We start from the raw sequence: 144,179 nt of genomic DNA on the forward strand, positions 1-144,179 counted from the left end.
ACTGGACTATGGGATAGAAAATGATACTGGTGAAGAGTGAACTTCTTGGATCAAGTAGACACATAAGGCTATGTTGGCATTTCCTGTCTGGAGAAGAGATGAGCAGGCAGAGGGGGTCAGAAGCTGGCCGGATGGACACAAAAAGAGAGTAGAGGGAAGGAGTGTGATGTCTCATTAGAGGGAGAGCAACTAAGAGTATATAGCAAGGTGTATATAAATTTTTGTAGGAGAGGCTGACTTGATTTGTAAACTTTCACTTAAAGCACTATAAAAAAAAAAATCTTAGTATATGTTGGCCAGTGTTATTCAGGGTTGTCAAAAAGTCAAACCACCAACTTTTTGGTTAGCAGCTGAGCGTGTCAACCATTGTACTACTCTGGGATTCCCAGGAAATAATTAATAAATTTTTAAGCAGAAATGCCTGGAAATAAAGAAAGTCCAGAACCTGGTCCCTGAAGAGTTGGAAAAGTTGACTGTTTCTAGCTCTGAAACAATTGAAGGAAGATAAGATTTGCTACCAAATATGATTGAGAAAGCTTGTGAGCAAAAGAAGTTTATTACAGATAGCCTTATGGCAAAGATCAAACTAAGGTCATGGCCTTCCTTGCCAAACCTGATCCCCTTGAGGCAGCTTCCATTAAGTTTGGAGAAAAAAGCCTGTTAACAAAAAAGCAAATAAATATATAAAATTTGGGAACTATGTCCATGAAAGGACTTTGGTTATGTTTGCCTTAAGTCATACTAACTGGAAACAAATAATTCAGAAGCCTAAAAAATTTTTGAAGAAATTTATTGCTAAAAAAAGCCATAAGCTAGGATTAAAACTCTCTGACTGAACCTTAAATCACACTATTCTAACTTTTAGCCTTCAATAAGCAGAAAGTGAGTTCCCAAAGCTTTTCAGCCTCAAAAAAAAAAAAAAAAAAAACCAAACCCATTGATGTTGCTTTGATTCGAACTCATAGCGACTCTATACAGGGCATAATTCCAACATTTATTTTAAATGTGGCTATGGAGGGTAATGACACAGAAGAATCCCCTTACCCCACCTCAGAAGGTCAGGGACCAAGAACAGAATTAGGATCATGATATCCTTCTCATGGATTCAGGATTGCTATGTACCAGTAGGAGCCCTGGTGGCACGGTGGTTAAGCACTTGGCTGCTAACCAAAACTTGGCTGCTAACCAAAAGGTCAGCAGTTTGAATCCACCAACGGCTCCTAGGAAACCCTTGGGGCAGTTCTACTCTCTCCTACGAGGTCGCTATGAGTCTGAATTGACTCGGCGGTAAGGGCTTGGTTTTTTGGTTTGGTTGCACCAATAGCTACTTTGTTTTTCCCGTTCTTCCCTTTTCTGAATGGTGTGTTAGTGTGGTTACCCTGTCCCTGCTCTACTATCATATAGTGAGTGTTAGAGGGAGGCAGATCATTTCTCTTTTTTAGTTTTTCTTTCACCAGCCACCAGACCATGGAAGTGACATGAGGCAAGTTAAAAAAGACTGCATCATCGGGAGATCCTGAACTTTCAACAGATTACAGTGAATGCTTGGGTCTTTGAGTTCTCCTTGGAAAGGGGGTGAGTGTGTTCTATATGTGGGATAAAGAGTAAGACAGATCTTTCTTGACGACTAAAGAGAATTGTGGCAGAGGCAATGACATGTTCACCAAACCCATTTATTTTTGTTTAGGCACATTGTGAACTGCGTCTCCCAGCCAACTTGCAAAAAATAAGCTAAGTGACTGGAGTCTGGTGAATGGAATGTGGACAGAACGGTTTCTAGGTCTAGACCATGAAAATCACCCATGCTTAATCGTTTACTGTCTTTCTCTTTTAGGACATCCCTGGAGTTTATATATTCAAGACAATGGCTTCATAAACTGAAAGAAACCAAGTTTGTAAAGCAGACTTCTTTCAAGCCCCACCTCATTTCACAGGATTATGACATAAGCAATCAATACGCTTTCAAATTAAGTGACTGAGAATTTAGGTTTTAATTTTTTCCTCCAGTAGTTTGCTTACCCTAATGCGCTCAATGTATAAAACTTTTGATTTTTTCCTAAAGACACTGTTTTTGGATTTATTTTGTACTTTTTTACATACCTATCCTTTCTATTTTGTGTAATCTATACGTTTGTTGGTATGATAATCCATTTTAGTTTTCTTAGATTGATTTCATAAATTACTGAATTGAATGCTTGGTTCATTTATTTTTGTTCTTTGTTTAAAGTAAAAGCATTTATATTTTTAACTTTGTTCTGAGTATGGCTTTGGCAACATTTCACAAATTTTGATATATTTTATTTTGTAATGTTCTATTTGTCATTATTTTCCAAAGGGTTTCTAATGATGTTTTTATTTTCTCATTGATACAAGAGTTCAGGAGAATAGTTTTACATTTTCATATGGTTTTAAATAGTACATCTCTTCTTGTAGGGATATTTCATAAATTTTCTAAATCCCTCATATACTTTACAGGATTATCGAGGATATTCAATGAGAAATTGCAGGCAAAGTGTTTAATACCATGCGTACTCAATCATAATATCCTATAAATATCAGTAAATACTATTGCATTATTTTTGTTGCAATATTCTATTAAACTCTATAGATAGTAGCTGTGCCTATGAAGGGACAGCAGTCCAATTTTCCAGTAGAAACTTGTCCTCAGAGTCAGAGGGCAAACAGTTAGAGGAGAATAGAGTATCTTTTTCTAATTCAAGAGCAGTAGGATCACTCTCTTTTATGTGGCAAAGTGTGTGTTAGTATCTTCTGGTCATCTATTATTGTATAAAAAATTACCCCAAACCTTAGTGAGTTGAAACAACAACACCAATTATTTTGCTTACACATTAGCAATCTTGATAAGGCCTGGCAGGGATGCCTCATCTCTGTTCTATTCAGCATCAGCTGGGACAACTCAAAGTGTCAGGGCTGGACTCATCTAGGCTCATTCATTCACATGCCTAGTGGTTGATCCTGGCTGTTGGTTTACATCTTAGGTTGGGCTGTGGACCAGAACACTTACTAGTGGCCTTTCTATGCCCTGGGCTTCCTCACTACATGGTGGCTGGGTTCCAAGGATGGGCATTCAGAGAGAGGAAGAGAAAGCCAGAGCCAGGTGAAAGCTGTATTGCTGTGTCCTTTCCCTTGAAAGTCATTCAGTATCACTTCCTCTGTAATCAATTTGATAAAAACAAGTAACTAAAGGGACTCACATTCAAGGAGAGGGAAAATTGACCCTACTTCTTTATGAAGGAGTATCAGTGGCACCTTGTAAAGAGAACATGTGTGATGGAATGTATTTGGCCATCTTTGGAATATATATCTGCACACTTTTTTTGCTGGTTATAATTTTCATCTGTATCTCCTATTCTCACACGGGGTAAAAAACCTACTAAGCTTCTGATTTGAGGATTGACTGTAAGTCTTCTTTTTCTTCTGAACCTTTCTGGGTGTTTTAGAGGGAATATTAAAGAAGCTAGATTTTCTACTCTCAGAAGGAGGTGACAAACCATGATGGGCAACTTTTGAGCCTTTCTACTACTGCTCACACAGAGATTTTCCAGGAAATGCCACCAAATAAACCTGGGTTAACCTTAATTTTGGAATATAATTAAAATACACTTCATTGTGTATTTTCCTCATTTAACAGTTTGCCACTGCTTTGTTTATAGCTATAACTTTTAAGGATGGTAGAATTTCGGCTGTAGGCTAAAATGTCATGAAGATTGGAGTAGTGATCTATGCTTTGGGCAGCCAAATCTAAATCAACCTTTGAAGTATTACTTGGGTTGGCAAGAGACAGCCTGGACCAAGGACATTACTGCAAGCCAACAACTTTTGGAATAGTAGATAAAGCTCTGACATTCATACCAGCTGTGTCTTTGATTAAGTCACTCTTCTTGCATTTTTGGCTATCTGCCTTAAATTTCTGGCCAGAACAGCTCACACCCCTTACAAAAAAAGGGGATATAAGGAGGACTAAAAAAGTAAGCTGTAATGTACTAAATTTATTAAAAACTAAATAGCACTACCTGATGAGTTAGCAGAGTCCAAATCAGCTATAGAACCTAGAGCAAGTTCAACCCCATAAGCGAAATCCTTTGATAGCATGCGTTTAGAATAGTATTTGATAATATTTTTTAACATCTATTGAATGCTTATCGTGTGCCAGGCACTGTGCTAAGTACTTTATGTTTCTTCTCACTTAAAAAAGTTTCTCAAATGAATGAAAGAGATGGGTATTTCTATTACTTGCATGTTAGAAATGAAATAGGAAAACTGAGGGTTAAAAAGGTAGGTTACATAGTCAAGTTCACACAGCCATGGAACAGGGCAGACATTCAATCTGAAGTCTTTTTGACTTCATATGACCTTCCCAAGGCAACTAGTCATGTGGTCAGACCTTCGGGTACCATGTTGAAATACTATGTTATTCTCTACACATCACAGCACTGTGTAGACTTTTAATTCCACTTACAGTCCATAAAGCCCAAAGAGTTACCAAAGCATAATCAAGATGATTAAATATTAGAGATATATTTGTGAATTTACGTCTGTCAGTACTTGAGTTCTTATAAAATTCCTGCATGGTAAAAAGCTCTTTACAACAGATAATTGCAAAAACTCCGCTCACTTATTTCACAGAGATATTTTCAGGATCAATGAAATAATATAATGCCTATAAAATACACAGTATGAAACACCAAACATTATTTAGATAAATGACACGATGCCCATACTATTGTTGAACTTATGACTGACATCGTTCCTCACTATCAGCTGCCCACAGTGCAGAAATTCAACAACCACAAGACACTCCTGTCCTGCCTTCTCAAAGTGGTTCTTTCCTTCTCTGGTTAGGTAATTAGTATATAAAGTGTTGTGGTTGGGCTACACTGCAGGTAGCAGAAAGTAAAGACATGATCATAGTCACAAATTCAGCAATAGAACAAGCTTTACTGGCATGTTTAATTACTTCCAATAAGACACTACACCAAAATGCTATCTTTCATTTCCCCAAGGTCCAACCACAAGTCCATTACTGCATAATGAAAATTACCGGGACCAAGCCTGAAACAGTCCCATCTGGTGGTTTCCATCTCCTAGTAAAATAAACATATGACCTCCCATCTCAACTCTAGCCTAAAACTTTTCTATGTGAAAAGCCGCCTTTAATAAGGTGTTGTCAATAAAAAGTTGTGTGAGTTACAGAAAATTTTTTTGAGTGTAACTGGTTGTTTCATAGCAAAGAAATTCCTCAAGCTTTTTTTCCAGACTTGAAACAATAATATGTACTCAATCAAGGAGCATTTTTAGAGTAGGGAAGAGTCTTCTTATTCTTTAACTTCATTAGATGTGTGCTAGTACTTTCTCTGTAGGGTCACTGTGAGTCAGAGTCGACTCGATCGGAACGGGTTTTGATTTTTTGTTTTGTTTTTTAGTACTTTCCCTTAAGGATTGCTGTTGGTGCAATGGTTAAGCACTCAACTGCTAACTAAAAGGTTGGCCATTCAAACCCACCTGGCTGTCTGCTCCTGTAAAGATTACAGCCTATCCTGTAGTGTCTCTACGAGTCAGAATCAACTTGACAGCACATAGCAACAGTCCCATCTCTTACATGACTTTCCCAGGAAATTAGTTGCATGAACTGTCAATTCTCGCATGTTTCCTTTTTCTAGGATCATGAGAATTTCTTGCACACAAAAGCAGTCTTATTAATATTTTTCTGAGGAAATTAATGCTTATTAATATGAAACAACCCATAATGGTAATTTAGTGGCTAATGTGTAACCTCTACTTCCTTTAAGAGATCAAACTCCAGATTTTGTGAGTGGCTGATGCTTTAGGTGCCATCCTTACTGTTCCAACATCAACTCCAGGGGCATTTGCCCCTAATCCTAGAAGTGAGAGCCAAGTTGAATAGTCCACTTTGTCCTCATCGTCCTGACAGTTCTGAAATCCATACATTTCTTGCCAAGTACCTATCATTTTCTAGAGAAAGAATGAAATAAATCATGATCTTTTCTTTCAGTCAGCTTTTGTCTTTCTGTAAAGACAATTGTCTTTTCTTAGTTACTTTTTTTTTCTCTCTCTCTTTTCTGTGCAGCACGATTGTCCTTTTCTTTGGCTTTTTATTTTCTACTTGAGGTTATTTCTTGTCTCATTTGAGTATTTTTTCCCATCCCTCTGGTAAATTCTTTCTCATGCTCTTGCTGATGACCAGTTCCAGACTTGCTTAATTGTGTGTATTAGAGTTATATCAAATATTGCATTTAAAACTTTCATTACAACTTTTAATTATATGACATCGAATAAATTTTAACTATTTAAAACCCAGAAATAGGAATAGATAATGCATTCTTAACCTATGTTTCTCTATAAGTTAAATTACTCCTTAGAGGCCTAGCAACTTTGGAAGCTTTATTAACCATCTTATGTCTATAAAGCTACTATGCTGCTTTTACAACCAGATAATGTCTACACATGACCAAAGTTAAAAAAAAAAAAAAATCAAAAGAGGGGAGATATTGTTTTCAATACCTGCTCTTTATTTTTGTCTAAAATATGTTGTTGTTGCTAGCTGCCATAGAGTAGGCCCCTGACTCGTGGCGACCCCATGCACAATGGATGAACGTTGCCAGGTCTTGTGTTGTCCCCATGATAGGTCACCGTTTGTCAGTCAGTGGAGGCTTGTGTCTTGCTATGATGCTAAGCAAGTTTCAGCAGGGCGTCCAGACTAAGGTGGACTAGGCAGTAAGGCCTGGTGGCCTACTTCCAAATATCGGCCAGTGAAGACCCTGTGGGTCACAGTGGTCCCATCCACAACAGATTGTGGGGATAGTGCAGGACCTGGCAGCCTTTCCTTTCATTGTGCACGGGGTGTCCATGAATTGGGGGCTGACTCAAGGATACCTAACAACGTAAAATCTCAAAATGGAGATGTGCTTATTTTTTGACAAAAGAAAAGGAGAACAGAGCTAGACATCATATTACAAAAAGCTCAGATAGGAAAACAAACTTCAAACCCCAATTTGAGTAGGACCCAAGGCTGTGGAACACAGCATGCGGTGTGAGAAGAGCCTTGGTGGAAGACCCTGCACTCCAGAGGTTTTCACCTTTAAATTTCCTATAATTCTTATCTTTTATCCTTTCTTCCACGTTGTAGCCTGAGTCCCCAGGCCTAGGCCACGGGGAAAAACAACAACAACAAAAAACTTGGGACTTGAAACTGCAGTACTCCTATGCTGACAGGAAATGTGCCCCTGCCCTTCCAGGTAAAAATTCGGAATGCATTTTCTCAAAGTAACATTGCAGCATAGCATTTAGGTTTCACAGAATTCTCAGGACAGAGCTTTGCTTCTGCCTCTTAGCTATCTGAATGTCTCTAGGGAAAATACAAACTGAGTCCTAAATAAATAACTAGGGCCCAAACTCTTGGCAAAGAGTCCACTTGGAAGCTAGGAAGTGCCTTTACCCTTAGAAATAGCAAAGAGATCCTTATTGGCTTTTCTCCAATCTCTTCTGAAAATCTTGAACATTCTGACAACCCTAGCAGAAGTCAGCAGGAAGCCGGAAGGCACACACTGTTGAACTTTTGAACCCTGAAACAGCATCTATTTTCTTAGTTCTCTTTGTTGACTCCTCTTTGATCTCATCTTATTAGAAAGCTAATACCCTAACATTTTAGCATATTTGAAATAAACTGCTTCAACAATCCTTCAGGGAGCTCAGCTTAACTTCAGCCTTTTCCCAATCTCCAAAGCTCTTTACTACTGCTCTGCATACTCACCTTCATGGAAATTGTCTGTTATTAATTCTCCCTAACCTGGAGTTTACTTTCCTGAACACGGTCAAGGCAGGCAAGTTTATATTTCATTGTTTGAACGTGAACCCTACTTCTAATTTTGTGACTGTCTTCGAAGGCTTATGAATAAAACTAATGGCCCCAAAGGAATGGAAGCCCTGTCTGTGGTGGTGGTGGTTGTGTAGATCTGCCTAGGAAAGCTATTTATTTAACCAGAGTCTGACCTTCATAAAGGGACTCAGATTTAGACTTCAGGTATAATCTCAAAATAAGGAATTAATATGAAATTATAGACACAAAGGATTGAAAGTTGATCATCCTACACTTCAAACTAGTGTTTCTTACCAAAAAACACTATGAATTGTATTTATTTTAAAACACTAATCCTGTAATTATCTTGCAGATAGGAAAATACATTGCACTGTAATTTTTGCTTTAAAAGTGTTAGTTTTTAATGTAAACATGAAAATCTAACCACCATGACAATGGACAATATTGGTAGCATTTTTGGAACCCATTTCCTCCCTTTACCTTTCCAAATATCACCCAGATTTTAACACAGTGAACAGTGGGCACCCCCAATCTACAAACAAAGTGAAAGGAAATGGGCCAGGGCACAGAAACAAAGCCATCCCCCATAACAATGGGGCAGGTTATCAAAAAATAGTCTGCAACTTCTTTAAAGTTGTCTTTCAGAAGCAGCTGGAGAAAACCAGTCCCAGGGACATATGCAGAACATCCACCTGTGACCGCTGTGTGACCTCCCACCAGGGGCAGTGAGAGTCTGCAGCAGCAGCCAGAGAATTGAACCTGGGAACGAGAGACTGTGCAGGCACAACACCCCATAACGAGTCCTGCTAAGAATCCCAGCCCCCACCTGTCTGTCAATTTGTTGTACTGTGGGGCCTTGCATGTTGCTGAAATGCTGGAAGCTATGCCACTGGTATCTGAATACAGATAACAGCAGGGTCACCCATGGAGGACAGGTTTCAGCTGAACTTCCAGACTAAGACAGACTAGGAAGAAGAACCCAGCAGTCTACTTCTGAAAAGCATTAGCCAGTGAAAACCTTATGAATAGCAGCAGAACATTGTCTGATATAGTGCTGGAAGATGAGCCCCCAGGTTGGAAGGCACTCAAAAGATGACTGGGGAAGAGCTGCCTCCTCAAAGTAGAGTTGACCTTAACGACGTGGATGAAGTAAAGCTTTCAGGACACGACTCAAAATGAGAAGAAACAGCTGCAAACATCCATTAATAATCAGAACCTGGAATGTATGAAGTATGAATCCAGGAATATTGGAAATTGTCAAAAATGAAATGGAATGCATAAACATCAATATCCTAGGCATTAGTGAGCTGAAATGGACTGGTATTGGCCATTTTGGATCAGACAATCATATATTCTGCTATGCTGAGAATGACAAACTTGAAGAGGAATGGTGTTGCATTCATTATCAAAAAGAACATTTCAAGATCTATCCTGACATACAACACTGTCAGTGATAGGATAATATCCATACGCCTTTTTCCGTTAACACGACCACTATTCAAATTTGTGCGCCAACCACTAGGGCCAAAAATGAAGAAATAGAAGATTTTTATCAGCTGCCGCAGTCTGAAATTGATCAAACATGTAATCAAGATGCATTGATAATTACTGGTGATTCAAATGAGAAAGTTGGAAGCAAAGAAGAAGGAACAGTAGTTGGAAAATATGGCCTCGATGATAGAAACAATGCTGGAGATCGATTGATAGACTTTTGCAAGACCAACGACTTCTTCACTGCAAATACCTTCTTTCACCAACATAAACAGCGACTATACACATGGACCACTCCAGATAGAACACACAGAAATCAAATTGACTACATCTATGGAGAGAGACGATGGAAAAACTCAATATCAACAGTCAGAACAAGGCCAGGGCTGACTGTGGAACAGACCATCAATTGCTCATATGCAAGTTCAAGCTGAAACTGAAGAAAATCAGAGCAAGTCCATGAGAGGCAAAATATGACCTTGAGTATATCCCACCTGAATTTAGAGACTATCTGAACAATAGATTTGATGCATTGAACACTATTGACTGGAGACCAGACAAGTTGTGAAATGACATCATGGACATCAAAAATGAAGAAGGGAAGAGGTCATTGAAAAGTCAGGAAAGAAAAGACTAAGATGGATGTCAGAGGAGATTCTGAAACTTGCTCTTGAACATCAAGCAGCTAAAGCAAAAGGAAGAATTGATAAAGTAAAACAACTGAACAGAAGATTTCAAAAGGTGGCTTGAGAAGACAAAATATTATAATGACATGTGTAAATAGCTGGAGATGGAAAACCAAAAGGGAAGGACATGCTCGGTATTTCTAAAGCTGAAAGAACTGAAGAAAAAATTCAAGCCTCGAGTTGCAATAGCGAAGGATTCTATGGGGAAAATGTTAAATGATGCAGGAAGCATCAAAAGAAGATGGAAGGAAGACACAGAGTCATTATACCAAAAGAATTAGTCGATGTTCAACCATTTCAAGAGGTAGCATGTGATCAGGAACTGATGGTGCTGAAGGAAGAAGTCCAAGCTGCTCTGAAGGCATTGGCAAAAAACAAAGCTCCAGGAATTGATAGAATATCAATTGAGATGTTTCAACAAACAGGTGCATGCTGGAGGTGCTCACTCAACTATGCCAAGAAATATGGAAGACAGCTTCCTGGTGAACTGACTGGAAGAGATCCATATTTATGCCTCTTCCCAAGAAAGGTGATCCAACCGAATGTGGAAATTATAGAACAACAACGTTAATATCACACGCAAGCAAAATTTTGCTGAAGATCATTCAAAAATGGCTGTAGCAGTATATTGATAGGGAACTGCCAGAATTTCAGGCCCGTTTCAAAAGAGGACTTGGAACCAGATATATCACTGCTGATGTCAGATGGATCCTGGCTGAAAGCAGAGAATACCAGAAGGATGTTTACCTGTGTTTTATTGACTATGCAAAGGCATTCGACTGTGTGGATCATAACAAATTATGGATAATATTGTGAAGAATGGGAATTCCAGAACACTTAATTGTGCTCATGAGGAACCTTTACATAGATCAAGAGGCAGTTGTTCGGACAGAACAAGGGGATATTGATTGGTTTAAGTCAGGAAAGGTGTGCGTCAGGGTAGTATTCTTTCACCATACCTATTCAATCTGTATGCTGAGCAAATAATACGAGAAGCTGGACTATATGAAGAAGAATGGGGCATCAGGATTGGAGGAAGACTCGCTAACAACCTGCATTATGCAGATGACACAACCTTGCTTGCTGAAAGTGAAGAGGACTTGAAGCACTTAGTAATGAAGATCAAAGACCACAGCCCTCAGTATGGATTACACCTCAACATAAAGAAAACAAAAATCCTCACAACTGGACTAATGAGGAACATCATGATAAACGGAGAAAAGATTGAAGTTGTCACGGATTTCATTTTCCTTGGAACCACAATCAACGGCCATGGAAGCAGCAGTCAAGAAATCAAAAGACGCATTGCATTGGATAAATCTGCTGCAAAGGACCTCTTTAAGTGTTGAAGAGCAAAGATGTCACCTTGACGACTAAGGTACACCTGACCCAAGCCATGGTATTTTCAATCACATCATATGTATGTGAATGCTGGACAATGAATAAGGAATACCAAAGAAGAGTCGACACCTTTGAACTGTGGTGTTGGTGAAGAATATTGAATATACCATGGACTGCCAAAAGAATGAACAAATCTGTCTTAGAAGTACAACCAGAATACTCCTTAGAAGCAAGGATGGGGAGACTACGTCTTACATACTTTGGACATGTTGTCAGGAGGGATCAGTCTCTGGAGAAAGACACCATGCTTGGCAGAGTACAGGGTCAGCAGAAAAGAGGAAGACCCTGAACGAGGTAGATTGACATAGTGGCTGTAACAATGAGCTCGAGCATAACAACGATTGTAAGGGTGGCTCAGGACCGGGCAGTGTTTCGTTCTGTTGTGCATAGGGTCACTGTGAGTCAGAACTGACTTGACACCTAACAACAACAACAACAAGAATCCCAGAGGCCTCAGTGACGGGAGACATCTTCGAAACCTGCTGGATGGCACCTTAGTTAACATATCCCCGCCTGTGTCTGTGAATAAACATGAATCTTTTCCCGCCCAAGAACTTTAAAAACCCAGGCCCGTCTTTTGTTCTATGAGACAGGGGTATGTGTTGCTTTAGGCCCTGCTGGTCTTCCCTTGCAAGCCTCTTCAATACAGCTTTGCTCGGGTAGAAAAGTCTACGTGCCTTACCTGCTCTTTTTTGACCAGTGAGAGGCAAGAACCTTTTTCTGGTAACAATTTGTTTTGTTTCTGTCTGTTATGGGTTGAATTGTGTCCCCCCAAAATAGATGTGGCAATTGTAATCCCTATACCTGTGAATGTGATCCCATTTAGGAATAGGGTTTTCTTTGTTATGTAAGTGTAAGGCCATATAAGTGTAAGGTATATCTTGAACCCAATTACTTTTGTGATATTAAAAGAACAGATTAGCCAAGTACAGATGGGGGAAGAGAGATGATTGCCAAAGGACCTAGGAACAGAAGCTGAAGAGACAAGAACCTTCCCCCAGAACTGACAGAGAAAGAAAGCCTTGCCCTAGAACTGTTGCCCTGAATTCAAACTTCTAGCCTCCTAAACTGTGAGAAAGTAAATTTCTGTTTGTTAAAGTACCCACTTGTGATATTCCTGTTTACACTAAGGATCTCAGCCACAATCATTGGTTCAGGGATGGGATGTGACATCAGTGGTCCAACTTGATTGAGTTCCAGGACTCTTTCGTGGAGAGCTGTCAGGTTCGTTCTCCCAATAGATTTGAAAGAGGGAATACATGTCTTATACCATGAGAGGAATGAAACTTAAGATGGCAAAGAGGCAAAAGAGAAAGAAACTGCTCTAGTCAGTGAACAGCAGAGCAGAAAGAGGGAAAGGACCTGAATCCTACCTCTATACAAGCATAGGTCAACCAATCCTGAGGTCAGACTTATCTAAGAACTTCCATTTTTTAAAAAAAGTCAGTTTGAGTTAAATTTTCTGTTATTGGCCACAAAAATAGTTTTAAACTTTTCCTATAACCCTGGTATGGAAATTCTTAAATATTTAATATCCAGAGATCCTCCAGATCTTGACAGGGTCAAGGTATCTCTCAGCCTTTGAGTACCCTTGACTTGCTTCTAGCTGCATTCTAACCCAGATGAGGTTTTCCAGTGAATCAGATGTCTGAGATGAGAATTGTCCCCAGTTCTCAGAAATAGTTTCACGGGTTTAAGAAGTGGCAATACTGACGACCCAGTATATCTACCCGCTACTTTACATAGTTTGATTCCAAAAAACAGGGTGAAATGCAAAAAAAAAAAAAAAAAGTTAACTGAATAGGATATGATAGCGATGCAAAAATATGCTATGTAAAATCTATTGTTATACATTTTATTCCTTTTGGGAAGTCCATTCTAAGTAGAAGTTAACTTTAAACCATGGTCCTCAACTGGGGATAATTATGCCCTCCAGGGGACATTTGGCAATATCTGGATGCATTCCTCCTTGTTTCCAGAGAGGAGGAGGTGCTACTGGCATCTAGTGGGCAGTGGTCTGGGATGCTGCTAAATATCTTGCAATAGGACAGTCCCTGCCACGCCCCCACCCCCCCAACAAAGAATTATCTGGCCCAAAATGTTAATAGTGCCAAGGTTGAAAAACCCTGTTCTAGCCATATAAAGGAGTCACTGAGTGGTGCAAACAAATATGTACTGAGCTGTTAACCCAAAGGTTGGCAGTTCAAGTCCACCCAGAGGCAACTCAAAAGAAAGGCATAGCAACCTACTTCCAAAACATCAAAGAAAACCCTATGGAACATAGTTCTCCTGACACACATGGGGTCATCATGAGTTGGCATCAACTCAATGGCCATTTAAAGGTAGCAAATGAAACTAATGACCTTGTTGTTGTCCTTTCTTTCACTCTTGGTCACTCTTTTATGTTCTCTCTTTTGTGTACTGGGTAACTGAGTGTTGACAGTTATTGCAGAGATTTGTAGTTAAGGTTTTGATTTTTCTTTGTTATTGGAGGACAGTGATAATTTTGAAAATTTGCACAATATTTTTTCTGTGATACAATTAGAAGACATAAAGGGAATATTCCCTAAGCAAAGGAAGACAGTTATTTTTCTCAGCTGCTTCTCTCTCTCTCTTTCTCCCTCTCCACCACCTTTTTTTTTTTTAGCAAGTTTCTAAGAAATTCATGTTTACAAGGCATTACTTATTTTTTGTTTTTTGAAAATTGGGTAAAATTTTTTACTGCTTTTTAAGAGTTTGAAATCTAATAGTGGAAATGGGAAAAACATTCAAATTATCTTAGCACAACCCATTACTGTCGAGTCAATTCCGACTCACAGCCACCCTAAAGGACAGGGTAGAGCGCCTCATAGGGTTTCAAAGAGCAGCTGGTAGATTTGAACTGCCATCCTTCTGGTTAGCAGTTGAACTCTTAACCACTGCACCAACAGGGATCCATTTTAGTACAAAGGAGTATGTGATACCTGTCATAAAAAATGTGATAATAATATTCACCAGACTGCTATCTAACTACACATGGAAGAGAATAAACCTGTGATCCAGGCAAAATTTACAGTTTACCTACTTCAGAGTATATATAAAAAAAATTATAGTGTTAGGCAAATACAGCTACACTAAAGGGCCACTCCCAACTTGTCACTTTTCTCTGGTGACATCTCTAGGACAATGGATTTCTTAGCTTTTAGGGACTTACAGTCATTTGTCTGGGGTGAGGCTACCAGCTTTAATCATTAACCTTCCCCTTGTGCAAAGACGGCAAGAAGAAAACGCAGCTCAGCAAGGCTGAGAGGGCATGAAATTGTGTTAAGCAACACTCATGACAGTGGCTGGATTTGCTATTTTAAAGTAAGTGACTAAATGTTTTTTTTGAAATTGTAATTTTCCTGTGCTGCTAAGTGTAAAGGTGACCGCTCTGTGGTGGGCGCTCAGCAGTTTGTACTCGACAGCTAATCAGGTTGATTCATTTGGTGAGGTGGGCTGCGAGCTCCGTTATAAAGCAGAATTGAGTTCTTACCTCACTCAGATATAACACCGCACATTTTTTTTCCCTCTCTCTTTTTTTTTCTGAAGGAAGAAATAGCTGTGCAGACTTTTCCGGAGAATATCATGAGGATGCAATGAGCTTTTTTATTTGTAGCAGGAAATATGATCATCTGTGGAACAAACCCAGATCTTTTATTGAGTTTGCTAGCAGCCATTCAATAAATGGTTTAGGCTGCTTAGCACAAAAGGGAGTTGGAGTTTTCGGTAGGGACCATCCTTAGTTTATTCTAGCCGAATCTCAATGCCAACAGAGTGTAAAATGCTTGTTTACCTTTTGCTAATTGCATTGGAGCTGACCAGAGCTAACAATGGCTCAGTATTACCGAGTTTACCCACAGGATGGCACCCATCGGTTAAAAACAAAATTTACAGTGTTAGCAGAACTCACAAAAATAGAGATGGATTAAATTTTCTTTTAGGCTTTACAAAGTTTAGGGTTTATTTCTGATACACGTTTAACTTGATCATAGCAAGTGGGGGTGGTGACGGTGTTTTCCAGGAGCTGGAACAGAGAGAGATGGAATTTGCGGTATGTGCAGAAAGAAATGTCATCACATGGAGGATGGAGTCACTAATGAATAAAGCTGAGCGTTGAAGACCACCGATCATCACAGGGACATTTATGGGGTTCATTTTTTTTTCATTAGATAATTAGCAACTATCAAGAGATCAAATCAGAACTAACAGAGTCTCATAACGAAGTAAGGGAGCAAAACACAAGATGACGTGAGTTTTGGTTTGGTGAAAACAGAGTGCCAATATTTTATAGCTAGAGAATAATAAAAGTACAGCATTTTGGCTGCATGGCCATAAACATCACACAAGGCAACATTCATCGGAATGTTTCTGAGGAAGAAAAAATAAGTTCTGAGAAGGATTCATTTTTCAAAGCCAAGGCTAAGACAAAGGCAGTGATGACCCACTATTTCTATTTAGAGAGGACTTATAGGGCCTCTATCAGTCAGAGTTGACTCAATGACAATTGGTTTTTTTTTTTTAAATGGGTAGCCAGTGCAAAGGAGAATGAAGGGACTTGTCTTGAAGCTGTGTTTACCCAGTAAACATATTTTCAAAATTATGCTCATGTTGCAGACCAATAAATGTAGGAATTTTCTAAAAAGCACCTGTTCACTCTTAAAGATAGAGTGATTTTAATGGTCCATATGAAAGGAAGTTGTTGTTAAAAACCTTGGGGCAGCTTGGGAGGTTAGTAGAGATCGGAGGTAGGAGCGCCAGCACTCCCTTAGGCCACCCTTGGCATCACTATGGAACCTGAGTCTTCCAGCTCTTCCTCAGACCTCTTTCCACTGTGGAATGTGTTCTTGAACCTTCCAAAGCGCCGCAGAGGGAGTAACTGCTGTGTTCTCTGGAGAGAACCTGCCTCTGTCCATCCTTTACACTCCTTCTATGTACCTGATGTCCTTTTGCCCGTTACATCTCGGCCTTTTACAGTTTACCCTGTCAAGTACACTGGAGATCACCTTGAAAAGGGCACTGAAGTACTCCTGGGGGCAATTGTTTCCTCCCTGGGGAAAGTAAAGTCACAGTTCCTTCTTTCCACTACCGATCGCCAATTCATTACAGTTACAAAGTGTCTCAGAGTTAAATTATTGTGTGTAGGCGAATATGTTTTTCTTCATATTTGTTGGTATCTTCCGTAAAGCTTATAGAAAATCTTGCAAACATGGGCATTTTATTAAAACATGCAAAACAAACAAACAGAAACAAGCTACTAATTATAACATCTTGGTATCTGAAGACTCCTTAGGCACCAGTCCCAATTGCAGATACAGCAGACTGCACCTGGCTTACTAAAGAAGACTCTTTGGAGGGACTGCTTTAAAGCACTGATTCCTGGAACTAATCGGGGGGAAATGCTGATTTGCTCTGGGCCTGGGAGTCGATTTTTAACACTTCCTTCCAGGTAATTTTTAAAAGGCAGGGGTCAATCCAAGCCTATACCAGCACAGGAATCCTCCCTGCATCTGGACTGATGGTGGAAAACAGAAACACATTGATTGTATAAGCATCCAAAAAAATAACTGATAAAATTTCAACTCAGCCATCCTTCACTCGGAATCCACTTGATGGCAACTAACAACAGAAACAATTCTGTTTTGGAATCTGTAATAATCTTCCTGTATACATTTGTCTTCTTTGTGCATTTTAGTACCGGACAAAGGAATCTGTGAACAAAGTATGTTATAAACCGCTTTGGAATCCAGTGTTGAAGAATGCTAAAAATTACAGCATTGTGTTTATATATTGCAAAAGCAGACAAACTCCCAAATCCTTCCAGCTGCAAACATTTGCCGTATTTAAAAAAAAAATTAAAAAAAAAAATCGTACCAATGTTTAGAAAGCAGGCACATGTAACACCTGTCCAGGACACCTCTTAGGTGTGATTGTTTGTGTAGAGTAAAATCTCCTCAGGCCCTGTTGGCAATGCCTTCATCATCCTTAGGCACAGTTTTTAGATGACATTCTGTTGGGCATAGGAGAGAAAAACATCCCAGTCTTTTTTTCTTTTCCTCTGATATTATCAATATGTAAAATCTTAGGCATGAAAAGGACTTTGACATCTTTGTTAGCTCACAAACAGAGCAGTTAGAATTCCTTTGACAAGAACTATGGGAGACTGTGCTCAAGCAGACGCTTTCTGCGTTTCTCCCCCCACTGCCTGTCCTGGAGCTTGACAAGCCGATTCCAGAGGCCAGTGAAAACATCGGTGTCGCTTTCAGGTTGAGAGCATTTGTTAGACATCTGAGAGGGTGGCTTTCTTGCTGTTGGATGTCAAGTCACACAATGCAAAGGGAAGCAGCCGGCTTGGATTGCTTGCTTTGTGAGAGCAGCACTGACAAGCAAGTGGCCCAATTAGAAACTGAGCAAAACATTTCACCATGGGGGACACCAGCTTCCTTGACCCACTGCAGTGTTGTTAGTTAGACTGACGGGCAGCAAAGAGAGGCTGCAGTGACTGAGAGGAAGTGGAGACAGGGTTAACATTTTGTCAGGAGGCAGGAAATCACTCCTTCTCTCTGTGGTGGATGAGTTGTTGATCTTGAAAACCAGAAACCTCCTTCACAGCCTATTTCCCAGGCCATTGTTGATATTTTAAATTATTTTATCAAGAGACGTTACCCACATTTATTGTCTCAGTATGCTTAAGGTACTCAAATTTCCCCAGCCTGTGCACTCAGGTAGGACGTTAGATTTTATTCACTCAGAGCTACAGTTCCCTGACCCCCTGCAGGTTTCACCTCTGGGTATGTCTTGGCATTCTCGAGAAGTGCTTTACATATGTTCACTCTCACGTTCCATCACAGTGGGCACCGTGGTGCCTACCCTGTTTGCAGAGCGTGTCATGTTCACCCGGACACCCCGGCCAGCTCATATCCTGTAACTGTTCCAAGGCATTGCCACTGACTTGCTAGACCTCTCATTAGTTCCGTGCCCCATGCCAAAGGTGGGAGAATGTGTCTTTGGATCATATTTCGTCGCTGTGACACAATCGACAGTATGGTCCGTGTTTCACATCGCCCCTCTTGAAAACAAATTTGTCATTGCCCTTGGGAAGGAGGATCTTCTTTGCTCCAAGACTGCTGTCGAGAATTCCCTTACATAGATGTCCTTACCCTTTTTTCAGATTAATGCATAATAGCTAATAATTGATATTTTCTAAGTGTTTAATATTCCAGACACTGTGCAAAGTGTTTTATTCAAGCCTCTTACTTAACTCATGTAACAACCCACTTGATATGGGTATTATTAAAATAATCTCCATTTTATAGAAAATAAAACCCAGGGACAGAGAGGTTAATGAGCTTGCTTAAAACCATTGAGCTTTTAAATATGGAATTAGGATCCATTGCACTGCATTGTTTGTGTGCTTGAAATGGTTAATTTTATGTGTCAACTTGGCTAAGCTATGGTTCCCAGTGGTTTGGCTGAATACTAGACTAGTTTCTGTTCCATAACGTAATGTAATGTAATGTAATGAATCAATCAGTTGAAAGGCAAGTTTCTTTAGGGTGTGGACTGTCTTCAGAGCATAAATAGATATTTTGGTAGTTGTCACTCTTGGCTCTGCATCCTTCCTGTTACCTGACCTACAGAGCTAAGGACACAAGCCTGCAGAAGTTCCAGCCTGTTCCCTGACTTACAGATTTTGGATTTGCCAGCCCCCACAATTGCATGAGCCAACCCCTTGAAGTAAATCTCTCTCTATATATACCTATATATCTATTTCACGGGTTCTCTTTCTCTAGAGAACCCTGACTAAGACAATATTCTACTGGTGAAAATACTTCCTCCTGAGAGATTATGGGCTCTTTTGTCCATTTGTGTTCAATTTATTGCCAAACTATAGTTTGTTTCATTCAGGACCTAATAATTATCACAATGTTCCAAATGTATAGAAAACTATGTATTTTATAGGCAAAAGAATACAGACTTACAAACTAAGAAAATTATAAAAAAAAGTAAAAACTCAGCAGTCTAAAGTGCATATGTTTATTCAGTATCCTTTTAAGAAGCCAGAATTGGACACATCCAGACCAAATAATAAGTTGTAGGCAGCAATATCTATTATATCCTCTCTGTGCATTAAGGAAACCCTGATGGCGTAGTGGTTAACTGCTACAGCTGCTAACCAAAAGGTCGGCAGTTAAAATCTACCAGGCACTTCTTGGAAACTCTATGGGGCAGTTCTACTCCGTCCTACAGAGTCTCTATGAGCCGAATTCAACTCGATGGCAATGGGTTTGGTTTGGTTTAGTTTTCTGCGCATGAAGAACAGACCATTGTTCAGTCTCATGATTTCTGCTTCTATCTCCCCCTTTGATTTGACAGATAAACATTATCCTTAAAATTTCCCAGTCCTGGAATTCTTTCTTGATTCTTGGTCTAGCCAATGTTTTAGGGTTTTACCCCTGAATCATTCTCTCTAGTGCCTCCTCTTCCTATATCTCTGCCTTGAGATTTAGGTAATGATGTTTTGTGCCCTTGCCTTTTGGCCTCACCCAGTCTGCTTTTGTTTTAAATACAGGTGAAGATTGACAGATAACACTAAACTTCAGACCCTGAAACTCAAGGGCAAGGAGGACCAGACTTTTCCAGTATAGGAAGATCTCATAATTTGTTGTCTCTGTAAAATTTGGGGTCCCAGGATAGCAGAAGATAAGAGCACATGCCCTCTTACCCTTAGTTTACCAGCCTTCGCCTTGTAACCTTTGGCCTCCTGCCAATACAAACTTGAGAGAAGAGACCAATGGGGGCAAAGACATTTCTTCAGCACACAGAGATCAGAGCCAGGCCTACTTGAAATATATAAACAGTCAGTTGCTTCTCTGTATCTGTTAGCTTTTGCTATGTAATAGACCATGATCTTAAACAAGTCTTAAAACAACAATCATTAATTCAGCTCATGATTTTGCAGGTCAACAATTTCAGCTGTGCTTAGCTGGGAGGTTCTTCTGGTCTTAGCTAGTTTCACACATGTGTATGTAGTATGCAAATCTTCTTGAGGCCTAGGCACAGAACTGAGATATCATTATTTCTGCCGCATTTTGTTGACCAAATCAAAAGATAGGTTTAAGTTCGAAAGGAGAAATAATGGATTTCCCTCTAGACAGGAAAATCTGCAAATCTGTGTTTCAAAGGGTGTGGATTCAGAGAGGAGTGAAAGATTATCACCATCTACCACAAGCTGTGTTCCAAATACAGATACATCTGATATTTCTGTGGGTTACTTTAAGACCTAAACAATTCTCAAGAGGTTTTATTTTCTTTTCGTTTGCTTTTTGTAAGTGTCAATCAAAGTGCTTCTTATCTCCAAGAGTCTTAAAAAGTGTTCTAATCTAGATCTAATCTTGACCCTGTAGCTATTTACTGTGTAAAACAACAAAATTATAGTGACACGTTCAGAAATAAGGAACAGGGAAAAAAAAAACAACTTGAAAACAAAAGAACATAATAATACATTTATATCTTACACAGGCAAAAGAGAAGAATATGGGGAAAAGTATTATATAATGGAGGGAAGTATAAAGGAGAAGTTACAGGACTTTCATGTCTTGTCTGGACAAAAGAAGGGAAAACGGCTATCCATGGCCATTGGGAGGAGTAGTTATTGCCCACTCCTGGCTTTGCTTTCTTTTTTCTTATGCTTAGAAGTTCAGGGCTCTGCATGTCCTTGTCCTTCCACTGCACCTGCCCTGCAGACTGTCAACTCTGGATCAGGCCTACCAGTGGTGTGCACTCCTCATGAATTGTCTGCTGAGCACTGTTGGAAGAAGTAACACCACTGGGTAGACTGGTGTCACTGCTGGGTCCTCAGCCTTGTGTTAGAATCTGTTCATTTGTCAGTCTCTTTCCCTTTCCCCCAATCAAAAATTCCACATTTTTATCAGTATCCTCATTCTCTTATCTCACCCTTCAAAGAAAGTCAACAATATCAGGCATAATGCTCCCACTTCCTTCTCTCTACTCATAAAATGATCAATAGAAGCACTAACTCTTCTGCAGTCTGTCTCATTCACTATAAGAAATGTCTTCTTGTAACTAGTAAACAATATTGCTGAGTGTTCACTGGCACAGATTATGAGCTAGACCACCATACTCAAATGTTGTCTCTGCCTCTTACTAGCTGTGTGACTTCAATCTGGTCTCAGCATTCCCATCTGTACTGTGGGCATACTTAATAGAGTAGTGTGAGAATTCCCATTTAATGCGATGTGCTTAGCATGATGCCAACACATAGTTATCATAAACTGTATCTGTTTGTTTCTTCGTCTGCTATAACAGAATTACAAGTGGGTGGCTTTAACAAACATTTGTTTTCTTATAGTTTAAGAGGATAGAAATCTGAATTTAGGGCACTGGCTCTAGGGCAAGGCTTTTTCTCTCTGTCTGCTCTGAAGGGAGGTCTTCGTCTCTTCTCAGCTTCTGTTGCTCAGTTCTTTGGTCATCTTCATGTAGCGTGGTACCTATCTTCCCCATCTGTGCTTCCTCGATTCTGTGCCTTATCTGCTCTTTTTATATCTCAAACGTGATTGCATTTAAGACACACCCTACATGTGTCTGGCCTCATTAACATAAATACTAATTAACAAAAACTCTATTCCCAAGTGAGATTATGTCCATAGGTATAGAAGTTAGTATCGCAATGCATATTTTTGGAAGATATAATTCAGTTAATACACTATTTACAATACTTAGACTCTGATTCCACCTCTCACATTTTCAGAAAATATGCTCAATCAATTGTGATGAGATTCTTCAATATAGTCTATTCTAATCTTCCTACTGGCTCAAGTGTGTTCTATATTTTTACTTATTTCTCCTTTCATTATTATTTTTTTCAAGTGATAAATTACCACTTTGGTTGATGCAAAGTCCAGCTCTTTTTAAAAAATGACCATTTTTTTTTAAAAATTGCTTTCTTGTGCCCTGATTTCTATGAGTGTTTGCCTTATCTTTTTCCCTTTCTTTCATAGACACATATGTTTGATAGAGCTAGTTACTTCTCTATCAAGTATACGTGTCTTTCTTCAACTAAGCATAAACTTTTAATCTATTGGGAATATTATTCAATTTTTTACCAACTGAACAAATCTCAGTGGCTTACAACAGAGCTATTTGGTTCTGCTACATGTAAGCTTTACACCCTTCCTGTGGGAGAAGTGAAGTGTAATAAACTAAGCCAAACCATACAATTGAATTTAAAATTTCTGTTTGGACATGGCAAATGACAAGTCAGCTCACATTTCACTGGGCAAAGCAAACCACATGACCAGACCAAAATAGTGGGAAGTATAATTCTACCCATAGGAAGTAGATAGAGACACAGCAATTGGAGGATGGGATGGTGTATAATTCTCATAGGGAAGGTTGTAGTGAAAAATTGGGAATAGTGCCCTCTACCATGTCAGTCTACGAAAATATGTTCTGATATCCACTTTAATAAACAATTAGTTATAAGATTGTGGATCTTGGCTTTAGTTCTGCCTACTCAATTGTAGTGCCATTCTCAGTAAGCCTTAATATCCCTGTCTATAAATGGAGATAATATTTCCTAGTTCTTGGACAACTTGTAGAGTGTTGAAATATTATATTTAAAGCACTTACAAAAATGCTAACTGTATCGTCAACATCATCACCACTACCACTTACACCAGGGACCAAAATGAGCTGTTTCAAAAACTTTAACTGCTTCTGCCCTGGGGGCTAGGTGGAAGTTAAAATTTATCCTTTAAAAAAGGGAACAGAGTTTCCACTTGTTTTGAGAAGGACTGCTTTAGAGCACCTTTTGAATTAGAGAGATATGAGGTCATCGAAATGATTCATATTAGAATTTTAATAATGTTAGATAATATAAAACAAGGCTTTCTTTATCACAGGTAGTGGATATTATTGTAGAAATTAATATGATATTAACTGATTTTTAAAATGGTTCTTAAGTGCCCACATACGCAGTAAGAGGCTTAGTTTTTGAGGGAGAAAAGGAAAATTATATTATTTATTAATTTACTAACTCTTTAGTATGTTCATCCTTCAATTCAGCAGACATTTATAGGGCACCTAGTATATGCCCTGGTGGCACAGTGTTAAGAGCTTTGTTAAGAGCTAAGTTTTAGCTGCAAACCAGGAGTTTGGCAGTTCAAATCCACCAGCCACTCCTTGGAAACACTATGGGGCAGTTCTACTCTGGCCTATAGGGTAACTATGAGTTGGAATCAACTCGACGGCAACGGGTTAGTATATGCCACTACCACTCATCGGTCATTTTGATGTACTATGCTGATTTGCATGTTGCTGATGCTGGAAGCTACACCACTGCTATTTCAAATACCAGAAGGGTCACTCATGGTGGACAGGTTTCAGTGGAGCTTCTAGGCTAAGGCAGACTAGGAAGAAGGACTTGGAGATCTACTTCAGAAAAACAATTGGCCAGTGAAAGCCTTATGGACAGCAGTGGAACATCGTCTGATACAGTGCCGGAGGATGAACCCCTCAGGTTGGCACTCAAAATATGCCTGGGGAAGAGCTGCCTCCTCAAAGTACAGTCGATCTTAATGACATGGATGGAGTAAAGCTTTCAAGACCTTCATTTGCTGATGTAACATGACTCAAAATGAGAAGAAAAAGCTGCAAATATTAATAATTAGAACATAGAATATAAGAAGTATGAATCAAGGAAAATTGGAAGTTGTCAAAAATGAAGTGGAATGCTTAGGCATTGGAGAGCTGAGATGGACTGGCCATTTTGAATCAGGCAATCATTTTGTGTGTTTGTGTGCGTGTGGAATGAGAAAAGTGCTTTATTCAGTGTGCACTGACAGTTTCTTTCAATTCCATTCATAATTACAATAAGACAATTCCCTTGCTTGCTCAGTATGTGCTGTGTGTACTTAGATTGAATTAGTAAAACTTTTAAAACTCCTGAAGTTATTATTAAAAGCTTATATCTGTTATGAATATGTATGTGTGTGTATATATATGTATACATATCTAGTCTTTTATAGGAACCACTCAAAACATAATTTTAAAAGCTGTCCCTTCCTTATTTCTTGTATTCCTGTATAGACTACTACACTGGGAATGAGAAATTGAAGAGAATGACATCACATTCACTGTCAAAAGACATTTCAAGACCTATCCTGAAGTACAACGCTGTCAGTGATAAGATAATATCCATACGCCTACAAGGAAGACCAGTTAATACAATTATTATTCAAATTTATGCACCAACCACTATTACCAAAATTGAAGATTTTTACTAGCTTCTGCAGTCTGAAATTGATCAAACATGCAATGAAAACACATTGATAATTACTCGTGATTGAAATTCCAAAGTTGGAAACAAGGATCAGTAGTTGAAAAATATGGCCTTGGTAATGGAAATGATGCAGGAGATCAAATGATAGAGTTTTGCAAGGCCAATTACCTGTTCATTGGAAATACCTTTTTTCTTCAACATATATTGTGAGTATACACGTGGACATCATCAGATGGAATACACAGGAATCAAATCGACTACATGTGTGGAAAGAGACGATGGGGATGCTCAATATCATCAGTCAGAACAAGGCCAGGGGCCTACTGCAGAGCAGACCATCAATTACTCATATGCGAGTTCAAGGTGATGCAAAAGAAAATTAAAACAAGTCCATGAGACCCAAAGTACAACTTCAGTATTGTTGTTAGGTGCCATCGAGTCAGTTCCGACTCATAGCGACCCTATGCACAACAGAACGAAACACTGCCCAGTCCTGAGCCATCCTTAAAATCGTTGTTATGCTTGCTTGAGCTTATTCTTGCAGCCACTGTGTCAATCCACCTCGTTGAGGGTCTTTCTCTTTTCCACTGACCCTGTACTCAGCCAAGCATGATGTCCTTCTCCAGGGACTGATCCCTCCTGACAACATGTCCAAAGTATGTAAGACGCGGTCTCGCCATCTTTGCCTCTAAGGAGGCAAAGATTCTGGCCGCACTTCCTCCGAGACAGATTTGTTCATTCTTTTGGCGGTCCATGGTATATTCAATATCTTCACCAACACCGCAATTCAAAGGCGTCAACTCTTCTTCGGTCTTCCTTATTCATTGTCCAGCTTTCACATGCATAGGATGTGATTGAAAATACCATGGCTTGGGTCAGGCACACCTTAGTCTTCCAGGTGACATCTTTGCTCTTTAACACTTTAAAGAGGTCCTTTGCAGCAGATTTTCCCAATGGAATGTGTCTTTTGATTTTTTGACTGCTGCTTCCATGGCTATTGATGGTGGATCCAAGGAAGACAAAATCCTTGACAACTTCAATCTTTTCTCTGTTTATCATGATGTTGCTCATTGGTCCAGCTGTGAGGATTTTTGTTTTCTTTATGTTGAGGTGTAATCCATACTGAAGGCTGTGGTCTTTGATCTTCATTACTAAGTGCTTCAAGTCCTCTTCACTTTCAGCAAGCAAGGTTGTGTCATCTGCATAATGCAGGTTATTAGTGAGTCTTCCTCCAATCCTGATGGCCGTTCTTCTTCATATAGTCCAGCTTCTCAGATTATTTGTCCAGCATACAGATTAAATAGGTATGGTGAAAGAATACAACCCTGATGCACACCTTTCCTGACTTTAAACCAATTAGTATCCCCTTGTTCTGTCTGAACTGCCTCTTGATCTATGTAAAGGTTCCTCATGAGTACAATTAAGCATTCTGGAATTCCCATTCTTTGCAGTGTTATCCATAGTTTGTTATGATCCACACAGTCGAATGCCTTTGCATAGTCAATAAAACACAGGTAAACATCCTTCTGGTATTCTCTGCTTTCAGCCAGGATTTATCTGACATCAGTAATGATATCCCCAGTTCCACATCCTCTTCTGAAACCAGCCTGAATTTCTGGCAGTCCCCTGTCGATATACTGCTGCAGCTGTTTTTGAATGATCTTCAGCAAAATTTTGCTTGCGTGTGATATTAATGATATTGTTCTATAATTTCCTCATTCGGTTGGATCACCTTTCTTGGGAAGAGGCATAAATATGGATCTCTTCCAGTCAGTTCACCAGGAAGCTGTCTTCCATATTTCTTGGCATAGATGAGTGAGCACCTCCAGCACTGCATCTGTTTGTTGAAACATCTCAAGTGATTTTCCATCAATTCCTGGAGCCTTGTTTTTTGCCAATGCCTTCGGAGCAGCTTGAACTTCTTCCTTCAGTACCACCTGAATTTAGAGACCATCTCAAGAATAGATTTGACACACTGAACACTAATGACTGAAGACCAGACGAGTTGTGTGATGACATCAGGGACACCATACACGAAGAAAGCAAAAGGTCATTAAAAAGACAGAAAAGAAAGAAAAGACCAAAATGGATGTCAGAAGAGATCCTGAAACTTGCTTTTGAAAGTAGAGCAGCTAAAGTGAATGGAAGAAATGATGTAATAGAGCTGAAGAGAAGATTTCAAAGGGTGGCTCAAGAAGGCAAAGTAAAGCATTGTACTGAAATGTGAAAAGACCTGGAGTTAGAAAACCAAAAGGGAAGAACATGTTCTGCATTTCTCAAGCTGAAAGAACTGAAGAAAAATTCAAGCCTCGAGTTGCCATATTAAAGGATTCTATGAGCAAGATATTGAATGATGCAGAAAGCATCAAAAGAAGATGGAAGGACTACACAGTATTACTGAACCAAAAATTATTGGTTGATGTTCAAACATTTCAGAAGGTAGCATATGATCAAGAACTGATGGTATCGAAAGAAGAAGTCCAACCTGCATTGAAGGCACTGGTGAGAAACAAGGCTCCTGGAATTGATGAAATACCAATTGACATATGTCAACAAATAGTTGCAACTCTGGAAGCACTCATCTATGCTAAGAAATTTGGAAGACCGCTACCTGGCCAACAATCTGGAAGAGATCCATATTTGTGCCCATTCCAAAGAAAGGTGATCCAACAGAATTTGAAAGCTATCAAACAGTATCATTAATATCACATGCAAGTAAAATTTTGATGAAGATAATCCAAAAAAATTGTTGCAGCAATACATTGACAGAGAACTGCCGGAAATTCAAGACGAATTCAGAAGAGGACATGGACCAAGGGATATCAGTGTTGATGTCAGATGGATCTTGGCTGGAAACAGAGAATACAAGAAAGATGTTTACCTGTGTTTTATTAACTATTCAGAGGCATTCGACTATATAACCAAAAAAACGCCAGTGAGTAGAACTGCCCCTAAGACCCTATAGGACAGAGTAGAACTGCCCCATAGAGTTTCCAAGGAGCACCTGGCAGATTCTGATTCGACTGTATGGATCATAACAAATTATTGCTGATATTATGAAGAATGGGAATTCCCAAACAATTGTGCTCATGAGGAATCTGTGCATAGACCAAGAGGCAGTCGTTCAAACAGAACAAGGAGGTACTGTGTGGTTAAAAATCCGGAAAGGTGTGTGTCAGGGTTGTATCCTTTCACCGTACCTATTCAATCTGTACGCTGAGCAAATAATCTGAGAAGCTTGACTATATGAAGAAGAATGGGGCATCAGGTTTGGAGGAAGACTCATTAACAACTTTTGATAGGCAGATGATCCAATCTTGTTTGCTGAAAGTGAAGAGGACTTGAAGCATTTACTGATGAAGATCAAAGGCTATGGCCTTCAGTATAGATTATACCTCACCAAACCAAAAATCAAAAAAACCCAAACCTGTGGCGGTTGAGTCAATTCCGACTCATAGCAACCTTACAGGACAGAGTAGAACTGCCCCATAGGGCTTTCAAGGAGCGACTGGTGGATTCAAACTGCCGACCTTTTGGTTAGCAGCCATAGCTCTTAACCACTACACCACCAAGCTTTTCACGCCTTAAACCAAAAAAAAAAAACCAAACCCAGTGCCGTCAAGTCGATTCTGACTCATAGCGACCCTATAGAACAGAGTAGAACTGCCCCCTAGAGTTTCCAAGGAGCTCCTGGTGGATTCAAACTGCCGACCTTTTGGTTAGCGGCCATAGCTCTTAACCACTTCACATTTTCACGCCTTACCATAAAGGAAACAAAAATCCTCACAACTCGACCAGGAAGCAACATCATGATAAACAGAGAAAATATTGATGTTGTCAAGAATTTCATTTTATTCAGATCCATAATAAACACCCATGGAAGCAGCATTCAAGAAATGAAATGACTTATTGCATTTGGCAAATTTTCTGCAAAAGACCTCTCTAAAGTGTTAGAAAGCAAAGATGTCACTTTGAGGATTAAGATGTGCCTGACCCAAGTCATGGTATTTTCGATCACCTTTTTTTTGTGTGTGTGCTTGGGGAAGCTGGACGATAAATAAGGAAGATGGAAGAATTGATGATTTTGAATTATGGTGTTGGCAAAAATATTGAATATACCATGAAATGCCAAGAGAATGAAAAAACCTGTCTTGGAAGAAGTATAGCTAGAATACTCCTTAGAAGCGAGGATGGCAAGACTTTGTCTCGAGTACTTTGGACATGTTATCAGGAGGAACCAGTCCCTGGAGAAGGACATCATGCTTGTTAGAGGTTCATCAAAAAAGAGGAAGACCCTCAAGGAAATGGATTGACAGTGTCTGCAACAATGGGTTCAAATATAACAATGATTTTGAGGATGGCATAAGTCCGGACAGGGTTTGGTTCTGTTTTATAGGGAGTCGCTGTAAGTTCGAACTGACTGGATGGCACCTAACAACAATCTAACAGTAGTATATGCCAGGCACTGAGCTAGCTGCTGGTGTTACAATAATGCACAGCTCCCCAGATATTGTCTCTGGCTTCTTAGATCTTTTCAGTTTTGACTTCACTGTGCTTGGGGGTAAAGCGGATCAGAGAGATTACATAGCAAGTGATCATAGCAAGTGGAGAGGTTCCAAGAGAGCCCCACATGAGAGAAGCCAGAGGCAGCAGTCTGGAAAGTGAGATGAATGGGGGTGTCAGAAATGAATTATGGAGTGCATTAGAACCTTCTGGAAATTGTCAAAGAAACTACGGCACAACAACAACAAATTAGAATCAACACACAATAGAGTAATGACTTGGGCTATTATCATTTGTGCATTAAAGGAAAAGGTGGCCCAGGTGACTGGCAGTTGTTGGCTTACTTGTTTGCTTTCCTCCTCTCACTCCTTCAAATGGGAGACCTAAGACAATGTCTTTCTTTACGATATCCTAATGTCTAGCACAATGCATGGATATAGTATGTATTTAAAAGTTGTTTGCTCTTAGAACACATAAATAAAAAAGCTTTAAAACATCTGAAGCCAAGCTTTTGTCTAACTCCTGGATGGCTTTAGTCATCAAAGGGCTTTGTGAATTTAGAGAAAAATGCATTGCAAATTTGAGAATTTGAAAAATATGGCAAAAATTTGCATATCTCAGGTGAGAAGATGGACATGTGGTGGGGTCCTTGACTACGCATAGCGGAGTTTTAGGCCATATGTTTTCTCTGTAAGAGAATCCTTCCTTAATAATGAGAGCTAGCATTTACCTTGTAACAGGCACTTTTCTAAATGCTTTATCTGAATTAACTCAATGAATCCTCCTAGCATCACAACCCAAATAGTTTCTACTATTAGCCCCATTTCATAGATGAGAAGACTGAGGCATAGGGAAGTTATATAGCTTGTTATATATTACATGATGAGTGTGCATCAGAGCTGAAATTAAGATTCAAGCAGTCAAGCTGAAAAGCCTGCATTCTCGGCCACTGCACCATGTTGCCTCTTTTCACAAGCAGGTATGAATCATGATGAAGAGAGGTTGTGATATTGTATTGTAGAGTGAGAGAAGCACAAGTCCAAGGAAGTAGATGCCCTATCCCCTTTGTGGAAATCTGTTTTGTAGTTCATATAGGTAAACAGACCTGGTTTATCAAAGCTTTATTAGAGATGTCAGTACCTAAAGTGAAGCAAACTTTGAGTAGAATTTATATTGCCCTTGATGGGTCCAGAAACTGATGGAATGCAATTAGGCACTCTTTAGTTACAAACACTGAAAAAATTATGCTCCTTTTCTTAAGAAGAGAAGTACAAGGAAGAAGGACTATTCAGTGGGTGAGAATTTGAAATAGGAACTAGCTAGTCTTCCTGTGGGATTGCTCTGCAGAGAGGGCTGTGTCTCTTTGCAGCAGGTCATCCTAAATGACTCCCCGCACATGTCCTGGGGTCTATACTGGTTCTTTCATGTGGGTTTTTAGAGTAACGGAGGCTGTATTTATTTCTATTTTTATTTTATTTTATTTATTTAGTCCTAGGGAGTAGATGGTATCCATTATATTTCATCTTAGGCTTTATGGATTTTGGCTGATACATCAGTTCAGATGTTATCTCCAAGACATAAGCCCTGAGATCATGAAACATGATCTAGTATTTCCAAGCAGCAATTATTTGTTCAACCGTTCACACTTGTTTTCTCTGGAGGTGGTCTCTTTCTCTCTCAGGAAAACGACAAAATGTCAATGAGGTTTCAGCTCAGGGGCTTGGAGGGAACTTGGAGTCTAATACAAACTGACATTGATGTTTTAAGTCAAGTCTCACATCAGAGAGTCCCCTGGGGTAGATTCTGATGGTTTGTTTAACAAAGCAAACTATGAGTCCAAAATCGTTCATTACCATATTCATAAGTAATCTATTTAGCAAGATGGTATGAAGATAATAATAAAAACAAATATTGAATAAAGTGCTTTCCACATCAACCTTTCTGGTATGTAGAGGATGTCAGCTCATTGTTAGTCTGGAATAAACAATCTAAAATTAATGAGCATATACACTCTACTGCTAGATGAGAAACCAGAAGGATGAAAATATGCAGCTGAACTTTGCATAGAGGTTTTTCTGTGGAAAAAAAATGATGGATGAAGGAAAAAAAGAGAATTGAAATTCATTTCAGATGGATTTGAATGTCTAAAATTTATTGTATGTGGTTCTCTTCCTTAAGTATAGTATTAGTGTGTACTTGAATAGAAACTGTTTGCCAGGATTGATTTTTCTTAACCTTTTTCATCCCTTTTTATCCTCTACTTCTTGCATGTTTTACTTCTATAACACTGCAACAAGACTCTATAGACAAATTGCAAGTAATAATCTAGCTTGCGCTTGTCTTTATATTCTTTTTTATACTCTCCTTTGTGCTTCATGGAAACCCTGGTGGCATAGTGGTTAAGAGCTATGGCCGCTAACCAAAAGGTTGGCAGTTCGAAACCACTAGGTGCTCCTTGGAAATTCTACAGGGCAGTTCTACTCTGTCCTGTAGGGTTGCTGTGTGTTGGAATCGACTCGATGACAATGGGTTTTTTCTTTTTTTGTGTGTGCGTGCTTCATGTTCTTTGAATAATTACTTGCATACACTACCGCCATTTATAGCTATCCAACTAGAAACAGAAGCCTGTCCCATTTTTCCATCCTGTTTATTAATAGTATTAATAAGGTAGTAAAGTTCTTGATCCCGACATGTTAATGCAGTGAAAGGCCATTTGATTGCCTTGTATTCCTCTCAGAAAATAACTGGACTTATTTCTCCTTGGTGGGGTAACTGACTGAAACATTTGACTCACTTTGTCCCTGTGATCTTCATTTTATAAAACTGGAAGACAGTGATGATGTGTGAAAGTCTGCACTCCTAAGAGCATATCATTATGTGGAAAAGTGAATTTTTGCCTTGTTCCGGAAAGCATGAAGCAGAAAGGGGCTCATTAGGCACCCTGCTGAAAGAAGGTCAGGGAACCCCTGCTGGAAAAAGTTTGTCAGGTAAATTAAGATGTGTTGGAAAAGAAAAGTTATTCTCTTAGGTGTTCGGAGAGAATAGGACTCTGCTTGAAACATAGGAAAATTATTCCTCCTTGATTAGAAAAAATGAGAAGGAGAGAGAGGCAGGTTTACCATGAGTCTAAAGATGTTCCTGGTTGGGGTGCCAGCAATGTGTTTACATAATCATATGTCGTCGTATTCTTATTCTGAGAGAAGATTTCCTAAATTGTGAAACCCACACAAAACCTAGAACTGCCCTTAGAAACAGACTTTGAGTTATCAGTGCTCTAAAAAAATCACAAAGTTGAATTGGTCAGGATGAGGAGGCCAGACAAACTAGCGGCAAGTTCTGGAGTACTGGGTATATGTAGAATACAGCATTTACATAGTTTTGAACTTCTTGTTTTATTAAAATCTGCTGTATCTGGAATCGGACTATTTAAATATGCTTAAAAAAGTTCCCTCTTAAGTAGCTTAAATATACTCCTTTTTTAATATTGTGAATTTCATTGGTCAATCCTTGTATTACAGAGTTGTCAAGGGAAAGTTTTGCTCCAAATGCCAAGAATCTGAGACTGTTTTAAATTTAAGACTGTTCTAATATATTTCTAAAGGTATTTTTAATTTGTTTTTATTTTCTCTTTTACTTATTTATTCATAGTTATGGAGTGCATTGCATGGTCCTGCTGTAGATCATATATTTCCATCAAAAAAAATATGGGTCAAATTTTAATACAAGTGCTAGGGTCACAAGGAGTCCAACACGACTTGACGACACACAACAGTCACTGACAAGCCTATTTCATGCAATGTTTCATGCAAGCAAATTTCACTCAAACAAAATGAGCTATTTTTAAGGAATAATAATATGTACTCATTACATAAAAGTTTGGTTATCACAGAAATATATACTGAAGAAAATAAAACTTTCCAAAATCCCATTCTTAGAAATAACTATTATCCTGTTTAGTGCATAGGTAGATAGATTAAAAAAAAAAAAAAAAGACAGATAGAAAGATAGATACATAGACTACTGTTGAATTGGCTCTGACGCATGGTGACCTTAATGTACAAAAGAATGACGCATTGCTCAGTCTTTTGTCATCCTCACAATCGCCAGCATGTTCGAGTCTATCGTTGTAGCTACTGAGCCAATCCATCTCTCCTATGGTCTCCCTTACCCTCATTGGCCCTTTACTTCACCAAATATGATGTTTACCAAAGAGGACCAATTTACCCTTCCTGATGATGTGTCCAAATCAAGCAAATTGGACAGTGTTCTGTTGTGATCCATAAGGTTTTCATTGGCTAATTTTTGGAAGCAGATCACATGGCCTTTCTTCTTAGCCTGTCTTACTTTAAAAGCTCCAGTGAAACCTGTTCACCATGGGAGACCCTGCTGGCCATTGAAATACTGGTAGCGTAGCTTCCAGCATCACAGCAACATGCAAGTCACCACAGACAGACAAACTGATGGATAGAGGATTAAAAAAAAAAAAAAAAAAACCCATTTCCAGGAGTCAATTCCAACCCATAGCGACCCAACAGTGGCTAAGTGCATGGAATTTAGTTTTTTCTATGTATTGTTTTGGTTAATATTATTTTATAAAAAGTAAATGCTATAAATACTCTTTTACAACTTGCATCTTTAAGAACTAAGTCGGATCAAATTGAAAACAGCAACTCAAGCAACTCGAAAGATGAGATAAGAACCTTAGAGGGCAGTGAGTTTATGTTAATGGGGGAGGAACAACTCAGAAAAATAGAGTGAGAATGGTTGCACAACTTGAAGAATGTAATTAATCTCAAGAACTGTACATGTAAAAACTGTTGAATTGGTATATGTTTTGCTGCATATATTTTTAATAACAACAAAATAAATAAAATTTTAAAAATGCTATGGATCACAACAGAACATTTTTGAACTAGTTTGTTTTGGATATGTCATAAGATGGGTTCAACTGCTGGAGGAGGATATTGTTTTTGGTGAAATAATGGGCCAATGAGGGCAACGTGGACTCTCAGTGACTTGGAATGGCACAGTCACAATAATGGACTCAAACATGCTGGCAATTGTCAGGATGATGCAGGACTGAGCAACATTTTGTTCTATTGTACATAAGGTTGCCCTGAGTTAGAGTCAATTTGATAGCAGCTATCATTTGTGCTATGCAGATGACAGAACCTTACCTGCTGAAAGTGAAGAGGACTTGAAGCACTCACTGATGAAGATAAAAGACTACAGGTTTCAGCAGGGATTACACCTCAACATAAAGAAAACAAAAATCCTCACACCTGGACCAATAAGCAATAAGCAACATCATGATAAAAGGAGAAAATGTTGATAGTTTCACCAAGTGACCAACACAAAGAACCAAGAAACCTCCTAAAGGAAGATAAACTCTTGGAATTACTGGAGATAGAATTCAAAAGATTAATGTAGAGAGCTCCTAAAGAGATCAGGAAGGAGATTAGGCAAAATGCAGAACAAGCCAAGGAACATGCAGACAAAACAACAGAGAAACTTAAAAAACAAAAAAACAGAGAAACTTAAGAAGGTTATAAAAAAAAACCCCAAAAAAACCAAACCCACTGCCATCGAGTAGATTCCAACTCATAGCTACCCTATAGGACAGAGTAGAACTGCCCCATAGAGTTTCCAAGGAGTGCCTGGTGGATCCGAACTGCTGACCTCTTGGTTAAGAGCCGTAGCACTTAACCACTAAGCTACCAGGGTTTCCTAAGAAGGTTATACAAGAGCATAATGACAAGTTGAACAGGTTGCAAGAATCCATAGAGAGACAGCAAACAGAAATTCAGAAGATTAACAATAAAATTTCAGAATTAGACAACTCAGTAGAAAATCATAAGAGCAGAATTGAGACAATGGAAGTGAGAATTAGTGAGATTGAAGATAAAGCACTGGACACCAACTTATTTGAGGAAAAATCAGATAAAGAGTTAAAAAAAATGAAGAAACCCTAAGAATTATGTGGTACTCTGTCAAGAGGAATAACCTACAAGTGATTGGAGTACCAGAATTGGGGGGAAGGGGGTTAACACAGAATACAGAGGAAGTTGTTGAAGGTTAGTTGGCAGAAATTTTCCCTGATATCATGAAAGATGAGAAAATATCTATCCAAGAATCTCACTGAACCCCACACAGGGTAGATTCCAAAAAAAATCACCAAGGTATATGTAATCAAACTTGCCAAAACCAAAGATCAAGACAGAATTTTAAGAACAGCTAGGGATAAGTGAAAAGTCATGTACAAAGAAGAGTCAGTGTCATGGATTGAATTGTGTCCCCCTAAAAATGTTTGTATCAACTTGTTTGGGCCATGATTCCCAGTAGTCTGTGGTTGTCCTCCATTTTGTGATTGTAATTTTATGTTAAAAAGGATTAGAGTGGGATTGTAACACCACAGTTATCCAGGTCTCATCCCTGATCCAATGTAAAGGGAGTTTCTCTGGGGTGTGAACTGCACCACCTTTTATCTCTGAAGAGATAAAAGTAAAGGGAGGCAAGTAGAGAGCTGGGAAACTGATACCACCAAGAAAACAGTGCCAGGAGCAGAACATGTCCTTTGGACCTGGGGTTCCTATGTAGAAAAGCTCCTAGTCTGAGGGAAGATTGACAAGAGGGCCAACAGAGGGACAAAGTCTTCCCCTGGAGGTGACACCCTGAATTTGGACTTTTAGCCTACTTTACTGTGAGAAAATAAACTTATCTTTGTTAAAGCCATCCACTTATGATACTTCTGTTATAGCAGCACTAGATAACTAAGACGGTCAATAAGACTAAGCTCAGACTACTCAGCAGAAACCATGCAGACAAGAAGGCAATGGGATGACATATATAAAGCCTTGAAGGAAAAAAAAAACAGCCAAGAATTATATATCCAGCAAAACTGTCTCTCAAATATGATGGTGAAACTAGAGCATTTCCAGATAAGAAGCTTAGAGAATTTCTAAAAACCAAATCAAAATTACAAGAAATACTAAAGGGAGCCCTCCAGTTAGAAAATCCATAACATCAGATAACAGCCCAAGACTAGAACATAGGACAGAACAACCAGATATCAACTCAAATAGGGAAGTCACAAAAATAAATCAAAACCAAAACATTGAAAATAGGGAAACACAGATGCCAATGTGTAAAAGATGGCAACATTAAAACAAAAAAGTAGGATGAAATAATGTAATCATAGAACTATCATATGGAGAGGAAGTCAAGGCAATATCAAGAAATAAAAGATTGGTTTAAACTTAGAAAAATAGAGGTAAATATTTAGAAAACTAACAATTCTACACATCAAAATAAAAAAGAAGAAAAACATAAAGATTCAGCAAATATAAAATCAACAACAATGAAAATACATAAAGAAAAATGACTGCACAGAAAATTAAGTGGAACAGAGTCTGTCAACAACACACACATGGAGGCGGTGCCAAGATGACGGAATAGCCAGACACTTCCTGCAAACCCTCTTGAAACAAAGACCCCAAAAAACAAGTGGAGCAATTATATTTATGACAACTTAAGAGCTCTGAACATCAAATGCAAATTTAGAAAATGGACTGAGCAGCAGGGGGAGAGAGAGCCAGTTCAGAAGTGGAGAGGAGTTGCTGGACCTGAATTGCTGGGATCCCACAAGCACCATAACTGGGAGCAGCTGTGGCCAGCTGGTAGTAGTGTTCGGCCACAGTTTCCTTAGGGAGAAGCAGCCAGCCACACAGCCTACTCACACCTCCGGAACCAGAGGAAAATGGCGCTCGTGGCAAAAGCTAAGTACTTGCGTATATTTTACCATGGCCTGCACGTCCTAGTTGGCTTCAGTGGGTGTTGATTTCCCTGGGCCTGAGATAGGTCCTGTTGAGCACCTGGAGCCATTCTTCCAGCCTTGGAGAAGGAATAAACTTGCAACTGGGGGAAGAGATAATTTGCCAGCTCCACTAACCTGGGGAACTCAGGACAGAAGCAGCTCCTTTCAAGGCATAAATGTTCTGTTAACTTTGAATAACTTTTCCTACTGCGTGAACCTGTGTGGAGCTATATTGGGAGAATAGGCCCTTGTTGGTAGACTACAAATGTTTCAGCTGTGCAGTGGAGAGGTGGGTGTTTGATGTTTGACACTGCTTTGCCTATTAAACAGGGTCCTCACCTACCCACATCAGCAGCCTAAAGACTGGTGGCTCCACTCAGGTCACCCAGCCACCTGCAACAGTGGTCCAAGGAAAACTGGTACCTCCCAGTCCTTACAACCAAAAACATTGGGTGCCCATAGTCTGTCTGCAGAACCCTGTCTGTTCTAGGGAAGAGGGACACGCTTTCCTCAGAGAAACTTGGGGGACGATTCCCAGCCCCCTGCCTTGTTCAGAGTGTGACCCCCTGCTGCAACCAGATTCCGGTACCTGCACCAATCACCCCTGCCCCTCTAAAACTGTAGGACAGAGCCTGTACCAAACACTTGTTGATCAGCTGTCTGGACACCTGAGCTGAATTTATACAAGAAAAGTGAATGGACTCCTAGACTGATATACCTGATAACAGCTCTATCCATCTGGTGACAGGACATCAGAGCTCCAAAGGAGAAAATAAACTAGCTCACTCAAGCAACCCATTTGGGCATATCAAAACAAAACAAAACAAGACGCTAGGATACAATAAGCAAAGATAAAATAAACTAATACAATAACTTATAGATGGCTTGGAGATAACAGTCAATATCAAGTCACATAAAGAAAGAGACCATGATCACCTCAAAAGTCTCAAAACAAAGACTCAATGAATCTTCTGGATGAAGGTGCTTTCCTGGAATTACCGGATGCAGAATTCAAAAGATTACTATACAGAACTCTTCGAGACCTCAGGAAGGAAATTAAGCAATAAGCAGAATGAGCCAAGGAACACAGAGATAAAGTAGTTGAAGAAATTAAAAAGGTTATTCAAGAACATAATGAAAAATTTAATAAGCTGCAAGAATCCATAGAGAGACAGAAATTCAGAAGATTGACAATAAAATTACAGAATTAAACAACTCAGTAGAAAGTCAGAAGAGCAGAATTGAGCAAGTGGAAGGCAGAATTGGTGAACTTGAAGATATAAAGCACTTGGCACCAATATATTTGAAGAAAAATCAGATAAAAGGATTTAAAGAAAATGAGGAAACCTTAAGAATCATGTGGGACTCTATCAAGGGAAATAACCTACGAGCAATTGGAGTACCAGAACAGGGAGGGATTACAGAAAATACAGAGAAAATTGTTTAAGATTTGTTGGCAGAAAACTTCCCTGATATCGTGAAAGATGAGAAGATATCTATCCAAGATGCTCATCGAACTTCACATAAGGTAGATTTTAAAAGAACGTCACCAAGACATAATATAATCAAACTTGTCAAAACCAAAGATAAAAGGAGAATTTTAAGGGCAGCTAGGGATAAACAAAAAGTCACCTACAAAGGAGAGTCAATAAGAAAACCTCAGACTCCTTGGCAGAAACTGTGCAGGTGAGAAGGCAATGGGATGACTTATGTAAAGCGTTGAAGGAAAAAAATTGCCAGCCGAGAATCAAATGTACAGCAAAACTGTCTCTCAAATATGAAGGTGCAATTAGGATATTTTGAGATAAACAGAAGTTTAGGAAATTCATAAAAACCAAACCAAAACTACAAGAAATACTAAAGGGAGTTCTTTGGTTAGAAAACCAATAATATCAGGCATCAACCCAATACTAGAACACTGGACAGAGCAATCAGATGTCAACCCATACGGAGAAACTACAAAAATAAATCAAGTTTAAAAAATGCTCAAAATAGGGAAACAGCGATGTTGTTATGGAAAAGAAGACAACATTAAAACAATAAAGAGAGACTAAGAAATGTAGTCATAGATCTTTCATATGGAGAGGAAGACAAGGTGATACAAAGAAGTAAAAGTTAGGTTTAAATTTATAAAAATAAGGGTAAGTATTAAGGTAACCACAAAGGAGCCAAACTATCCTACACATCAAAATAAAATACAAGAAAAAAATAGAGACTCAGCAGAAACAAAATCAACAACAACAAATAAGAGGAAAAGACAATGTGTAAAGATAAACTGTTCAGCACAAAAATTAAGTGGGAAAAAGAAACTGCCCACAGCACACAAAAAAAGACTTCAAAATGACAGCCCTAATTTCATACCTATCCATAATTATGCTGAATGTAAATGGACTAAAGGCACCAATAAAGAGACAGAGAGTGGCAGAATGGATTAAAAAATATGATCTGTCTATATGCAGCCTACAAGAGACACACCTGAGACTGAGAGACACAAACTAAAACTCAAAGGATGTAAAAAAATATATCAAGCAAACAGCAATCCACAAACAGCAGGGGGGGCAATATTAATTTTTGACAAAATAGACTTTAAAGTTAAACCCATCATAAAGGATAAGGAAGGACACTATATAATGATTAAAGGGACAATATACCAGAAGGATATAACCATGTTAAATATTTATGCACCCAAGGACAGGGCTGCAAAATACATGAAACAAACTCAAACAGCACTGAAAAGAGAGATAGACAGCTCCACAATAATAGCAAGAGACTTCAACACACCAGTTTCAGTGAAGGACAGGAGATCCAGAAGGAAGCAAATAAAGACACAGAAGATCTAAATGCCACAATCAACCAACTTGACCTTATAGACATATACAGATCACTCCACCCAACAGGATTCAAGTATACTTTCTTTTCTAGTGCACATGGAACATTCTCTAGAATAGACCACATATTAGGTCATAAAGCAAGCCTTAGCAGAATCCAAAACATTGAAATATTGCAAAACAACACACACACACACAAAATACACCAAAATGACAGCACTAAACTCATATCTATCAATGATTACACTGAATGTAAATGGACTAAATGCACCAGTAGAGAGACAGAGAGTGGCAGAAGGGATAAAAAACATGATCCATCTATATGTTGCCTACAAGAGACACAGTTTAGATTTAAAGACACAAACAAAGTAAAATTCAAAGGATGGAAAAAACATATCAAGGAAACAACAATCAAAAAAGAGCAGGAATGGCAATATTAATTTCTGACAAAATAGACTTTAAAGTAAAATGCACCACAGAGGATGAAGAAGGACACTATATAATGATTAAAGGGTCAATACATCAGTAGGACACAATGATAATAAATATTTATGTACCCAATGACAAGGCTCCAAAAAACATAAAATAATCTTTAACAGCATTGAAAATAGTAATAGACAGCTCCACAATAATAGTAGGAGACTTCAACATGCCACTTTTGATGAAGGACAGAACATCCAGAAAGAAGCTCAAAGAAGACATACAAAATCTAAATGCCACAATCAGCCAACTTGACCTCATAGACATATGCAGAACACTCCAGCCAACAGCAGCCAAGTACAGTTTCTTTTCTAATGCACAGGTAATGTTCTCCAGAATAGACCACATGTTAGGCCACAAAGCAAGCCTTCACAGAAAACAAAACATCATAATATTACAAAGCTTCTTTTCTTACCATAAATCCATAAAAGTAGAAATGAATAACAGATAAAGCAAAGAAAAAAAAAACACAAATATATGGGAACTGAATAACACCTTGCTCAAAACTACTGGGTTAAGAAATTAAGGACAGAATAAAGAAACTCACAGAATCAAATAAGAATGAAAACATCCTCAAGAGCCTTTGGGACACAGCAAAAGCAGTGCTCAGAGGTCAATTTATAGCAATAAATGCACATATTCAAAAAGAAGGAAGGGCCAAAATCAAAAGATTAATCCTATAACTTGAACAAATAGAGAGCAGCAAAAGGGGCCCTCAGGCACCAGAAGAAAGCAAATAATAAAAATTAGAGCAGATATTAAAGAAAATAGAGGATAGAAAAACAACTGAAAGAGCTAACAAAACCAAAAGCTGGTTCTTTGAAAAGGTCAACAAAATTGATAAAGCAGTGACCAAACTGACAAAAGAAAAATAAGAAAGGAAAGAAATAACTTGCATGAGAAATGGGATGGGAGATATCACAACAGACCTAACAGAAATTAAAAAAAACAAAAAAACACTGTACTATGAGAAATTGTACTCCAACAAATTTGAAAACCTAGAGGAAATGGACAAATATCTAGAAACACACTACTTACTCAAACTAACACAAAATGAGGTAGAAAAACTAAATCAACCAATAACAAAAGAAGAGATTGAGGAGGTAATTGAAAAACTCCCAAAAGAAAAAAGCCCTGGCCCTGATGGCTTCACAGGAGAATTCTATTCATCTTTCAGAGAAGAGTTAACACCAATACTACTAAGGGTATTTCAGAGCATGAAAAGGATAGAGTACTCCTGAAATCATTTCATGAAGCCAGCATAATCCTGATACCAAAACCAGGTTAAAGACACCAGAAAAAATTACAATGTCCCTCATGAACCTAGACACAACAATTCTCAACAAAATTCTAGCCAATAGAATTCAACAACATATCAAAAAAATAATACACCATGACCAAGTAGGATTCATACCAGGAACTTTTCTTTTTTTTTATGCAGGGTAGGTTCAGCATTAGAAAAACAATCAATGTAATCCATCATACAAATAAAATGAAAGAGTCACATGATCTTCTCAATTGATGCAGAAAAAGCATTCGACAAAGTCCAACATCGATTCATGATAAACACTCTCAGTAAAATAGGAATAGAAGGGAAATTCCTCAACACAATAAAGGACATTTCTATAAAGCCAATAGCCAACATCATCCTAAATGGAGAGTCTGAAAGGGTTCCCCTTGAGAATGAGAACCAGACAAGGGTGCCCTTTATCACCGCTCATATTCAACATTGTGCTGGAGGTCGTAGCCAGAGCAATTAGGCTACAAAAAGAAATAAAATGCATCCAAAATGATAAGGAAAAAGTAAAAGTATCCTTATCTGCAGATGATATGACCTTATACACAGAAAACCCCAAAGAATCCACAAGAGAACCACTGGAACTAATGGATTTCAGCAAAGTATCAGGACAGGAGATAAACATACAAAAACCAGTTAGAACCCTCTACACCAATAAAGAGAACTTTGAAGAGGAAATCACCAAATCAATACCATTTACAATAGTCCCCAAGACGATAAAATGCTTAGGAATAAATCTAACCAGAGACATAAAAGACCTATTAAAAACAAAACAAAACAGAAACAAGAAACTACTGCAAGAAACTAAAAGAGACCTATGCAAGTGAGAAAAAAAAAAATACATTGCTCATGGACAGAAGACTCAACATTGTGAAAATGTCAATTCTATCCAAAGCAATCTACAATGCAATCCCGATCCAAATTCTAATGACATTTTTTAAAGAGATGGAGAAACAAATCACCAACTTTATATGGAAAGGGAAGAGGCACCAGATAAGTAAAGCATTACTGAAGAAGGAGAACAAAGTGGGAGGCCTCACACCACCAGATTTTATAACTTATTACACTACCACAGTAGTCAAAACAGCCTGGTACTGGTATAACAACAGATACATACACCAATGGAACAGAACTGAGAATCCAGATGTAAATTCATCCACCTAGGAGCAGGTGATATTTGACAAAGGCCCAAAGTCCATTAAATGGGGAAAAGACAGTCTCTTTAACAAATAGTGCTGGCATAACTGGATATCCACCTGCAAAAAATGAAACAAGACCCATACCTCACACCATGCACCAAAACTAACTCAAAATGGATCAAAGACCTAAGTGTAAAATCTCAAACAATAAAGATCGTGGAAGAAAAAATAGGGACAATGCTAGGAGCCCTAATACGTGGCAGAAACAGAATACAAAACATAACTATTAATGCACAAATGCCAGAAAATAAACTATATAACTGGAAGCTCCTAAAAATCAAACACACTCATCAAAAGACTTCATCAAAAGAGAAAAAAGAAACCCACAGACTAGGAAAAAAATTTTGGCTATGACATATCCAATCAGGGTCTAATCTCTAAAAGTTACAAGATACTGCAAAACTTGAACAACAAAAAGACGAAAAGCCCAATTAAAAAATGGGTAAAGGATATGAATAGGAACTTCACCAAAGAAGACATTCAGGTGGCTAACAGATGCATGAGGAAATGCTCATGATTATTCGCTATTAGAGAATCGTAAATCAAAACTACAATGAGATACCATCTCACCCCAACAAGGCTAGCATTAATCCAAAAAACACACAAAAACAAATGTTGGAGAGGTTGTGGAGAGAATGGAACACTTCTACACTGCTGGTGGGAATGTAAAATGGTACAACCACTTTGGAAATCGATTTGGCACTTCCTTAAAAAGCTAGAAATAGAAGTACCATACAATCCAGCAATCCCACTCCTTGGAATATATCCTAGAGAAATAAGAGCTGTCACATGAAGAGATATATGCACGCCCATGTTCATTGCAACACTGTTCATAATAGCAAAAAGATGGAAACAACCGGGTGTCCATCAATGGACCAACGGATAAACAAATAATGGTATAGTCATACAATGAAATACTGTGCAACAATAAAGAACAATGAGGAATCTGCAAAACATCTCACAACAAGGATAAATCTGGAAGGCATTATGCTGAGTGAAATTAGTCCCAAAAGGGCAAATATTGTATGAGACCACTATTATAGGAACTCAAGAGAAGGTTTATACTTAGAAGAAAACATTCCTTGATGGTTGTGAGGATGGGGAGGGGCGTGAGGGAAATTCACTAATTAGATTAAAAAAAAAAAAAAACCCAAACCCAGTGCGGTCGAGTCGATTTTGACTCAGTGACCCTATAGGACAGAATAGAGCTGCCCCATAGAGTTTCCAAGGAGCGCCTGGCGGATTCGAACTGCCTACTCTTTGGTTAGCAGCTGTAGCACTTAACCACTACACCACCAGGGTTTCCACTAATTAGACAGTAGACAATAATTATCTTAGGTGAAGGAAAGGACAACATACAATACAAGGGAAGTCAGCACCACTGGACTAAACCAAAAGCTAAGATGTTTCCTGAATACGACTAAGCACTTTGAGGGCAGAGATCTGGGGACCATGGATTCTGGGGACATCTAGGTCAATTTGCATAACAAACTTTATTAAGGAAATGTTCTGCATCCCACTTTGGTCAGTGGCATCTGGGATCTTAAAATCTAGGGAAAGGCTATCTAAGACGCATCAACTGGTCCGAAACCATCTGGAGCAAAGGAGAATGAAGAACACCAAAGACAAAAGGAAAATATTAGCCCAAGAGACAAAAAAGGTCACACAAACCAGAAACTCCATCAATCTGAGACCAGGAGAACTAGATGGTGCCCAGCTACCACCAATGACTGCCCTTACAGAGGACACAACAGACAGTCCCTGACGGAGCAGGAGGAAAGCGGGGTACAGAACTCAAATTCACGTAAAAGAACAGACTTATTAGTGTGACTGAGACTAGAGGAACCCCAGAAGACATGGCCCCTGGACTCTCTGTTAACCCAGAACTAAAACCATTCCTGAAGCCAACTCTTCAGACAAAGATTAGACTGGACTATAAAACATAAAATAATACTCATGAACAGTGTGCTTCTTAGATCAAGTAGAAACATGAGACTAAATGGGCAGCTTCTGCCTGGAGGTGAGATGAGAAGGCAGAGAGGGATGGGAGCTGGTTGAATGACATGGGAAACCTGGTGTGAAAAGGAGTATTGTGCTGTCACATTTTAGGGATAGTGAGTAGGGTCACATAACATTATGTGTATAATTTTTTATATAAGAAACTAGCTTGAGCTGTAAACTTTCACCTAAAGCACAATTAAAAAAAAAAGAATTTACCAAAATTGATGTTGTGATCATCTCTTGAGCATTGCATCTATTGCATAATTCGAGGTATAAAGAAACACCTGTAGTTTCTAATTCCATCATTGATTCTAATCCTTCTTGACACAGGCACTTTTTCTTCAAAGAAATAAGGCTATTTCATAAGGTATTTTGCCTCTGTAAGTCTCAGGAAGAAGGCAAAAATGAACGAAAAGTGTGGGCAGAAGGTGGGAGAATAGAATGTAACCATGAAAAGCTCATTAACCCAAGGAAGAGCTGAGAAACAGCTAGTCAGCCCACTATGTTACAAGCATCTGTCCCTACTTGGTATCCATAAAACAATAGTATTGTATAAACTTTCCTACTAAGAGCAAAAATGTTTATATTTTAAGGTAATTCTATAAATTCACTACAAGTAAACAATAGCAAATTGCCTTGCTGCCAAATAGCATCAAAAAGCATCTATTTGCTGTTGAAAAATTTGTCTAGGTCATTATTTTTTTCTTTGTATAGCTGGTGCAAAAAGTTGGGCACAATAAACATGCATTGTGTTTGGGAACTTGCAAAAAAAAAATGCTTGTCTTTACAGCACTCTATTTCAATTCTCTTGATTGTTCAGCATAATTAAAATAAAGCCCTCAAACACAAACAGCTTGTCAAACGCTTCTGGAAGTTTCTCCTGACTCAGATCTTCAGTGGCAAGAACACATTATAAACACTATGGGCACTCCTATTTTAATGGAATATGTGCTCCAGAAAAGTTAAGTTTAGGGAATCTTTAAATAAGTTGAGACATGCTTTTCCCCTGGCTTTGTATTTTCATAGAGAAAATACGCAGGAGCTCAAGAAATGGAAATAATAATACTGATAATGATGATAGCAATAATGATAATTACGTTATCCCACCATGTTTGAGGAGCTCTGACATAATAGTATCATTGATCAAGTATTCTGGTTACTATGCCACGTAATAAATATTTCCAGTACTTAGTGGAGAAAAACGGTCATTTATTGTACTCATGATTCTGTGGTCAGAAATTTGGGGAGGACACAGTGAAGATGCTTTATCTCTGCTCCATGATGTTCATGGCCTCAACTGGAAGCCTCAAAGACTGCAAGATGGAGTTATCAGAAGGCTTGTTCAGCACATGCCTAGTGGTTAATGATGACTGACAGCTGATATCTTAGCTAGGACTGTCATCTGGGACATGTACACATGGCCTCTCCATGTCACCTTGGCTTCCTTACAATGAGGTGGCTGGATTCCAAGGGTAAGGGTCCCAAGAACAAGGAAGAGGTAACCGGAACCTGTATCGCCTTTTATAACCTAGTCTAAGAAGTCAAGCATATTACTTCTACTACATTCTTTTGGTCCAGGAAGTTACAAAGATCTACCCTTGTTCAAGGGGAAGTAAAAGTTTCTGCCTCTTGATGGAGGAGGGTTAACATCATACTATAAGAAGAGAATGTGGGTTGGGATATATATTTTCCAGTACCTTTAGAATAAACACAATATTCTACAATCAAAAAATACCTCTTATTAAATACTTTACATGGAACATTTTATTTAGACCTTACAACTATGATACTGGTCTTATCTCCAGTTTACAGATAACAAATCTGAAGATTAGTGTGATCATTAAGGTTGTGTATCAGCTTGGCTGTGCCATGATTTTCAGTGGTTTGGCAGTTATGATATAGTTTGGCAGTCATATGATGATATGATCATGTCCATGATGAGATTTGATATATTGTGGTCACCTCCATGATGGGATCTGCTGTGAGTAACCAATCAGTTGAAAGGGAGTTTCCTTGGGGGTATGGACTATATCCAATATAGGTGGACTTTCTGGTAAGGGTCAGGGGCTTTTGTTCACTCTGGATCCTGCAGTTGGCTCCTGTTCGTCTGACTTCCATTTCTTGGGACTTGAGCTAGAAGCTTACCTGCAGTCTTTCCTGCTGATCTTGAGATTCATCGGTCTCTGCAGGTTGTGAGCCAGAGCCCTACTGTCTGACCTGCTGATCTTGGGCTCACCAGCCCCTGCAGCTACATGGGTCAGGAGAAGCCTCCAATCTGACCCAGGGACTTGAACTTTCCAGACTCTATAACTGTGTGAGCAATTTCCTTGATATTAATCTCTACCCATATTTATATGCTTTACTGGTTTTGCTTCTCTATAGAACCCATTCGAAAACAATTAGAGAGACTAAATAATTTATACAAGATTACACATTAAGTAGTAAAGCCATAATTTGAATTCAGGACATTCTATTTCAAAGACAATTGAAAGTACTCCATTGAAAGTGATCATTTGTTGATAAGTTAAAAAAAAATGATTCTCAAAATAAGAATTGTGTTAAGGCTTATAGGTATCAATGAATCAAGGTATGCTTGGAAAACTTTAGGTGATAGTTCATAGCAAAGATATACTGAAAAATAAGAAAGAACAGGGGTCCAGCCTCTATTGCTTCAAGGCTAGAATTTATGGATAAATAGATTATCTTTCGGTTGACAAAAGAAGTTTTTTTTTTTTTTTTTTTTTATAATAACTTTTATTAAGCTTCAAGTGAACGTTTACAAATCCAATCAGTCTGTCACATATAAGTTTACATACATCTCACTCCCTACTCCCACTTACTCTCCCCGTCTTGAGTCAGCCCTTTCAGTCTCTCCTTTCTTGACAATTTTGCCGGCTTCCCTCTCTCTCTATCCTCCCATCCCCCCTCCAGACAAGAGTTGCCAACACAATCTCAAGTGTCCACCTGATATAATTAGCTCACTCTTCATCAGCATCTCTCTCCCACCCGCTGACCAGTCCCTTTCATGTCTGATGAGTTGTCTTCAGGGATGGTTCCTGTCCTGTGTCAACAGAAGGTCTGGAGAGCATGACCGCCGGGATTCCTCCAGTCTCAGTCAGACCATTAAGTTTGGTCTTCTTATGAGAATTTGGGGTCTGCATCCCACTGCTCTCCTGCTCCCTCAGGGGTCCTCTGCTGAGCTCCCTGTCAGGGCAGTCATCGATTGTGGCCGGGCACCAACTAGTTCTTCTGGTCTCAGGATGATGTAGGTCTCTGGTTCATGTGGCCCTTTCTGTCTCTTGGGCTCTTAGTTGTCATGTGGGCTTGGTGTTCTTCATTTTCCTTTGCTCCAGGTGGGTTGAGACCAATTGCTGCATCTTAGATGGCTGCTTGTTAGCATTTAAGACCCCAGACGCCACATGTCAAAGTGGGATGCAGAATGATTTCATAATAGAATTATTTTGCCAATTGACTTAGAAGTCCCCGCAAACCATGTTCCCCAGACCCCCGCGCTTGCTCCGCTGAGCTTTGAAGCATTCATTTTATCCCGGAAACTTCTTTGCTTTTGGTCCAGTCCAATTGAGCTGACCTTCCATGTATTGAGTGTTGTCTTTCCCTTCACCTAAAGCAGTTCTTATCTACTGATTAATCAATAAAAAACCCTCTCCCACCCTCCCTCCCTCCCCCCCTCGTAACCACAAAAGTATGTGTTCTTCTCAGGTTTACTATTTCTCAAGATCTTATAATAGTGGTCTTATACAGTATTTGTCCTTTTGCCTCTGACTCATTTCGCTCAGCATAATGCCTTCCAGGTTCCTCCATGTTATGAAATGTTTCAGAGATTCGTCACTGTTCTTTATCGATGCGTAGTATTCCATTGTGTGAATATACCACAATTTATTTACCCATTCATCCGTTGATGGACACCTTGGTTGCTTCCAACTTTTTGCTATTGTAAACAGAGCTGCAATAAACATGGGTGTGCATATATCTGTTTGTATGAAGGCTCTTGTATCTCTAGGGTATATTCCGAGGAGTGGGATTTCTGGGTTGTATGGTAGTTCTATTTCTAACTGTTTAAGATAACGCCAGATAGATTTCCAAAGTGGTTGTACCATTTTACATTCCCACCAGCAGTGTATGAGAGTTCCAATCTCTCCACAGCCTCTCCAACATTTATTCTTTTGTGTTTTTTGGATTAATGCCAGCCTTGCTGGTGTGAGATGGAATCTCATCGTAGTTTTAATTTGCATTTCTCTAATGGCTAATGATCGAGAGCATTTTCTCATGTATCTGTTGGCTGCCTGAATATCTTCTTTAGAGAAATGTGTGTTCATATCCTTTGCCCACTTCTTGATTGGGTTGTTTGTCTTTTTGTGGTTGAGTTTTGACAGAATCATGTTGATTTTAGAGATCAGGCGCTGGTCGGAGATGTCATAGCTGAAAATTCTTTCCCAGTCTGTAGGTGGTCTTTTTCCTCTTTTGGTGAAGTCTTTAGATGAGCATAGGTGTTTGATTTTTAGGAGCTCCCAGTTATCGGGTTTCTCTTCATCATTTTTGGTAATGTTTTGTATTCTGTTTATACCTTGTATTAGGGCTCCTAGGGTTGTCCCAATTTTTTCTTCCATGATCTTTATCGTTTTAGTCTTTATGTTTAGGTCTTTGATCCACTTGGAGTTAGTTTTTGTGCATGGTGTGAGGTATGGGTCCTGTTTCATTTTTTTGCAAATGGATATCCAGTTATGCCAGCACCATTTGTTAAAAAGGCTGTCTTTTCCCCAGTTAATTGACACTGGTCCTTTGTCAAATATCAGCTGCTCATACGTGGATGGATCTATGTCTGGGTTCTCAATTCTGTTCCATTGGTCTATGTGTCTGTTGTTGTACCAATACCAGGCTGTTTTGACTACTGTGGCTGTATAATAGGTTCTGAAGTCAGGTAAGGTGAGGCCTCCCACTTTCTTCTTCTTTTTCAGTAGTGCTTTGCTTATCCGGGGCTTCTTTCCCTTCCATATGAAATTGGTGATTTGTTTCTCTATCCCCTTAAAATATGACATTGGAATTTGGATCGGAAGTGCGTTAAATGTATAGATGGCTTTTGGTAGAATAGACATTTTTACTATGTTAAGTCTTCCTATCCATGAGCAAGGTATGTTTTTCCACTTAAGTATGTCCTTTTGAATTTCTTGTAGTAGAGCTTTGTAGTTTTCTTTGTATAGGTCTTTTACATCCTTGGTAAGATTTATTCCTAAGTATCTTATCTTCTTGGGGGCTACTGTGAATGGTATTGATTTGGTTATTTCCTCTTCGGTGTTCTTTTTGTTGATGTAGAGGAATCCAAGTGATTTTTGTATGTTTATTTTATAACCTGAGACTCTGCCAAACTCTTCTATTAGTTTCAGTAGTTTTCTGGAGGATTCCTTAGGGTTTTCTGTGTATATAATCATGTCATCTGCAAATAGTGATAACTTTACTTCTTCCTTGCCAATCCGGATACCTTTTATTTCTTTATCTAGCCTGATTGCCCTGGCTAAGACTTCCAACACGATGTTGAATAAGAGCGGTGATAAAGGGCATCCTTGTCTGGTTCCCGTTCTCAAGGGAAATGCTTTCAGGTTCTCTCCATTTAGAGTGATATTGGCTGTTGGCTTTGCATAGATGCCCTTTATTATGTTGAGGAATTTTCCTTCAATTCCTATTTTGGTAAGAGTTTTTATCATGAATGGGTGTTGGACTTTGTCAAATGCCTTTTCTGCATCAATTGATAAGATCATGTGGTTTTTGTCTTTTGTTTTATTTATGTGATGGATTACATTAATGGTTTTTCTGATATTAAACCAGCCTTGCATACCTGGTATAAATCCCACTTGATCAGGGTGAATTATTTTTTTGATGTGTCATTGGATTCTATTGGCTAGAATTTTGTTGAGGATTTTTGCATCAATGTTCATGAGGGATATAGGTCTATAATTTTCTTTTTTTGTAATGTCTTTACCTGGTTTTGGTATCAGGGAGATGGTGGCTTCATAGAATGAGTTGGGTAGTATTCCGTCATTTTCTATGCTTTGGAATACCTTTAGTAGTAGTGGTGTTAACTCTTCTCTGAAAATTTGGTAGAACTCTGCAGTGAAGCCGTCCGGGCCAGGACTTTTTTTTGTTGGGAGTTTTTTGATTACCATTTCAATCTCTTTTTTTGTTATGGGTCTATTTAGTTGTTCTACTTCTGAATGTGTTAGTTTAGGTAGGTAGTGTTTTTCCAGGAATTCATCCATTTCTTCTAGGTTTTCAAATTTGTTAGAGTACAATTTTTCATAATAATCTGAAATGATTCTTTTAATTTCATTTGGTTCTGTTGTGATGTGGTCCTTCTCATTTCTTATTCGGGTTATTTGTTTCCTTTCCTGTATTTCTTTAGTCAGTCTAGCCAATGGTTTATCAATTTTGTTAATTTTTTCAAAGAACCAGCTTTTGGCTTTGTTAATTCTTTCGATTGTTTTTCTGTTCTCTAATTCATTTAGTTCAGCTCTAATTTTTATTATTTGTTTTCTTCTGGTGCCTGATGGATTCTTTTGTTGCTCACTTTCTATTTGTTCAAGTTGTAGGGACAGTTCTCTGATTTTGGCTCTTTCTTCTTTTTGTATGTGTGCATTTATTGATATAAATTGACCTCTGAGCACTGCTTTTGCTGTGTCCCAGAGGTTTTGATAGGAAGTATTTTCATTCTCGTTGCTTTCTATGAATTTCCTTATTCCCTCCTTGATGTCTTCTATAACCCAGTCTTTTTTCAGGAGGGTATTGTTCATTTTCCAAGTATTTGATTTCTTTTCCCTCGTTTTTCTGTTATTGATCTCTAGTTTTATTGCCTTGTGGTCTGAGAAGATGCTTTGTAATATTTCGATGTTTTGGACTCTGCAAAGGTTTGTTTTATGACCTAATATGTGGTCTATTCTAGAGAATGTTCCATGTGCGCTAGAAAAAAAAGTATATTTTGCAGCAGTTGGGTGGAGAGTTCTGTATAAGTCAATGAGGTCAAGTTGGTTGATTGTTGTAATTAGATCTTCCGTGTCTCTGTTGAGCTTCTTACTGGATGTCCTGTCCTTCTCCGAAAGTGGTGTGTTGAAGTCTCCTACTATAATTGTGGAGGTATCTATCTCGCTTTTCAGTTCTGTTAAAATTTGATTTATATATCTTGCAGCCCTGTCATTGGGTGCGTAAATATTTAATATGGTTATGTCTTCCTGATCAATTGTCCCTTTTATCATTATATAGTGTCCTTCTTTATCCTTTGTGGTGGATTTAAGTCTAAAGTCTATTTTGTCAGAAATTAATATTGCTACTCCTCTTCTTTTTTGCTTATTGTTTGCTTGATATACTTTTTTCCATCCTTTGAGTTTTAGTTTGTTTGTGTCTCTAAGTCTAAGGTGTGTCTCTTGTAGGCAGCATATAGATGGATCGTGTTTCTTTATCCAGTCTGTGACTCTCTGTCTCTTTATTGGTGCATTTAGTCCATTTACATTCAGGGTAATTATAGATAAATAAGTTTTTAGTGCTGTCATTTTGATGCCTTTTTATGTGTGTTGTTGACAATTTCATTTTTCCACATACTTTTTTGTGCTGAGGCGTTTTTCTTAGTAAATTGTGAGATCCTCACTTTCATAGTGTTTGACTTTATGTTAGTTGAGTCGTTACGTTTTTCTTGGTTTTTGTCTTGAGTTATAGAGTTGTTATACCTTTTTGTGGTTACCTCATTATATACCCCTATTTTTCTAAGTAAAAACCTAACTTGTATTGTTCTATATCGCCTTGTATCACTCTCCATACGGCAGTTCAATGCCTCCTGTATTTAGTCCCTCTTTTTGATTATTGTGATCTTTTACCTATTGACTTCCATGATTCCCTGTTATGTGTATTTTTTTTTTTTAATTAATCTTAATTTGTTTGTTTTTGTGATTTCCCTATTTGAGTTGATATCAGGACGTTCTGTTTTGTGACCTTGTGTTGTGCTGATATCTGATATTATTGGTTCTCTGACCAAACAATATCCTTTAGTATTTCTTGTAGCTTTGGTTTGGTTTTTGCAAATTCTCTAAACTTGTGTTTGTCTGTAAATATCTTAATTTCGCCTTCATATTTCAGAGAGAGTTTTGCTGGATATATGATCCTTGGTTGGCAGTTTTTCTCCTTCAGTGTTCTGTATATGTGGTCCCATTCCCTTCTTGCCTGCATGGTTTCTGCTGAGTAGTCAGAACATATTCTTACTGATTCTCCCTTGAAGGAAACCTTTCTTTTCTCCCTGGCTGCTTTTAAAATTTTCTGTTTATCTTTGGTTTTGGTGAGTTTGATGATAATATGTCTTGGTGTTTTTCTTTTTGTATCAATCTTAAATGGGGTTCGATGAGCATCTTGGATAGATATCCTTTCGTCTTTCATGATGTCAGGGAAGTTTTCTGTCAGAAGTTCTTCAACTATTTTCTCTGTGTTTTCTGTCCCCCCTCCCTGTTCTGGGACTCCAATCACCCGCAGGTTATCCTTCTTGATAGAGTCCCACATAATTCTTAGGGTTTCTTCATTTTTTTTAATTCTTTTATCTGATTTTTTTTCAGCTATGTTGGTGTTGATTCCCTGGTCCTCCAGATGGCCCAGTCTGCATTCTAATTGCTCGAGTCTGCTCCTCTGACTTCCTAGTGTGTTGTCTAATTCTGTTATTTTATTGTTAATCTTTTGGATTTCTACATGTTGTCTCTCTATGGATTCTTGCAACTTATTAATTTTTCCAGTATGTTCTTGAATAATCTTTTTGAGTTCTTCAACAGTTTTATCAGTGTGTTCCTTGGCTTTTTCTGCAGATATCCTAATTTCATTTGTGATATCATTAAGCATTCTGTAAATTAGTTTTTTATATTCTGTATCTGATAATTCCAGGATTGTATCTTCATTTGGGAAAGATTTTGATTCTTTTGTTTGGGGGGTTGGAGAAGCTGTCACGGTCTGCTTCTTTAAGTGGTTTGATATGGATTGTTGTCTCCGAGCCATCACTGGGAAACTAGTTTTTCCAGAAAATCCGCTAAAAAAAAACAGCAGTCAGATCCCTATCAGAGTTCTCCCTCTGGCTCAGGCTATTCAGATGTTAATGAAGCCGCCTGGGGAGGGTGGGGGAGGGAACAGAGAGATAGGAGAGTAGCACCTCAGAATATAGCCAGAGTTGCTTGTCTTGCTTGGAATGACTATTATATCTGAGATTCCCGCGGGCGCGTCGCCTACGTGTGCTGGCTGTGTGGAGATTGCCCCCAGGGGGTCTGGCCCGCTGGAGTCACGGTCAGATCCTCCGCTTCCAGCCCCACGCCCAGCGTCAAGTCTCCCCTACTGGGACGGTGCACTCTCGACTCCAAAATCAGTCGCTGCCTCCCGGGGACTTCTCGTCCCTCCAGCCGCGTGGCCGTGCCGCCCCCCTGAACCAGGTGGGCCCCCTCCCGGGGTTAGTTCAGATGGGTGGAGTAGCTCCCCGTGCTTGTGCCGCGACCGAGTGTCCCGGCTGGAACGCTGTTCTCCCCGCTCCAATACCAGTCGCTGCCTCCCGGGGACTTCTCCTACCGGCTGCGTCCTACGCCGCCTGCGCGACCCGGCTGGTCACCTTCCCGGGGTTAGTTCAGGGGGTGGAGCAACTCTCCGTGTTTATGGCGTACCTGCGTGCAGTCCAAATCCCTGCGGGACGGTTCCCCGGCTCGGATGCTGCTCTTTCTGCTCCAAGATCAGTCACTGCCTCCCGGGGACTTCTCCTAACGGCTGCGTCCCACGCCGCCCGTGGAACCGGCTAGTCCCCCTCCCGGGGTTAGTTCAGGGGGGTGGAGCAGGTCTCTGTGCTTGTGCCGTACCTGACTGGTACGCTGGCTCCAGGCTCTGGAAACAATCGCTGCTTCCCCGTATTAGTTTGTTCTCCGTCTCTAAATCTGTGTTTGTTGTTCAGGGTTCGTAGATTGTTATGTATGTGATCGATTCACTTGTTTTTCCGTGTCTTTGTTGTAAGAGGGATCCGAGGTAGCGTCTGCCTAGTCCGCCATCTTTGACAAAAGAAGTTTTAATGGCTTAACAGCAGTTCTAGAAATCTGTCTTGTTTTGACTAATCCCTTTCTGTCTTTAACACTTAACTACGACTCTCTACCTTTATGCTGTTCCCGCTGATTCTTGATGTCTTGTCTATTCTGTTTTCTGAATTCCTCCCTTGGTGTCTCATGAAGAAATGCTCTGAGAGAGGCTCTGATTTGGTCTACTAGTTAAAACCCCATAGAGTGCCTTTGTTGGTCAGCCTCTAAGGATCAGCATCCATTTCTAGTCTAATCAGTGATTGCCATAGTTTCAGATCATAGAACCAACATATGATCTCAATTCCTGGAGACTAGCCTTTAGCCACTTTGCTAACATGGGCCTGTTGGTATGATTAGCACTCAAAGTATCACGGGCTGTTTAATACTGAAACTTTAACACAGGAACTTAAACTGTTCCAGAGGATTATACCCTCCAAAGAAATAAAGAACTTATCAAATGATGAATCATAGCAATCAGTTTCTGGACACTTTTCCATGAACTCCTAGGCACTAGTATTCTTATTGGAGTGGTTCAGACCAGCTGCTTCCAACAGGCCCTGCTGAACCATTGCTGAGAGCCTGAACCAGGACTTGTCATAGTTGACACTATGGTTGCCAAGGTTCTCTGTCAAAAGCCCTGAAAAAGCCACTGACAAAATTACCTACTTGAAGGTGCTGGAAGAAACCTTCATGGGAAGTCGCAGATGGAGTATCAGGCTTGGGGAGCACCAGTAATCTCTGATATGATACCACAGTATGAGAAACGTCGATCAGTGTAGAAGAGGGAAGAAATACTGGTCTTTCAAGATTTCCTCCTTATAAGACATATTTATAAGACATATGGCTAGTTTCCTATTAGGAAAGCTAGTAAGTTAAAATACTCAGAGATTTTGGGAAGGGGATAAGGCAGCCATTGAAAACTTTAAATTCTATTTCATTCTTTGTATTCTCTATGGAGTACATAATCTTGTAAAGAGTTAAAATCATTTTGACTAATGGAAGGTATATAAACTAAAGCCAAATAAATACGGAAGCTGCAAGTAGTTAACAGTAAATTGATTCTGTTGTTATTTTCAATTGATTGTGCCTGCAAACTAGTTTCTTATGAATATTTCTGAAATTGTTACCATAGGAAAATAGAATAAAATCAGTATTCTATTCACTTGTCACAAAGAACTTTATTGCCTTCTGTTACTAATACCATTTATCTCCAAGAGGTTAGCAGGCATGTTTCTGAAAACTCTCATTTGATAGTGACTGAAGACAACCATAAAGCTAACTTTTCTATTTGTGGTTAGATTCTAAAATGCTGAAACAGACTACAATAAAATGTGTTTTGTTCCTAGAAAACTATGCAGCTCTGTGACTTTTCACACACTTTGTTTCTTTTCTTTCTTCAAGGATTTTTTTCTCAAACTTAATTCTCAGCTGATAATGTACACATTTCAGTAAATTATTCCACTCTCTAGCTTGTTATTGAGTCCAGAAACCTGGGATTCATATACAACATCTTCTTCCTCATTCTCTACATTGTGTTTAACACTAAATCCTCTGAATTCTATCTCCAAGAGGTGTCTCAAGACATACCCTCTACCACCACCTTTCTAATACAAGCCAACAGCATCTCTTACCTGAACTATTGTTGTTGTTGTTAGGTGCCGTCAAGTCGGTTCCGACTCATAGTGACCCTATGCACAACAGAATGAAACACTGCCTGGTCCCAAGCCATCCTTACAATTGTTGTTATGCTTGAGCTCATTGTTGCAGCCACTGTGTCAATCCACCTCATTGAGGGTCTTCCACTTTTCCACTGACACTGTACTCTGTCAAGCATGATGTCCTTCTCCAGGGACTGATCCCTTCTGACAACATCTCCAAAGTATGTAAGATGCAGTCTCACCATCCTTGCCTCTCAGGAGCATCCTGGCTGTAATTCTTCTAAAACAGATTTGTTCAATCTTTTGGCAGTCCATGGTATATTCAATACTCTTCACCAACACCACAATTCAAAGGTGTCAACTCTTCTTTGGTATTCCTTATTCATTGTCCAGCATTCACATGCATATGATGTGATTGAAAATACCATGGCTTGGGTCAGGTGTACCTTAGTCGTCAAGGTGACATCTTTGCTCTTCAACACTTTGAAGAGGTCCTTTGCAGCAGATTTACCCAATGCAATGCATCTTTTGATTTCTTGACTGCTGCTTCCATGGCCGTTGATTGTGGTTCCAAGGAAAATGAAATCCCTTGACAACTTCAATCTTTTCTCCGTTTATCATGACGTTCCTCATTAGTCCAGTTGTGAGGATTTTTGTCTTCTTTATGTTGAGGTGTAATCCATACTGAGGGCTGTGGTCTTTGATCTTCATTAGTAAGTGCTTCAAGTCCTCTTCACTTTCAGCAAGTAAGGTTGTGTCATCTGCATAACGCAGGTAGTTAATGAGTCTTCCTCCAATCCTGATGCCCCATTCTTCTTCATATAGTCCAGCTTCTCGTATTATTTGCTCAGCATACGGATTAAATAGGTATGGTGAAAGAATACAACCCTGACACACACCTTTCCTGACTTTAAACCAATCAGTATCCCTTTGTTCTGTCCGAACAACTGCCTCTTGATCTATGTAAAGGTTCCTCATGAGCAAAATTAAGTGTTCTGGAATTCCCATTCTTGGCAATGTTCTCCATATCCATAATTTGTTAAGATCCACACAGTCGAATTCCTTTGAATAGTCAATAAAACATAGGTAAACATCCTTCTGGTATTCTCTGCTTTCAGCCAGGATCAATCTGACATCAGCAATGATATCTCTGGTTCCATGTCCTCTTCTGAAACCGGCCTGAATTTCTGGCAGTTCCCTGTCAAAATACTGCTGCAGCAGTTTTTGAATGATCTTCAGCAGAATTTTGCTTGCATGTGATATTAATGATATTGTTCTAAAATTTCCACATTCAGTTGGATCACCTTTCTTGGGAATAGGCATAAATATGGATCTTTTCCAGTCAGTTGGCCAGGAAGTAGTAACCTCCAAATCCATCTTTCCACCTTCTTTCTTGACCCTCTCCAATTCCCTTTCTACAGAATAGCCAGAAATTTATTTTTAAATTATCAGTTGAACCTCATGCTATTTCCCAGTTTAAAAACTTTAAGTGGCTTTGCATTGCACTTCCAGTGAAATCCAAGCTCCTCATTTTCAGCTTCTAGGGGCCATTTGAAATATTTTCTCCACTATGCATATGTGTGATGGATAATTGTCATTTTCTTCTCCAAATTCAGATCTCTGAGTGGGAGGAGACTGAAGTCAGAGCATTTACCTTTTAGGCTCTGGCAACTTTTCACTCCCCTGCCTGTTCAGGCCCAGTGTGACAATGGTTTCCAGTTGTTAGCCCTGGGGTTACTTTATCATCCCTTGTTGGTTTCCCTACACCCTGCCCACCTCTTTGTTAATAGTTTCTTTATTAAACTTTTCACATGTTAGAGAGATTGAGTGTGCCTGCCATCTTTTTCCTGCTCAGAATCTGACTAGTAAAGTATCTGATAGCAGGGGTGCTTGGATTGAATTACTTCACATATTTGAAGCACACATAGATAACTTTTTGTAGGGAGAAATAGGACACAAGTAATCCATGACTTAGGAGTGCTGGTGGCACAGTGGTTAGGAGCTCGACTGCTAACCAAGGGTCATCAGTTTGAATCCACCAATTGCTCCTTGGAAACCCCATGGGGGCAGTTCTATTCTGTCCTATAGGGTCACTATGAGTCGGAATTGGCTCGACAGCAACGGGTTTTTTTTTTTTAAATTCATGACTTACAATATCATCATGAGTATTCCAGTTTCCACTGGTGTTGCATAGGCTGAAGTACAGGTAGGAAACACGGGACTGGGAGATGAAGTGCTGCGGTACTTGGTTCTATAGTAGAAAAAGTGACTGTAAAGATTATGGAGCAGCTGGCTGTTTCTGAAGGCCCTAGAGATCATACAGGGTGAATGAGACAAATTGAAAAGTCTTGAAAATACAACCCAGAGCATAAGGAGGAAATTAGAAATCTTCAAGAATGGCTTTGAGGGAGTCTCTTACCTCCTGGAGTCACAGGGCAGATATAGCTGAGGACCAAGTCTAGAACCTAATTTTATAGGCTGCAGAGTTGCAGTACCAATTCAAGGCTTAACCCCATGCACACAAAGTGAATCTCACTTACCAACCCCATCTGAAGAAATAAGACTCCCCTTGAATGAAACTTTTAATTGCCTGCACCTGGGGAGAGTTATTCCACAAAGAATTATCAATTCTCCTTAATACCCACTACCACTATTATTTGTGGAATCCAAGCCCATAATAAGAATTCTATCCCAACAAGGCCCAGATGCAGGTATATGAGGCTTGCTGTGGAAGTATGTAGCCTAAACTTCCAAAGAATTGTAAAACCACACCATTCTGTATTAGCCGGCATCAGGAGTATGTATAAGAGTAGATTCTATGGGTGTTAGACTAAGAATAAAGGAGCCCTGGTGGTACAGGGGTTAAAGAACTTGGCTGCTAACCAAAAGGTCCACAGTTTGAACCCACTAGCCACTTCACCAGAGAAAGATATGGCAGTCTGCTTCCATAAAGATTTATAGCCTTGGAAACCTTATGGGGCAGTTCTACTTTGTTCTATATGGTCGCTATGAGTGGGAATCGACTTGACGGTAGTGGGCTTTTTTTTAAGACCAAAGAGGATGAAAAACATTGCTTGATCAGATAAAATTGATTGGTATGAGTGTACTGACAAAGGATATGTAAGTTAATGTGTTGATTCAAGCACCTGATGTTGATTTGAATCAATTGTTGTTAACTGCCATAGAGTAAGGTGGGCTAAATGTAGACTAGAGTTATTGGTGGCCTACCACAAAAAAGGTGGAAATGCTGAAACTTTTCTGGCATGCCTTAGAAGAAGGAATTCAAAGGCCCAGGAAGCTGGCAATGTTGAACTCATCTAATAGCACAAGTTGACATTCCTCTAACCATACTCCTCGGGAGAGCCAGGGACAATTCCTCACCAACATATTAAATGTAATGCCTTGGTGAGGGGCCACTGATGCCTTTGAAATACTCAGTGGTGGGTGTATTATGTTGGCTGGAGATCATGGTGGGGATGCTCATTAGCCCACTCTCTTTAGCTACATACATTCCAATTTTAGGCTCTGTAGATTCCAGTAAAAGCTAATAAGCATTAACACTCTAAATGGGATATTTAAAGAGAAGAGAATAAAACCCTATTTCCAATGTCCCAACATCCCCATAGCACTTACTCTGATTTGACATAAGGTAGTGAATCAAAAGCTTTGGTTGGTAATCAAAAATTATAATTATTTGAATTATATAAAGTCATAATAATTAAAAAAAAAACTTATCCCGTTTGTTTTTTAGTCCTTAAATTCTTTCTTAGAAACAAAATCCAATGTGTTTGAAATCCACTGGTCAAGGTGATTGGCTTATTACTTTTAGAATTGTCCTTCCCCTTTCTAAAAGAAAGGTGATGAGTTATTACTATCAGAGGCACTGTGTCCTCCTAGAACTCATAAATGATATTTAGTGGCTCAGTTATTGCTTCAGTCAATTCCTTAAGTACCTTGGGATGTGTTATACGGTCTGATAATTGGATGGAAGCCAGTTCCTTAATGTAATCTTTGATATGAAACTGTCCTGTTCTTACCATCCCTATCCTGTATCTAGTTATCATCTGGTGTTGGAAATTAACAGAAAGTTCCTTTTTCAGTATCACTGGTAGGTGTTTTCTTGTTTTTCTGTAGTCCTAGTAAAAGTGACTTTTAAGTTTATTTTTCAAGATTCCCAGGGGTAGAGACCATGCTTATTAAGTAAAATACTTTGTAATAATGTTGTTTTGGAGAAGGATTAATGAAATTTATCAAATATGTCACTGCTAGCTTTCCAATGACAACAGGGATCAGATCACAGGAATTTTTCTCCAGCTTGCTTGAAATAGAGTTTTCAGTGGTAAAAATAAAGGTAATAACAATAAAAGTGATGACTAACATTTGTTGAATATTATGTACCAGACCCTGTGTGTTAAGTGCTTTCCATGGATAATCTCATTGAATCCTCAGCTCAAACTACTAGCTGTGGGGTATCATACACAATTTTACAAATGAGATAACTAGGCTTAGAGAAGTTATGTAATTTTCCCATATTCATACAGGTAGTAAAAGAGACTAAGATAGGATCCAAACCCAGGAAATGTTTTCTGAATCCATGGCCTATGCTAAATGGGCTCCCTACTTACGGTAAAAATGGTACTTCCCTTTAATTATGGTACTGGGAGTGGACAGTAGAACTGGGAGCGTCTGGGGGTTAATACCACCAAACCCATTGTCGTCGAGTTGATTCCGACTCAAAGCAGCCCTATAGGACAGGATACAACTGCTACAAAGGATTCCCAAGGAGTGGCTGGTAGATTCAAACTGTGGCTTTTTGATTACCGGTCAAGCTCTATCCCAAGGAGGTGTAAAATTAGAGGTGAAAGGAAATTTAGAAACCATCTAGTCAAACACTCTCATTCTACTGGTAAAAGACATGAGGCCAAAAGCGTATAACATAGAACCTGTATCATGTGGGCTTACCTGTTACAAGCTAAGGAATTTGGACCACTCTATTCTGCAGTTTTCTTATCTGTAAAATGGGGATGATAATAGTACCTATCTCAAAGGCTCATTCCAGAATTCAATGTCATCCATGTTATATGTATTTAGCTTTCCCTTTTTCTAAAGTTTGTGTTTAAGAACAAGAGAATTCATGAAATATAAGAATGAGATTGTATGACAGAATAAATGTCATTTTAAATTCCAATTTCCAGAGATATCAGAATAATGAATAAGGAAGTATCTGGTCAGGAACATGCTTAGCAAATCAAAAGTCAAATTAAAATTGTTGACAGGGGTGAGAGTTATATTTTCTTTGGCTTTCTTAGGGCTAATTTGTAAACAAAGGAAGGTTTACTATATCAGAACGTACTTCATTAAAAGTGACAGAAAACCCAACCAACATTTGTTTTATGAAACTAAACATTTATCATCTTGGTTAAAAAAAGGTGCCGGGTAGGCAGTTGTTGGTGGTGGTTTATCTGTTTATCATGTCAGGGTCATTGTGTCTGAAATTTTATTGGCCAGCTACCTCTGACCCTTTATTGGGAAAATCAAAAGCCTTCTAAGAAAACCCCAGCACGCTGTGCTAATAACTCATTTACCACAACCAGGGCCAACACATTGTCCAACTGGCTTTCTAGTATAGTAGAGTTGGAATAGGCTATTGACGAGTCAACAGTATTGTTTAGATTCATGATTATTATATGTTGACCACATGTATACATTAGCCGGGATACGTATTAATGGAAACAGGGAAGGAAATGGCCATTTACAGGGTAACTAGTAAGTTCTAGCTGTTTGTTACATATTTTATGGTCATTATTTCATTTATTCCTCATAATATCTTTTGAGAAACCAGATGAATAAACTGAGATTCAGAAAGGTGAAGCCTCTTGCAAAGGTCTTATATATAATATTCTTTGAACTTAGGTCTGAATAACTTGAAAGTCTATGTTCACAATTGGAACATGAAAAATGAAGAAAGTCATAGAATAATAAAAGCCACCAGTAAATGAATGCTTATTAAATGCCAAGCATTGTAAAAGCTAACATATTTATAATAAATTACCACATTTATCCTCACAACAATCCCTTGATATATTCTTATCATTTTAATACACAGGTAGTCCCCGACCTAAGTGGTAAGTTAGTTTTGACATAAGTTGAATACCTTATTATTTTTAGTTTTCATTGTTATTGCCTTTTTATTACCACTTATTTTTATAAATCTGATCTTTGTCTTTGGGGGTTGGAAACATTGCAACTAAGAATGACAACATTAGTGAATTGTGTGCTACGACATTGTATGGAGTACATATTACTAACAATACCCCAAACCCACTGCCATCGAGTCAATTCCGACTCATAGCGACCCTATAGGACAGAGTAGACTAACGATAAGAGGTACCAAAAAAGAAAAAAAAAAAAAATACATTGCAACCCAAATACATCCTAAGTCGGGGTCCACCTGTATCAGAAAATGGAGTCCTAGAGAATTTGGCTAGCTTGTCTAATTTTACTTAACTAAACGGGAAAAAAACATATGAGGCTGAGATTGGTACGTAGGCTTTGTCCAACTCTAAAGCATTTGTTCCAACTACGAAAACGGATTTCCGTTCGTCATCTGTATTTAGGAGAGTGTTGCCTAGGATTCCAGAAGCGCACAGAAAAGATCAACCACGTAGGTATTGGAAATACTCACTTGGATTTTTCCCCATTTACTCATTATAAGTGTCAGGATAAAAGCCCCAGGTGGATGATCCTAGAATAAGGAGAGGAAATGTATTTAAGGTACAGCAATTTCCGGCATAAATGTTATATTTTACCTGATGGTCTGGAATAGCCTTGAGATTTTAAAAGGCAGTTAAACAGAGGATGTCGCCTACAAGCAACTGGACTCTACCGCTTCTGCCTACAGTGCCATATGTTCTTTGTTTAAACCTTTTTAATGCAAATAAGATGATAGTTAAAAACACAACAAAACAAACAAAACACCCAAAGACCAACATTTCACCACAGTTGAGTAGTATATATAGTAATAGCTTTAACATTCTCTTTGATGTGTTAGAAATTCCAGAAGCAGCAGCTGAATGAAAGTGAAGAAAAGGCCAGCATAAGGCATTGTCTTTGTGAATGACGAGAACTAGTGGTATGCATTTATTTTGGGGGGGGGGGGATGGTCACAATGTGTGGGTGGAGGGATGAGAACTCATTTTTCCCATAAGAATTTCACTTTGCTGTGGTTAAGTACTCAGCTGGTAACCAAAAGGTCAGCAATTTGAATCCACCAGCCACTCCTTGGAAACCCTATGGGGCAGTTCTAGTCTATACTGTAGAGTTGCTATGAGTCTGAACTAACTCCGTGGCAGCAGATTTGGGTTTTTTTGGTTTACAGCTGGGCTTTGAACAAGTTTGTTCAGGTTGAACCCCTGCTGAGAATTTGCATTTCTAACAAGTTCCCTGTTGAGAATTGGCTTTTCTGATGAGCTCCCAGGAAGTTATAAAATAGGAATTACCTGGGGATCTTGTTAAACTGTAGATTCTGATTCAGTGTATCTGGGGTGGAAATGCAAATTCTTAGCAGGGATTCAAATCTGAATGAACTGGTTGGAAACTTGGCTGTAAAGACCCAAAAGGAGCCCTAGTGGTGAAATGGTTAAAGCACTCAGCTGTGAACTGAAAAGTCGGTGGTTAGGGAGAAAGACGTAGTAATTTGCTTCTGCAAAGATTTACAGCCTTGGAAACTCTATTGGGGCAGTTCTACTCTGTCCTATAAAAAAAAAAAAAAAAAGTTTTTTTTTTTTTTGTCCTATAGGGTCATTAAAAGTCAGAATTGACTCGGTGGTAACAGGTTTTGCTTGTTTGTTTTAATGGCCTAAATTCCTTCAGAGGAAGTCATAAAGGGTTTCAAAAAGAGACATATCAACATAGCCCTCTGAGCAGGATAAAACATTTTTCTATGGATATCAAATACATAGGAAAAAGAACACGTACAACAATAGTTGATGACAGTTATCAAAGGAGAAAATAAAGGTGTGAGGTTTTATTGCCAGCACAACTATGATGAGTTTATAAAATAAATTCTGTGCCCCAGGCATCCAGCCTGAACTTCTGAGCACCCTTACTTCTCAAGGCATCTGTCAGTTGATCTGCTCGTTATTCATTTGGTGGATGCTTGTGGGTGAACCTGTTCCTATAATGATCAGGCAAAGTGACTTCATGCAACACTAACCCCAAAACCCCAAAGAGGGGGTATTTAGGCATTTCAAGTCCCTCTGGTTCCCTTCAGTTTAACAAACATCACTTCCTGGAGCTTGAAGCTATAAATATATGACACTATATCCCAATTTGTAACACAGATTTTTTTTTTCCTTCTTGCTACAAGACAAACATATACATATTTTTGGGTTTTTCCGAATAATTCAAATATTTGAAACTTTACTCTGAGATTCTAACCACAATTTCAGTAATAGCCTAGCCTTATTCTAATGGTAGTAATTATAAATAATAGTCACAACTAACATTCATTGAGCTAGTGCTACATGCTGGGCTCTAACTATTTTATAAACCTAATCTCACTTAATCCTCTCAGCAACCTTACGAAATATGTACTCTTATTATTTTAATTTTACAAATAAGAGAGCGTAAGTAACTTGCCCAAGATCACACAGCTTATAAATGGGAAATCTGTCTGAGTTCAGAGTCTTCACATATAATGACAACGTTAGAGGAATTTAGATATTTAGATTGTGCATCAATCCTAGAATTTAAAACCCCAATTTTAAAATTCTCAAAGTGCATTGAATTATAACAGTTTCCTTTTATGAAAGTGAGAATGGTTACGAATGCCGCTTGTCACTGCTCACAGCAATGCCTTTTACATAACCGGTACTCCAATAAATGTTTGATGAATGAAAAATGTAACAGTAATAAAATACAATAATAAAATGCTTGAGTAACTTAGAATAATTTTATTTCCTTGTTATTTTCAATCGTATTCAAAGTATTGAAGGGGGCATATTTGCTAATACCATGCAGTCCAATTTTGATTATTTGCATTGTCGACTATTGATACATGGAATGTCTATGGTCCATGTTATTTTTTTCTATTGAAAATGTATTTGCTGCCTCCTCTATCTGGCTTCATTCTGGTCCTCTTGAAAGGGATGCTTGTTAAGGGGCACAGGATCAAAGCCCTCAGCTAAATGAGCAGAAACAAATACTCCCACGGCCAGCAGAATAACTCAAGGAAACAGGCTTCTGTTTGCTGCTGTCTGGAGTAACAGTATCATGAGCCTGCTCCTCAGGGCAATTTTTCTTGCTTTGCTAAATCAGGTAATGGTCTCCATACAATAATGTGACTTTCACACAGATTTTGGGTTATGTTTCCCAGTACTCCCGTGTTGTAAAGATAATTGAGAATTAACTAAAATATATACATTTTCCTTTAGGGGAATCAATAGAAATAATGGCTATAAAGAAAATTCAATTGCTTTCTCCTTGAGGGGGAAGTTGAATTTATAAAACTTTAGTTATAGTGTCAAGTTCTTTGGAAAAAACAAAAAAAGTACCACACCGATTACATCACTCCACTTGACTTGCTCTTCATCATCTAAAGTCCAAAAAACTTAGATTGACATTCAAGGCTTCCAAGTCCCATCCCTAACATAATTCTCCAGCCTTAAATCCAACTTCTTGCCTATTTATATATTTTAAGGCCAAAGTGGACTATAAATTATTTCCTGGACATTCACTACATTTTCAATTGTTCATCTCTACTTGTGGAGCTCCTTCTCATTCTTCAAGAATGTAATCTTCTTTGTGAAGTAATTTTCTGATGTCTCCAAATCAAGATGATTAATTTTTTTCTGTGGAATCCTCTTTATACTTCCTGCTTCTCTTATAGTACATACCAAGTTCTATTTTTACTGCAGATGTTTCTATACTTGCCATTTGTAAGTTCCTTGATGGCCATGGAAATATCCTACCCTTCTGGAATGAGAGTAGGCTGAGTAGTGTTATATTATTGTGAAGACTAGAATTAGGGATGAACTGCAAGAATCATAGAATTGGAGGTCAAATTACCAGAGAATGATTGGAACTTGAGAAAGCCCATCTAAAGTCAATTTAATTTAAAAGGAAATTAAATGTTCATAGTAAATGGTATTAAGAATATTTGATTGGAACTTTATCTTGAGAAAGGAAAATATTTTTTTCTTGTATTTAATATAATTTAGATTAGAATAACTAATCTATTCTAATTCTTTAGAATAAGCTAAGAATTATTAAGGATTCCCCTCCTCTCATTAGTGTGACTTCCTTGACAAAATCGTAGAACATTATCACTTCATGTGTGACTTTTGCGGATCATCATTTTGAATGTCACTTTGCAAGATTATTCTAAGACTTCACCAGTTTTCTCAAAGCCATTTTGAATCATTTGATAATCAAAGTATTCCCTTCTAATTTGCAATCTGTGTTATAATCATCTAGACTTGGCTAGATCCTAATTTGTTAATGATTGTTTTTGTGATTCAAGCAAGCTCCAGTATCCCTTTCATTAAATTCATGAAATTTTGCTTATTTTTTAAAGAAATCAATATCTTTCTTAAAGTACTACATGTTATACTTGCATTATAGACTGATGCTCAATAAAAGACTCAGGCAAAAATGTTGAACTGAAGGGCAATGGTGGATAATAATGTTATGTGCAGAGGGATGTTTAAGTGGAGGCTAGCTTTACAAATGATCAGTTTATTGTGTATAAATTCATGTTATTCTTCCTACTAGAACTTTGGATGGACTAGACAATGTTTCATTCTGTTATACTTAAGGAGCTCTCTTGGCAGCACCTAACAACAGAGCTTTGGACAATGGCTACTTAGATAAGAACCTCCTGTCTATTTTTGGATTGATCTTACTTTCCTCCTATTTTTCCCTTGATGTCCTACTAAGGGTCACTGTATATGACCGTGCAGTTTGCACCTTCATGCAGACGCCCAGCTGTGAGCAATTGGACAAATGCTTCTCTCACCAAATGTTATGGTTGAATTGTGTCCCCCTAAAATACATGTTGTAAATCCTAACCCCTATACCTGTAGATGTGATCCCATTGGGAATAAGATTTCTTTGTCATGTTAATGAGGCTATATCAACATAGGATGTGTCTTAAACTAATCACTTTTGAAATGTAGAAGAGCAGATTAGGCACAGAAGAAAGCAAACATGGGGGGAGGAGCCACACTATCTGAACACAGCAGAGGCAGACCTATGTACAAGCCAGTGGCGTCACGGTGACACTGTGAGTGGGGGTGACACCAAAATGACTGTCTTTAAAATTTTTGTGTAGTGTTTCAGTAGAAATTTATTATTCTTATAGAATATTCCTGTAGTTAGTTATACCCAAAACCAAGCCCACTGCCATCAGATTGACTGGATTCTGACACATAGTGACCCTGTTGGACAGAGTAGAACTGCCCCTTAGTGTTTCCAAGGCTGTTATTTTTATAGAAGCAGACTGTCACACCTTTGTCCTGTGGAGTGGCTGGTGGGTTCAAACCAACGACTGAGCTCTTAACCACTACGCCACCAGGGTCCCTTAGTAAGTTACAAAACAACAAAAAAATTTTCGTAAGCCTAGCTTACATGTATCAATATACCTACAAGGCTAAAAGTCTATGCTAATTTACTTTTTGAACCTTCTAATTGCCCTGGTGGTATACTGGTTAAGAGTTCAGTCTGCTGGCTAAAAGGTTGGCAGTTCGAATCCACCAGCCACTCCTTGGAAACATTATAGGGAAGTTTTATTCTGTCCTATACGGTCACTATGAGTTGGAATAGACTCGAGGGCAATGGGTTTAAAATGCTTCAGTCAGAGCTGTCATTATTACCCAATTATAATGACACTGAATCAGGTGTGGTGCAAGTGTGACAAGCACACCCTGTTGTTTTCATTGGTGCCAGTGGTTTGTGAGTTATTGATTTTGTCGTATTTTCTGATATTTAGCTACAATATGATAATTAGCATGAGGGGGTTGACAACATGAGTTACTGCACTGGGCGATGCTAACCCTAGTGATGCCGCTGTTATAAGTCCAGTGATTCCAGTGGTGGCTGGCTGGAGAAGCTGAGACGAGGAATCGCCCCAGAGCCAACAGATAGACAACCTTCCTTTAGAGCCAGTGACCTGACTTCTAGCCGCCTAAACTGTGAGAAAATGAATTTCTGTTCATAAAAGTCATCTACCTGTGGTATTTCTATTACAGCTGCAGCACTAATAAACTAAGATACCAAGTCTGACATGGCCTACATCTTCTGGGAGAAGAGATACTTTTTCTTTGCACAAAGCCCACGTCCACTAGTAGCATGACTTAAAAAAAATATAACAAAGGCTCCACATTGGCTATAGCTGACCCTGGTCCTGTCTTCTCTTGCTCGTTCCTCTTGAGTCATGTGTGCCATCTTGTAGTTGCTCTTATACTCCATGCAAGCTACATTATCTGGACCTTTGTAGTTGCTGATGTTTCCTCCACCTGGAGTGTTCCTAACCGGAGCTTTGAACCAGTTTGTTCTGGTTTAAACTCCTGCTAATAATTTGCATTTCTACTCCAGATATACTGAATCAGAATCTACATTTTAGGAAGATCCCTGGGTGATTCTTACGTATAATAAATTTTAAGAACCACTGCTGTACTAGTAGTTCTCAGAATAGTCCCTAATCAGCAGCATTAGCATCACCTGGGAACTTGTTAGGAACACAGATTCTCAGCATGGTTCAAACTGGAACCAACCAGTTCAAAGCCCTGCTCCTAACATAAATACTAACATGGCTCACTCTTCGGTTCCTTCTGGTCTCTGTTCAGAGATTACTTCAAGAGGACATTCTCTGACCACAATACCAAAGCTATCATCCTCCATCATTCTCCTCCTCTTCTTTTTGGCAGTTTTTCTTGTTTAGTTTCTCCATTTTGTTTTTCTTTCTTATTTTCCTTTTTTTCCCTATCATTGGAATTATATTACATATTTATTTCTTTCTTATAGTACTTAGAAGACTGATCGATTAATATTTGTTGAATGAATGAATAATTTCTAAACAATTGAGTAACCTCAACCACACCTCTTTAGGCTATTTTTCAGAAACTTTAGAGAATGAAGGATCTGTTTGTACTTAGCAGACTAGGTTTAAGAGGTTAAATGACGTTTTCTGTTGTCTAATGTTTTTACTTTTAAGATATTAAAAAATTACTGTTTTCATTAGGTAAATGTATCACCAGTTTTAGCCAGTGGACCACCATCTAATCCCAAGAAGTTCTATAAAGCTACTTGTACCTAATGTACAAAATTTGGAGGCAGCTACTGCAACTTTTTTTTTTTTTTACTGAAACACCCTAAAAGAAAGCAGGAAGTGACTTGACTTGGAATGAATTTCCTCCTCTGATATTATCTCTACTGTGGTTTTGTTTTGCCTGTTGGTGGCAGCCAGTGATGACTAGTGTGTACACCTGTGGCAACTCCCAGACTATCTACTGAGCAGCCAAGAGAATTTACATCTGTTTGGGATTTCTAGATCTAAATATCTATACAGAATGAAGCCAATTAAAGATAAGGATTTTTTTCAACATGTTTTTATAACATTTTAAACCCTAAAAAAGTTAAGTGAATAGCATAATGAGTATACATCTATCCTCACCTTAAATTTTCTAATTTTTGTCATTTTGCTACATTTGCTTATCTCTACAAATGTAAACATTTTTCAAATTATGTTTTTTCCTAAATAATTGAAATTAAGTTGCAGACATCATGGTATTTGTATACTTCTCCCTAAATACTTCAGCATGTATCTTCTAAGAACAAGGGCATCCTTTTATATGAATACAAAATATCATCATAGTGAAATTGTTTAAAATATACATTCCTATTTACATTTTTCAATTGTCTCATAAATTTCCTGTATAATTACATAAATGTGGCTTGATTTTTTTTCAGGATCTAATTAAGAATAATGATTAGCATTCAGTTGACATGTCTCCTTAAATCAATAACCACTTTTTTGCTTTTTTTTTTTTTTGTCTTTCATGACATTGACATTTTTGGTGAGTACAACTGTTTTGTAGAATGTTCTACAATTTGGAGTTGTTTTTTGTTTTCTCATGACTAGTTTCAGATGAAATATTTTTGGCAGAAATATTACATAGCCATCGTATCAGGAGACACATAATGTGAATTTGCCCAACTAATGGTAATGCTTGCTTTGATTTCTTGGTTAAGATGCTGTCCGTACTGTAAAAGTACACTTTGCCTTTGTAATCAATACATAATCCCTTGGTTTAAGCTTTAAGACCGTGTGAATTTTTTCATCTAATGATTTTAGCAGCGTTTGGTGATCTTTTCCCTGAATCTATTCTTACTATGGTAGTTGCAAAATGGTGATTTTCTAATCCTATTATTCCTTCTACATATAGTAGGTTACATTCTTTTGTTAAGAGTTTTGTCTCCCCCTTCCCCTACCCTTTTTATTGGCTTCTAAAAAAATGCTTTGTGTTATAATCTATTATTAAAAAAAAAAAGTCAAATCATCCCAATTTGGCCGGTGGACTCCTTCGAGTCCCACGCTTTGTTGTCGCTGTGCCTCCATCAATAGTTGCGTGCTTCCTGGCTTTATAACACTGCAAGAGCATTAGCCTCGTCAATGATTTCCCTGCCTCAGCACTGTTGCTTTGAGTTGGAGTCGACTCAATGACAATGGTTTTCTTTTCTTTTTTTTTATATTGCTTCACCTGGTTTCCTTGGGTGGTCTAAATGGTTAACACCTTTGACTGCTTACCAAAAGATTGGAATTTAGAGTCCACCCAAAGGAACCTTGGAAGAAAGGCCTGGCTATCTACTTCTAAAAAATCAGCCTTTGAAAATGCTACGGAGCACAGTTCTACTCAGACACACACAGGGTTGCTATAAGTTGGAAACAATTCGGTGGTAACTGGTCTATTGCTTCGTCAGTGCTTTTGCTTGCCTCAGTCATGTCTCCAAGAAACTGTAGTTCCTTTATGTGGAGAATGGTACAGTGTTCAGAAATTAAGGTCTTAGCGCTAGAGGAGCATATCGATATTAGGATGTGCATGACAAATTTTCACTTCTGTTATATACAGCCCACTTCCATTCCCCTTACTCTTGTTCCCACTTGTTTAATTGTGGATTTTATACAATTAGAGCATTTCCTTCCTTTGTATTTTCTTTAGCCAACTATTAAACTTCAAATACTGCTACTTAAAGTTCCATGGTGATTTGAAGACTGACTGGATGAGAATCTGTCTTCATGTGACAGTGTGAAAGCTATAATACCACATTTTATTCAGGTCTTTCTCAGTCACCTCTGTTTGTCTTTCATCCAATTCTTACAGATGTTCTAAAGTTCCAAAAATAAATAGGGATAATCAGTGAACCACAATATCTGGAAGACAAAGCAAATGCTTACCTGTTTACTTTGCCATCTGCTCTGTTTGGGTTGGTTAAATACATACTCAATCCCCTCTAAACAGCACGCATTTCTCCAATACCCACGGTGACTGGCTCAGATTCCTTCTGGTTGATTCTGACTATTTCATTATAACTGTTCAGATTTATAAATCCAGCAATTAAAAGAACTTAGACATGTTAATACCTATGTAGGACTTAACCAACATGCCTGGAAGAAAGTGTAAGAGGTTTTATAAGACATTGTTTCTTTGAAGTGGCTATTATTATTTTAATGGGGCATGTTATACATGCTATTATTTTAAAAGGTTTCTTTTTTCTTTTTAGATTTGTCAGCCCTTCCTTTACAAATAGAAGATTAACGATAGTTGATTTTAATTGTTCCATGTTTGATGATGATGAAAGGCAACAATACAAATCCCAGCTTTTTTTTTTTTTGTTCCTACCAATGTTTCTAAGCAAAGATTAAGAGTGTCTGTAACCAGCTCTAGAGTGATAATTTCAATTGGCTCAAGTCCATTAACTGCAGGGAAAAACACCTGGCAAGGTGGTTGGTAGCAGCCCATTCTTGTTAACCTTTCAGCCTTCACAATAACGATCAGCAGGCACTGAGTCAGGGCCTCTAATAAACTGGCATTAAAGCTGCTGACAGCTAATAACTTTTTATGGGTTTCCAGGATTAAATAAAAGAAAATGTTCTGTTTAATTATAATCAAAGAATTTTCAAATTCTATGACCCTAGAACTGAATAATTTTTAGACATATAAAATAAAGATCAATGTGGTCTTTTGGAAGACATTTTACCATAAACAAAATAGATTTCTAAGTTATATTATTTTAACTCTTCTAATCCAGTTTAATTTTTAGCTGTTGTGCTCTTTTATTTATTTATTTTTTAGCAAGAGGAAAATAGCTAAGAAATGAAAACTTATGGTATCAACTACAGAAGTAAAGTTTCAACTAGATTTCTACACCCTGGAAGATACTTTCTTCCGGTGAATTTTTGAAGCCCTTTAATCCTCAGTAAATGTGGGAGTTTAGACCTCAGTCCTGCAGAATAAACATTTTAAGGAGAGTCTTAAAAAGCTTCACAGGTATCTTTCTTTTTGCTCTGCCTGTAAGAAACCAAACAATGTGCAATTGGACTGTATCTGTAAAGAAAACCTGTTTATCACTAGTTATGTGGAAACTAAGGTGGAATTGGGAGTCCCTGGGTAATGCAAGTGGTTAACGGGCTCAGCTTCTACCTGAAAGGCTGGCGGTTTGAGTCCACCTAGAGGCACACTAGGAAGAAAGCCTTAATGATCTACTTCTGAAAAATCAGCCATTGAAAATGCTCTGGATTATAGTTCTACTCCAGTGCGTATGGGGTTACATGAGTCAGGATTGACTTGATGGCAACTGGTGCTGGTAAGGTGAAATTGAAGGCCCACAGGAGAAAGCCAGAGTGGGAGAGATATTGAGACTGCTTTGGTCTTGCAAGAACCAGGACAGAATCCATTTTCTTTCTTGAGTCAGACAGCTGAGACTCATGGACTAGACATAACTCTAGTAGAAAAATGGCAGGGGTAGAGATTTAGACAGGGAATGGGTTCATATCATTGGACCAGATTGTGAGGTTTCTTAAAGGCTAATCACAGCTCTCTATATTGGCAGTAGGGTAGAGAAGCATCCATGGCCCATGGCCCAGCTCCTGTGGATAGAAGAGAATAAAATCAATTTTGAAAGTCAAGAGAGTTTCCTGAGACAGTGAATAGAGACCCTAGTAGAGTGAGGAGAAAACTTTGCCCAACTTCCACATTTACCTACAATTTTACTTACAACTTCCAAGTTTTCATCACAGTCTTGGAGGGCCTGGTGAAAACATTACCTTTGGCTGTTTGCATGGAGGAGCTAAGATCCTGGAGAAATAAATTCAAGCAAGAAACCTGGTTCTACCTTCTTAGAATGGATAGACCATTGAAATGAGAAGTATTTTTTTCCCCTCAAGGATGCAAATATTTACTAGTGGGCCAGATGCAGCAGGATAATATTTTAAGATATTAACAGCAGTTCTTTATGGCTCATGACCTTTCTTTTAGATTAGGCAGCTAGAGTATTCTACATTCTTTTTTTCAGGAATGGATACAACCAATGTTGGAAATGAAAAGAGAAAAGAAGAAACAATTCTTAACTTTTGAAGCTTCTAGTTGAGAGGAAGATAGCCCTGGTGGCACAGTGTTCCAAGTGTTCAGTTGCTAACCAAATGGTCGGTGGTTTGAACCCAACAGTTACTCCGTGGGAGAAAGATGTGACAGTCCAATTCCGTAAAGATTTACAGCCTTGGAAACCCTATGGGGTAGTTTTACTCTGTCATATAGGGTTCCACTTTTGTAGGGTTGCTATGAGTTGAAATTGACTTGATGGCAGTGAGTTTGGTTTTTTGTTAGTTGAGAGAAATAACCTATTGACTATACCTTTAAATGTATCCAAAGTCTGACCATTCTTATCGCCTCTACTGTTATTGCCCAGGTCCAAGCTACCATAATTTCTTGCCTGGATTATTGTAATAGAATTCCACTGGTGTCTCTGTTTCTAAGCTTGCCCTTCTGGAGTCTATTGTCAACACAGTTGCCAGAGTGATCCTTTACAATTATAATCATATCAGGTCAGTCTTCTGTTCAAAATATTTCTGTGGATTTTTCAACTCCAAGTAAAAGCCAAAGCCTTGACTACAATCTCTCCCTACGTAATCTGGCCCAATATCATCTCTGAGTCCTCATAGTTCCTCTCTTAATACCTTGGCAATTCTGGCTTCCTTGCCTTTTCTTAAACATATGAGAGATAAGGCCTTTTTTCTTGCTGTTCCAATTGCCTAGAATCTTTTCCCCCATGGCATTGGCATGCAGGGCCTTATCACCTTGTGCATATTTATTAATCTGTAGTGACCAATTTCATCTGTTTTTGACCACATCAAAGATGTTGCGAAACCCATGTGAAATTGTTCATGATAGATTAGTTTGTAAACACAAGTAAGCCCGTGTGTACCTTACTTAATGTAAGCCAGTGCGTATAGTGTTTACTGGCTAATCCTTCCCTGTTGGCATGATTAGCTCCCTAACTTACTTCAGGTTTTTATTCAAAAGTCACTTTTTTAGCGAGGCCTTACCGGGCCATCCTATCCAAAATTTCAGCATCAAACTTAACATGTCATAGACCCTTCTCCTGTTTCATAATTCATTTTTAGCCCACATCAGCTTTCCACATGTTATATATTATTTATTTATTTTTACTTGTCTGTCTCCTTTCTGACAGCGTTTTTTTCACTGTATTATTCTGGCTTGAGAATAATGCTTGGCACACGGTAAAAAAAAAAAAAAAAATTTAGACACCCAATAAATATTGATTGATTGAATAAGTATTACTAAACTGTCTCCGGATCCTTTTTTAGTTTTATTTAATAGTTTTTGGTCACTTGAAATAAAAAAAAAAGTTTTCAACATGGATTTTATTTCATTCCATTGCAAAAATGCTTCTGCAACACAAGTTTTTATGAGATAAAATATTACTTTTCTCCTAACAAATATACATTCTAAGCATAGTGTTATCTGGAGAAAGCTCTGTTAATAATTAGCACAGAGGTTAGTTTACCTCATTGTAAACTGTTTTTTATCCTAGAATAGTTTACGCACCAAATGCCAAAATTAGCATTATGCTTTTGACTGAAAACTATGTCTTTGTAGCCAATTTTCTTTGCTTTCTTCTTTACTTAAGTTGTTTTCTTTCAGTAGAATTTTCAACCTCCTCATTTCTGCCCACAGAAATCCTCCATATTCTGGATGTAAAATTTTTAATACTTGACGAATTATTTTCCTAGTTAATAAGCTGATTTTTCTCTGTAACCTGTCTATTATTTTGGCATCAGGGAAGGGAGAAGGCCATTTGCTTCTCTGAAAGAGGAGACTATGATTTTGGGACAAATAGAATTATGGTCAGACTTGTGCTGTAATCTACCCCCTAATGCTTCAGGCTCCAGAGTGAGGAGGAAGTTCAGTGACATGTAGACTGAAAAGCTAAGGGCAGAGGGGCAGCCGCCTTGTTCAGCGCTTGGTACTCCAGCAGCAAAGTGATGTTCCACGGTGGATGTGGCTAATGTGCACTGCTCAAAGTAGTGATTTGGTCTGGTGTAGAGGGAATCGCATTTGTACATGTTGCATCTTTCCATCCCTGAGTGGAGGGACTCTGGTTTAAAGCCTGTGAAAGGACCTGGTGTGGTGGAAGCAACTTGGATCCAAGACCAGATGAAAGATGTGGTGGAGACTCAGTGGGATTTGCAGCAGGAAAGGGCAGAGAGGAAGCTAGGATAGCTAGGAAGGATAAAGGGCCTGATCAAGTTGAGAAATGTAGGCTTACAAAGACACAACCACAGAACAAATAGGCTAACTCTGGGATAGTGATTGCCAGCTAACACACCCAAAGATTAGCTTGAGGATAGAAAGCTTCCCTCTTAAGTACCTGAGGTCACCATAAACTGCTCCCACTCAGTTTACAATATACCAGGGATCAGCAAATTGTAGACCATAGGCCATAATTAGCCTGCTGGCTGTTTTTGTATGTCTTATGAACTAAGTATGGTTATTACATTTTGAAACTGTTGGGAAAAAAATCAAAATAATAATAGTAACTTGAGACATTTGGATATTGTATGAAATTTTTATATAAAGTGCCCCAAAATAAAGTTTTATTGTGACACAGTCACACCCATTTGCTTATATCTTGTCTGAGAATGCTTTCCTGCTGCAGTGGCAGAGATGAATAATTTAAATAGAGACCATACGGCCCACAAAGGCTAAAATATACTATTTTACCATTTACTGAGAGAGTTTGTCCACTCCAGCAATACACCATCTCAGCAAGTAGCCAAAGAATATAGGAAGAAATCTGAAGAACTAAGGTACAACTTAGAAAAATCTGAATTAATCCCAACGAGTCCATTAAATTAATGAATCCACTAAGTTTTAACTCAATTAGACAGAAATTAGTATTACCAAGAAAGTCCAAGTAATGCCACTTTTGTCACATGTTACTAAATGGCTCAACAGAATGTCCTCATTTATGAAGTATGTCAGACAGAGAGCAGTCACTGCTAGGTCCTCAATGGACTCAGTGCAGATTTACTCACATGCTACGTTGCTATGATACTTTATAGTAAGTATCAAACACATAAAGATTTTATTAAGACTCAAGCTTGTGAAACCTCTAGGCAAAACTGTAAAATTGCTTTTTTTTTCGATATTCTTTTTCCTCCCACTTCCAATCCGTTGGCAACCTGTTTTGATGTTTGTTAAGATACCATGCTCAGGCTGTTTTATTGATGCCTTGTGTCACTCTGGACTGTCCTCCCTTGTTCTCCACAAGACAATGGAAACACCTCATTAGTTTACACTGAAGTATAAATATGAATGTCTGATAGTCATGAATATGTAAAAACTCCCGAATATTATTGAAAGTGTGGCTTATTAATACAAAGGGATGAATTTCTATGAAAACTTAAGTACTAATGCAGTCAAACCTATGACAGCCAGGACCTGACAGTACTGCCTTGTTTTTCTGGGTCTTGCAAATTTTCCACCTTTGACAGATTGCAGTCTTACCACTTTTCTATTGTTCATTTTAGTGGAAAATATTTGAATTTTCCTTCTCTGATAGGTTCTTGCCTTACACAGATTCAGGCATTCACAGGTTTCACTGTACTTGGTCATGTACTTTTAGAATTTAGGCTGTGGGCTTCATGGTAACAAGGCAGGTCAATTTATAAAGAATCATGTGTATATCTTATTTTCCTCTATTTGTTTTTTAAATTTGCATTATTTACTTCAATTTTAAAAGAGAGAAAATGGAAATACGTAGGAATTGATATTGATTGAAGGCACACTTGGATTTATAAGCCAACTGGGAAGAAATATGGAAATGTTCACCTATTCTTTAAACTTAACCTCGAACTTAAACATTATTATTAATGGTTATGGGTTATCATTTCTCTTAATTACATAACAACACCATTAAGAAAAACTACATCTTTCATTTATTATTTTTAGTGTTAGGTATTTTATTTTGCTTAATTTCTTAAAAAAAAAAAAAAAAAACTCTATGAATGTGTATTACAACCCCAATTTTACAAATGAGGATATCAGTGATAATAAATTAAATCATTTTTTCAAGTCTAGGTAGTTTGTAAGTAGCAAAACCAGGATTTAAGCTCAAGTCTGCTTAACTACAAAGCCTATACTTTTAAGAAGTTAAAAATTCTGATCACTTCTTGACTCTTTCAAAGAATTAAATCTCTTACCCTGTTAGTAGTGAAAGAAAGGAATTTTATTATGGAATAGTCCAGCTCGAGCTGAACAGCACTAAGTAAAAATACAAAGTGCTCCACTGTCTCTATAGAGTTAGAGGTTTTTATACATAGAGGACAAAGGAAAGATAGGAAGTTAATGATTGACTCAGCTTCAGCTTTGGGGTCCTTTGAAATGTAAAGTTTGGCCATGCGGCTAGGAGGGGGTGATCTTTAACCCCTAAGTAAGTGGTAGCAGCCAATTTGCTTATACACATTCTTTCTAGGAAAAAAAAAAATGCTTACATCCTGACACATTCTTTCCAGGAACAAATTGTTTACATACTGACCTTTTGCCTCCTGGGAATGCATGTTGATCCTGCCATTCCTGTCCTGAGTGTCTCCATGTTTGAAAATTTCCATTTGCTTATTTCCCCCTGTTTATCAAGCCTCCACTAGGGGACACTGATCACCCACAATGGAGTAGCCTTTTTTTTGCAAGGACTTTGTTTTTTTGAGGAACTCTGGTTAAAAAAAGTTCTTTTCTTCATCTTGCCGAGTGAATAGGCCTCACCTTCAGGGTGAGTAGGTTTTATAGGGAACATCTTAACAGACAAGGCCACATGAGATGAACATGTCAGGACAGTATAATAGAGATCAAAGTGAAACATGCCCAGGGAGGAAAAAAAGGAAATGATTAAACAACATGATCCTTGGTGAAAGCTTGTGGAACTAGTATGATTTTATGTACAGTGTCAAATGATTTTGAAGTACAACATTTCATAGATAAAATCTTTTGAACCAAAACAACATTTTACAATTACAATAATAGAGACAATGAGAAACATAAAGATTCCAAAATAAAGTAGTAATTTTTCCACCACCCACTCCAGGAAGAAAACCAATTATTTATAACACCAATTAGGGAAGGAACACGATTGTTGAGGTAAGATACTATATGTTGCATATGATTAACACAGAGTGTAATATTAGCATAACTGTCAGAAACACAAACACAGAAATCAGATTTTATTATGGCACAGGTGGCTTCTTGAGTTGCAGTGAGAATGTCAAGGGCCATTCTATTTTGGAGTACTGCTTTTTTTGTCATTGTCATTTTGATATTGATCTCCTGAAGCCCATGGCAACTATCATTTAAGGCAGTTGTTTATATTTGGTTACTATTTCTACATGTGCCATAATATCTTCAAGCTCTACTGGAGGTGAGAATACTGCCACTAGATGATCAGTCCAAAGAAACACTGAGCAAGACCATAGAGCTCTTAATACGGGTACATTAGCTGGTAAAGGGAGTTCAGTTAAAATACATCCTTGAGTCAAGCTCAAGTCCAGAGTGTATCCTCTAATCCAGCCTGACAGGAGCCAAGGCCAAAGGTTGGTTCCACATAGCTGTTAGAGGCTACCCAATAGATCCTTGAACATCATAGCCAGTCAGTGGCAAGCCAATCAGTAGCTTGTAATGTTATACTTGATGCACATTCAGACATTGGAAGCTATTCCATAGGTCTGGTGATGGCTAGGTTATTCTTATGGATGTGGTTAGATTGTTCCCAGCAAAGGAGAGCAAGCTGGCTTAGCCTCTCTGCTTGAGAATTTAACCAGATGAATCTGACCCACAGCTGTTGATATGGACCTACAATACAAAAAGTACTGTTTTTGAGTTTGGAAGATTCTTTAAGTAGCTCCTCTTGGGAGACTTTATTTAGTAAAGCAAGTGTGTTAAGACTAAAGGTTAAGTTACGGCCTGGGGGTCATTCAGATCTGAAAGGAGGTTACCTATCAATGGAAAACATAGTAATAGTGATTTCCTGTAGTAACGAATTATTTCTTCATTGTTCTTGTATCCATAGATCAAGAGCAACCCAATCAGATCCCTGTAGTAGAGAGAGACCCACCAAGGACGGCCAGCCTGACTAGAGGTTGGGAGGGCACCACATATCCAACAATTAAACCTTCTAAAATGTTGAATATAAGTATCTGCCCAATCTAGGAAAACATTAGTAGAGGCATGACTGTAACAAATATAAAAAGGAAAAAAAAAAAGATAAAGAGGTGCATTTTCAGGCCTGGTTCAGGGTCTTGGGTCAGTTGTCTACCTCAAATGTCATCTGTTTCTGGCCACAGGGATGTTGAAACGTAACCTTCAATTCTCTGGTGGATTGGCTAGTCCAAAGAGGAATCTTAGCCTTTTCAATTCTGACAAATGGATCCAAGGTTTTATTCCCTCTAATTTGGTTGCACTTGGATTGGTGAGAAAGACTAAGTATAGTTCCTTCCATCAAGGTTCCAATAAGTCTTTATCTGATGTCTCTTCCAATATGTGTGTTCTCCTGGAGCAATGGTAGACAGATTTTGTGAGCCTAGGTTCTATTTGTCAAAGGCTTCTCTAACCTGTGAAAGATATTCTACAGAATATTGGGTTAAATACTGGTAATAGTTCAGTAATTGAGGCTCAACAATGTTGGGGTTGGCACAGGCAACATAAGGAAGGGCCATTGGTCTCTGGTAATTATTTCACAGGTCTCTCTACTAGACCAGAAGTCTGACGATGATAGGGACAAGGTAGCCTTTGATGAATGGGAAAAACTCAACGTAGTTCTTGGATGACTTGATTGGTGAAATGAGTTCCCCAATCACTGCAAAGAATTTTCAGTGCTCCAGACGTGGGTATAATATTTTCAAGGATTTTTTTTTTTTTTTTTTTTTTTTTGCTACAAAGGCTGCAGTAATGCAATGACAGGGAAGGCTCCTACCCAGTGTGAAAACTCTACAAATCATTACTAGTACATATTTATAACCATTTGAGGGTGGAAGTTGAATAAAATCTAGCTGCCATTCCAACATTAGCCTAGAAGGTAAAGGATATTGTCTAGGTAGGACCTTAAGGTTTTTTGGGGGGGATTATAGCAAGGCCAAACAGAACAATGAGTGGCAACATATTCAGCAGCCTCAAAAGATTTTCCCCACCAATATTTTTTGAGGTCTCAGTCATTTTATCTTGTTTCATGTGGGAACCTTCATGTGAGGCTTGCATTATTGGAACATGCAGAAAGTTGGGTAAGACAGGTTTCTTATCAGGCCCAGTCCACAATTTAGTGGCAGGATTTTAGTAACAGCCTACCTTGTTCCATGCCTTAATCTCATCTGTTTGGGGTAATTTTTGATGTTTTAAAAGTTTTCCTAAAGTTAATTCATGAAAGTCAAAGTTATCCATAGACAGATTTGGGAAGTCCCTTACTTTACTTATGATAAGTGCAGAAATAACTTGAGAGGCAGCTTGCTTGGCTGTTATATCATCAAGACTGTTTAATCGAATTTCTTCAGTTTGGGATACTTCTTTTTGTTGGGGAGCTTGTATTTTTATCACAGCAATTTCAGAGGTGAGTAATAGGGGATCTAGAAGGTCCACTACTAAAGCTCCATTTTTTTATGGCATTTCCTGAAGAGGTTAAAAATTCTCTTTGTTTCCATAACATGCCAAAATCGTGTGCAATTCCAAAACAATACCTAATGTCCATAAGAGTATTAACAGATTTTCCTGAAGCAAGCTCTTGTAAAAGCAGTTAATTCAATTTGTTGGGCTGAAGTGCCTTCAGGGAAAGCCTGACTTTCAAGGACTTCAGTAGAAGTTGTAACAGCATATCTAGCTTGATAGTGAGCACTAGCAGGATTAGGTTTTAAATAGGAACCATCCACAAACAAAACTAAATTAGGATTAAGTGGTCTCTTTTAAGTCTTTCCAAGGCATTAAAAGTTGTTCAGTCAAGTTTAGACAATCATGTGTAGGATGGTTGTCCTCATTAGTTGCAGGAGAAGAGTAGTTGAACTTAAACAGGCTGTGTAGTCTAATGTTAGATGCAGCCAGTAGGAGAACTTCATAGAAGATGAGTCCGCTGCAGAAAGATGTTGTGTCAAGCTAGAATTAAATAAAGCAGAGCCGGCATGGGGCAGCTAGACATTTATAAAGTTTCCCAGCACCACATCTCTAGTTTCCACTATTTTGGCAGCAGCAGCCACAGCCCTAAGGCAGGGAGTCTACGCCCTGGCTACAGGGTCAAGCTGTAGGCTATAATAACCTATAGGTCTTTGTTATTCTCCATGTTTTTGAGTTAGTAGATACTCCATGTACAAATAAAGAAAAATTTAGGTTGTATTTAGGGAAACCTAGAGCAGGGCTGTTCACAAAATCTCCTTTTAACTGAACTACCGCCTCGTGGTCTTGTGCAATTTGGAATGAATCTGGCTCAGAGGTTTTTAAATATTTGTATAAAGGTTGAGCCACCAAAGAAAAATTGGGAATCCAGTTTCAACAATAGCTGCAAATTCCTAGAAGTTTCCATAGCTGTTTCTTTGTTTTAGATATAAGAAAAACAAGAATACCTCCTTCCCATTTAGAATCACTAGAGATGTCTTCTTCAGAAATTAGGTGGCCCAAATATTTAACAGAAGGCTGAGCTAATTTTGATTTTTCTTCAGAAACCTATGTCCACCAGCAGTCAGATGTTTTAATAAAGTTACACTGTTGTCAAAGCAGGCCTGATGAGAGACTGAGAAAACTAGTAAATCATCAATGTGTTGCAGCAATGTGGATTTGTTTGTAAACTGTAAAAGCTGCAAACCCACCTGCAGAATCTGAGAAAAATAGGAGGAAGATTCAGTAAATCCTTTGGGCATTACAGATCAGGTAAACTTGTTTTCCTAGGTAAAAGCTAACAAACATTATTTTTCACAATGCATAGGAATACTAAAAAAAAGGCACTGCAAAGATCCACAACAGTAAAATGGGTTGCATCTGAAGGGACATTGGAAAGTAACAAATGAGGATTAGTAACTTCTGGGAATCTAGGAATAACAATATGGTTGATAGTACACAAATTTTGAACAAATCTCGAGCCCCTATTATTTGTTTTTTGTTTGTTTTTTAACTGGAAGAACAGGAGTATTACAAGGGCTGGTACAAGGGACAATTAAATGTTTAGAAAGACATTCTTGTGTGATGGGAGCTAGTCCTTCTTTTGCTTCTCTTTTGAGAGGATACTGGGGAATTTTTGGCAGAGATTTAGATAAATCTATTTGAATTTTAATCAGCTTAGCTGACAAAACTTGACCTACATTTGTGGATGTGGTGACCCATAAGGTTTCAAGAAATAGGGAAGAGATGTCAGAAGGGGGAGAACTAGGCTGAGTTGAGTTCTGGAGAGGTACAACAAGCACTTGCATATAGCAAATGGCTTTTGTCTTCCTGAATATTGTCTAATTCAGAACCTGTCTCTGTTGACTTAGGTATGTCACACAGGCTCGATAATATTTCCCCCTTTTTCATTAAGTCATAAATGACAATTCCATTTGAATAAAATGCCTCTTCCCAATAGAATGACAGGAGTATAAGAAGTGAGAGAGAAAAAAAAAAAGACCAAGAGATACTGGAACAGGTTGGAAATGAATCAACATTTGGTCCTAATTGGTGATCCCTGCTACTTTTGAGGTTTTAGTGCTTCAGGGCAGGGTCTTTTGTAAAGAGACAAAGTGATTCCAGTGTCAATTAAAAATTGGCAAGTTTCTCCATTAATAAGTAAAGCAGTTTCAACTTGCAGATTAAAAACCACCGCAGGAAAGGTCTCTGTTTTGTCCCTGGAGCTCCTACATTTGCAATAAAAAAAAAAAAAAAAAATTTTAAGGGAGGCCATCTCAGTTTTTTGTTAATTTCTTAACCGATAGCATTCATTTTTCAAAGGCCAGAATTTATTGCAATAATGACAAATACCCGTATTTGTGTCACTGGGAGGTTTAGCATTTTCCTTTTGATTGGGAGGTTGTAATTGTTGCAACTGAAGGGCCATGAATTTATTAGCCTTAGAAACTCAGCTTTGAGAGTCTGGGAAAGTTTGTAGGCTAAGTTGGTTAGCTCAACAATAGGAGTTGTCTCCCATTCTAATTGACTCTGCTTTACTAAGAGTGATATCTCAGGTTTAAGACGGGATAGGAAAACAGCATTGAAAACTCCAGAAGTGCCAGGCATGGTCAAAATAAGGCCAGAGTGTTCAGAAAACTTTGGAGCAGCTGAGTCTGATAATCATAAACACTTTCTACTTTATTTTACTTAAAAAAATGAATTTTAGTCCAATCAGTGAAGAAGAGGCCTTAGGGATAGACTCTGGCAATTTTTTACTTATGGCCCTAGAGTCTTCCAAAAGCTCAATGGCCATCTCATCAATATTTAAGGCTGAACTGCCCTTGGAGGGTCTTTCCATTCTGCCTGTTCTAGCCATAATTTAGCTTCCCCTGGGCCAGTAATCACGTGAACAATCTGATGTAAGTTGGGAGCCCAGGATGGTAGGCTTCAACAAGGGTTTTAAATTCTTCAGATATTTTGTAGGGTCTCCTCACAAATTAGGAAAATCTAAGGTGCGCCTGACCTAAGCCATGGTATTTTCTATCGCATCATATGCGTGTGAAAGCTGGACAATGAATAAGGAAGACCAAAGAAGAATTGACACCTTTGAATTGTGGTGCTGGCAAAGAATATTGGATATACCATGGACTGTCAAAAGAATGAACAAATCTGTCTTAGGAGAAGTACAACCAGAATGCTCGTTAGAAGCAAGAATGGTGAGACTGCATCTTACATGCTTTGGACATGTTGTCAGGAGGGATCTGTCCCTAGAGAAGGACATCATGCTTGGCAAAGTACAGGGTCAGTGGAAAAGAGGAAGACCCTCAGCAAGGTGGATTGACACAGTGGCTGCAACAATGAGCTTAAGCATTACAACTGTAAGAATGGTGCAGGACCAGGCAGCGTTTTGTTCTGTTGTGCGTAGGGTTGCTATGAGTTGGAACTGACTCAATGGCACCTAACAACAACAGGAACAACATCACAATGCTAGACAATTCTAAGCATTTCCACAAGTCAAAAGTGATATGAGAGGAATCTTTGGAATCACTGCTCGGGCAAATTGTAAAAAGCATTTCAGGCAATGGTTTATTTGCTAGTATTTTAGGAAAATGGAGTTCAGATAAAGCATTATCAGAGGAGCAGAAAGGCAAAGAAGGGTCTAAAGAAGTAGCAGCCAGCATGGAAGCAGAAGAGGTGGGAGCTAAAATTTTACATTGTTATTCATTATTCTCCTTAGTTAATTTAGAGACAGTGTCCTGCAGGGAAGCAATTTTACTGTCTTGAAGTGTTTTGGAAACGTTGGTGGCATAGTGGTTAAGTGCTGCAACTGTTAACCAAGAAATTGACAGTTCAAATCCACCAGGCACTCCTTTGAAACTCTGTGGAGCAGTTCTACTCTGTCCTATGAGGTCACTATGAGTCAGAATCGACTTGATGCCAGTGGGTTTTGATAGGTTTTAGAGGCCTTCAAATACCAATCAAAATAAGAGTCCCACTGGGACTGCTTAATCCTGGAGCTGTGGTTCTCTAATTTATTGTGCAAAAAGGTTAGCTTAGAGAGATCAAAAGAACCCCAAAGTATCCACTGTTACAAACTGTCTTACGCGAGGTTATACCAGATAGACAAGAACATGAATGATAAGGGACCATAATGCTTGTTCATGTAGTGAGCAGGAGTTCCAGAAAGTGGCTACAAATCTTTAGAAATGGCCTTCCCTGTTTTATGAAGACAGCAACAACAAAAAATTTACTTGCAAGACTTAAAACAAATCCACAGTAAAACTTGAAGAGCTATGAACACAGAAGGAATTAAGCTCTGATTTGAGAGTTTTTTTTTTTTTAACCTTAAATGATTCCTGAGAATTCACTGATACGGAGAGCCCAAAGCAGCTCAGCAGGTACCATGCACATGTCTGGATGCCTCAGGGAAGATCACTAAAGATCAAATACCTTCATAATCCCACTTCTGACAGCAGAAATATCAAAGGATACAATGTTGTATTCTGTCAGGAGTGAAAGAAAGGAGTTTTATTATGGAATAATTCAGCTTGATCTGGGTAGCAGTAAGTAAAAATACAAAGTGTTCCGCTGTCTCTATTAAGAGGTTTTTATGCATAAAAAACAAAGGAAAGGTAGGGGATTAATGATTGATTCGGCTTCAGCTTTGGAGTTTTTTGAAAGGTAAAGGACTAGGGGGAGCATTTGGATGGGGAGCTAGTTTTATCCCCTAGGTGAGTGGCACCAGCAGGTTTGTTATACATTTTCTTCCCAGGAACAAATTGTTTATATCCTGATCTTTTGTTTCCTGGTAATGCATGTTGATTCTGTCATTCTTGTCCTGAGGTGAGTGCCTCCTTGTTTGAAAATTTCTTTCTGCACTTCTATACTTGGGAGTTATACATATATAAAACAAAACAAAACAAAAAATTAAAATCCTAAGTCATTTATTGTATATACATATATTAAGTGACTTAGGTTCTATTTAAAAATATTTTTTGAATTTTCTATACGTACATGCTTAAATCCATCTATGGCCTATTCCAGTGTTCCTTGAACCTTCAAGGTTAAATGGCCCAGTTTAGCTATGCCAGCATTATTCTTGGTGAAGGAGACATGGCAAATTAGCAACTCATTGTGTAGAGTTAACCTTGTGGTTATTTGATGTTAAATCAGTTTTACTTAGGGATGTTTTTTCACCCCCAAGGTCTCTCTTATTCTGTCATACAATTTGCTGTCAAACTAAATGATGCATTAAAATAAAATGGCCATAGATAATGACTGTAACAAGGGAGAGACCAGCACAATTACTGTTGTAATGTCATTCTGATTTGAATGATCCTGTTATGTTGGAGTCATTATTCAGGAGTGTCAAGTCATGGTGAGTCACCACTGTTTCTCAGCTAAATAATGGAAATTTCTAGTGGGTTGGCATTTAAAGAAAAGCTGCTCAAAAGGTGAGTATTTGTTATAAGACAGGCTTAGGAATGATCATAACACTAACTGGAAGTGGAATGTAAGAATGATGTACTGAAGTTGACCATCAAACTGAATGACATTAAAATTTGTTTCTTAGTAGAGCTGATAGCATGGTAAGAAAATGAGAAAGAACAGTTGTGGCTACCAAATTGGTTTGGCTACATGGTGAGATAGAAGGATCAATTGACAAGACCTCTTTCAAAGACAATTGGTTTCATAAGTGAGATTTTTGTGGTAGAAAAAGTAATTGCAGGGCTTCTAGACTAACGACAATCTAATGGCAATCTAAAGACAAAATGAAACCAAATCTGTTGCCGTTGAGTAGATTACCACCTCTAGTGACAATCTAGCATAGTAAAACACAGATAAAATCTCAAAGGTTTGCTGATTCAATATTTTCTTCTTTTTTGCTATGGTGAGAAGACACTAGAGACTATTATTTGGTTCACTTGGGTAAAAGGAGCTCTTATAATTTTAATTTAACCTTTCAAGTTTTAATCGTGTGAATTTAGCACTTATGTACACTTGATTTAAATCAATCAAGTTCCAAAATATTTGGACTGAACTCTATAACTCTGTCACTGTCTTTAGGCATCATTGACCAGATTTACATGTCTCTTAAGCCACTGGAGTGAGGCCAGAAAGTTTTTTTTTCCCTTAAAAATTTTCTCAATGACATTATAGAAATTATGAAAATATGAGTAGACAGAAAGATTCACAATCTCTTTCATAACTGTGCTCTTTTTTTTTTTTCCCATTTAATATAGACCTAATGAGCTAATTCATGGAGTTTACTACCTGAGTAAGTGTTCGAGGTTTACTCTGTTGAACAAACTTTTGATTTTGTGACTCCTATATGTATCCGGGTGTTCTTTTTTTGTTGTTTAATAGCTAGAATAATAAATATTTTTGTTTTAAACTGTAAGTCAAATTGCACCCTTTTCTGTATCAAGACTGTCTTAGTTACCTAGCGCTGCTGTAACAAAAACGCCACAGGTAGGTAGCTTTAAAGAACAGAATATTATTTCTTCACAGCTCTGGAGGCTAGAAGTCCAAACTCAATGTGTCAGCTTTAGGGGAAAGGGAGGTCTTGTCTCTTGCAGCGTCTAGATAAAACAAACAAACAAAAAAACAGTTGCTGTAGAGTTGATTCCAATTCATGGTGACCCCAGGAGTGTCAGAGTATAACTGTGCTCCATAGGGTTTTCAATGGCTAATTTTTCTGAAGTAGATTGCTAGGCTTTTCTTCTCAGGCACCTGTGAGTGGACTTGAACTTCCAACCTTTTAATTATCAGCTGTTTGCACTACCCAGGAATTACCAGGTTATCTGCTGGCTATCCTTGGCATTTCTTAGCTTGTAGATGCATGTGCCTCTGTTGTCAAATAGAGCCTTCCCCCTGTGTGTGTTTCTCCATGTCCTTTTTTCCTTTTTATAAAACACCATTCAGAAGGGATTAGGTTTAGGACTTACCGTACTCTGTTATGACTTAATACCAAAAGAAAGCTCAATTTCCAAGCAGGGTTACATTCATAAGTACAGGAGTTAGGACTTCATCATATCTTTCTGGAGAACACAATACAATCTATAACAAAGGCTCATAAAACAACTAGCTTACATGCCACTTTTAAAAAATATATATTCTTTCCTTGATAAAATAATATGTAGTTTGCTACTATTTATGTGTAAAATTAAATTCCCTTTGGCTTCGATATTTGTATTTCTTATTTGTTATAATTAAAGGGAAAATAATTTTGAAGCATTTTCAATGGGACTTAAGAGCAGTTTATAAGAAAAATTCCTTATATGCAGGACACTTGAAAAAGTGAACTTGAATATTTAGTAGTAACTAGTTTTTTTTTCTTTAATTTTTTTTTTTTAGTTTAGTGAATTACAACTAAATGCCAGAAAAATAAACAGGAAAACATCTATCTCTTCATTCTTTGATTTAGTGGCTTTTCTGAAGAAAGGCCTGGCAATCTACTTCTGAAAAATCAGCCATGGGAAACCCTATGGAGTGCAGTTCTACTTTGATACACATAGGGGTCCTCATGAGTTGGAACAGACTCCATGGCAACTGGTGGTGGTGGTAGTGGTGGCCCAAAATTCAACATAACTCTTGATTCTAACTTTGGCACAGGTGGTTACCTCTATGTTCTGAAACATTTTCACACCTTCCTTATAATAGCATACTACTATTTATTCTCTTCTGATTTTCCTGCCTTTGTCTTCCCCTTAAATCAACATTTCTCTAGGTATGATCCCTGGTCCACCTGCATCATAATTATCATGGATTTCTATTAGAAACATGAATTTTTGATCCTAGTCCAGACTTCCTGAAGAGAAATCTCACAGCGGTAGAGCCCGAGAATATGCCGTTTTGAAAATTTGTTTGAGTGAATCTTATACACTATACGGTTTGAGATCTGCTACCTTAAATGATGGTCTATTTCTGGGCTGCTCTACAATTCTTTGGCCAAAGATGAAGAAATAGAAGATTTTTATCAGCTTCTCCAGTCTGAAATTGATCGAACATGCAATCAAGATGCATTGGTAATTACTGGTGATTCGAATGAGAAAGTTGGAAACGAGGAAGGATCAGTAGTTGGAAAATACGGCCTTGGTGATAGAAACAATGCCGGAGATGGAATGATAGAATTTTGCAAGACCAATGACTTCTTCATTGCAAATACCTTCTTTCACCAACATAAACGGCGACTATACACATGGACCTTGCCAGATGGAACACACAGAAATCAAATTGACTACATCTGTGGAAAGAGACGATGGAAAAGCTCAATATCATCAGTCAGAACAAGGCCAGGGGCCAACTGTGGAACAGACCATCAATTGCTCATATGCAAGTTCAAGCTGAAACTGAAGAAAATCAGAGCAAGTCCACGAGAGTCAAAATATGACCTTGAGTATATCCAACCTGCATTTAGAGACCATCTGAAGAATAGATTTGATGCATTGAACACTAGTGACTGCAGACCAGAAGAGTTGTGGAATGACATCAAGGACATCATCCATGAAGAAAGCAAGAGGTCACTGAAAAGACAGGAAAGAAAGAAAAGACCAAGATGGATGTCAGAGGAGACTCTGAAACTTGCTCTCAAACATCGAGCAGCTAAAGTGAAAGGAAGAATTGATGAAGTAAAAGAACTGAAGATTTCAAAGGGCCTCTCGAGAAGACAAAGTAAGGTATTATAATGACATGTGCAAAGAGCTAGAGATGGAAAACCAAAAGGGAAGAACATGCTTGGCGTTTCTCAAGCTGAAAGAACTGAAGAAAAAATTCAAGCCTCGAGTTGCAATAGTGAAGGATTCCATGGGGAAAATATTAAACGGCGCGGGAAGCATCAAAAGAAGATGGAAGGAATACACAGTCATTATACCAGAAAGAATTAGTTGATATTCAACCATTTCAAGAGGTGGCATATGATCAGGAACTGATCGTACTGAAGGAAGAAGTCCAAGCTGCTCTGAAGGCACTGGTGAAAACCAAGGCTCCAGGAATTGATGAAATATCAATTGAGATGTTTCAACAAACAGATGCAGCACTGGAGGTGCTCACTCATCTATGCCAAGAAATATGGAAGACAGCTTCCTGGCCAACTGATTGGAAGAGATCCATATTTATGCCTATTCCCAAGAAAGGTGATCCAACCGAATGTGGAAATTATAGAACAATATCATTAATATCACACACAAGCAAAATTTTGCTGAAGATCATTCAAAAACAGCTTCAGCAGTATATTGACAGGGAACTGCCAGAAATTCAGGCCAGTTTCAGAAGAGGATGTGGAACCGGGGATATCATTGCTGATGTCAGCTGGATCTTGGCTGAAAGCAGAGAATACCAGAAGGATGTTTACCTGTGTTTTATTGACTATGCAAAGCATTCAACTGTGTGGATCATAACAAACTATGGATAACACTGTGAAGAATGGGAATTCCAGAACACTTAATTGTGCTCATGAGGAACCTTTACATAGATCAAGAGGCAGTTGTTCGGACAGAACAAGGGGATACTGATTAGTTTAAAGTCAGGAAAGGTGTGCGTCAAGGTTGTATTCTTTCACCATACTTATTTAATCTGTATGCTGAACAAATAATCTGAGAAGCTGGACTATATGAAGAAGAAGGGGGCATCAGGATTGGAGGAAGACTCATTAACAACCTGCGTTATGCAGATGACACAACCTTGCTTGCTGAAAGAAAGAGGACTTGAAGCACTTACTAATGAATATCAAAGACCACAGCCTTCAGTATGGATTACACCTCAACATAAAGAAAACCAAAATCCTTAGAACTGGACCAATGAGCAACATCATGATAAATGGAGAAAAGATTGAAGTTGTCAAGGATTTCATTTTCCTTGGATCCACAATCAACAGCCATGGAAGCAGCAGTCAAGAAATCAAAAGACGCATTGCATTGGGTAAATCTGCTGCAAAGGACCTCTTCAAAGTGTTGAAGAGCAAAGATGTCACCCTGAAGACTAAGGTGCGCCTGACCCAAGCCATGGTATTTTCAATCGCATCATATGCATGTGAAAGCTGGACAATGAATAAGGAAGACCGAAGAAGAGTTGACGCCTTTGAATTGTGGTGTTGGCGAAGAATTTTGAATATACCCTGGACTGCCAAAAGAACAAACCAATCTGCCTTGGAAGAAGTGTGGCCAGAATGCTTCTTAGAAGCAAGGATGGCTAGACTGTGTCTTACATACTTCGGACATGTTGTCAGAAGGGATCAGTCCTTGGAGAAGGACATCATGCTTGGCAGAGTACAGGGTGAGCTGAAAAGAGGAAGACCCTCAACGAGGTGGCTTGACACAATGCCTGCAACAATGAACTCAAGCATAGAAATGATTGTAAGGATTGGGCAGGACTGGGCAGTGTTTCATTCTGTTGTGCATAGGGTTGCTATGAGTCGGAATCAACTCGAGGGCAGCAACAACAACAACTACGATTCTGCCTTACCCAAAAAACAAAAACCTGTAGCCATGGAGTCCTTTTAGACTCATAGGAACCCTATAGGACAGAGTAGAACTGCTCCATAGAGTTTCCAAGGAGCACCTGGTGGATTCAAACTGCCGACCTTTTGGTTAGCAGCTGTTGCACTTAGCCACTACCATTCTGCCTTCCGAAACCCAAAAAAAAAAAAAAAAAAATCAAACCCATTGCTGTCGAGGGGGTGCTGACTCACAGCGACCCTGTAGGACAGAGTAGAACTGCCCCATAGAGTTTCCAAGGTGCACCTGATGGATTCAAACTGCTGACTTTTTGATTAGCAGCAGTAGCACTTAACCACTACACCACCAGGGTTTCCATAAAAGGCAACTGTTTCCACCCGGTTGCGAACAATGGACCTTTCCCTTGTGAGGCGAACGTGATAACCACTACCCTAAGGAAACCATAATTGATTCTGCCTTAGGCACACCAAAGTTCTCCCTACTGTCCAAAAAATGCGTTGAACCTTTTCTGGCCTCCAATTTTACCAGTTAGGATTTCACTCCTGAGCCTCAGAATCTGTACTTTGAGGGCTCACAAGCACCTCAAATTCTCCTTGAACCTGTTTTTCCTCCTGTCTTTCATCTTTCAGCGATTGACAGGTGCCAGAGCCAGAAACTAGGAGATAACTCCGATTTTTGTCTTTTCTCACCATATTCATTCAATCACAGGGTTCTACTTATTCTGCCTTCTAAACATCTATACTGGTCTGTGTCGCTAAATATCTATAGGTATTCATCCATGACAGTTCTAATGTTATGTAATTTGGACGTTGTGTGAACGCAATACTATATACGAAAGAGGCTCACAGAACAGACAGTCACGGTGGGGCCTGGGACCTGTGACACCACACCAAGGGACTGCGTGAAAACTTGGGCTCCATCACCACTGGTCCTGCATAGTCACCGCCGGATCTTGCAGCCAGTCCCCTACCGCCCAGTGGGGTGCATGGTCCTCATCCAGCCGACCTCTTCCTGCCAATTGCCTTCCTTTCCAGCCTTCCTGCCTGCCTTCCCTGTCTCCCTTAACGGGTTTCAAACTCCTCCAGTCCCGCCTGCCCCAGCCTGGACACTCGGTGGCCACCACCACAGGAAAAGCCGCAGCTTCAGGCCTGGGCATCATGCACAGGGTGCCCAGGCTAAGTGCGGCAGCAGACTCAGTGGAGCGTTCCCTTCAGTGGGTCCCACGGAGTGTGCGCTGTCCCTGCCTGAGGCAAGCCGGGTAGGACAGGCAGCCGCAGATGGGCACCGGGGCTCCCTCCCCCTGCCACCCCAGGACCAGGAGCGGGGCAAAGAGCAAGTGAGAGAGAGATCATATCTTCCTACCTGCCAAAGTACTTCTTGTATGTCCCCGTTCTCGGATTGGGATAACCTTATGGAACCACAGACGCATATGCCAGTGGACGTTGCCCGAACGAATAAACGGACGTTAAAGCGATGCCTACGTGTACATTCCATCACTCCCACTGTTCCTGCCTTGCAGCCACATCCTCTCTCATCCAGATTTTCACAAGTCATTTATCTGGTTTCCCTCTCTCTAACAAAGTTCCCCTCCCATGTATTTCCCCTCTTATGTGTTAATCTAATCCTGTCACCTTCCTGATTAAAAGCTTTCAATAGCTCTCATTTACTTTTATGGTAACAACGATTGTGAGGATGGCGCAGGACCGGGCACTGTTCCCTTCTGTTGTACCTAGGGTCGCTAAGTCGGAACCGACTCTATAGCACCTAACAGGAACAACAACAGTTTATGGTAAAATCTAAACTTTTCCGTGTGGGTTACAGAGACCTTTAGGATCTGATCATCCTCCATCTCAGTCTACTTTTTACCACTCCCCTCCTCATGATTTATGATTTGCTCATACTAAATATCTTATGCTTTCTTACATTTCCAAGCTGTTTCTTCTCTCTGGGACTTGATTAGGCTCTTCTTTCTTCCTATAGCCCTGTTGTCCATCCTCTTCTCCCTGGTCATTTTGACTTAATATAGTGTCTTTCTGTCTCTGGAATGCCTTTCTCTTCACCTCAGGGTTGTGGGTACAGCTCCAGGCTTCATAACAGTTTCTCAAACAAGAAGGAAGAAGAAGGGGGAGTGCCAGTCAGCACTTACCTGACATTGTATTTCTTTCACAGCATTTCCCAGAATTGGGTCAAATAGTCACCCGTAGCTGCAAGGGAGGCTCGGAATAAAAATATCTGGCGAAGGGAATAAAATGTCAATACTAGTTCAGACTGATCACAGTTCATCACTCAGACAAGACAAATTGCTGTGAGAACAAAACTGAGATTCTGTTACCTAGAAAGATGGAAGTATGGCCCATGGGGAGGCCATCAACAGTGTTTACCAGGCTTCCTCTTACAGGTTGACACCACAGGGAGTTGCCCAGCACCAGTGACTCCCTCTCCCCAGAAGCCCAGGGCTGTTTCCAAAGTAAGAAACAAATGCTTGCAAGGCTGTTCCAGTCAAGGTTAATGTCTAGGCTTCTTGTGTTTGCTGCCTCTTAAGGGAGCCCCTTGCTACTTTGCATGCTACTTGTTTCTGGAGCTGAAGAAACACTGCTTAAAAGGATTAATTTGGCTGATGCTCCAGAGAATTTGGAAGGTAAACAACTGTTTCTTTTTTTTTTTTTTTTCATCAGTAGAACTGGGAGATTAAAGAAAGAAAAGTAAATGCAGGTTTTATTTCTACAGTAGACTGATGGGCTAGTAAATCACTGAATAGGCAATGAGCACCAGAATAGCTCTGAATTCACAAATCCAGTTCAGGAATGTAGTCTCGCCTCCTCCAATTACTCCGCACCCCAAAGCAACCAAACACTGCCTAGCCTAAAAGTTGACAACTTGATTGTGACATACAGTTTTTTTTATGCCAGAGATACAAATCTGCATTAAAATTTGGTTTCAAGTAAAAGCAGATTTTTCCACAACCAGAAATGTTACTTTTGATTTTATTATGGGTAAGAGAGGTATAAATGTATAGTCATGTTATTAGGAGTAAATGATCATCTGGGAATATTAGTAGTCAACATGAAATTGTAGTACAATCCTAGTCCTAGCTTTTCCCTTGGTTTACCTATCAGTGACCTTGGCAAGTGAGTTAAATTTTGAGACTGGTTTTTCATTCTTTCAGGAGTGAGGACAGCGTCATCTCCATAGTGCTGTTGAGGGCTCTGTCTCATACTTCACTGTACTCTTTATGCCTAATTTAGTGCCTGCCATGTGATAAACACTTAGTAAATACCTATTAAATAGAATTGAAAATCAAATATGTATGTGAAAGTGTTGTGAATAGCTATACACAAATAAGTATCATTATTTCTATTCTCTTCCCTGATGTGTGTATGTCTTGTTTCAAAATATACTGTCGAAATTAATGGATAAATAAATGCTGCATTACAGAAACATTTGCTTTGGGATTAATTATTAGGACTCCATCCAGCAATCTGTTGAGACTGACTTAGCCTACAAACTTTCAGAACTATTTATAGGGATATGCTTTATTTGTATACACCGGAATTGTTTAAAAAGCAACTTCATAAACTTAGATTTCTTCAAGTACTACTCAGTTGGTTAAACGAAAAAGTGGGGTAGCTTTTGCTAAGTTGTGACTTTTTATTAGCAGTCATTTAAGAACTAAATTGTGGGAGAAAGGTGTGGCAGTCTGCTTCTGTAAAGACGATAGCTTTGGAAACTCTCTCGGGCAGTTGTACTGTTTCCTATAGGGTCACTATGAGTAGGAATTGACTCGGTGTCAATGGTTTTGATTTGTTTCTTTGGAACCACTAAATTATACATCTATGTACATATATAATGGAGCTCTGGTGGCATAGTGGTTAAGAGCTCGGCTGCTAATCAAAAGGTTGGCAGTTTGAATCTACCAGCCACTCCTTGGAAACCCAATGGGGCAGATCTACTCTGCCCTATGGAGTCACTATGAGTCGGGGAATAGACTCAACAGCAATGGTGATTTTTTTTTAACATATACATATATAAAAATCCAAACTTGTTGAAGGGTGGCCATAAAGAAAGAAACCTAACTTAAAAACTGGAACATAATATCAAGACAAGATTATGATGGGGTTTTGCAGATTATGTGCATCCCAATTCCTGAAAGACTTGAAATAATGTGGCCTTTAAGGCATGATGGGAAAGATTAGTGAGACAAAAGTACTATTGTAGTATAGGTAGTCCCCAACTTATGATGTATTTGAGTTATTATGAACTGCATTTATGACCCTCCATTTTTTATGATTTGTGTATTTTTTTGTGTATTATGTATTAAAATATATAAGTTTATATGTAATGTTTCCAACCCTGACAAATAAATGTCATATTTATAAAGGTACTGGTAATAAAAGGCAATAATAATGAAAATTAAAAAACAAAAGAGATATGCAACTTAAGTCGGAACCAACTTATGATGGAATCGTTGAAACAAAACCCCATCATAAGTTGGGGACTATCTATACTCTCTTGGTACTTTTTCTCCAGCTAAGAATTTAGAATATCCTCACCTATAAATGCCCATCTAATACTTGGTTACCAATGGTCCTACATGATCAAACCTATAGAAAAAGGAGGTGGGATTGAACCCAAAGAGGAATAGAGGATTTTTTTTCCGGGTACGTTGTGTTTAGAATATCAGGAAAAGAGAGAAAACTTTAAAATGAAGTGTTGTTTTAGTGATTACTGTTGCTTCTCTCAGAAGTCCCTGGGTGGTGCAAATGAATAACGTGCTCAGCTGCTAACTGAAAGGTTGGAGGTTCAAGACCACCCGGAGGCTCCTCGGAAGAAAGTCCTGGTAACCTACTTCTGAAAAATCAGTCATTGAAAACCCTGTGGAGCACAGTTCTACTCTGATGCACACGGGGTCACCATGAGTTGGAACTGACTCCACAGTTCTACTCGGATGCACACGGGGTCACCATGAGTTGGAACTGACTCCACAGCTCTACTCTGATGCACACGGGGTCACCATGAGTTGGAACTGACTCCACAGCTCTACTCTGATGCACACGGGGTCACCATGAGTTGGAACTGACTCCACAGCTCTACTCTGATGCACACGGGGTCACCATGAGTTGGAACTGACTCCACAGCTCTACTCTGATGCACACGGGGTCACCATGAGTTGGAACTGACTCCACAGCTCTACTCTGATGCACACGGGGTCACCATGAGTTGGAACTGACTCCACAGTTCTACTCGGATGCACACGGGGCCACCATGAGTTGGAACTGACTCCACAGCTCTACTCTGATGCACACGGGGTCACCATGAGTTGGAACTGACTCCAAGGCAAGTGGTTGGTTGTGTCTCTCAGCAGTTTTTTTCAGAGTAGCAACAATAAATTTAATAAAGGACAGGTATAAAGATGCTGTAATAACGGCTCTAAATTACTATGAAGAGGTCTGATATTAAATAAATGGTGAACTAATATCCAAAAATCTTAGAGTCAATATTATAACAACTGTAGCAAGGTTGATGTCATCATCCAGAGACTCACTTGCAGAGAGAAATGAAGATGGACATTTTGAAATACTACTTACTTTGTTTCCCCTTCTTAGTAATTGTCTTTTAACTCTGTAGCCTTCATGATTTAAACTAAGTCATGAACTTGAGGCCTATTGAGTTAGGGAAAGTAGAACAAAAACAGCTGAGTAAACAGCCAAATTCTTGACTTTATAGCTTCTAAGTAGGCTTATATAATTTTCTATTTTGAGATATTGGTCCAAAAACTGAAGAATGTTTGATAAGCAAAAGCTAGACTCTCTTAAGACATAAGAAGTTTATAATAGTGGAAGTTGGGCTTGGATATGTATTAAAAAGACTGGGGCCTGCAAAGCATGAATCCACACCAAAAACCACAGGGCAGGAAGGAATAAATGGTGAGCCATATTCTCTACCCTCAAAAGTACAACTAGTTGAACTGAGGAAGATAATTGAATTTGACGTGACTTGGGTTTAGATGCTGATGGGACTCTGAAAAGGAGCCATTGCCACACACTCCTGAGCAGTTGATGATAATTCTCATAGGCCTGTAAATACTAAAACAAAACCAAACCCAGTGCCATCGAGTCTATTCCAATTGATAGCAACCCTGTAGGACAGAGCAGAACTGCCCCATTGAGTTTCCAAGGAGCGCCTGGTGGATTTGAACTGCCGACCCTTTGGTTAGCAGCTGTAGGGCTTAACCACTATGCCACCAGGGTTTCCTCTGTTAGTACTAGCATTGATTTTTGTTTTTATTATGTGTCTAAAAAAAAAAAAGAGAAAATCACTTAGAATCCCACCAATCCTAATATATTTTTCAATTATATTCTGCTAGTCATTTCTATTTATACATATTTATGTATATTTAAGTATTTTTTATCTATATCATTATTTGTGTCTCTCCCTGCAATCCTACTTGTGTTTGTACCTAATCTGTAGCAGTAGCTGAATCTATTGATATGCTCTAAAAATATATCTAATGTATCTATAAGACAAACTTAAGAAAAGGGGAAAAAAGAATGGGCATATTCTATACAATATTTTTTTTGAAATTGTTCTTAATAATTATTAGTGGTGCTGGTTTTATTAGTGTTACTCTTCTGAGACTCTTCTGTGGGTACTGTGGGATAGAGCAAGGCTATCTCCTCTGTCCTCGAGAACCATGGCTCTTAGTCCGGAAGAAAGCAGATGCAAATATAATGTAGAAGAGTTTAAGTAAAAACCCTGTAGTTGTGCATATGTATCTCTATCTCTATCTCTAAAAATCAATACAGCTATTTCACTGAAAAAGCTCAGAATCAATGATTAACCTAGTAGCAGTGCATATTTCTAGTTACCTAATCATGTCTTGAAATACCAGGTCTTCTTGGAGAAATATCCGGTTCTAGACATACGGCAGGAATGTATAAGATGAGCTTAGAAAATCTTGTCATACCAGGGAGCAAAGCAGCTATCAGAGACTTTATAGGGTCATGTCACAGAAATTAATCACCAACTTGAAGATTCTCCCAAGAGCCAAATATAATACAGTTTGAACTTCAGTAAGAATAAGAAATGTAATGTATTAAAACCCATACAGTATGTTTAAAGTCATGAGTTTATAAGGATAGTAAAAATTAATTGGTCTATTTTTGAAGATGGCATGGAATCAATTCATATCAAATTCATATTAAAAATAAGGTTTTTATGCTGCATTTCTTATAGAACTGCACCATTGGGTGACCAAAAGGTAGATAAGTGAACTATCTCTTTATAAAATTATTTCAGTTAATTAAAAAATTATAGAACTAGACTATCAGCATTTTGGCACATAAAATTTGCTCTAGGATGAATGATCTCCACCCAGAATGTGAAGTTTCCGGTCGCTTCTGTCACAAACTTTTGCCAAACAAAACTTTCTCTCTCTCTTTCTCTCTCCCTCTTCTTTCTCTCCATGTATGAAATATAGAAATGCTATTTATAAAACTGGAAAAATATTGTAATGCTGCTTTCTCATAAAAAAATTGATGTATCATGAGCATTGTTCTTCTTTTAGCATAGAGTCAATAATTGTAGTGAGTACATAGTATTCCGAAGTATGCCTATAAAATATTAGGCTCACAATTTAAGTAATATGCTATTTTTATTAGATGTTTAGTTTGCTGCCTTATTTACTTATTTTCTATTATAAATACGGTTTTAACAAACCCCCTTAAAATAGAATGTTTTCTAAAGCCATGGTAATTTTCTTAGGAAAGTAGAATTATTAGTCAAAATATATTTTTAATGGTTTTGATAAAAATTAAACTATAGTGAAACCTGTGAGAGACGGAATGCGACAGGCCTACCTTGTTTTTCTTGGTCTCACAAGTTTTCCACCTTTGACAGTGTGTAGTCACCACTTTTCTATCCCTCTCTATTTAGTGGAAAATATTTACGTTTTCCTTCTCTGACAGGGTTCTACCTTACACAGCTTCTGGCTTTCACAGGTTTTACTGTAGTTTATAATACTTCCACCAGCAGCATTTAGCCCCTCTACCTCAACTTTTTTTTTTTTTTTTTACCTCACCTTTAAGTACATACTTTTAAAAAGCTATCAGCAGTTGTTGTTGTTAGGTGCCACCCAGTCAGTTCCAACTCATAGCCACCCTATGTATAATAGAATGAAACATTGCCCGGTCCTGCACTATCTTCACAATTATTGCTGTGTTTGAGCCCATTGTTGCAGCCACTGGGCCAATCCATCTCCTTGAGGGTCTTACTGCTTTTCGCTAACCCTCTACTTTACCAAACATGATGTACTCCAGGAGCTGCTCCCCCCGATAACATGTCCAAAGTATGTGAGACAAAGTCTCGCTATCCTTGCTTCTAAGGAGCATTCTGGCTATTATTCTTCCAAGACAGATTTGTTCTTTCTTCTGGGAGTCCATGGCTCATTTGATATTCTTTGCTAACACCATAATTCAAAGCCATCAGTTCTTCTGTCTTCTTTATTCATTGTCCAGCTTTCCCTTGCATATGACGCAATTGAAAATACCATGGCATGGGCCAGGCATACATTAGTCCTCAAAATGACATCTTTGCTTTTGAATACTTTAAAGAGGACTTCTGCAGCGATTTGCCCAACACAATACTTTGATTTCTTGACTGCAGCTTCCATGGGCATTGATTGTGGATCCAGGTAAAATGAATTCGTTGACAACTTTGATCTTTTCTCCATTTATCATGATGTTGCTTATTGGTCCAGTTGTGAGGATTTTTGTCTTCTTTATGTTGAGGTGTAAATCCATGAAGTCTAATTCATGAATGCTGTAGTCTTTGATCTTCATCATTAAGTGTTTCAAGTCCTCTGTGCTTTCAGCAAGCAAGGTTGTGTCATCTGCATATGGCAGGTTGATAGTGAGTCTTCCTCCAATCCTGATGCCGTGTTCTTCTTCATATAGTTGAGCCTTTTGGATTATTTGCTCAGCAAACAGATTGAAGAAGTGAAAGGATACAATCCTGACACACACCTTTCTTGATTTTAAACTACACAGTATCTCCTTGTTCTGTTTGAACGACTGCCTGTTGGTCTAAGTATGGATTCCACATGAGTACCTTTAAGTGTTCTGGAATTCCCACTCTTCACAACATTATCCATAATTTGTCATGATCCACAGAGTTGAATGCCTTTGCATAGTCAATAAAATACAGGTAAACATCTAACACAATATATCCCACCTTTAAGTACATACTTTTTCAAAGCTAGCAGCAGTAATGAGTATAAATCATATTATGTTTCAGGGACAATATTCTTATTTGAACACAACCTCAGGAAAATGATTTAATTTAAAAACATTGCATTGGCATGTTTTACGTAATATGTTTACTATTTATCTTTAAGTCTGTAGTGTTTTTTTTTTTTTTTTTTTTTTACTGCCTCTAATTTAAACCCTAAACAGTTTTTTTTTTTTTTTTACTATTTTCAATATTATGATATCTGGTAGAATACAAAACAAAATTGTAAACATGGAAGTAAATAGAATACAGTGTCTTACCTGATCTTATTTGCTAAAAATAATTTATTAATCACTAAGTACAATCATCTATTTCAAATTTTTCTGTAAATGGGGCATATCACGCATTTAACAAAATGCTGTGAGGTTAACCAGCAAGGCATATATATTCTGATGAGCTCGTCCAATTAGCCTTTTTATCTGCTTCTACAACTAAATACGAGAAACTAAAGAAAAATACAGTTTTGGTTTAATTTTTTTTCTTTAAATTACTAAACACATTTGTGAATAGATTGCAGATTTCTCCCCTTGAAACCATCTTTGACATGGACTCAAAGCGGATGTCATAACCTGCTGAGAGACAAGAGATTTCTAAAACACAGACCCTGATATCAAGCTTTCTTATTATGGCTTGCGGTGGTGCTGGGATTGGACAACCATTCATCTTCTTGGCAGAGATTCATTTAAGTGACTTTTTTAAGTACCTGAGTGTTGAATTTAGCCCAGCCTCTTTGGCACTGGAAGATCTCCTTGAAGGAGCTAGGTGTGTGTATGTATTTTTTTAAAAAGGATTAAGTAGTAGTTTTGAACAGTGGCAGAGCTCTGATAGCCTCTTATTAATCTTTGCAGGATATTCCCCAGTAGAGGACCTCAGTTTTTACAGAACATTTTTCTTAGAACCACATTCCTTGTTATTTCTAGTGTATCACTCCCTGTAGCAAAAGAGCATGGCTGAGCATCCAATGTTACATTTTCTGTCTCTTATATACCTGGAGCTTCTATTATATACGATATTTTAAAACTTAAAACAAGCTTCTCGTAACTCTTCATGTATTCTTCTGAGCTGGCTGCTTTCACCCTTTTAATCAGATCCACTTTTATATATCAAGAAAGTTAATTAGTTAAAAGATATGCCAGGAATATATTAGAATCATGAAGTCATAAATGTGCTTTAGAGATCTATTCGGTCCCTCTGTGCAACAGAAGAAAGCTGAGTCCAGAGAAGTTATGACTTTCTAATGTTCGCAAAACAAGTATATGCCGTTATATTTTTATAACTCTATTCAAGATATGGATTTAGTTTACATGGTAATCCATGGAACAACAAAATATTCCCCTGATTTATTAATAGCTTCGAAAAGACTAAGTTAACAATCTGAATCCTCTTAAGTTATGAGCAGAAAATACATATTCCTGTTTTGTATAATTGGTTTTCTACAGTCATGGATATAATGCTAAATAAAACATATTTTAATATTGTTGCATCAATATTTATTTCATAATACACTCGTAATTGCTCTGCACTATCAATACTCTATGCGCTTCGGAAATACTGGGAAAAGCAGATGATACCAGTTTGTAAGAGAGCTTTAATTAAAATAGTAATGAACATTTGACTATAAAAATTGATTGCAGTGGTAATGAAGTAAGTATCGTCTTTCTTTCTGACCTGTTGGCAGCCTTGCCAAGCTGACTGATTATTCTTTCTTGGAAAGTCTGACTTTCTTGTCTTTGTGGCATCTGCTACTCTGGTTTTCCGCACAAATACTGTGGGAAGTTTTCTGTCTCCTTTCTCCCTATTTCATTCCCATCTCTTAAAATTAAAATGCACATCTTTCTCCCAGTTACTCAGCCTCAAAGCCTAGGAAAAATTTTTCCTTATTCCCTCTCCCTTTATCCCTGACATTGAAAGAACTGTCAAGTCTTACATATTTTACTTCTCAAATCTCTCATTCATTCTTAATTTGCCATTTCTCTGCTACAATCCCAACTCATGTCTTCATTAACTCTTTCCAGACCACTCCAAGAGCTAACCGTTGGTCTTTCTTTTTCTGAAAGTCTTTGCACGTTACCGTGCAAACATGTGTTAATCTGCCTAAAAGCATAGCTCTAGCTCAAATGCTCAAAGGTTGTCAATGTTTCACACAAGCTAAGAGTGGTTTTTTATCAAGAAATAATAGTTTCTCGTTTTTTTTTTTTCGGGGAAATAGCTTCAAACTACCCTGCCATCCTTTTATTACACTTTCTGGAATGTACTCTATACAATTGCTTCTAAAACTTTAATTTACATACAAATAAAAGGTAAATCATTTCAAGTTCCCTGAAAGTTTTCTTTGTTTCCTTGGCTCTGTGTGGCTGGCTTTCTGCAATGCCCTGTCTCTATTTTTCTCTTTTGTAAATACTATTTCTCCTACAAAGCATGTCTCAAAAGCCTTTCTATCCATGGGACCTTATTTGCATGAATTTTGTATCTCCTTCCAAATTCCAAAAATTTATGTGTATATTGTTTTTGATATTTGAACTCTACCCCTGCCCAGGTACTGCCCGTCTGTCATTGGAGGCTTGGGTGTTGCTTTGATGCCGAACAGGTTTCAGTGGAGCTTCCAGACTAAAAGGGCCGATTGGGGGGTGCTTTGACAGCAGCTAACAATAACATTACATCATTGTTTATCAAATAGAATGTAAGAATTCTGAAGACAGAAACGATGTTTTACGTTGCTCTATTTTCTCTGTAGGCCTTGCACAACACTTCACATGCAGTAGGTGCTCAATAACTGTGGCTTTCATTGAATTATTCCATATGGTTGAGCCACACTGGTGAAATACACCACTAGTAAACAAACCTTAGCTCTTAATTAATGTTTGTGATATTTCCTGCAAAGTGGAAAAGCTTAGATTCTCTTCAGGGCTGGCCTTTTCAGAAATGTTTGTATAAATTCCAAATACCAAACTCTGCCCTGTTGTTAAAAGAACATTCCATTTCAAGTCAACCTGATGTTTGAGACTAAAAATGAAAGTGCTAAGTATTAACAAATATAGAGAAGGTTAAAATTTTTTTTTTAAAACAAAAAATCCTGAATTGGTACAAATAAGTGGGAGGGAGTTTTCCTGCAACTATACTGGATATTTTTTTTATTGAGTTGCTCAACATGTTGTTTGAGAAATGCTGTGTGTTCTCAAGTGAAGGGCACTCTCTACAGGTTGTCTTAGTTCCTCACCACCCAAGCAAACCCATAAAAAACCAAACCTTTTGCTGTGGAATCAATTCTGACATATAGCAACCCTGTAGAACATAGTAGAGCTGCTCCACAGGGTTTGCAAGGAGCACATGGTGGATTGAAACTGCCAGCCTTTTGGTTAGCAGCCGAGCTCTTAACCACTGCTCCACCAACTGATTTATGTATGTTTATCTTGTATCCTGATACTCTGCTAAACTCTTCTGTTGGTTTCAGTAGTTTTCTTGTTATCAACTAATTTTAATCAACTATGGTCAATTATTTTGCCTGTGTGTTCATTTGTTTTTATCAAGGGTCAGTTTTGATAATCATTTTGGTTCCTACTGCTCTCACATTTTTGTCCCTTCCTTGCTCTTAGCTGTTTTCAACTGATTATGGCTTTTTTTTTTTTTTTTCTTAAATGTTACCACTTCCTGGCTTTGGGGGCAACTGTCTGTTTTTAGTAGGTTGGGATTCTGCTACAAAAAACAAACCAGTAAAAAATAAGAGTGGTCTATACAAAACAGCTTATTTCTCTCTCTCTTCATTCCTCCATATCCCCCCCCCCCGCCTTTCTGTTTGTCTGTCTCTCTCAGATAAAGGCAAGAGATAGGCAAACTGGAGTTGGAAGAGGGCTCTGCTTCAAGTTGTCTTGAAGTACCCAGGCTCCTTTCAATCCACACTGCTTTGTTAGCTGTAGGATGTGAACATTTTCCCAGTTGGTATCTACAGTCTAGGTAGCAGGAGGAAGGAACATGAAAGTAGTGGGAAGGCCTGCTGTCTCTTAAGGTAGGTTCCAGGAAGATACCACATAGCACTTCAACTCATAGCATACTGTCCAAGAAATAGTCACATGCCCACACCTAGCTGCAAAAAAAAAAAGCTGCAAAGGAGACTGGAAAATGTCACCTTTATGTTGGTGGCCATATGCCCAGTTAATTTTTTACGGAAGAATAAAAAGATGAATATTGGGGAACCACTAAGGTTTTTGTTACAGCTGGTCAGGAATTTTTGCTTTTAAGGGATTATTTTTGCTAAACAAATAAAATTGTAACATTAATTGATATAAAATTGAAATGCATTAAAATGACCCACAGTCCATAATTTAACAAATCCAACTCTTTTTTTTTTTTTTTGACTGGGAAAAAACATTTTTAATACTTTTGATAGACAAATAATTAAAATCCAGAGTATATAAGGGATTTCTAAAAGTTAAATAAAATCTAAACAACCCAATAGAAAAAGGATACAAACAGGTAATTGACAGACAAAGAAACAAAACTGCCCAATAAATATATAAAAAGATGTTGAGCATCACTATGAACTAGAGAAATACAACCGTGAGAAATTCTGTAAACAACATTTGATAATATCAAGACAATAGCCTAAACAGGCTGTTGGTGGGTAATCTGTTGGTGCTTCTCTGGAGATCAAATTGTCAGCCTCTACTAAATTTCACCATATATAGTCTATGAGGCTGTGATTTCTTATGTTGTATCTACCCAAGAAAGTCTCTTGCTCGTGAGTTTAATGAGGCACAAGCAAGAATATTCATTGCCATTTTTTTTATTAATTTTTATTAAGCTTCAAGTGAACGTTTACAAATCCAATCAGTCTGTCACATATAAGTCTACATACATCTTACTCCCTACTCCCACATGCTCTCCCCCTATTGAGTCAGCCCTTTCAGTCTCTCCTTTTGTGACAATTTTGCCAGCTTCCCTCTCTCTCTATCCTCCCATCCCCCCTCCAGTCAAGAGTTGCCAACACACTCTCAAGTGTCCACCTGATTTAATTAGCTCACTCTTCATCAGCATCTCTCTCCCACCTGCTGACCAGTCCCTTTCATGTCTGATGAGTCGTCTTCAGGGATGGTTCCTGTCCTGTGCCAACAGAAGGTCTGGGGAGCATGGCCGCCGGGATTCCTCTAGTCTCAGTCAGACCATTAAGTATGGTCTTTTTATGAGAATTCGGGGTCTGCATCCCACTGATCTCCTGCTCCCTCAGGAGTTCTCTGTTGTGCTCCCTGTCAGGGCAGTCATCGATTGTGGCCGGGCACCAACTAGTTCTTCTGGTCTCAGGATGATGTAGGACTCTGGTTCATGTGGCCCTTTCTGTCTCTTGGGCTCTTAGTTGTCGTGTGGCCTTGGTGTTCTTCATTTTCCTTTGCTCCAGGTGGGTTGAGACCAATTGATGCATCTTAGATGGCCGCTTGTTAGCATTTAAGACCCCAGACGCCACCTTTCAAAGTGGGATGCAGAATGTTTTCATAATAGAATTATTTTGCCAATTGACTTAGAAGTCCCCTCAAACCATGTTCCCCAGACCCCTGCCCTTGCTCCGCTGACCTTTGAAGCATTCATTTTATCCCGGAAACTTCTTTGCTTTTGGTCCAGTCCAATGGAGCTGACCTTCCATGTATTGAGTGTTGTCTTTCCCTTCACCTAAAGCAGTTCTTATCTACTGATTAATCAATAAAAAACCCTCTCCCTCCCTCCCTCCCCCCCCCTTCGTAACCACAAAAGTACAGTTTTTTACTATTTCTCAAGATCTTATAATAGTGGTCTTATACAATATTTGTCCTTTTGCCTCTGACTAATTTCGCTCAGCATAATGCCTTCCAGGTTCCTCCATGTTATGAAATGTTTGACAGTTTCGTCACTGTTCTTTATCTATGCGTAGTATTCCATTGTGTGAATATACCACAATTTATTTACCCATTCATCCGTTGATGGGCACCTTGGTTGCTTCCAGCTTTTTGCTATTGTAAACAGAGCTGCAATAAACATGGGTGTGCATATATCTGTTTGTGTGAAGGCTCTTGTATCTCTAGGGTATATTCCGAGGAGTGGGATTTCTGGGTTGTATGGTAGTTCTATTTCTAACTGTTCAAGATAACGCCAGATAGATTTCCAAAGTGGTTGTACCATTTTACATTCCCACCAGCAGTGTATAAGAGTTCCAATCTCTCCGCAGCCTCTCTGACATTTATTATTTGGTGTTTTTTGGATTAATGCCAGCCTTGTTGGAGTGAGATGGAATCTCATCGTAGTTTTAATTTGCATTTCTCTAATGGCTAATGATGGAGAGCATTTTCTCATGTATCTGTTGGCTGCCTGAATATCTTCTTTAGTGAAATGTGTGTTCATATCCTTTGCCCACTTCTTGATTGGGTTGTTTGTCTTTTTGTGGTTGAGTTTTGACAGAATCATGTAGATTTTAGAGATCAGACGCTGGTCTGAGATGTCATAGCTGAAAATTCTTTCCCAGTCTGTAGGTGGTCTTTTTCCTCTTTTGGTGAAGTCTTTAGATGAGCATAGGTGTTCGATTTTTAGGAGCTCCCAGTTATCTGGTTTCTCTTCATCATTTTTGGTAATGTTTTGTATTCTGTTTATACCTTGTATTAGGGCTCCTAGGGTTGTCCCTATTTTTTCTTCCATGACTTATATCGTTTTAGTCTTTATGTTTAGGTCTTTGATCCACTTGGAGTTAGATTTTGTGCATGGTGTGAGGTATGGGTCCTGTTTCATTTTTTTGCAAATGGATATCCAGTTATGCCAGCACCATTTGTTAAAAAGACTATCTTTTCCCCAATTAACTGACACTGGGCCTTTGTCAAATATCAGCTGCTCATATGTGGATGGATTTATATCTGGGTTCTCAATTCTGTTCCATTGGTCTATGTGCCTGTTGTTGTACCTGTACCAGGCTGTTTTGACTACTGTGGCTGTATAATAGGTTCTGAAATCAGGTAGAGTGAGGACTCCCACTTTGTTCTTCTTTTTCAGTAATGCTTTGCTTATCAGGGGCTTCTTTCCCTTCCATATGAAATTGGTGATTTGTTTCTCTATCCCCTTAAAATATGACATTGGAATTTGGATCGGAAGTGCGTTATATGTATAGACGGCTTTTGGTAGAATAGACATTTTTACTATGTTAAGTCTTCCTATCCATGAGCAAGGTATGTTTTTCCACTTAAGTATGTCCTTTTGAATTTCTTGTAGTAGAGCTTTGTAGTTTTCTTTGTATAGGTCTTTTACATCCTTGGTAAGATTTATTCCTAAGTATTTTATCTTCTTGGGGGCTACTGTGAATGGTATTGATTTGGTTATTTCCTCTTTGGTGTTCTTTTTGTTGATGTAGAGGAATCCAAGTGATTTTTGTATGTTTATTTTATAACCTGAGACTCTGCCAAACTCTTCTATTAGTTTCAGTAGTTTTCTGCAGGATTCCTTAGGGTTTTCTGTGTATAAGATCATGTCATCTGCAAATAGTGATAACTTTATTTCCTCCTTGCCAATCCAGATACCTTTTATTTCTTTATCTAGCCTAATTGCCCTGGCTAGGACTTCAAGCACGATGTTGAATAAGAGTGGTGATAAAGGGCATCCTTGTCCTGTTCCCGTTCTCAAGGGAAATGCTTTCAGGTTCTCTCTATTTAGAGTGATTTTGGCTTGGCTTTGCATAGATGCCCTTTATTATGTTGAGGAATTTTCCTTCAATTCCTATTTTGGTGAGAGTTTTTATCATAAATGGGTGTTGGACTTTGTCAAATGCCTTTTCTGCATCAATTGATAAGATCATGTGGTTTTTGTCTTTTGTTTTATTTATGTGATGGATTTCATTAATGGTTTTTCTGTTTTTTTGCATACTTGGTATAAATCCTACTTGATCATGGTGAATTATTTTTTTGATGTGTTGTTGTATTCTCTTGGCTAGAATTTTGTTGAGGATTTTTGTATCTATGTTCATGAGGGATATAGGTCTATAATTTTCTTTTTTTGTAATGTCTTTACCTGGTTTTGGTATTAGGGAGATGGTGGCTTCATAGAATGAGTTGGGTAGTATTCCGTCATTTTCTATGCTTTGAAATACCTTCAGTAGTAGTGGTGTTAACTCTTCTCTGAAGGTTTGGTAGAACTCTGCAGTGAAGCTGTCCGGGCCAGGGCTTTTTTTTGTTGGGAGTTTTTTGATTACCATTTCAATCTCTTTTTTTGTTATGGGTCTATTTAGTTGTTCTACTTCTGAATGTGTTAGTTTAGGTAGGTAGTGTTTTTCCAGGAATTCATCCATTTCTTCTAGGTTTGCAAATTTGTTAGAGTACAATTTTTCGTAGTATTCTGAAATGATTCTTTTAATTTCATTTGGTTCTGTTGTGATGTGGTCCTTCTCGTTTCTTATTCGGGTTATTTGTTTCCTTTCCTGTATTTCTTTAGTCAGTCTAGCCAATGGTTTATCAATTTTGTTAATTTTTTCAAAGAACCAGCTTTTGGCTTTGTTAATTCTTTCGATTGTTTTTCTGTTCTCTAATTCATTTAGTTAGTTTCAGCTCTAATTTTTATTATTTGTTTTCTTCTGGTGCCTGATGGATTCTTTTGTTGCTCACTTTCTATTTGTTCAAGTTGTAGGGACAGTTCTCTGATTTTGGCTCTTTCTTCTTTTTGTATGTGTGCATTTATCGATATAAATTGGCCTCTGAGCACTGCTTTTGCTGTGTCCCAGAGGTTTTGATAGGAAGTATTTTCATTCTCGTTGCATTCTATGAATTTCCTTATTCCCTCCTTGATGTCTTCTATAACCCAGTCTTTTTTCAGGAGGGTATTGTTCAGTTTCCAAGTCTTTGATTTCTTTTCCCTAGTTTTTCTGTTATTGATTTCTAGTTTTATTGCCTTGTGGTCTGAGAAGATGCTTTGTAATATTTCAATGTTTTGGACTCTGCAAAGATTTGTTTTATGACCTAATATGTGGTCTATTCTAGAGAATGTTCCATGTGCGCTAGAAAAAAAAGTATACTTTGCAGCAGTTGGGTGGAGAGTTCTGTATAAGTCAATGAGGTCAAGTTGGTTGATTGTTGTAATTAGGTCTTCCGTGTCTCTATTGAGCTTCTTACTGGATGTCCTGTCCTTCTCCGAAAGTGGTGTGTTGAAGTCTCCTACTATAATTGTGGAGGTGTCTATCTCACTTTTCAATTCTGTTAAAATTTGATTTATGTATCTTGCAGCCCTGTCATTGGGTGCATAAATATTTAATATGGTTATGTCTTCCTGATCAATTGTCCCTTTTATCATTATATAGTGTCCTTCTTTATCCTTTGTGGTGGATTTAAGTCTAAAGTCTATTTTGTCAGAAATTAATATTGCTACTCCTCTTCTTTTTTGCTTATTGTTTGCTTGATATATTTTTTTCCATCCTTTGAGTTTTAGTTTGTTTCTCTAAGTTTAAGGTGTGTCTCTTGTAGGCAGCATATAGATGGATCGTGTTTCTTTATCCAGTCTGTGACTCTCTGTCTCTTTATTGGTGCATTTAGTCCATTTACATTCAGCGTAATTATAGACAAATAAGTTTTTAGTGCTCTCATTTTGATGCCTTTTCGTGTGTGTTGTTGGCCATTTCATTTTTACACATACTTTTTTGTGCTGAGGCATTTTTCTTAGTAAATTGTGAGATCCTCATTTTCATAGTGTTTGACTTTATGTTAGTTGAGTCGTTACGTTTTTCTTGGCTTTTATCTTGAGTTATGGAGTTGTTATACGTTATTATTTACCCCTATTTTTCTAAGTAAAAACCTAACTTGTATCGTTCTATATCGCCTTATATCACTCTCCATCTGGCAGTTCGATGCCTCCTGTATTTAGTCCCTCTTTTTGATTATGGTGATCTTTTACCTATTGACTTCCATGATTCCCTGTTACGTGTATTATTTATTTATTTATTTTTTAATTAATCTTAATTTGTTTGTTTTTGTGATTTCCCTATTTGAGTTGATATCAGGACGTTCTTTTTTGTGACCTTGTGTTGTGCTGGTATCTGATATTATTGGTTTTCTGACCAAACAATATTCTTTAGTATTTCTTGTAGCTTTGGTTTGGTTTTTCCAAATTCTTTAAACTTGTGTTTATCTGTAAATATCTTAATTTTGCCTTCATATTTCAGAGAGAGTTTTGCTGGATATGTGATCCTTGGCTGGCAGTTTTTCTCCTTCAGTGCTCTGTATATGTCATCCCATTGCCTTCTTGCCTGCATGGTTTCTGCTGAGTAGTCTGAACTTATTCTTATTGATTCTCCCTTGAAGGAAACCTTTCTTTTCTCCCTGGCTGCTTTTAAAATTTTCTGTTTATCTTCGGTTTTGGCGAGTTTGTTGATAATATGTCTTGGTGTTTTTCTTTTTGGATCAATCTTAAATGGGGTTCGATGAGCATCTTGGATAGATATCCTTTCGTCTTTCATGATGTCAGGGAAGTTTTGTGTCAGGAGTTCTTCAACTATTTTCTCTGTGTTTTCTGTCCCCCCTCCCTGTTCTGGGACTCCAATCACCCACAAGTTATCCTTCTTGATAGAGTCCCACATGATTCTTAGAGTTTCTTCATTTTTTTAAATTCTTTTATCTGATTTTTTTTCAGCTATGTTGGTGTTGATTCCCTGGTCCTCCAGATGTCCCAGTCTGCATTCTAATTGCTCGAGTCTGGTCCTCTGACTTCCTAGTGCGTTGTCTAATTCTGTAATTTTATTGTTAATCTTTTGGATTTCTACATGCTGTCTCTCTATGGATTCTTGCAACTTATTAATTTTTCCACTATGTTCTTGAATAATCTTTTTGCGCTCTTCAACAGTTTTATCAGTGTGTTCCTTGGCTTTTTCTGCAGTTTGCCTTATTTCGTTTGTGATGTCTTGAAGCATTGTGTAAATTATTTTTTTATATTCTGTATCTGATAATTCCAGAATTGTATCTTCATTTGGGAAAGATTTTGATTCTTTGTTTGGGGGGTTGGAGAAGCTGTCATGGTCTGCTTCTTTATGTGGTTTGATATGGACTGCTGTCTCCGAGCCATCACTGGGAAACTAGTTTTTCCAGAAAATCCACTAAAAAAAAATGCAGTCAGATCCCTATCAGAGTGCTCCCTCTGGCTCAGCCTATTCGGATGTTAATGAAGCTGCCTGGGGAGGGTAGGGGAGGGATCAGAGAGATAGGAGAGTAGCACCTCAGAATATAGCCAGAGTTGCTTTTCTTGCTTGGAATGATTATTATATCTGAGATTCCCACGGGGCGCGTCGCCTATGTGTGCTGGCTATATGGAGATTGTCCCCGGGGGATCTGGCCCGCTGGTGTCATGGTCAGATCCTCTGCTGGCAGCCCCATGCCCAACGTTAAGGTTCCCCTGCTGGGACGGTGCACTCTCAACTCCAAGACCAGTTGCTGCCTCCCGGGGACTTCTCCCACCGGCTGCGTTGCCACGCCGCCCGTGCGAACCAGCTGGGCCCCCTCCCAGGGTTAATTCAGGGGGATGGAGCAGCTCTCCATGCTTATGCTCTGCCTGCGCCCAGTCAAAATCCAGCGGGACGGTTCCCCGGCTGGGACGCTGCTCTCCTCGCTCCAAGACCAGTCACTGCCTCCCGGGGACTTCTCCCACCGGCTGTGTCACCACGCGGCCTGCGAGAACTGACTGGGCCCCCTCCCGGAGTGAGTTCCGGGGCTAGGGCTGGGCCCCTTGTTTGTGCCGTCTGCTCCCTGGGCTCTGCCCCACATCAGGCGCCGAAGGTTACCTGACTGGTACGCTGTCTCCAGGCTCTGAAAACAATCGCTTCTTCCCCGTATTTGTTCGTTCTCCATCTCTAAATCTGTGTTTGTTGTTCAGGGTTCGTAGATTGTTATGTATGTGATCAATTCACTTGTTTTTCCGAGTCTTTGTTGCAAGCGGGATCCGAGGTAGCGTCTACCTAGTCCGCCATCTTGGCCCCGCCCCTCCAACTCTTTTTAAAACACCTACTCCTCACTTATCCACACGGTTAGGTTCCAAAGACCAGGTTGTTATACAAAAATTGGTGTTATGCAAAAAAGGAGGATGATTACATCAAATTACACAATGGAGGAATACTACATCATTACATAACTGCCAAATTACATCATTACATAACTGCCCAATTTTATCATTACATAACTGCTAAGCCACTAAGGATCATGGCCTAGCCAAGATGGGACATAACCTTAACCATCATAGTCAGCATTACTCTCACCTTGCACCTTGCCATTCATTACTGCCAAACATATGTCATTAATGCTCAAAATAGATGGATAGTAGATTTTTTACTACTGTAGTAAAAATGAAATGTTGAATAATGAGATAGTTGATGAGTGAGGAGTAGGTGCGTTCTTTTTTCCACATAATTCTTATCTAGGCATAATTTTTGTTGTTTTTACCATTAGTAAAAAAGAAAAAAAATTTTTTTTTTTTACCATTAGTAAATGTAGACAGATAAAATTGCTTATTTTTAATTTAAGGTTGTAAATAAGTATGTTTCCCGCTTGTTAGGGAATCGTTGTAGCATATGTAATTTTTCCTTATTTTGGATAATTTCCTTAATCTATCTTTTCACCAACAGTAAGTTAATTAGATCAAAAGATATGATCATTTCATATGTCTTGAAACACACTGAAAAAAATCATTTTTCCAAAAGGGATCTGGGATTGTATTATCTTCTATGTTACACATGATAGTGCCTTGATTACTAAATTTCCTCCTTTTAGGGTTATAAAGACACATTACTCATGTGTTCTTTCGATAACAAGCAGAGTTGGATATTTTTTACATAGATTTCTTACTTTAATAATTTTAATTTGAATTGTTCATTGCTGTAGCAAATTCATGGGATGGTAAATCAGGAGTGATGAAGTAAACAGGAGTCAGGGAGGCCATGAAAAGTAACTAGGTTTATGGTATTCACATTTTCCAGAGGTAGGGAGTCACAGCATGCCATGACACAGGGCCACACAAGGAGTTGCACCCACGGACAAGGTAACAACAAGCTGGAATTATAGGAAGCAGCTTATGTGTGACAAGTAGAATGGGGTTAGCTAGGTTTGGGGGCTTCCTGTGGATTGAGCATTTTGAATAATTCTACAGGTTCAGATGGCATAGGGAATGTCTCTACTTGTTGGGTATCTGGCCCCAGGAAGATTAGGATGGGTGCATATTGGCCCAGGAGTACTAGAACTTTATAAGGGGAGTGGTTGGAAAGTGGACTTATTCAGTTGTCAAGAAGGAGAATGAATGGGCCTCCAGCCAGGGCATTTAGACTGTGCAAAGACAGCATTAAAGAAAATGACATTGCATTTTTATCTTTTTTAGTATTTTTTTCCAGTTTGCATAAGCTGTTTATACAATACAAAAAAAAAACTCCAAAAAACCAAACCCATTCCCATCGAGTCTATTCCAATTGATAGCAACCCTATAGGACAGAGTAGAACTGCCTGTAGGGTTTCCAAGGAGTGGCTGGTGAATTTGAATTGCTGACATTTTGTTAGCAGCCTTAACTCTTAACCACTGTGCCACCAAGGCTCCTTTTACAATATAGATAGATCTTTTGTGTTTCAAATTTGCTTCAAATATTTGTCTGGATATGTTTTCGTTCTTATCATAAAATAATTATGATTTCTAACATTTTTTACATAATATAGTCTGCCAATATTTTTATATATATATGGAGTTTCGTTGCACGTGCAGATGGCCTTAAAGATGTCTTCAGATCCCAAGTACCCACCGGAGTAGCGGGATGAGAATTTTACCCAGTGATACCAACCACTCCATGGATATTATGTCTATTTATCCCGATAAAGTCATATACACAAGATACAGTGTTAGCAATAGTAAAAGCCTTTTTAATTATTCACAGATAATAGGCAGTGCACAACAGGAAAAGGGCCATGATGAGAGGCCCTTCTTGGCTCAAAAGCTGTCCAGGTGGGATAGAAAACTTCTGTGGGTGCCTCCTCTCTTTGCACCTTGGATGAAGGACCCCAAGGATCTTCTCCCCACCTGGTTTTATGCTTTAGGCCTTGTATATTCCCCTGCAGAGAGTGCGACACAAATTTTCCTGCCTGATCACCCAAAGAGGGGGGTAGTCAGACATGGAGGCACCAGCCTGGAATTGTTAGCCTGGGACTGTATCTCTTTAGTCCTGCAGCTAATTTAGACAAACCATTAGGCTTTAGAGGGTTAGGTGCAATGGTTTGCTCTGGAGCCCAAAGCTGCCCAAAGGGGAAGGAATGGGGAGTAATTACAGCCATTTGGGCCATCTGAAGGAGAAGCTCCTCTCAGTTTATATATTGTAGAATGATATGTATTGGGAGACATGCTTAATTTGCTTCTCCAAACTTCTAAATAGTTAGCACAATACTATTTTAAAGTATCATCTTCCTTTGGATTTATGATGTATTTTTTTTTATAGGTATAACCTGAAGTTTTATTTCATCTTTTATCAGTCTATTCTATTCTATTTTATTTTATTTTTTGCATTAATCTCTACTGATTTGATGATGTTTTAAAATATGGTTAACAATGGTAAGTAACATTCATTATTATTTTACCTGTCATAACTTCCTTTTAAATAATATCTTTTGAGAGGTCAACCCATTTATTAACAGCATTTATTTTAAAAACTCTGGCAGAAATGTTGCCCGGTGAAAATCCCAGGTTTTGCTCCATGTGACTTGTTACAGCCAATAAACAAGAGGCCGAGGTGGGAGATCAGAAAGACTCCTTTATTTCATTGTACAAGGAAAGGAGCAATTGGGGCTGCTGCCTCCAAGACTGCTTACAGGCAGCTTGGGGAGGTGGGCTTTTACTGACAGCAGACAAGGAAAAGCAAATTCATCATGAGTATTTAGGATTGACTTTCACACAGTTGCTCAGAGCTTGGGGATGACTATGCATTTTCTTTAGACAAGGGTTTGATCCCCCAAGATGGAGGAAGGGATGAATGTTTCTTCATTAGGATGTTAAGTCTCCACCCAGAGGCAGGTTGAGGCCATCTATGGCCCATTCTGTGGTTATCTTGTCAAGGACAATTTCAGAAGAAAGGACAGCTTATTTTGCTCTGTATAGGAGGATAAGCCAGAGCAGGTGCCTCTTAGAAGGCTCTGAGGCTGCCTGCCTCAAAACTGGTTTTGAATTTTAAGAATGGTAAATGGGTGTAGAGGAGTAGAGAATACTCTCCTCCCTCAATCTTTCCTACCTTCTGGCTTAGTAGTTGTGGAGGATACTCCCCCAAGTCCACTGTTTCTGCTCATAGATACTGGTGGCTCAAGGGCAAATATCTGTCCATTACTCTAAGGCTAAATCACCTCTCACCAATCATCTTTTTTGGGTTGTTATCTATAATAAATAACACCCCCCCACATACCAATTTTACTCCCCAAATGAAACTTTACATTCCTTAAATTGGTGTATGACCTGGCAAACAACCACTAAAAAAATTTCAATTCCTGCTCTACAGACTGAGAAGATCGGGGAGTAAGAAAGAAGAGAAGGTGGGTCTTTAACAAGAATCTGACCCAGAAAGATGGCTGACAGAGAGAGAGAAAGAGGGAAAAAAAAATTAGGAAAAAATCACTGAGACTATTCAGATATGTGGCGGTTCTCTTCTGGTTACTCTTCACACTTAAATGCATGTGAGCATTTAAGGTTTGTCCTGTGGAATTATGGTAATCCTAACACCCCACCATCTGTAACAAACCAAAGGACCATTGTATGACTTAAAATGGTAGAGTTATTGTTCTTGTTAGAGTCCCTTTATGTGTAACTTTGCCCTCTTGGTTACAAGAAAACATATAAAAGAATATGTAGGGACATAGGTCAAGGTGAGTCTCCTTGAAGTTGCAAGTTGAAGTTTTACGTTGAAATAGGCAAGCAGATCTTTTATTTCACTGGATCACCCAGGTTTGCAGCTAACATAGATTTGATTTAACAAAGAAATTCATGCCCTCCCCCATTTCCTTTGCACATATATAGGCTCAATAGAGGAAAAAAGGTATCATGGCTTTAAACTATTGATCTTGTTTTCTTATATAATTTATGCAGAAAAACTGGGTAGAAGGGAAGGTTGACTAATCTGACCACTTGATTCCTAAATCTATCTGTAGGGACGGGAACCAAGAACCTGAATTATTATCGTATTTTGGAAAATTTAACCAATAAATTCTACTAACCTTCCTTCACTCATATTCTCTGTCAAAAATGCATTCTTCGGAAAAATTAAAAAAATAAAAGAATAGTTAAAATACATGTCAAACATCAGTGAAAAGCAAACGTTAGAGGAGACATTTCTTTGCCAGAAATATTTATTTTAATATATTTCCCTCATTAGTTTTCTCTTGAACGTCACTGAAATGAAAACATACACACACAATCAGCCTTCAGGGTTTTCTGACTATTTGCTGTGATTGTGTGGTTCAATTCATTAGAAAACCAGCAGTACGTAGCCCTTCCCACACTCTGCTAGAGGAATCACAATTTCACAGTTTGTTTCCCAGCACTGCCTTGCAGGGATGCTGTCATAATGAGTTTCTGGCTCTGGACTTGCAGGCAGAAGTCTCTTCCATTGGCTTCTCAATGAGGAAGGAGAGAAACACTAGAGGAAACAGTAATTATATTGATATATGGTAACGCAAAAGCTACAGAATTGTTCCCAATACTCATATGTATGTTACTGAAGTAGTGTGCCTCTTTCCCCTTCAAAGAATGATTTATTTTTCGAGACGACTGGAGTAGGTTTGTACAAACTAAAATCTAGGAAGCAGGAGTCTGAGAAACTAAGGTGGTGTGCATTATTTATTTAGAATGTTATTTTGCTAGGTTTTTTTTTTTTTTTTTTAACCAGAAGAAATGGCCAAATCCAAACGCTCATCAGCCATGAAATTTCTGATGAAAAAGATCTGTTTGTAGTTAAAGCTTAAAAAATATTTCCATTGCTACTAAATATTATGAAATAAACCTGTTTAAAGGATATAATCTCTTCATATACTGTGCAATATGGCTTAATTAATTCATGGTTCAGGGTACTTTAAAAAAAACAAAAACAAAACAAGGTTGCTGAGTAACCAACCACAAGAATCTGAAGTTTTTTCAGCATGTGCTACTCTAGTGCTCCGGAGGCATGAGACATCAACCTCCTCAGTTGCACTCCTTCTTACCAGACCAACCAAACAAACAAACAAAAAAAAACCAGACCCACTGCCATCCAGTCAATTCTGACTCATAGAGACACACAGGACAGACTAGAATGCCCCACAGGATTTCCAAAAATGCCTGTATACCAGGAAACGCATTGGCCTTGAAGTCAGCTAAACTTGGGGACACATTGCAGCTCCCTCACTTACTACCTAAGTTCCCTGGGTACAAGTCTTAACCTTTCTGCCTTTCCTCATTGTAAGATTGTATAACAGTACCTTGCAAAGTCATTGTGAAGATCTGCAACAGTGTATATAAAGCACTTCAGAATGGTCTAACAAAGTAGAAATTCAATAACTGGCAGCTATTATTATTTTCCCATCTTTAACCTATCCTACATTTTCTCCACAGATTATGTTTGGCAAATATTTCATAATTGTGCTTGTATTTCCGCCCCCAGCCTCTTTCCATATTCATAGAACCCATAGAAGATACTGTTAGTTAATTATGGCACTGTATTCTACTGTGTTTGGACAAGTCTTAGACTCTCATTATCTTATACATTTACTGAGGAGATACTGTGCTTTGTACTTTTTGTTGGTAGCTGTTACAGTTTCCAATACACATTGTGTGCAAGAAAACATATATATTTTTTAATGTTCCCCAATTTTTTTAATCTGAATTTTATAGTTTACATCGATGTGGATAAATTAAATGGAAATTAATTTGCGCTATGAATATTTTGAAAATTATTTTATTTTGAGTTCTGGTATTGAATAGAATTATGTTCTATTATTATTAGCAGGTACCTAACCCTCAATGGATTAGTCTCTACTTGTTTCCTGAAGAGATCTGGACTCTCTCATTAAAGTGAAGGTCTCTGGCACTCTGTTCTTCCTTTCCGGAGCCCAGTGTTCTTATAGAAATCGCACTATTAGGAAATAGGGAGAGTGCTGCCTTAAGTACTAGGCCTATGCTGCCAGAGGAGGTAAATATTATCAGCCAGGATTTGGACAACAGTTAGTGTCCACCCAAAGCAAATGTTCTCAAGGACTATTTCTTCAAGGCAAGTGAGGGAAGTGGTAGTGTTTTCCCTCATTTTCCTATTCTCTCTTCCCATGTAATTGAAGGCCATAAATCTCTATCTCTGTACAGTATAATAAGCTCTCTCTGAAGTTACACTCTTCTCTTAACACACGGTCAGAAGGTCCTAAGAGTTTTCAATGGTGGTGCTTTTTTTCAAGCATTTTAAACTTTTTTTTCTGTTGTTACAGTTTTTGTTTTCTAAAGCCTGAGAAACACTTCTAGAAGAGATGAAAAATAAGTTTATTTATTTATTTATTTTTTGAGATAGAAGCCTATATATTGGGTGAACAAATCTCCCTTTGAGAAAGAATGGAAAATATTTAAAATTTGGGGAGATCTGTTCCTTGATGTGGAAGGCAGAATTCTGAGAAGGCCCTGCACTTTCCCACTTCCTCTATAATCCTCTCCCATTGCAGGTGGGACCTGTGACTACAATGGATGGCATTCCCCTGATTAGGTTACATTGTATGACAATCGTGAAGCAATTTTGTAGCCGGAATTTAGGTCCCAAATCAGCTGACTTTGAATTAATCAGAAAGGCGATTATTCTGGGTGGGCCTGATCTTATCAGGGGAGCCTTTAAAAGAGACTGGGCTGTTTCTGATGTAGGAGAGATTCGAAGTAGCAGATATGTTCTCCCATTAGTCTTGAAGAAGCAAACTTCCATGTCATGGAGGGCTGCATGGAGGGAATGGTGGGAGACATAAGGAGCTGAGAACAACCCCTTGCTGATAGTTAGCAAGAAAGCAGGAATCTCAGTCTTACAACTTTAATCAACTGAATTCTGCCAATAAGCAGTAAGCTTGGAAGGAAACCTGAAGCTCAGATGACATGACAGCCCAGACAACACCTTGATTTCACCCTGTAGATCCTGAGAAGAGGACCCAGTTAACCAGTGCCCATACCCAAGAAACCTGTGAGATAATAAATTTATGTAGTTTTAAGCCATTGATTTTGTGGTTATTTGTTATGCAGTAGTAGAAAGCTAAGACACCTGGCTAAGAAAAAAATTGCATTCATCATTTTCATCTTTCCTTCTTAAAGTAAATTATTTCACTTAGGGGTGTTCTTGATTCCATCTTGTAGCTTTAACTTCACTCTAAACTCATGTCTCTAATGAACATTCAACCATACCAGGTCTCTCTATCCTTAAAACAATTCTGTATCCATCCATGTTCCCCTTCAAATATCTCTCTAGTCTATCTAAAAATAATTGCCTGTAATTAGTTTCTCAAATTTGCCTTTCTCATTCACTGCAAACTGGCTTGATCCCATCAATCCATGGACATGTTCATGTTGTGTTTATACATAATGACTCCAATAGATGCACCTTAGTACTTTTATTGACCATTTGGTAGCATTCATGCTCTCGAACACTCTTTCTGTCTTCAAAACAGTTTCTTTAGCTTCTTTCACATTTTATTCTCTTAATTTTCCTGTTTTATCCAAGGCTGTTTGCTTTTGTTTTTTTTTTTACATTGAATATTGGTATTACCCAAGGCTCTCCATTCCCTGCTTTCTTTTTTCAGTCTGAATACTCTCCTGTTCTCACCTACTTCTTTTATTTCAATTGCCAATATATGCTGATAATCAATCTCTAGGTTGGGCTTGCTCTTCCAGCTATCGAATCTGTGTGACTGTCTTAGTTATCTAATGGTGCTTATCTTAGTCATCTAGTGCTGCTATTACAGAAAGACCACAAATGGATGGTTTTAACAAAGAGAAATTTATTCTCTCCAGGTCTTGATGGCTAGAAGTCCAAATTCAGGTTAGCTTCAGGGGAAGGATACCTTTCATCATCTGGCATTTCCCCATTATCCTCTTCTCCTTACTTTTCCCACCTCCTCGCTTACCACTACTTACTGTTCTCTCAGCATTCTAGTCACAGCAGTTGCCTCCAGCTCTCACCTGCCATTGCCTCTGCCTGGTAAACACTTCCCTCTCTGCTTTGTATCTTTTACTTGATCCAGTGAATTCCATATAGTCAGGATGAAGAAGCCTCCTTTGATCTATCAAAAATGTTTTATTTTTCTTTTGTCCATCATAGCATTATGTCCTAAGTTCTCAAACTGTGTTGTAATTGAGTGTCTTTTCTATTCTTAAACAGTAGCATCCTTTAGATCAGGCCTGCTTCACTTTCCCTGTTGACACCTCTAATCCTAGCACAGTGCCTGAGACAGTATAAGTATTTTGGGAAAAAGTGACTGATCATTCAGACTATTGTTGTTGTTAGGTTCCATTGAGTTGCTTCCGACTCACAGTGACCCTCTGTGCAACACAATGAAACACTGCCTGGTCCTGCACCATCCTCACAATCATTGCTATGTTTGAGCCCATTGTTGCAGCCACTGTGTCAATCCATCTCATCCAGGGTCTTCCTCTTTTTTGCTGACTTTCTACCTTACCAAGAATGATGTCCTTCTCCAGGGACTGATCCACCTGAAAACATGCCCAAAGTACATGAGACGAAGTCTTGCCATTCTTGCTTCCAAGGAGCTCTCTAGCTGTACTTCTTCCAAGACAGGTTTGTTTATTCTTCTGACAGTCCATGGTATATTAAATACTCTTTGTAAAAACCATAATTCAAAGGCATCAATTCTTCTTCAGTCTTCCTTATTTATTGTCCAGCTCTTGCATACATATGAAGCTAATGAAAATACCATTTCTTGGGTTAAGCACAGCTTAGTCCTCAAAGTGACATCTTGCTTTTCAACACTTTAAAGTGGTCTTTTGAAGCAGATTTGCCCCATGCAACACATCATTTGATTTCTTTCTTCCTTTTTTTTTTTCTCTTCCCTGGGTGCTAGCTGGTTAGGAGCTAGGTGAAGATGATTTTTTTTTTAAAACTGTACTTTAGATGAAGGTTTACCGAACAAACTAGTTTCCCATTAAAGAGTTAGTACACATATTGTTTTATGACATTGGTTCACTACCCCACTACGTGTCAACACTCTCTCTTCTCAACCTTGGGTTCCCTATTACCAGCTTTCCTGTTCTCTCCTGCCTTCTAGTCCTTGCTGCTGGGCTGGTGTGCCCCTTTAGACTTGTTTTGTTTTGTGAGCTTGTCCAGTCTTTTGCTGAAGGGTGAACCTCAGGAGTGACTTCACTACTGGGCTGAAAGGGTGTCTGGGCCGTACTCTCAGGGTTTGTCCAGTCTCTGTCAGGCTAGCAAGTCTAGTCTTTCTTTTTGAGTTAAAGTTTTGTTCTACATTTTTCTCCAGCTCTGTCCAGAGCCCTCTATTGTGATCCCTGTCAAGAGCAGCCAGTGGTGGCAGCTGAGGACCATCTAGTTGTACTGGACTCAGTCGGGTGGAGGCCATGGTAGATTTGGTCCATTAGTCCTTTGGACTGATCTTTCCCTTGTCTCTTTAGTTTTCTTCATTCTTCCTTGCTCCTGAAGGAGTGAGACCAGTGGATTATCTTAGATGGACGCTCACAGGCTTTTAAGACTCCAGACACTACTCACCAAAGTAGAACATAGAACGTTTTATTTATAAACTATGTTATGCCAGTTGAGTTAGATGCTCCTTGAGACCATGGCCCCCCCAGCCCCCAGCCCAGCAATTTGGCCCCTAAGGGAGTTTGGATGTGTCTATGGAGCTTCCATGACCTTGCCTTGTACTAGTTGTGCCGGCTTCCCCAGGGCTGTATACTGTCTTACCCTTCACCATAGATATTACTTATCTATTATCTAATTAGTGTTTTTCCATCCCTACTCTTTCCCTCCCTTGTAACCATCAAAGATTATTTCTTTTTGTGTGTAAGCGTCATTTGATTTCCTGACTGCTGCTTCCATGGATGTTGATTACAGATATAAGTAAAATGAAATCCTTGACGATTTCAGTCTTTTCTCCATTTATCATGATGTGGCTTATTGGTCCAGTTGTGAGGCTTTTTGTTTTCTTTATGTTAAGGTGTAATTCATACCGAAGGCTATAGTCTTTAATCTTCATTAGGAAATGCTTCAAATCCTTTTCACTTTCAAACTATACCTTTTATTATGCCATTAAAATGTACTAATAACTGTACAGTTTTCATTATGTCAGTGAATTGCATATTTTGTTGATAAATGCCCTACATATAAACTATATTACAGATTATTACATGTTTAATAATTCCTAAGAATTTATTATTTGTGAATTACAACAAAATTATATGCCCAAATTTAGGTTAAAAAAGTCTAAGGGATATTTATGTTATACATTCTGCTTACATATCAGCTCTGTTCCTGTGTTTTTTAGTCTTATTTCTTAAGACAAAGTCAGTGAAGGAAATCTAATAACATACATAGTTTTACTATTTTTGCATAACTGTGATTTAAGTGTATAAATAATTTTATTAAAATGTAATCAATAAATATAGAAACACTTTCTGCCTTGTTATTGCTTTATTTTCAAATTTACCATATTTTTATGCAAATAATGCACTCCTTTTACATTTGTTTGCCAACTGCATGCTGTCCACTTGAGGTATCTTCATAAGCGCCACTATAGCATAGAAGGCATACATTATTTGCATAAAAATGCTGTATGCACAAGTTTCAATAAGGTCATCAATCTGTTCTACCAAAAAAGACTACCATATATGCTAGTGAAAGAAAGTGGATAATTGAAGCAATTATTTAGATGGTTAGAGCAAAACAAATAATCTGAAGACAAAACCATTTTATGTTTTAAATTAAAATGTGAAAAAATTCCATTTAACTTTACGATTTGCATTTGTTTTTGAAAAAAAAAAATTCTTGGTCACCTAAACTTGAAACACTAGAGTCAATTTTTAGTTCCCTCTCCTATACTTCTGCTTATCTTTCTACCTAAACTTTTTCAATCAGTTACCAAGTTCTATTGTTTCTACCTCTTAAATAGCTATCCATCTGATTCCGCATTGTCATTCTCTTCTAACTCTCTGGGACAGCCCTTCAATAGTAACTTCCTAACTAGTTTTCTCCTTACTTAAAACCATTATATGCAGTGGTGAGATGAACTATGTCATTCCTTTACTCCAAAACCTTTAAAGATTTTCCACTGTTGAATTAGAAAAACCATTCTCAGTTTGCTAGCCAAGTGCCTCTACAATATGGCTCCTTATGACTTCATTAAAAGTGAATAAAGCTGCATCTTTGTTTCTTCATTATATAAACCCTAAGGGAAGCCAAACCCACTGTACAGGCAAACACATCCTCTGCTTTCCAACTTTGTGCTTTTGTTGTAGTTTCTGCTAAATCTTCTTAGCTTTCTAACTCATCCTTCCAAAATTTTTACAAGCATTGGGGTCTGGCCAGAAAGCATCTACTCCATGAACCAGCCTTTGAACTTCTCCACCTGTTGAGATCACTCTTATAAAATGCATTCATACCCTCTGTGGTCCATGAAGGTTTGATTCCTGGCCAATATTCCTTAAGCACAGCCACCGCTTGTCTGTTGGTGGACGATTGCATGTTGTTATGATGCTAGACATTTTTCAGTGAAGCTGCTAGACAAAGATGGACTAGGAAGAAAGGATTGGTGATTTACTTTGAAAATTAGGCAATGAAAACTTTAGGGGTCACCATGGTTTGATCCTTTGTGCAAGGGGTTGCGATGTATTGGAGCCTAACTCAATGACAGCTGAAAACAACAACAACAGCAACCAACCCTTTTACAATTGCATTCTGAGTATTAATATAGATATTATGGGATTATCTTAATAACAATTTTCTCCTTACTCCCCAGTTATCAGTTGACAAGCATCTTAAGAGTATAGTTTCTTATTTCTAATTTTATCCTCCACAGTGCTTACTTTTCATTTTACAATTAGAATTCACTTTTTCTTTTTTGGTGGAAATAGAACTGAATTTTCCACTTATTGACATCCATTAAAAGAAACCATTCCATTTATAAAATACAGAGTTGAAATACTTAGTGGAAGTTAAAGGGCTATTTAGTTAGAATCAAGTATATTCAGCAAATTTACTGTTCAACTTTTTAATTTACTGGAGTTATATTTTACATTCATTTATTTCTTCTCTTTTAATTTCTTTCCCTTTTCTTCTTTTGTTTTTACTTTATGCATCTTCATGTAGATACAGCAATGACTATTTCTCTTCTCTGATGTCAAAGGATTCTTCCTCTATAAAGTACATTTGATTTTCCCTAGGGTTAGACAGAGTGATTTAGAATCAAGTAAATTTTACTTGAATCTTTATACTTCTCTGAAAATGTCAAAGTTGTAAATTGCATACCTGTGTACAGGATTTGTGAAGTCTTGACTTCCAGATTCTGCTTTGAGCAACAGAATACACCATGCTTAAAATTGAGCCCATTTGAAAAATTCTGAGAGTAGTGTCTAAAAGAAATGTTATTCAGAATATCACTTCCTCTCAGAAATAGCTTAATATGTTCAACATACCTATCTGCAAAGTCACAAATTTCTAAGCCTTGCAAGTGAATTAAATCGATACTAATTGGTGACTTCTCTTTAGAAAGAAGAGTGGCAGTGCATATAGAGGGTAAATGCGGTGTCAGGTCTATCTTCATATGTTTGTAGGATAATTTCAGCAGCTGTGGTTTTGGAATGTCATTCCACTTATTACCTTTTTTTTTTTTTTAAATTAATATGTGTCCATACAATATTAAACTGAATACATTTAATCTCTACATATTTAGGAGCTAGCTGCTCAGTTTGGAGCATGTTGATTTCTGCTGAAATGTTGCTATTGAAAACTGCATGTAGATCCTTTGAGAGGCCACAAGCTTGAGTCTCTATTTTTAAATTTCCATGACAGCTTTTACACTCTCCTGAGCATGCAGGATCTAAGTCTCTACCGAAGCATGTAATTACCTGTGATGACTTAGCACCCTCCATGTGGTGCCAAGTAATGGCAAACGGAAGCAATGTCAATAAGAGAAGATTGGCAAGCTGGAGATACCCAAGTGAGATAACTGGGAGGCTCACAGGCTCTGGCAAATGTGCTGACTATTGCTAGTAACACAGAACAAATTTATTTACCAGGAATTCTTCTGTAATCTCCCAAATTCCCTATGTCAGAGAAAATAGAAGGGCTGATTTTTTATTTAAAATAAAGACATGGTTTCATTGATGGTTTGAAGTGTCTCACTCTTCCAAAACTATTTTTCAACTAACCTGTCATCTTGCCTGCTATCTTCACTGTTTGATTTGCTCCTGTTGATTAGGGCATTATTGGTAGAAGGCTATTGCTTCTACACAAAACATATTGTTATGAAATGGAAGACCTAGGAATGGGGTAGGAAATGAACCCGTAATTTAGTTTTTGGGATTTTCAGGAATCACCTAAAAATATTATTAATATTGCAGATTCCTGGGCTCAGCCCTCAGGGAGTCAGATTCAGTAGGTCTGGAATAAATCCAGTAATCTTTATTTTTATTAAGCAATAAGTCATTGGACTAGTGGCAAAAGACATTGTTTTAACTTGACCTTTATTCTTTAGCTTCTTTTTACTCTAAGTGTGATCTGTGAACCAGCAGGATACTAAAATCACAGGACAGCAGATAGAGCTGCAAAATCACAGGCCACACTCCATCCTTATTGAATCATAATTTGCATTTTGAGAAGATAATCCTATGCGTGCTAGTGTGGGAGAAGCACTGCTTCAGCAAACACTTTAGATTTAGTTACAAAACCAGGTGCCAGTTGAGTAAGCCTCATAGGAGGTGACCTAAACTGGAGGCAACCCTGACTCATGGGGACCCTAAGCGTGTCAGAGTAGAGCTGTGCTCCACAGGGTTTTCAATGACTGATTTGGGGAGGTAGCTCTCCAGCCCTTTCTCCTGAAGTGTTTCTAGAGAAACTCAAACAGCCTAACTTCCTTTTAGCAGCCCAAGGACTCCTAGATTGATTTGTTGTTGTTGTTAGGTGCCGACGAGTCAGTTCTTACTCGAAGCAACCCTTTGTACAACAGAACAAGATACTGACCAGTTTTGTGACAACCTCACAATCATTGCTGTGTTTGAGCCCATTATTGCAGCCACTATGTCAATCCATCTCATTGAGTGTCTTCTTCTTTTTTGCTGACTCTCTACTTTAAAAAGCATGATGTTCTTCTCCAGGGACTGGTCCCTCCTGATAACATGTCTGCAATGGTTAAGGTTGTGTGTCAACTTGGCTGGGCCATGATTCTCAGTGGTTTGGTAATTGTGATGTAGTTTGGCAGCTATGTAATGATGTAATCACCTCCATAATGAAATCTGCTATGAGTGGCTAATACATTGAAAGTGAGTTTCCTTGAGGATGTGGTCTGCTTCCAATATATGTGGACTTTCTGGCAAATCTAGAAGGCTTTTTCTCACTCTGGGCCCTGCAGCTGGCTTGCCATCTGACTTCTGGTTCTTGGGACTTGAACTAGCAGCTTAGTGGTGATCTTGGAATTTGTCAGCTCCACAGCCTGTGAGCCAGTGGCCTGCTGTCTGACCTACTGATCTTGGATTCATCAGCTCTGCAGCTACATGAATCAGGAAGTCTCCAGCCTGACCCACAGACTTGGAACTTTACAGTGTGAGCCATTTCCTTGATATAAATCTCTCTTTTTATATATGTATACTCTTCACTGGTTTTGCTTCTCTAGAGAACCCAGGCTAAGACAACATCCAAAGTGCATAAGAAGAAGTCTCACCATCTTTGCTTCTGAGGAGCATTCTGGCTGTACTTCTCCCAAGACAGATTTGTTTGTTCTTCTGGAAGTCCATGGTATATACAGTGTTCTTCACCAATGCCACAATTCAAAGGCATCAATTCTTCTTTGGTCTTCCTTATTCATTGTCCAGCTTTCACACATATATGAGGAGACTGAAAACACCATGGCTTGGGTCAGGAGCACCTTACTCCTCAAGGTGACATCTTTGCTTTTTAACACTAAAGAGTCTTTTGCAGCAGATTTCCTTAATTAATTAGATTAGCTGTCCACTTGAAGAAAGAAGAGAGAAGAGAGGGGAGGACACAGGGGTGGAAAATTTGGATGGTGTTTTAGTCATCCAGTGCTGCTATAACAGAAATACCACAAGTGGATGGCTTTGACAAAGAGAAGTCTATTTTCTCACAGTAAAGTAGGCTAAAACTCCAAACTCAAGGTCAGCTCCAAGGGAAGGCTTTCTTTCTCTGTCGGCTCTGGAAGAAGGTCCTTGTCCTCAATCTTCCCCTGGTTGAGGAGCTTCTCAGGTGCAGGGACCCCATGTCCAAAGGACATGGTCTGCTTCTGGTGCTGCTTTCTTGGTGGTATGAGGTACCCCTGTCTCTCTCCTTGCTTCTATCTTTTATATCTCAAGAGATTGCCTCAAGACACAATCTTATCCTGTAGTTCGAATCCTGCCTCACTAACAGGACTGCCAGCCATCCTCCCTCATTAACATTATAGAGGCAGGATTTATAACTTATGGGAAAATCACAGGATACGGGAATCATGGCCCAGCCCAACCGATACACACATTTTTGGGGGGACACAATTCAATCCATTACAGATGGAAAAGTAGGCTCAACAATTGATGCATTAGTTGGAAAAAAAGGGGCTGGAAGTCTTGTGGCATTTGATGGGAAGAGAGTGGGGATAGAACTGGCTATCAAAGTGAGAATGGCAGATTTCAAATGATTCCAGGGCCCTCTGGCCCAATAGTAAAAAAAAAAAAAAAAAAAGTACAACAAATACAGTTTGCTTCTCTTTTGTTTAAAAATATTCCATCTATGTTATTCGCTTATGTTTTGGATTTTGCATGCAGCAGTTTTGATAAATCATTATTGTCGTTTATCCATTAATGCTTTAATGTGTGATAGCTAGAACAGGCAGCTGCTTTCTGAGCCCTCCTGTTCTGAAAATGTGCGCAGACTGACACAGTCATCGTCTAAATAATCCAAGGGGAAAATATCTGATATTTCTTGGGTTGCCATGATCCTTAAGCCTGGCTACACGTGCATTTTACCTGAGCCAAATGATCTCAATTAAGATTAAAGTTTCAAGCAAATCATAGGAGCTACATTCTCTGAATGAGTCCTAAATCTGGTGAAATGAGTATGGCTATTTTAAGCATCTCTAAAACAGAATAAATTTTATGATAATAAATTAAATCATGTAACCTAATGAATGTACTTCCTGTCACTTAGCAAGATAACTATTGCAAGCTAAATACTAAAAGCCACATATTTAATTGATGAAAGCAGGATTACTGCATTAGAAATACATAAAGTTACCCTGTAATGTCAACTACCACACAGGGTTCTGTCTCATTAATTCCAAAGAGACACGGTGCAAGTTTTATGGTCATTTTGACAAATTAAATTTCTTAGTGTTTAAATTTGGATTTTGTAATCTTTCTTGCCAAGTTATTTAAACTCACAAATGCTAGCTTTGTAATAATTAATTGATATTTAATTATCACATAACGGGTAGGGTTATAATCCTTAAGTGAAGTTTTATTTCATTTAAAATAAATGCTTATTTTAATGATTTTTTTTTTTTTATCATGGGGAGAATTCACAAGGGCTAGCGGCCTTGGTCATTCTTCCTGAACAGGCAAGTAATCTCCTTCCAAGCTCAAAAAGGACTATAGGCTTTGTTCTTGCTGGAAACTGCTCTGAAGCCTTCTTTTCTTTCTAGAACATAAATTCATAAATCCAAATCACAGACTTCTTTTCCCCCCTCAGGACTTTAAATAGAATAATTATCTGGTTTGTTAGGTTGTTGTTGTTAGGTGCCATGGAGTCAGTTCCGACTCATAGTGACTCTATGTACAACAGAACGAAACTCTGCCTCCTCCTATGCCGTCCTCACAATCGTTGCTGTCTGAGCCCATTGCTGCAGCCACCCCGTTGAGGTGTCTTCCTTTTTTGTTGCTGACCCTCTGCTTTACCAAGCATGATGTTCTTCTTCTTCTCCAGGGGCTGGTTTCTCCTGATATCGTGTCCAAAGTATGTGAAACAAAGTCTCATCCTCCTCGCTTCCAAAGAGCATTCTGTCTGCACTTCTTCCAAGACAGACTTGTTCATCTTCTGGCAGTCCACAGTATATTCAATATTTTTCACCAACACCATAATTCAAATGCATCATGACATTATAGCTAGTGAGTTAAAAGGTAAAAATATGTGAAAACTAAGAAGTGTAATTCTACTCTCTGTGCACCAATCTGGACAGTATTCTTGTTGCACAAGGGGAAGAGGTCAGAGTCATACATATTTACTTATTTTTGATCTATCACTTTTTCCTAAATTTTCACAATGAGAATCACTGATTTTTTTTTTTTTTTTTAAATACTGCTTTCTGGGGTCTTCTGAGGAGATTCTGATTTACTGGGTTTAGGATGGGGTTCTGGATTTGTATTTTTATCAAGGACCTAAGTGATTTAAGTCACTAGGGAGGGCAGGGAACACTGTTTCCACACTAAAGTCCAGAAAAAGGAAGTTCAGGATTACTCCTGCCTAAGAGCATAGATCAATGGTCTTAACCTTGGTTGCTAGTCAGAAACCCTGGTGATCTTTTAAAATACTGATGGTGCACCCAGACCCATTAAATCAGAATCTCTAAAATGGGTTGTGAGTCTCAGAATGAGTAATTCGGAACCACCTCATAGAAGAGTATAATAGCAATATCAAGTGGTTACAGAGAATTTGAGCAGAATTGAAAGTGAAAGACCAGGAAGATAAACATACGAGGAAAAAATGCATAATTTTCAAGGTAATAGAGCTATTACAGACAGAGTCACTGCCTGTTTACTGAGAGAACATAACTAAGAAATATATTGAATTAGGGTTTTAAGGCAATGATATAGAAACTTGGGTGTATATCAGAATCACAGGAAGGGCTGGTTAAAACACAGACTGTTACGTCCCACCTCCAGGATTTCTGTTCAGTGGGTCTGAGGTGGGGCCCAAGATCTTGCATTTCTAACAAGTTCCAGGTGAAGCTGATTCTGCTAGCCCAGGGAACAAGCATTAAGGACCAATATTCTAAAGGAAGGCAAAGTAAAGGTGAGAGACTTCAAAGGGGAGCCAGGTCAGACCATATTAGACTGAGTCCAGACCGGGGCAAAATGTTGGTTTGGTAGAATATCTCCTAAAAGGGCTTATCATAATAATAGTTAAACCTTATATAGTGGTTACTATGTGCCAGGTCTTGTTCCAAGCATTTTACATACATTAAGTCATTTAATCCTTGAGATATTTTTACACAACAGATGTACTGTTATTGTATCCAGTTTTCAGCTGCAGGAGTTGAGGCATAGGGAGATGAAGTAACTTGCCCAAGGATATGCAATTACTAATTGTTGAGCTGGATTTGCAATCTAGTGGTCTGGATCCAGGGTCCATGCTGTTAACTAGTGGTTAACTGTAAGTATTGAAGGAGAAGATGGACAAGATTTGCTCAAAGGACAGAAGTTTATAACCTGTGCAGAGTTCACTTGCTTCATCACTTTTACAATTCCTCACAGGATAAATCTAAATTTTAGGGAAACAAGTTATCATGGATTGAATTGTGTCCCCCCAAAATGTGTCAACTTGGCTAGGTCATAATTCCCAGGATTGTGTGATTTGCCACCACTTTGTCATCTGATGTGATTTTCCTATGCGTAGTAAATCCTACCTGTATGATGTTAATGAGATGGGATTAGCAGCAGTTATGTATCCTCAATCTACAAGATTAATCTACGATTTAAACCAATCTCTTATGAGTTATAAAAGAAAGAATTGAGCAGAGAGACAGAAGAACCTCATACCACCAAGAAACAAGAGCCAGGAGAATAGGGTGTTCTTTCAACCCAGGGTCTCTGCGCCGAGAAACTCCTAGACCAGGGGAAGATTGATGACAAGGAATTTTCCCCAGAACAAACAGAGAGAAAGAGCCTTCTCCTGGACCTGGTACCCCGAATTCGGACTTCTAGGTTACCAGACTGTGAGAGAGTAAATTTCTCTTTGTTAAAGCCACCCACTTGTGGTATTTCTGTTATAACAGCACTTGATAACTGAGACACAAGAATATGAACCGTAAATGAAAGTGGAAGTAAAGGGAAAGAAGACAATCCGATTCAGAAATGGCCTTGTTATGTTAGAAGAAGAAAGGAACACATTTAAGATACAATTTAAAATCCCGTAGCTTAGTTGTGCCTTCCTTGAAGAATGTGGGAATAGTAAAGATAAATCACTAGGGGCATATCCCATCACTACTGCAAAAGATGTAACAAAAAGAAGTGCTGTTCGAGGGCTGAAACATTCATACACTGAGTAATAACCGTATTGGGATTGCACGACCCGGAAGTGCTGGTCTTCATGGGGCACTAGAAGCACCGGCTTTAGCAGCACTTATCTGAGTTCGTGTAATTCAAGCAATTTATGAATCTGTAAGGGTGACTTTTAGTTAGAAAAAAATTCCTAAGTTTATTTTTCTCATCGAACCCTCAAATATTTATCTAGTAGAAACCCAGGTGGCGTAGTGGTGAAGAACTACAGATGCTAGCCAAAAGGTCGGCAGTTCGAATACACCAGGCACTCCATGGAAGCTCTATGGGGCAGTTCTACTCTGTCCTATACAGTCACTGTGAGTCAGAATTGACTCAACAGCAATGGTTTTTCTTTTCTTTTCTTTTAAGTATATGCTAGGAAAGGAGCCCTGGTGGTACAATGGTTAAGAGCTTGAATGTGACTAAAAGGTCTGTGGTTCCAACCCATCAGCTGTTTTGCAGGAGAAAAGACCTGGTGATCTGCTCCCATAGAGATTAAAAAAACCTGTACAGATTACAGCCTAGGAAACGCTACGGGGCAGTTTTACTCTGTCATATAGATCTCTACGAATTAATGGCACACAACAACAACAATATGCTAGGCATTCTTGACATTAAGGAGTTAGCAGGAAAAAAAGAGAAAACGTTCCTGTTCTTGTAGTCCTTACAGTCTACTGAGCAGAGAGATTAAAAAAAACAAATAAAATAAATGTTACTTGTTAAATGCCGGGAAAATGTTTTGGAGGAAAACAAAGCAGGATAATAGGGCTATGGCGTGCTGGAAATGGTGGAGGTGTGTGTGAAAACATGGATGAAAATAACAGTTGCTCATACAAAGTAGTCGAGGAAGTTATCTTTGTTAATTGATAACTGAAAAAAATATGAACAAAATGAAGTGAGAGAGAAAAAAGGATAATGTGACAACTTAGCAGATCATTAGAATTAGTCCCCTTGAGCCATGAAATGAAACACAGGTGCCCACGTCATGCATGAATGGGACCAATGACAATACATTCCCCTTGCACCTGAAAAAAAAAAAAAGTAGTAAGAGATCAGTCTAATGCCAACAGGAAAGAAATTGCCCACAGGTGATTTAGGCAGAAATTCCTCAGGACAAGGCATTACAGTTGGGAAGTAGACTATGTGGGTTCCCTGCCATTGTAATCCCTGTGGGCTACAAGTGGGTATTAACTGGAGTTAACATATATTTTATTCCATGTTTTGCTTATTCCGTAAGTGAAGAAACTGTAAAGAATAAAATTAAAAAATCGAGCAGCAAATTCTCTGTCAATTTGGACCACCAGGAAATACATTTTACTGCTATCAAGGTACAAGAAAGAGCAAGAAAATATATCATATTCTTTATGACCCTCAGAACTGTGGTCTCATTGAAACTTGGAATGGGAAATTAAAACATTTCTTATTTAAAATAGGTGTGGGGGGAGTTTTGAAAGGCTGGTTTGGTCAATTAAACTCATTGAATATGAAAGAAAGTTAAGTGGGAATTCACATATATTTCTTTCTTTTTTTTTAATCTTGTTGTCCTAGGATGAGGATTGAACTTACACAAGCCAGTAGAGGGAAGATGTCATTGCACAAGACCCAATATCCATACTCTTAAATTTGGCTGGGCACATTCTTAAAGGTATTTTGAGAATAAGTCATAGCGTCATGCCATGCAACCAAATTAAAGCTAAATATAAATGCAGTGCCATTAAAAAAACCAAATCTCTTACCATAGAGTTGGTTCTGACTCATAGCAGCTCCATTAATAAACAATAAATACAGTTTGTGATTCTTTACCTGAAAAATTCTATATTTTCTTGGAAATGGAACATAAGAGAGGCATGGGCAAGTTTGCTGTTACTGTTTGCTTTATGGGTAAGAACTGTCGTCAAGCCAGAGAACTCTACTTTGGAGGGAAGGATATGGGTAAAACAGGCACTAAATGGAAAGTTAGAGATAGTGGCAAAAAGAAGGGGTAGTTAAAAAGGAATGCAATTATGCTACTTTCAAGAGAGAGATCCAGAGCAAGAAAATAGTTATTGTTAGGCGGTTTAAGTCAGTTCTGACTCATAGTGACCTCGTGTATAACAGAAAGAAACACTGCCTAGTCCTGTGCCATCCTCACAATAGTAAGTATGTTTTAGCCCATTGTTGCAGCCATGGTGTCAATCCATCTTGTTGAGGGTCTCCCTTTTTTTCACTGACCCTCTACTTTACCAAGCATGATGTCCTTTTCCAGGAGTTGTCACCTCCTAAGAACGTGTCCAAAGTAGGCAAGACAAAGTCTTGCCATCTTTGCTTCTAAGGAATATTCTGGCTGACTTTTCTTCAAGACAGGTTTGTTTGTTCTTCTGGCAGTCCATGGTGATTCAATATTAGTAGTCTTAGACGTATCTCTCGAAAGTCTTGTTGGGAGTAGCCACAGAACCTTTTTTTGTGCAGAAAAAGAAGTAGATATCCGTAACTTAAAGATTCTTTTCTAAAAGCTGCACTATATAATTTCCATAAAAGAAATGTTGCAATACTCTCTTTTGAATCAATTTGCTGGAAGCTGACTGGAACTAAAGTTTGGCACACAATCTGTAGACTTTATTTACCACTTTGGCTTTTTTTCAGGTATCCTGACAAAAACACCACCATAAATTTTATAGAGAGAAGGCTACCAGTCCATAAAACAAGCCTAAATAAACTTAAAGTCATAGAGTAAATTATTTGACTTCAGTGGAATTAAGTTAATGACTTTGAGTGTTTTTAAGTGTTAGTTTAATTTTGGGTTTGGCAAACTTTTCCTGTAAAGCGCCAGATATTACATATTTTAGGCATCGAGATCCATACATTCTTGGTCATGACTATTCAAATCTGTCGTTTTAGTACAGTCACAGAAATATGGAAATGAATGGGCATGACCAGAAATAGGCTGTAGTTTGCCATCTTCTGAATCTCATTGTATTATATCCTCTGATGAGTTTTGTTCAACAAAAGGACTTTACATAGTGAAGGTGAGAAATCAAAAAAGGGATTAATTTTCTTTAAAGATTTCCTAGGTGGCTATTTTACAACTTCTGAAGTCACTGGGGGATGGAAAGCTGTTAAAATTTCTACTGATATTTACTCATGGCAGCCTCTTTCCTCATTTATTTGATAAGCTCAGACTGTGAGCTGTACTTAGTTTGTAAGATTAGGAGCCGAAATGATGGTCTATTTCAAAATAGGCTTTGTATTTGCTTTTTCTGGGAATGAGGGAGTATAAAGAATCTGGGACCTTTTTAATTTGAGGTGTTTCCAGCTATATTGTTGGTGAACTCCAGGGTGAGTGTAGGTTCATGGTAGCAAATGCTCAGGGGAGATTTTGCCATTAGCATTTTTTCAACACCGTTGTCATCATCACAATCATTATTATTGATTTTCTCCATCCGGAGTCCTGGAAAACGCAGCTAGATTACCTATCTTACCCCTTCACTGCTGGGTGAAGTTTCTTCAGCCACTCTTCCACTGAGTGGCTCAAGTTCAGGAGCTCCATTTTCTATACAGTTTGTCCCTGGTGTATGGTGGGGCTCTGTTCCAACTGCTCCACCATGGTAAGTTGGTTCTGACGTAAGTTGAATACTTCTTCTTTTTTTTTTTTTTTTTTAGTTTTCATTATAATGCCTTTTATTATCAGTATCTTTATGAATCATAAAATTAAACATCTGTGAGTGAACATCTGAGAATGACAACATCAGCAAATTATGCACTGCAATACTGTACGTAGTGCATACTAGTAACAATAAAGATGTACAGAAAAACACTCCCCAAAACAGACGGTTTTAAGTGCGTTTTGCTGTAACTTGAATACGTCAGGGACTACCTGTAATTTAAGAGCCTAGTCCCTCGGTCCCCATGTGGCTCCTAATCACCATATTAGCAAGCCCATTTGAATTTATGGAGCCATGTTCTCCAAGCAGATTTATCAATAATAATTTGGGAATGTCCATTTACTTGATTCTTATGTCTGTCTCTGAGGTGGCTCTGAACTTAAATGTGGAACACTGGTGTAATTATTAGGTCTCCTAAAATCCCAACGATACTAAAATTATGAATTCCTTCACAAGGCAAAATGCTTATCTGTATCTCTATATCTCTGTCTCTATCTTTCTACCTATTTCTCTACCTGTTTACCTGTCTCTATCGTCTGTCTACCTACCTGTCTGTCTATCCGTCTGTCTGTCTGTCTGTCCACCTGCCTGCCCCCCTACCTATCTACCTATCTGTATTAATGAAATCACAGATGATACACAGACTCTGTGAAGTCAATCCCTGGACTCCTTAAAGTCATACTTTGGGGGTTCCTCTTAATTGTTACATAATTTAGGGTTCGAATGAGTTGTTTTAGTTAAAATCAAATCTCAGTACAATAACTAATTTCTGGGTGTAGCTGTGTAGTATATAAATGGGATCTTGTGGGTATGTTGGGATAGGAGAAACACGAACAGTGATTAGAGATTTTCAGCTCCTTATAAATGGAAGTGGCATTATTAGCAATAAGCAAAATCCTCTCTGGTTGCTTTGAGAATTGTTGTTGCTATTAGGTGCTGCGAAGTCCATCCACGTCATCAAGGTTGACTCTACTTTGTGCAGGCAGCTCTTCCCCAGTCATATTTTGCGTGCCCTCTATCCTGAGAGGCTCATCTTCCAGCACCATATCAGACAATGTTCCACTGCTATTCATAAGGTGTTCACTGGTCAATTTTTTTAAGAAGTAGATTGCCAGGTCCTTCTTCCTAGTCTGTGTTAACCTGAAAGCGTCACGGAAACCTGACCACCATGGGTGACCCTACTGGTATTTGAAATACTGGTGGCATGGCTTCCAGCATCACAGCAATATGCTAGCCACCCCAGTATGACAAACTGACAGATGAATGGTGAGCTTTCATAATTACGTGGTACTATTTCCTGCTCTACATAAGTCAATGGCTTGAAAGAATGGTGATCAAGGGAAGTTTTATGCATTGTGGTTTCTTTATCTATTTTTCTTCTATTGTTATCCTTGTGAATGTTTTGCTCTAACACTGGGTTCTTGGGATTATATAGAAATGGATTTAAGGTTTATATAAGCATCTTAAGTACAAAGGAAAATATTTCAAACTAATCCAAGTAGGAGAAATAAAATACTTAGGCATGTGTATTACATGTTTGAACCATCTGTAAATATTTTCTTTATTAAGAATTCTGTCAAGGCCTGTATCAGTTTAATGATTTTAAATGCCATAATTACGGCAGCATTTCAAAATAGCTTGATAAAAGGTGTCAAAAAAGAAGAAAGAGTTTTATAGTCAAACGCATTGGCAATATCTTGGGTTAAAAAAAAAAAGTGAAACAGATTTCTTTATAGTATAATTTTTCAGAAACTTTAAAATGCAAATGTACTATTGTGAATTCCTAAAAGAAAGTATAACAAGCTGCATTTTGTAATCTCATTTAAACATGAAATTCTTTTTTTTTGGTGCTTCTCCTGGGACTATAGATTTGAAAAAAAACCCAGGTCCCTTTGTACTAATTTTTTTCTATTTAAATATGAGAGAAATTATATATATATATGTCATGAATATTTATTTTTTAATATATGGAAATTGGAATAATTAGGGCTTAAAATGGCAACTATATACAGAGCATGAGAAGAGTAAATTGATTTTTTGTATAAATCTAAATTATCAAGATGTTGTTATTGTTAGATGCTGATAAGTTGGTTCCAACTCATAGCAACACTACATGCAATAGAACAAAACACTGCCCAGTTCTCACAATCATTGCTACATTTGAGCACATTGTTGCAGACACCGTGTCAATCCATCTCGTTGAGAGTCTTCTTCTTTTTCACTGACACTCTACTTTATCAAGCATGATGACCTTCTCTAGGGACTGGTCCCTCCTGATAACCTGTTCAAAGTACCTGAGACAAAGTTTCACCATCTTTGCTTCTAAGGAGAATTCTGGCTGTCCTTCTTCCAAGGCAGATTTGTATGTTTTCTGGCAGTCCATGGTATATTCAATATTCTTCACCCACACCATAATTCAAAGACATCATTCTTCTTTGGTCTTCCTTGTTCATTGTCCAGCTTTCAAATGCATATGAGGCAACTGAAAATACCATGGCTTAGTCCTCAAAGTGACATCTTTGCTTTTTAACACTTAGAAGTCTTTTGCAGCAGATTTGTCAAATGCAAAATGTTTGATTTCTTGCTGCTGCTTCCATGGACATTGATTGTGGATCCAAGTCAAATGAAACCCTTGAAAACTGAAATATTTTCTCCATTTATTATGATATTGCTTATTGGTCCAGCTGTGAGAATTTTTGTTTTCTTTATGTTGAGGTGCAATCCATACTGAAGGATGTAGCCTTTGATCTTCATCAGTAAGTGTTTTAAGTCTTCTTCCTTTTCAGCAGGCAAGGTTATGTCATTTGCACATTGCAGGTTGTTATTGAGTCTTTCTCCAATCCTGATGCCACGTTCTTCTTCATAGAGTCCAGCTTCTCAGATTATTTGCTCAGCATACAGATTGAATAAATATGGTAAAAGGGTACAACCTTTATGCACACCTTTCCTGATTTTAAACAACGCAATATTCCCTTGTTCTGTTTGAGGTACGGCCTCTTGGTCTATATACAGGTTCTGCATGAGCACAATTAAGTGTTCTGGAATTCACATTCTTTATAATATTATTTACAATTAATTATGATTCACACAGTCAAATGCCTTTGCACAGTCAATAAAATACAGGTAAACACCTTTCTGGTATTCTCTGCTTTCAGCCATGATCCACCTGACATCAGCTGTGATATTCTTCATTCCATGTCCTCTTCTGAATCTGGCTTGAATTTCTGGTAGTTTCCTGTTGAGGTACTGCTGCAACTGCTTTTGAATTATCTTAAGCAAAATTGTACTTGTGTGTGATATTAATGATATTGTTTGATAATTTCTGTATTATGTTAGATCACCTTTCTTTGAAAGGGGTACAAATATGAATCTCTTCCACTTGGTTGGCCAGGTAGCGGTCTTCCAAATTTCTTGGCATAGACAAGTGAGCACCTCCAGTGCTGCATCCATTTGTTGAAACATCTCCACTGATATCTGTCAATTCCTGGAGCCTTGCTTTTCACCAATGCCTTCAGTGCGACTTGGATTTCTTCCTTAAATACCACTTGTTCTTGATCATATGCTACCTCCTGAAATCGTTGAATGTTGACCAATTTTTTGGTACAGTGATTTGGTACCATCCTCCCTTGGTGCTTCCTGCATCACTCAATATCTTGCCCATAGAATCCTTCAGTATTGCAACTTGAAGCTTGAATTCTTTCTTCAGTTCTTCCAGCTTGAGAAATGCTGAGTGTGCTCTTCCCTTTTGGTTTTCTAACTCCAGGACTTTGCACATTTCATTGTATTACTTTGTCTTCTTGAGCTGCTTTTTGAAATCGTTTTTACAGCTTGTTTATATTGTCTCCTGTCACTACATTCAAGAGCAAATTTCAAATTCTTTTCTGACATCTATTTTGGTCTTTTCTTTCTTTCCTGCGTTTTTAATGACCTTTTGCTTTCTTCATGTATGATGTCTTTGGTGTCATCCTATGACTCATCTGGTCTTCGGTCATTAGTGTTCAATGCATCAAATCTATTTTTGAAATAGTCTCTAAATTCAAGTGAGAAATACTCAAGGTCATACTTGAGTGGACTTGTTTTAATTTTCTTTAGCTTCAACTTGAACTTGCAGATGAGCAACTGATGGACTGTTCCACATTCACCCCCTGGTCTTGTTCTGACTGATGATATTGAACTTTTCCATTTTCCCTTTCTGCAGATGATGTAGTTAATTTGATTCCTGTGTATTCCATCTGGCAAGGTCCGTGTTTAGAGTTGACATTTGTGTTGTTGAAAAAGGGTATTTGCTATGAATAAGTTGTTAATCTTGCAAAATTCTATCCTGCAATCTCTGGCATACTTTCTATCACCAAGTCTGAATTTTCCAACTACTAATTCTTCTTTTTTTTCCCAAATTTTGCATTCCAACAGCCAGTAATTATCAATGCATCTTGACTGCATGTTTGATCAATTTCAGATTGCAGAATTTGGTAATAATCATCAGTATCTTCATACTTAGCATTAGTGGTTGGTGCCTGAATTTGAATGATAGTGGTATTAACTGGTCTTCCTTGTATGTGTATGGATATTATCCTATCACTGACAAAGTCGTACTTCAGGATAGATCTAGAAATGTTCTTTTTGACAATGAGTGTGATGCCATTCCTATTCAATATGTCATTCCAGGCGTAGTAGACCACGTGATCGTCAGATGCAAAATGGCCACTACCAGTCCATTTTAGCTCACTAATGCCTAGCATAATGACCTTTATGCATTCCATTTCATTTTTGACAACTTCCAATGTTCCTAGATTCATACTTCTCACATTCCACATTGTGATTATTAATGGATGCTTGCATCTGTTTCTTCTCATTTTGAGTCATGCCACATCAGCAAATGAAGTCCTGAAAGCTTTACTCCTTCCATGCCATTAAGGCTGACTCTGCTTTGAGGAGGAAGCTCTTCCCCAGTTGTATTTTGAGTGCCTTCCAAACTGAGGGGCGCCTCTTCCAGCACTGTATCAGACAACGTTCTGCTGCTAGTCATAAAGTTTTCACTGACCAGTTTTTTCAGAAGTAGACCACCAGGTATTTTCTTGTGTGCTTTATTCTAGAAGCTCCGTTGAAACCTGTTCACCAAGGGTGACCCTGTTGGTGTTTGAATAGTAGTGGCATAGCTTCTAGTATCACAATAACACACAAGTCGCCACAGTATCATAAACTGACAGACCAGTGGTAGAAAGTTATTAGTAGAATGTAACAAGCAGAATTCGTCATATTACACCTGCTCATTACTGCTCATCATAAATTTCCCAAACACATTTATGTGTGGCAGATAACAGAAGCCAAATACTCATCCCTAAATCCAAAAATGTCCAGAAAAGCTCTTCCTAAAACCTACGTAGAATGGGAACAACATGTTTTCCCCCATGGGTTTGATTGGATAATGAAAATTGAAGTATAGGATGCTAATTACATATGTTAATACCGTGCCTTCTTCAGTAACGATGTGTCATTTATTTTCTGTGAAAGAACTTATAACTAGGGTTAGTAAATTAAAATTTAAAAATTAAATCAGGTATTAGATATTTTAATACATTGTAAAACTCTGTAGAAATACTTTATCTTTTACAGTGACTGTCATCCAGCCACCAAGTGGTAGCTTTTATGAATATCTTAATTTGTTTAGTATGTGGTATTATACATGTTAATATCTGGGACATTTCAGCTAACTGCCCTGTATTGAAAATGCTTACCTGTTATCTTTTTTCAGGTATTATGTATTATCTCCATCATATTATAGCTTCTGAATAACAAACAAATTTAGTTTTAAAAACAAAGATAATATATATGGATAGTGACGGGGATGGGGGTTGGCATTTTTCTTCCCCATCTTTTGTATACTGGATGAAGAGGGAGCTAGTCTTCTTTGTACTTCATGCAATTCTCTCCTTGCTCAAAGCTCTGTTGAGCCTCTGTTGGTCTTTCCATATAAAAATCTTGTGGTACTCATGGGCCTCTGCAGTTTGTTTGCCTCACTCATTTACTAGGAAACTGTGGATTATGTACAGGAGGATATTGTAACTGCAATGGAGGGAAAGTGAAAGCAATCTGAGAACATTCCTCTTGCAGTCTTTTTTTGGCTTTTCTTCAGTTTAGGCTCTTGTCTGTGGATTTTTGCTGGGAAGAAAGTATCTCAGGTTCTCACCCTTGGGAGAATACTAGTCAACCATCAATCTTTAGGACCTTGACCCCTGGTAAAATCCTATGCCTCACTCTCAGCATCCAGTCCCAGTGACAGCAGCTGTGGCTAAGACTATCAGTTTGCTGTTTTATTCCTGTCTTATATATATTCTGCAATACACATATGCATATCGAATGCCCCTATGCAGTTTTAGCTTAAGTTTTGGAGATTATCTAATGGGTAGCTTTTCTAAACTCATCTCGTTAGGGATCTAATGTGTACAATGGTCTGGCTATCCCACTTAAAAAAAATATATATATATATAATTAATATTATATAAGTTATAATAACTAGTCTCTCATATCTTTTTTAGTCCCCAAATATATGGAAAGAAATGAGTAGAATTTGAGTTTTAAAAAATGTATTTTTATCCAGCATATTGAGCTAAAAATTCAAATTTGTAACCAAAAGAGCTAAAAAAAGAAGTCTATACATTTTTTTCTGTTAATTTTTTTTTCTTTTTTTAAATATAAACCTGGAACAATTATTTTTAATTTAATCTGTGATTCACATACTGAGTAAGATGGTTTGTTCCCCAGTGACTTTACAATAATAGAATAACAAAATTATGCAGTTGTTTGTTATGCCTGTGAAATCAATACATAAAATACAAAAGCAAATCATTGCTCATAGTAGTATACTGTGCATATATTTTGGAAATAAAGCCCATGTCTACATCTGTGTTATAAAGAATATTTATTAACTCTCTAGCAACCATCAAAAATGCATTGTTTGTCAAAAATTATTATTAAATTAAATTGTTCTAACTCGCGTTTGAAATCAATTTTATTTAACTAATATTCCACCCATTTACTGAAATCACAGCTGTGATAACAGAAAGAAGGAGTGGCAAACTACATCATCGGTACAAAACCAGGGAGGTCAAGATACCAACCTGAGATTAATATAAGGAGGCCTCATAACTCGAGAGACTCAAAAAAACACACAAGTTGCCTGACCGTTCTAACTGTGATGAAAATCACCCACTGAAGTGGGCATTATTGTAAATCTTTGTCTACATGACAGATTTACATCTCCTTACCTCCATAAAATTCACCGTTAATGGCACAGCACCTATTAAGCTGAGATATTTCTAGGTAGAGCACGTCATGGTATTTTCCTGTACAGTTTATATTATTCTTGGCATTTCACTGCCTGTCTCATGAGATGGCGGAGAAGGAAAATATAGTAACTTGCACTCACTTCTCAAGGACAAAATGCCACATCTTACCAGAGGAAACATTCAGAGAGTGAAAAGCAATACTGAGAATAAAAAGTTGAAAAATATGGCACCTGAGAAATATAGAAGCTTAGAAGAA

Source organism: Elephas maximus, chromosome 18 (assembly GCF_024166365.1).
Source record: "Elephas maximus indicus isolate mEleMax1 chromosome 18, mEleMax1 primary haplotype, whole genome shotgun sequence".
Classification (NCBI taxonomy): domain Eukaryota; kingdom Metazoa; phylum Chordata; class Mammalia; order Proboscidea; family Elephantidae; genus Elephas; species Elephas maximus.